Source organism: Anser anser, assembly GCF_964211835.1.
Source record: "Anser anser genome assembly, chromosome: 1".
Classification (NCBI taxonomy): domain Eukaryota; kingdom Metazoa; phylum Chordata; class Aves; order Anseriformes; family Anatidae; genus Anser; species Anser anser.
The window spans coordinates 143,966,864-144,111,042 of record NC_139720.1 but is presented as its reverse complement, the minus strand read 5'-3'; the positions used below and the strand labels follow the sequence as shown (position 1 = coordinate 144,111,042).

The following is a 144,179-nucleotide window of genomic DNA, read 5'->3' as shown; positions in this document are numbered from 1 at the left end:
ACATTTCAGCTACTCTTCCTAAATGTCAAGGTACTTATCCTTTTTTTTTTGTTTGTTCATATTAAATGCGAAACAGACATTTCCTCCATCTCCATTTATAAATCTATAATCACTCTTATGTTACTTGTTAATACAGTAACCACTTTTTTATTGTACCAGGACTAAGAGAGTAGTCTGTGTCTAAGTAGACTTAAGTATTACTATTCCAAAAGTACAATTTAGGTCACTTAGAATATTCCAAAAGCATCCAGTATTTATTTACGCTTAAGGAACAACAGTGGTCAAAATATTTTAGAATCCATAAGCAGCAGGAATATGGAAAATATTATTGTGTATTTATATAAATCAATGATACGGATTCAAATTAATACTGGATTCAGTGTTGGGAACTTTGGCTTTCAATAAGGAAAATAAGAAGGAAAATAAAAACTGTCAGAATAGTTGGTAAAATAATGTGTAGTGGAAAAATACATGTGGATAATTTTTGTCTTGTAGAAGAGGGACCACCTAAAAAGTTATACAAAATAATATATGGTATACATGGGATAAGAAGCTTCTATTTATCCTTTTCAATCACACTACAAAAAAAAAAGGAGACATTCAATGAAACTAAGAAATGGCAATACTCAGCTGTTAAAAATGTCACCTTTTCAACATAAGGTACCATTAGTTTCAAAACCTGATTATCACAAGGTAATAGCGAAAAGATCAGAATTGAAGTTCTACATATTAAAAATAAAGAAAAGGGTAATGGAAAGGAACTGGGTTCCTTAAGTATTGCATAAACAACATTTTGGCAAACGGGCTTTAAAAGGAAATACTTGTCTTGGGAAGGATTGTCCCATATTTACTCATTGTAGGCAATATTCCTGCAGCTTTTTTAAAGCCAACTAAAACCAATGAGTGAAAAGATCTTGCTTTTGCTTTATTATTATTATTATTATTATTATTATTTTCCAGTATAATTTCTGTGAACCCTTATTTCTTTAGTATATTGAATCTTTCCAACCTTGGTGGATTTTACTTAAAATTTGACCAAATTGATGTAACAATTCCTCACTAAAATACAAGAAAAATTGACTCAGCTTTCATAAAATGAGAATAGGAAAAATACACTTTCTTTCCTTGGAAACAATGGTCATATGATTTACCAGTTCTACAGCAAGTGAAGAAAAGTGGAACTAGGTGAAAACACTTGATTCAACACAGTACCTTTCAAACAATAGTATCTTGAAGATCTCGTACAAAAAAAAATAATAATAAAATATATATATATATTTAAAAGACTGTTGGTTTTGTCCTGACTGGAACAGGAATCCATGCTTATTTTCAACAATTTTCAATGTGAATTCTGTGAACTAATGAACATTTACAGGTACAAGAGAAACAATGGAGGACAGAGAGAAATTAAGATTTCTATTCCCTACTGACTTTGACTTTGTAGACTCTCTTCTTTATTGTGACTTTTTCTATTGGAGTTGTAATCATTAATGTAAGCTAATTTATACATAATTAGAAGTACCTCCATTTAACAGTTCACATCTTGCATATGTACTCACACAGAAAGAGCCTTTAAGACAGCAGAAACCATGGAAAGCAGTCTGACTAACCTGAAGTATAAATACTAAACTGTTCAAAGGACACAAGATGTAGTGTTCTTCTTGACAAACTGGACAGTACTTTCAGAAACATTTACATTTGTTTTTATCCAATTGATATTATGGTAACAATCACACACTTTAATATTATATTGACAGAAATCTTTGAAAAATTTACCTGTTTCACACAATCATTGTATCAGAGTAATTAAGATGGGAAGAGACCTTAGTAGATCTCTTGTCCGGCCTCCTGCTCAAAACAGGGTGTGTAGTAAGATCAGACCAAGTTGCCCAGCTGGGCTTGAAAATATCCAGGGATGGAGACTCTACACCCACTCTGGGAGACCTGCTTGACTGTCCAACTGTCCTCAAGGAAAAAAAAAGGTCCTCCTTGCATCCAGTCTTAACCTCTCTTTTAACTTACACCTTCTGTTTCTTGTCCTCCCACCATGTGCTGCTGTGAAGATCTTGGCTCTGTCTCCTTAATGACTCCCTTCTAGATATGGAAAGGTTTCTATGAGGTCTATCAAGGCAATCTCATCTTCAGGTTGAACAAGCCCAGCTCCCTTTCTATTACCTCATTTAACAAGTGCTCCAGCCACCAACCATTTCGGTGGTTGTCCAACAAACTTGCTCCATTTTTTTGGATATCTTTTCTTTGGGGGTGGGTGGGGGAAAGAACTGAATGCAGTACTCTAGATGTGATCTAGCAACTGCTGAGATGGATGGATAATCATTTCCCTTGTTTTGTTGGCTACACTGTAGTTTGTACAGCTTGTACAGAGACTTTTCCACAGAGATGCTCCCTAGTTAGTCCATTCCCAGCCTCCCTTCTCAGGTGTAGGATTTTGAAGTTCTACCAATATTGTGTTATAAACTTTTCTTGTTTATAAATCACAGAACGGTTAAGGTTGTAAGGGAACTCTGAGGGCTATCTTGTCCCACTTCCCTCTGATTAGAATGACCTAGTGCAAGGATAGAGACTCCACAGTCTTTCTGGGCAACCTGTTCTATTGCTCAGTCACCCTTACAGGAAGAACATGTTTCCTGATGTTCAGAGGGTCCTGATGTTCAGAGATCATGTGTACCAGTTTGTGCCCATTGCTTCCAGTACTGGCACTGGACATCACTGAAAAGAGCCTGTCTCTGACCTTTTTGCACTCTCCCTTCAGGTATTTGTAGAGATCGATGAGATCCTTCCTCAGCCTTCTCCCCTCCAGGTTGAACAGCCCCAGCTCTCTCAGCCTTTCCTCATAGGAGAAATGCTCCATACCTTGATCATCTTGGTGGCCCTCCCTTGGACTCTATCCAGTATGTCCAGGTCTCTCTGGTTCTGGGGAGCCCAGAACTGGGCACATTATGTACGGTGTCACAAGTCCAGAGGGGAAAGCTCACCTCCCTGGACCTGCTGGCAATACTTTGCCTAATGCAGTCCAGCATACCAAACTTTTTATGTATCTTGTAGGCATCAACTTTAAATGAGTTTTGGCTTTCCTAGCACCATCATTATGTGCCCAAATTTTATACATTCATTCTTTGTATCTTGTCCCTATTTTCATCTCCCATAGTCTACATTATTATTATTATTATTATTATTGTTGTTGTTGTTGTTGTTGTTACACTGAAACTCAGGGGTGAGTTCCCTGTTTAGCCAACCTAATCTAATATCTCTACATTTTTCCTGGGTATCATGATTACCTATACTTGTGCATGGAGGAGGTTGTCCTTGCAGACCTGTCAGCTTTCCAGAGTTCATTCAGCCTTCAGAGGTGCCTCTCATGGTATCCCACCAAACAGTTTCCTGAATAAGTTGCATTCAGCTTTCCTGAACTCCAAGGTTTATATCTGGGTACTCACTTTCCTTGCTTCCCTTAGGATCTTGGGCACCACAATTTCATAGTTACTACAGCCAAAGCTGATGTTGATCGTCTTGCCCCCAAGAAATTTTTCCTTGGCTGTGAAGAGCAGAACTACCTGAGATTTAAAAGATCTCATTGTTTTAAGAGGTAGTGTGCACACATGAGCTATGACTCCAATTAATACTCATGTGATGTTATGTTGCAGTCTTATTATGTACCAATAAGTATCCCTGAAATTCTTGGGACAAGTCCAATCTTCTCAATGAGATAAGAGGAGGGGCTGGCATGAAAATACCCTAATGTTAACATCACTGGAAATGTGCCCCCTGCTTAATTATCCTCAACATTAAAAAGTTCACATGCAAAAATACCAAATGGAAAATTAAATGAGGATTTACATGATTCCTATGATCGTGTTGGTTCTCATAAACATTTTTTTTTGCATGTACAGTCTTAGAAAAAAAAAATCTAGGAAATCATACGAAAACTTTTGCATCGACTGACATTCTAGTGGAAGTTAAAGTAAATCAGTATTATTTTGAGACCGATTTTTTTCTGACTAATTTCCTCACTTCTCAGCAGGTGAGCTCTACTGCCAGTTAGAGTCTCGCAGTGTTCAGCATCCATTCTGATGCAAACCTAAAAAGGCAAGTCTCTTGCTGTCTGGGGACAATGAAGTCATTAATCAAAATCACTCTCCATCTCCACTGATGATGGAAAAAAAAAAGTCTGCCTACTATCAGGGTGGAAAACTAAACTAGAATTGCTGGGCTATGTCTTCAGAAGAGGAAGTAATATGAAACAAGTTCTAGGGAAAATGACAGGAAGTGAAGCACATCTCTGAAACTCAGTATCCTGGGGTTGACCTTTGGGCTTCATCATAATTTAAGGTAGCTTTAAGGCTACTATGAGGTATTGTTAATTATAAAGAGCCACGAGAAGTCCTTCTGATGGTAGGCAATACCCGGGGCACAGAAAATCGCAGTAAGTTCCTCTCTGGAAGTCATACCACATTGCTGAAGTGGAACTTGCCATGAGGAACAAGGGAAAAAACAAACAAACAAACAAACAAACAAACAAAACACTAGCCTTGCATTATTACAGTATTCCTGTACATCAGATAACTCCTCATATAGATGACTAAGCTGACTTTAAGACTGCTTTGTGCTGCTACTGTTGCACAGAACAGGATGAATTCCACCAAGGATCTGCTTTATAAGTATTCTGAGGAGATAGTGTTGAACTCTTCAAAATGTTTTAACCAGGAATTCTAAAAGATGTTTGAAATACTACACACATGTTATTGGTCTGCTACAGTTTATACTCTGACTGGTCAGTGGGATCTTACAGCTGTCTATATTGGAAAAGTCCAGCAAGACTAATAGCGAGTGAACGACTGGGACTCTGCAGAATATCTCTGTCCACTGCAGGAATCATCTGCATGCAAGTAGGATGGGGAAGGAAAAACCACTAATACAGAGGTTTAGATGCATTATTCCTTCTTCCTCTGCCACCTTTCTGACTTAAACCAGTCTCCTTACAGGCTTTTATGTAAGTCAAAACACTGAGTCACCTAGGTGAGCTTTTTTGTAACATTTTCTTTCTGCTGACCAGTTATAAATATGAGACCTAAGGTAAGATGAAACTTGCTGGGCAGACTCACCAGGTTTTGCAGAGCTTAAGCTTTCTTCGATTAAACAAACCAAGAAACAAACAACCCCTTTTAAAATCTCAAGAAAGCAAAGTCTTCCAAAAAACTGTGGATTGGCAGACTGCTGAGAAGTTATTTCACCACAGTGCTAACCCTGAAGTATGATGACAGTTTTAATGCCAATGCTGTGAATTATTTCAGGGATAATTCCTTTAATGGGGGCTTGGGTGGGGGCTGAAATGAACAAAATATATGAACTTTTTTACAGTATTGCCAGAAGAAAGCCCTATCTATACTTTTCAGTCTACATTCTGACTCATGTATAAATGGTTAATTCCTAAAGTGATATATGTCTTATCAAACAAGAAAATAACATGCTCAGTTTGACAAGGCCAAGGGAAAAAATGACAAATACTTACATGAAACCAGGAGTATTATCCAAAAGGGCAGTAAATTCTCAGCGGATTACTCCATAGTAGAGCTGTACCAAAACAAAAACAATGCATCAAGCCCAGTTTTGGGGATGAGTCCTGAAATGCACTGATCTCACTGAAACCACTGGGATATGCAAGGCCCACCACCTCTAAAGATCTGGCCTTGAATTTTAAATCAAGTCTTTCATTTTACTTGCAAGTGCTAATGCCAAAAAACAAGCAAAAAGGAAAATGATGTTTTGGTCCCTCAGGATTTCCTTAAAGAGATTACCTCAGGCTTGATACTTTTATCCTTGGGATAGGATACTAGGACCTATAAGAAAAGTTAAATTTGATCCAAAATACTTGATAAATTGAAAAAGCAGATTATGAACACAAAATTTTGTTTTAAACTGTACCTTTTTCTTACACTGTAGCTTATTTTTTGACTCTGAAGATCTGATCTTTTCTAAAGTGTATGTCCTATATTGTTGTCATGCTTTCACATGGCTAACTTGTGTTTGGTTTTTGTATTTTTTGTTTTCTGCAAATGTATTTTCTTATATTTGCTATCTTCTTATTTGAATAAAAGATCATTTAAAAAGACAGGGGGAACTCATGAGAAATAGCATTTCTATTGATTGTATATAACCTGGTTATATTGTATTGTATGTCACCTGGTTATTCAGGGAAGTAAAAACACAGGTCAGCTGTGAAGAACTACAGAAGAATTCTACAAGACTGAGGCAAGATACTGCAGATGAATTTCAGAGCAGATGAATTAGAAGTTAGATAAACCAAACAGAACTGTATAAATGCTGTGCAGGGTTATGAACTGGCTATTATTACCCTGCAATGAGAACCTGAATTTATAATAGTGAAACTGTCAGCTCAGTGCCCAGTTGAAAGGCACTTCACTGTGCCCTTCCAGGAAACTGAAACTGTGTCTATTAGGAGAGCAATACAGAAACAAACCAGGAAACATTATATATTCAGCTAGGTAACTCTACCGTGCACTTGCATCTTGAATACTGTGTGTATTTCTGGTCCTTCCACTTCACCTAGAACATAGTAAAGCTACAAAAAGTTCAGAAAAAGATGATAAGAATGACTGAAGTTATGGTACTGATTCTATACCAGGAATGATTAATTACCCAAGCATTCATCATCCTGGAAAGGAAATGCCTAGTTGGGGATACTATACCAGCTGATAAAATAAACAGCAGCAGAAAGTGAGTAACTACGGAATGATCATTCCTTGCGTTTTCAAGTACAAAAGGTTCACAATGCCAAAATGAGATGGTTCTTCAGGCTGCACAGTTAGCCTGTGGAGCTTCTTGCAAGATTTGTGGATTCCAGAAATTTTACATTTGTTTGAAAAGCAACAGGAACTCCCTATATAGATATCTATCTTTATAAAAGATAAATCCATAACAGATTTTTGCACAGAAAGATCCAATCTCTAAACTACAAACTGTTGTAGATTGCAAGGGTATTCTGAGGAATACCTTCTTCAGGGTATCACAGACATAGATATTAGTGCACCAGGGGAGGTTCAGGCTGGAAATTAGGAGACATTTCTTCTCAGAAAGAGCAGTCAGGCATTGGAACGGGTTGCCCAGGAAGGTGGTGGCGTCACCGTCCCCAGGGTGTTCAAGGAGAGGTTGGACGTGGTGCTTAGGGACATGGTTTAGTGGGTGACATTGGTAGGGTGATGGTTGGGCCAGGTGATCTTGAAGGTCTTTTCCAACCTTAATGATTCTATGATTCTAATCCCTTTAAAGCTGCCACAGCCACTGTCAAAGATATCATGGTATTAGAACAAATGGCTTTTACTTGGATGCAGTAGAGACAAGCTCACATTTTAAAGAATTAATACACAGGTGTCATTGTCAACAGAAATATATTTTGTCAGGTTCTTAGAGCTATATTTTGAATATCAGCAGCTCTAAAACTTTTTCTGGGTATGATGCTAATTATCTTTTGAAAATAAGATTAAATGACAAATCTAGCCATGCTTTTGCTTCCTGTTTCTTAGCCAGTTTTTGATCCACCAAAAGGCTTATCTGTCACTACCTGTTTACCAAGTTTACTTAATAACTTCTCATAGAGTGACTTCATCAAAAGCCTTCTGAAAGGCTAGATACATTACATACAAAAAAATCCTCTCTAGGCAGTGTTTTATTAATTAACATAAATCTATTGTGTTAGAGAGAGAAGTCAGCAGTAATTCATGACTTTAATTGACAAAAGCTACTCTAAACAAAGATTAATATCAGGAGTTTGTTATAATTCAAGTTTATACAATCTTTCTTCACAAATTTTCTCCTTCTAAGTTCAGCAAAGGTATCCCAGACATCATTGCTTATCTCTTCAGGCATAGTACCTTTCTCTGTACCAGCCTATATGAAAGCCACGTGATTATTCTGTGCTATACTATGTGAACTCTTCTCCAAAACTGTGGGCAATATCATGTGAAAAGACACTGCTAGTATGTTTATACTGAGCTTTAGAGCTTAATGTTCATAAATTCACATGCCAGTAAATAGGCAACAAAAATTTGAACTTTCTGTGCTTGGGGTTGTAAACTTCTTTAAAAAGACAATAGGGAGCCGTTTTATGCAGCTGATTGCAACAGCACTTGGGTTCTTCTGTCTATAAGTGAAAGAAATACTGAGTTGTTAGTGCATTGAGGGAGATCTGAATGTAAGTTAAGTCAATTGATTGGTGGGTGATGGAAGAGATGAGGAAATGGGAAGGAATGATGGTCAAGAACAGTTAGCTGATATTTGTTTTTCTTAACTTCTGTTTACATGTTTTTTTTTTTGGGGGGGGGGGGTCAAAATACAAAGAGGAAGCACGTATACCACTTAGTCCCTTCACCACTTTCCTTCTGACCTTTTTTTTTTTTTATACACAATTCACATAAAGTAATAGCAGCACAGTTTAAGAAAAAAAAGTCATTTGGCCACAGAAAAACTACAAAAAGAGATGCAACTACTCTTGTCACAATAAATAATTAACAATAACTACACAAAAAGCCCCCCCCCAAAAAAAAAAAAATCAACACCAATGTTCATTAAGAACTGGCTTGTTATAACGTAGGCTATTAATTTGAGGATTTCATAGGACAAAAGTCAAAGCTGTGCCATTGCTGTTAATCTGCCCCAGTGAGGATTGCCAACACAATTCACAGTGCAAGAATGATCAGAAGCAGACATCCTGGGATACTTAGAAAACAATTTTGCAGCTTCAACAATAGACAGGCTGACAAAATCACCATGAAGCAGAGAAGAAACCCACTAAAATGAAAACCATATTCCTGCAGGACATGCAATTCCTCTTGGCCTGCCTGTAAATAGGGAGGGTCCAGGTGGGGGATGGCATGGGGTTGTTGGAAGAGTCCATCTTCACAGTTTTGCCTTGCAATGTCTCTGCGCGAGGTGGCATGGCCAGGGCTAGCAACCAAGCTGGTGGTGCACGAGGTGGCCACCCTGCTGGAACATATGTGTCCCTTACAGCATTTACACTGCTAACATCCCACTTCCGTGACAAATGCAAACTGGGTTGTCCCATCCAAACACATCAACTTCATTAGCAGATGTGTGCTGACTGGCATGTGACATTTAGCAGCTCTGTAGTCCGTCTTCCTGCCTCCAGTAACTTCTGGTTTTGTTGTTGTGTCTGGTTAGGGGATAGACAGGGAGGTGGATCTAATCTGATCTAAAATGTAGTGGGAAGGAATGAAATAACTTCTTAGGACCCAATTTCCAAAAGTAGAGTCACATTAACAGCAATCTCACCTATTCTGTGAGCCTGCTAGAGGTCTGCAAGCCCTTGAACTGCTCTGTGTAGCAGATTTCTTGAGCCCCATGTGCTTTCTTTGCAGGAGTGAGCAAGGCAGAGCCCACCTCTTTATAGGTGTTTCTGACTCCCAGCTATCCTTGTGCTTGGGAAAACTAAGGAAATTTACAACCCTCTGCACATCTCACAAAGCAGAGTAGTCTCAAAACACCAGCCCATATCACTAGAAAGGTGGGAGTAACTTGCAAGGCTTATGATGTGTAAACCTAAAAACCAACAAGGTCTACCTTGAAGAAGGGTGGTCTACAGTGCATCAAGACGTAATGCTGGAACATGAGTGTCTCAGAAAGGATGAGATTTTGGAACCTATGGGAAGCTGTTTAAGCTAAGAGAATCTTCTGAGTACTTTAAAAGCAGACATCCATCTTCAACATACTCCATTTACTCAACTGAATTGGCTGTTCCAATCAGTTCTGAGTTTTTTTCCTGTTTCCTAAACAATGTGCATTGCTATACTTAAGTAACTCTAGAGCTTGTTACTTTAAAATCAGTATAGGGAAATCTTCCAATCAACAAGAATTGTTATGATCCAACACACAGAAAAAATAAAGAACAAGAATAAAAAAGAAGGTGCAACTCTTAAACTACAACTGAGTCATGACCTAGCATTTTTTCCATCTTACCTTTGAACTTTCTAGGTAATTCTGTACTATGACCATAGAACCGTTTAAACAAATACATTTAAATATAAATACTTAGGACAAATGACAGTTATTGAGAGTTAGATATAGAATCTAATCAGTTGGCATTTTATAGGGTTGGTTAGCAGACTCCTAATGTGAATTCTAAGTGCTAGTTTATGATGCTAGAATTCAATCTTATTGTAAGATAGGACTGCAGTCACTGGGGATGAAGAAAACTTATTTATTTCATTGATGGGTAAAGTTCAGTAGCTATGGAGAAAAAAATATATACTAAAAAACTTTTTCAGTTGCCCTGGTTTATATAACATTTTTTTTTGCACTGCGTCTTACTGTATTTTCCATGTTTTATCAGGTTCTTTCCTGACAATAGTCTTTCCCAGTTATTTTAGTTACTAAAATGGACATAAAAGTAAGAGTGAGACATGGGAGATATTTCAAAATATAATCTTCATGATATATGCATTAAAACAAAAAGGAGAATGATAAGGATGTATGGTCCTTTTTGATTGACACTTGTAAGTCAAAGATGAAGAATAAGAAAACTAATTGCCATGGGACAACAAAAGCATAAGCACATAACTGAGATGTACTTCAGGACCTGCTTGACTGATTGTTAGCATAGACTGAAGAGCAAAGACACCTTCACTGCTTTGTCTTTTCCCACCTGGATACTTCTAATAGAAGCACAACTACCAAACCCTTGAGAATATAAATGGTCAGTGCTTTGTCCTTCTTTGGTGGTTTCTTTCACCAAAAAAAAAAAAAAAAAAAGATTACTGACATTTGTTCAACTATAGCTATCTGATTTTCAGTGAAAAGAAGGCTGAGAGGTGACCTCATTGCTCCCTAAAACTTCCTGAGGAGGCAAAATGGAGAGGGAGGTACTGATCTCTTCTCCCTGGTAACCAATGATAGGACGTACAGAAACAGTACAAAGCTGCATTAGAGGAGGTTCAGACTGTATATGAGGAAAAATTTCTATACCGTGAGGGTAGTCAAACACTGGAGCAGGCTTCCTGGAGAGCTGATTGATGCCTCATGTCTGTCAGCATTCAAGAGACATTTAGATAGCACCCTTAAAAATATGCTCTAAATCTGAGTAAGCCTTGAAGTGGTCAGGTAATTGGATTTGGTGATCTTTGTAAGTGCCTTCTAACTGAACTCTTCTTCTCTTCTCTTCTCTTCTCTTCTCTTCTCTTCTCTTCTCTTCTCTTCTCTTCTCTTCTCTTCTCTTCTCTTCTCTTCTCTTCTCTTCTCTTCTCCTTTTCTCTGCTCTGCTCTGCTCTGCTCTGCTCTGCTCTCCTCTCCTCTCCTCTCCTCTCCTCTTCTGTTCTGTTCCACCTGGGACAGGGCAACCCTGGCTATACGTACAGACTGGGCGATGAGACGCTGGAGAGCAGCCCTGCAGAGAGGGATGTGGGGGTTGTGGTTGACAGCAAGTTGAATATGAGCCAGCAGTGTGCCCTGGCAGCCAGGAGGGCCAGCCGTACCCTGGGGTGCATCAAGCACGGCATCGCTAGTCGGTCAAGGGAGGTAATTGTCCCGCTCTGCTCTGTGCTGGTGCGGCCTCACCTCGAGTACTGTGTGCAGTTCTGGGCACCACAGTACAAGAAGGACATTAAACTGTTGGAGAGCGTCCAGAGGAGGGCGACGAAGATGGTGAAGGGCCTAGAGGGGAAGACATATGAGGAGCGGCTGAGGTCACTGGGCCTGTTCAGCCTGGAGAAGAGGAGGCTGAGGGGGGACCTCATCGCGGTCTGCAACTTCCTCGTGAGGGGGAGTGGAGAGGCAGGGGACCTATTCACTGTAAACACCAGTGATAGGACCCGCGGGAATGGTGTTAAGCTGAGGCAGGGGAAGTTTAGGCTGGACATCAGGAAGAGGTTCTTCACCGAGAGGGTGGTCGCACACTGGAGCAGACTCCCCAGGGATGTAGTCACTGCACCAAGCCTGTCCGAATTTAAAAAGCGATTGGACTGTGCACTTAGTCACATGGTCTAAACTTTGGGCAGACCTGTGTGGTGCCAGGAGTTGGACTAGATGATCCTTATGGGTCCCTTCCAACTCGGGATATTCTATGATTCTACGATTCTTAAAGTGAGCTGACATGCATAAGTGTAGAAAAGTTTAAGAGCAAAGTGATCCTTCCAAGAGCTGAGCAATGAGCAGTGTAGATTTATTTATTTTTTGTATGTACCTAGGATGTACCTAAGAGAAACTGATGGATTTAATATCCATTATTTTTTCTAATATCAGTTAAGATGCACCTATTTTTCTGGCCTCCCAGAATCTTCTGACAATGCATTCCACCATTTTATTCATTTGTGGAGAAAAACTAGTGCTTTTCTCATCTGTTTTAAATCTGGCATTGAATATATTCTGTGGGTGACCACTTGTTCTACTATTATAGAAAATGATGTTCTTATTCCCTTTTTCCATATGGACTCCTAAATGGCTGTCATATTCCCCGCTGCTAAAGAGTTTCAGGCTATCCAGCCTTGTAGAGAAGCTTTTCTATTTTACTGAGCACTGTTGTTAACTTGCTTCTTCCTACCACTTTTTTTCCTAAATTTCATACTATCTCATATTAAGCTAAACAGGATGCAATACTCAGGATTAGTGTTTTTTTTTCTTTTTCTTTTTTTTTTTTTCCTTTTTGGCTGCTTCTCATTATTGAACTAATGTTTACAGAGAACCATCCTCAATTGTAACATGTCACTCCTGAGTGGTAATAGTTAGTTCATAGCACATTATTCCATGCCATGTGCATACTACTTTGTGGTCATTGAATTTCATTTAACATTGACAAGTCACTATGTGAAAATCTTCTGAAATACTCTGTCATTAGTATCACTTTTGAGTGTCCTGAGTTATTCTGTACCACTCATGCACTTTGTCATCTTACTATGTGCTTTCTGCTTGAGGTCATTTATTAATACATTGGATAACACTCATACCAAGGGCCCTGGAGAACCCTGCTATTAATAGCTTTCCATTGTGAAAACTGACCATTTATTCCTACCTACTTTTTCCTCTCTTTTAACCAATTATTAATCCATGAAAGGGCCTTCCCCCTTACCCATGCAGCTTAATTTCTCCAGGAATCTCTTTTAAGGGACTTTACTGAATACTTTTTCAAGATTTAAGTACAGAGTTGTTGGGTCCCCATTACCGATAACCTTTATGACTCCTCAGAGAACTTTTGTTGATCTGTGAAAGAGGATTTCCTTTCACAAAAGCCCAGTTGATTCCTCCCCCAAATATATTACATTTATCTAGATATCTATTAATTCTGTCTTTTTTTTTTTTTTTTTAAAAAAAAAAAGTTTCTTTTATTTACCTGTTACAGAAGTCAGACTTCTCGGTCTGTAGCTCCCTGAATCATTTGTGAAGTCTTTTTCAAAGACTGGGGACTCATTAACTGTCTTCTATTTCTTTAGAATAGAGACTCATAAAGTGATGCTTCACATACACCTCAGTTAATAATAGTTCATTGGTTTCATGTATATGTGTCTTTAGGACTCTTGAGAAACATTGTCAAAACCTTCAACATTATGGTGGATTGCATAATAGCTATCCATTCCTGATGTCAAAATGTTTGATAATTTTAAATGACACAGAATGGAGCATCCTGGGTGTATCCAGACATCCCCCACCCCCTTTAAATATACATAAATAATAAATATATATATGCATATATATATATATATATAAATATACATACAAAAAGATACATGGTAGCCCTGGCAAAATGACATGTGATGGAGTTAGTTCCCAATTTTTGGTCTAAAAGTATATCTTTTGGAAGCAACAGTTCCCCTGCCTACCACATAGAACAGTAGTTGTCATTTTTACTTAATTGGTAAGCAACAATATTTCTCATGATATAGTTCATACAGATCATACAAATACATCTGCAAGCATTTTGTTAGTATACCTCTTTTATTTCTAATTAAGTAGGAAGACCATGGTAGAGTTCCTATATTTTCCTTCTCTATATTTTCCTAAGTATCACTGCTGTGCTACTAATGTTGTTTTTCAAGAGCTTTTGCTAAACTCCCGTTTCATTTGCTGGGTTATGCAATTCAAAGACTGCAAGCCTTTATGTTGGACTTTGAGGATGCTAAAGACAAATGCTGAACACACAGAAAATATGTAGTTTCAGAATTCTTTATCTGCATCAATAGCTTGCTTCAGAAAACAGAAAGGAAATCCCTGGTGGTGGTCACTACAAAAGAAGTGTAGAAGGGAAAGAGGATGATTGAGAAAATTCAGAGGGCAAGAGCGAGAAATGACCACCGTCATCACAGGAAGCAAAAGGAAATATGAAAGGTTTTCAGCTAGCAATATCTTTAATACATATTTGTTTACTCTTGAAAATCAGCTACATGTATATTTGCAGGGAACAATGCATTACAATATGAAAAATTAATATAAAACTACATTTAAATAACTAATGCGTTGGCACCAGAACTGATGCAGACCCAGGAGGAATGTGGTTCCCTTGTTAAAGTAAGTTCATTAGCATAAGAAGCACAAATCTGAAGGGCAGGAAGGGAGGAGGGTTCCCATGTTAATAAATATTTACTTCATGATTCTTGAATGACAGAAATCAACAAAAGCTAGGAAAGTTCCAGCAAGCAGTCCAGCCTTAACTGGGAAATGAAATCAGAAGCTTGAACTCAAATTTTGATTTCTTTTTTTTTTTTTTTAAACATGAGTCACAAAATATAAATCCCCCTTGTTTTTCCCTGCAAAGTTTGATTTCACAAGTAAACGAGAATGGCTCCAACCACCCAGTCCTCTTTTGCCTAAAATGAGGTTAGAATTTTTACTTGTTCTGTATTTTTTTCACATAAAAAAGCACAAAATCTGTTTTCAGTAATGTTATTTTATATTTTAATATTTTTTATTATAAAAGAACTCAGATGTTTAGTATGTGCAGATGAACTGTCTCATCTGCTCCTAAAATACTGCTAGCTGTCAAATGCCTAACACTACAGACTCTAAGTAATGTAAAAAATTTAAAAATAAATAAATATCCAATTAAGTAGGTGAAAGACAGTTACCAATACGAAAGAGTTCAAAAAGAATAAGCCTTCCTTTTTTAAAAAAAAAAAAAAATTTGCAAGTGTCCAAAACCTTGATTTATGGTACCTACCATTTGCATGTTGTTGTAAATACCGATTTAAAGGAGATACAGAGAAATGAGCCCTAAAAATGAAAAAAAAAAAAGAAACAAGTAATAATCAGCCATTTTGTTGGAATAATTATCCATAGGACTGATCAAGCTATCTCCTACTTCATTTTTAAGCCTAAATGAAAACACACTCAAAGGTGGTTGTATGCTCACTCTATAGTGCTTAGAAGGAGGTAAAACCTCACGAGTTACCTTACTTAAGGCCACCTTGGCCCTTATGCCCCTTCTGACAGAGTGTCTCTGGCCAGGTCCACAGCTGGGTTCTGCAGGTAGCCTGTAAGGAGGAAGTAAAACCCATGCTTTGTGGACTTTCCAGCATTTGCTCTGTATCAGCTTGCATGGTGTAAATGAAAGGATACCTCTCAGCTAACTGCTGTGAAGGAATTTAATAAAATGATTGTAACATGTAAAACACATTTTGGAGCTAAAAAGTAGAGAATAAGAAACATGGAGACCCATGCAATCTGATTAGTGGCTCTCTGAGCTTCTGCATGCATGTTCAATAGGGAAATGGAAACTGGGTCTGCTTCTAAAATAAACATTAAACCCCTTCAAAGTACAGCTCTAAGAAAGATTTTTTTTTCTTTAATGCTTATTCCTTCATAACTCCACTGAAGCCCAGCATCTGCTGTCTGTTTTTGCAGCCTACACTAACACAGTAATATCTAAGACTGTTTTCTGCGATCCAAACTTCCCTACCATCTGGGAGGCAGTCACCTTTTGAGAGAGTGGTGGTGTCTGCCTTTTGAAAGGTTGCTGCTTTGATTCATAACACCTCCTGACAAGGTGGGCAAAGCTACCTCATGCACGCACACATGCAGAAGGGGAAGTCCAGCCTGGTAACCTCCCAGATCAGGTCCACACTGGAAAAATAAAGCTGGAAATAAACATGTGGTGAAATTTTCAGATGCCATTACTTGCAGCTGCTGGCAATCTTAAAGCAATCTGAAGGAGAGTGGGCTCCGACCCACGTGCAAGATTGTTGAAATAAGGAGCTCCGGCTGCTGCCACCACGAGAAACACGCGATGCCTGGGAGACGTGGGTGCATCCTACCCGGCCACACGAACCTCACCAAGGGCGCCCCGATTGTCACCAAAGCAGCATCACAGCTTAAACCCTACTCAAACTCACCTGGAAAAATGGTGTTACTGACATCAAGGGCAAGTCCTACTTAAGAATATATCTATGCACCATAAAAAAAGAAAAAAGAAGAAGAAGAAAAAAAGAAGCCACCATGTGTTTAAATAACTGTGTGAGGTAGATAAAGAATTGGAGCTGTGCCAAGGTAAAAGTTGTAAAACTGGATTGATTTTTGCTACAGCTTGCTAAGGGCTCCCTAGAGCCAGGATGAATGCTCAAATATAATAATTGATAGCCTGAAAAAATATTTCTGATAGGTGCACAACTGTAACACAGAGCCCTGCTTGAGATGAAGCAAGCCTTTGTGTCCCAGCTAACCTGAGCACCGGGGTGACCCAGATCCACAGCTCCCTTCCCTGATCACAGCCGCATCCTTCAGCTGGAGAGCAAATGGGCCCAGGCTTTGAACAGGGCGTTTTGTTAAATGCTGTTGTGGAAAAGTAATTACCTGACAGCCAGACCAGCGCGTGTGAAGGGGGAGGGCTCCGGGGGAGGAGGGAATTCACATTCATTAATAGCACCCCGGCAATCCCAAAGGGCAGAGGAGTTAGTGCTAATCTAACCTCTTTTCAGCCTTCACCTTGGTGGAGTGACCACCTCAAGTTCTGTGTGTGTGTGTTTAAATTGCTCAGGATTCAATTGAGCACATTAAGTTTTAAAAAGGATGTAAGTGAAAATTTTCAATAGCTTCTGAAAGGGGATAATTTATTAGCTTTGAGTAAATTAAAATCTCAAGCAGGGGTAAAGACTTTAGAGATTACTTTAATACATTTTATATGCTTTCAACAAAAATGTTCCTTTAAATGGTCCAAAAATCAGCTAATTTTGTCCTATTTAGTAAATTACCTCCTAAGGCTGTAATGTTACAGATTACAATTGCTAAAAAAAGTTATGCCTTATCAAAGAGGAATAAACTGCATTTTTATAGGTTTAAATATAGCACTTTTTTTGTTTTTGTAATTCAGGCTGGTAAAAATTCTGTGTTAATATAATGGTGGAAGGGAGCGTATCTTTTACATTCTTGTTAGGTCAGATGGTAGTGTAACACAATGCCATGGCTACAACTCCCATATACCATACTAGCAATTTAGAGTCTATTTTGTCTTTGAGACCAGACACACGATCAAATTACTCTGGTTAACTGTTACCATGCATCAGCTGAGTCTCAATAACTGCCCATGCAAATGCTCTTAGCCCATGGCATAGTCAGAGTAATTTGGCTTAGGTTAGCCCCTTTTCACTGTGGACTAACGTATGTCACGTTATCTCATAGTTGTGGTGGACATTTGCCACAGACTAACTGATGTGCAGTAACTTGCTGTGCTGAGGCTATTTGATTATGCTTGAGTCTAGAATTTGTCTATGAAACTGCTGGTTTCCAGGTTTAATATCTCTTTAGGGAAGATGGCAGGAAAAACATTGACTCTGAACAAAAGTCCCGTACATCCATCCTTTACACAGTCAACAGGCTGCCTTTCAAGTTGTTTCATTTATGGCAAGAAACCATACTGCCTGCTCAGCAGAGAAGCTGGCTCAGCTTCAGGCAGCTTTAAAGCTATCAGCAGCTGGGAAGCCTGATTTCAAAACTCGAAATCAGTTTACATGGGGGGGGGGGGGGCGGGCGGGGAAGGCTTGATTCTGATTTAGAATTACAGTTATTGCAAACCACAGGAGTCAGCTGTTATGTATGTCACTGCCTTAAATGTTGTTTCTGCTGCTGGTGAATACGGCTGTGGTAATAAATTTAACAGCACCGGAGATGGTACTGTAACTTGACTGTCCATTTCAGGAAGTTTGAATGGTCCTGACATGGTTTTGCCCTGAGTCATCCAGTAGTCTTCAAACAGTTCCTGGGCAGGGTTTGGGAATTAGCAGAGACCTATATCCATTTCTAGGGCTTTGGCTCTGGCCAGCCTATCTCAGAAGATAAGAGAATGTGAATGAGTGTCACTGTGCCAGTTTGTCTCAGTGCAGAGGACAGCCCCAAGACCATTTATTTATCATTATTGATACAGCTTGACTTACAAAAAAAAAAAAAAAAAAGAGTCAAAGAGGTGGTAAGGTGATGAGTAGCTGCTGAGGAGTAAGTGATTTCAAAGGCTGGTGAAGACAAGATGGGGAATTTGCCAGTAAGTGATGATAGGGTAAGAAAGAGAGTACAGTGAAAAGAATGGAGAGACAGGGGCTGATGGATAGATTATAAGGATATAATCAGGCTGCAAAAGAGGAAAGAGCTTGGAACAGAATTAAGGAAAATAAATCTTACTGCAGATGAGAATGACAGGGAGGCCATTAAGAGTCTAAGATACAAAATAAGTTACTAGCTATTATTGATTAAGAAAAGGAAAATAAAATTGGAAAGATAAATTTGTATCCAGAAATTTTTTAATTGCAAGCAATGGGCCATGGCACTGCATGGTCTTTGGACAGATAGTCAGATCCATGCCTCTGTCTACACAAACAGGTATGTGAAACAGTGTTTAAGACTGAAACACCTAGAGCTCATGATTTGGAGGCTCAGATCAATTAGGATCTTCATGAATTTAAAGGAAGTTGAAGCTTTTTTTTTCACGGTGGAATTGTGGAGAGGATTGGAATAGAAGTAGTCCAGCAACTGTTTTACACTGCTCAGGAAAAGGGTTGTAAGTAAGTCCAGCATCCAGGAGAGACCTAAACAACCTGGAACAGGTTGCCTAGAGAGGTTGTGGATGCCCCCTCCCTGGAGGCATTCAAGGCCAGGCTGGATGTGGCTCTGGACAGTCTGCTCTAGTAGCTGGCAACCCTGCCCAAAGCAGGAGGGTTGAAACTAGATGATCTTTAAGGTCCTTTTCAACCCAGGCCATTCTATGATTCCATGAAAAAGTATTCAGCACGATTCAATCTCCAGACACCTGCCCAATGCCAATCCTGAAGCACAGAGAAGATCCTGACCCTAAACGTTGCCTATAAAACACCTAAAGAGTTCCATGAATGAGCAGACCAGATGTACCTTTACCCATTGGTGAAGACATATCCTTGTGCCTGATTGTTTAGTTCTGTATGGCTGATGAGTTGATTTTTGAAACAAGAAGTCCCTTGAGACCTGGAGCTAATGAAATCTGGGTTGTTTTGAATCTGTCTCCTGACTGATGAATCACGTGGTTCCTAAGAAGGTGTCAGAGCTGATAGAAACTTTTCACGTGTTTGGTCACTTAGGAAGTCACTCTCCACTGGAGGTTCTCCCCTCTAAGAATGTGCAAGTATCTATCCACCAGAATATTTAGGGGTAACCTCACCTCTGCCTGGATCTCTATAAACCTGTAAGAACTGGAGCATCTCCTAGATCTCACCCCTCTGTCAAGTTTGACGTGGCCAGTGAGGTCAGAGGGTAGACAGGGGGTAGACAGGGAATATAGAAAGGGACAAGAGTTGTTCTTAATCGTAATGCGAGTTGTTTTGACATAAGAATAGCCATTCTGGCCTTGTCCAGTGCTGAGCCTACATAGATATCACCTCTACTTGCCAGTATCTCTTGCTAGTACACCAGTGGTCCTGGTCTGAGAGGGTTCTCAATAGTGAAAGTTGACATGCAAAAGCACTAAGAATCTAGCCTTCTCTTGAAAAAGTCCTTTTTTATCTCCCTATTTCATGTATTTCATGATTTCCACAAATATTTTTGAATTCTTTTTTTTTCTATGCCTTTTTTTTTAGACAGTACCTTTTGAAAAGTAGATGGTTTGCCCAATAATGCTATGCCACTCTATACCAACATTATAATAATTTCCGTATTATTGTTTTCTCTTCCTCTTTGATGCCTTCTAGAATGCCAAACATTTTTCAGCAAATAACACAGCAGCAATCGCCACTTCTCCCTTTCAGAAGGTACTTTCATTAACTTATACTCGCTGCTCTTTAAACTCATCGCTCTTTAAACTCAGAACTCTCAGTAGTTCAAATGATTCCTCCTTCATCATACTTTAACCTGCATTCTTTGAATTTTGTCTACTACCATGCTGTCCTTTCACCTCACTTTTTTTTTTTCAGCTCTCTGGAGCTCTCAGTAAACTTCTTTAATGTTGTAATACCTTTCTTTGTGGTATCCCTAAGCATGGTCAGCACAGTGTTCACACAGTTTTTCAGAATCACTAATACACAAAACAATATTGGTGGCAATGTACAACTTTGGAATATCCCTATATTAACTCTCTCTCTCTCTATCTCTCTTTCTTCACTAGAAAATGAAGCAGTTTCTGTTTTATGATATACTGTTTTAAGCCAATGTACTCCTGCATGCTGTTACTTTTTTAACAGTTTCCGAAAATGAATGTGCAAAAAAACTTTCAGAAACTCCAAATGCATTAAATCAACTTTTTTTTTTTTTTTTTAATCTCTTATTTTGCTGATGCACTTAAGGAACCCTTGAAGAAAAGTGTTATAGGTTATCCATTAACAAATCATGCTGCTTTGTCCCAATCATATCATAGCTGGCTAAGGATTTTAAAGCTTAGCATTTTAATCAGTGAAGGTCTTTGGCAGATTACTTCAAGATATGACTAACTTTAAACACAGATGTTGTGCCCTTGAAGACAACATCCTATTTACATGCTATAAGTTAGACACGTGGTGAAGCTAGGGTCACCGAGCTGCAGGCTGTAGGCAGCGAGCATTTTGTCATCAGCAAAGAATCTGATTGTTTATTTATTTATTTATTTGTTTATTATTAATGTGAAATTTTTTCACTGACAGCTGCCCTAGATCATTCTTAAATCTGGTGGAAATTTAGTAATGACCGGTATTTCTGACAACCAGAGGTACTAGGGCTCTCCAGGACTAGAGCCAAAACTGAATTTTGTTCATGCCACAGCAGTTGAGAGCTACTCCACTGCAGGATGTGGTGGGTAAGGGTGACACACTGATGGGGGCTGTGGTGCCTGCAGAAGTGTCCTTTCAGCTACTACTGCTGCAGGGGAAAGACGGAACAGTCCCTACCGCTTCTGCCTCATGGGAAGGAGCAAGCAGCAAGTTGGCCCTCCTGCAGAACCGGCACAGACCCAGGACACTTCTGCAAAGCCAACAGTTTGCTGTCCTGGGATACTGCCTGCTGTTTCTTGTGCCTTGAGCCAGCCAGGCTCTTGGCTGTTCAGTAAAGATGTCAGAAGGCTTTCAACATTCCAACACTTTGCTAAATCTCTTTTAACTCCTTGTCCATTTCTGTCTTCCTGGGTCTAGCCCTCTTCCTTTTCTTTCAACATTTTTATTGTACTAGCTTCAAGTCTTACAACTCAATGTGGTTTTTCTCAGTGTACTTAGTGCTGTATTGCCTCACAAAGTAAAACCCAAGCACTTCTCATACTGTCCTTCCAACCATCTCACTCCTTCAATTATTCCTTTCTTTCCTCTACTCCCTCCCCAGATATCAACCATCTCTATCTTTTGTGGTGGTTTTATGTTCTCTGGCAACCTGGATCCCTCTTTCAGGCAAAATCTAGTCTGTCTTCAGATCTCATGCATTGTGCTTACAAGGGTCAGATGCATCTTGGAATGTATTGTGGACTTTTGACCCCATAAAATCAAGAGATTGAAAGAAAGTAGCAGCCCCATGAAAATAACTAGATCTTAGGAGATGCTAGATATACCGTTACAGAAGGCAGGAACATTTAAGACCCAACACTCCAATACCTGAGACTAGAAACTGAGCCTGCGGAATGCAGATCTGACACATTTATTTATTTATTTATTACTGAATTTCTGCTCCAATTTCTAGCTAGGATTTAGCTGTGGTAATGCATATTTAATAGTGACCCTTTAAAATGATTCACTGGCCATTTTTCACGCTTGTTTTATGAAACAGTCAAAACATTTTCACTCCTGCTCTTAAAAATTTTTGGATCTGTAAATAGCAACATTTATTTTTATCTTCTATCAACTATTAGATGCCTTCAAGCTGGGACACATATTGTGTACTGACTGCAAGAAATATTGAAGCACAGAAATGCCAAATGAATGTACTGTTTCAAGAGACAGAGCCTACCATTTCAAATGTCCTTGTGCAAGAATCTTTCTCATGGTCATGGTCACTAGAGACATGTCTGAATAGTAAAGACAAAGGGTGAAATCTCATTAATTTCAGTGGGGTCAGGGTTTCAACCAATTTGCTTCTTCCTACAAATGTAACCTTGCCAGTACTTTTAATGTGTTGCTTTAAACAAATTCAAATCTGATAAAACTTGTTCCGCTAGTATATTCTCCCAGATATTTGTGTATTTTACAATCTCCCTAAAAAGGTGCTATGTTAATAACTCTAACAGTTTTGATTTTTTGAAAGTAGCATCTAATTTTAGAAAACCATTAGATAACTTAGAGTGAAAGATTCAGAGTAAATGGTACTTTATAAATCTTTTTGTCTAGATGGATGATTTAAATGCATTACTGATTTTTACTTTTATTTTCCTAAAGGTTGAGAATACCATGAAAAACAAATTGATATCTTTATGAACAATGAAATGATATCCACCCAATTGCAATATTTTGAAAATTTTCTTATAGGAAGATGTAAAATAATATTTGTTTGTGTAGCGTTGCTTACTGAAGGTGCACAGCATACAAGCATGTACTGTAGCTTTTATATAGATGACCTGATTCTCAAATTCCAAACACTGAGGACTGGAGAGCAAGACAAGACCTAATGATAGATTTCTAAAAAATCTGCATTTATTTGAGTTATGGATGAATAAAATATAGGGCACATAAAAGTGACATTACCTTCTAGGTTAGTAGATTGCACAATCTGGACTTTCACAGCTACAGTATTTTTTCATGCATGTGTTACACTAAGAATACTAAAAATACCTAGATTTAAAAGACAGAGCTGACAGAACATCCAAGTAGTGATGAAATCCTCAGACACACATGAATTTAGATCTTCCAAAGAAGCCTCTTGAAACTACATGTAGAGGACTCTGTTCTCTATTCAAATGGACTTAAATCAGAGGAAAATTACTGGAGTGAAACTTAGCTATATAGATGGCCATGGCAAAGTTCAGGGGAGGATGGTGGCAAGGTTGATTTGACAAAGCCTTTAAAATTTTGAGCACGGTCATAAAATTATGTCCATCCACTTTTGTCTTCAAGAAGCTATTGAGGAAAACACAAATACCCAGGCTGTAGAGATATTTTGAATGCTTTCTATTTTGACATCCTATCTAGTAGGGGCTAGAAGAGCAAAAGCTAAAATTTGGTTTCCTCCGTTAATATAGCCAAAGCCATGACCAGATAAGGTCTACTTGAGTATCACAACACAGCTGTATTAAAAAGGGCCAGAGACCAGCTCATGTCCTAGAATCCTGCTCCTGCATTATGCTGATTAGTCCCACTACTTCAGCCATGTTTTCAGTAGGCTTTGCACCCTCGAACCACCCTATCACGCCAGATCCCCCGGCATGCCATGGTATAAGACCCACCAATCTCATTAGTTCCAGAACAACCCTGTCTGATGTCAAAGTATTTGAACTGAAATAAAGAAAACTTTGGGGTCACAGAGACATTGTATGGAGTCTAGAGGAGAGTCAGGGTCAAGAGCTGTTACTTCACAAGTCCCCATCTGCTCTAGAAGGGATTAGTCTGAAGCAATGTGAAAGCAAATCTGTTGGTGCCACACAGACTACTGCTTATGGTTTCTAGGTGAATGCATTTTTTGCCTGCCTTCAGACCCACAACTGAAATGAGTATTACTTTGATGGCCTGGAAAGTTAATGAAAATCATATGACAGGAATATGTTCTGAGTCTTTAAGTGTTATTACCCACTTCCTGTAAAATGCACAGTCATTTGAAAAGTCAACTAACATGACATGCTGTTAGGATATCAACTAGACTGGGGACAATGGCACTAAGATGGTAACAGAGATGCCCAAGGCTGTCGTGACTGTGAGACAGTTGTTAAACACTGAGAGAAACAGGAGCACTCGGAAGTTGGTCAGGGCCCCACGTGAGTGTGATGGCCTTTTGGAACCAAGGTCTCCTCCTAAGTTTGCCATTCCTACTTTTTATGGAGGCTCACTGATGATATAGCCGTGCAGTAATACAGTCAGGTTAATTCATGCTAGCTAATAAGCACCCACCACTATGCGAATTTTTTAATGCAGAACGCTTCTAATAACCATCATTAATAACCTTCTCTTTAGTACTGACGAGTAAAGCTCCATCTGTGTTATTTATGCTTAGGATTAGATTTCATCTCACAGAACTTTAGCCGTCAAGTTTAAACCACTCACCACAGATTCCCTTTGTAGTCACTGGAAAGAGATACGCATCTCCAAAGGGTGATTCCTTCTATTTCTCCTGGATACCTGTCTTCAGATGGGATGAATCACCCTCTGGATCTGCCTTTCTCTTCTCATTGTCTAGAGAGGGAGTCAAGCTGACTTTAACTTATAGACATCTAACAGAAACTTCTAACTTATAGATAGTGAAAGTGAAATGAATATCACCTTCAGCTGTACTTTAAGTAGTTCTCTGCTTGGTGTAAAGAGGATTGAAGGAAGATTTCTCTAAGTGCAAGCATGGTTTTGTTGCTGCTGGTAGGAATGCTTTGCTTTCTTCTCTTGCCTCCCTGAGATGCTGACAGCTCTGATGTTAATAATGGAGCACCAGTCAGGCTTCAGCGATTTGCAGAAAAAAGGCAAGTTATGTAATTTTTCGAGGTAATAGCTGCAGTCTGGGAAGAATTGGCCTGAAACTGTCTGAAGCTGAGACAATCTTCCATGTTAAAGAGTTTAATTTCAGGATAATATTCCCATGCCTTGACTTTTTATTTTTTAAATCCAAGTTATTTCATTTGTTGTATTAAGTCTCTGCATTTTTTTTTCACAATATTCTTAATTAGGTCAATTTGAAAATTTCAGCACATCATTTTCAAGTGTGAATTTAGGGAGAGAAGGTTTTGCAATCCACTACATTCATACTTCAGTTTTAAAAAGCACTCCATATATCTTTGTGTGAAGAAAAAATAACATTTCATGAATCAGACAAAGAATTTTTGACATTGATAGATAGATGGCTGCATGATCTATCCATCCACAGTTTCAAAACATTTATCCATGGCGTGGGTTCATCCCTATTTTTCTTCCTAACCCATGCAACTCTGTGTATATTGAAAAAAAATGCAGTTTAATTTGCAAAATTGCTTCAAACACATGTATGAAGACTAGTCTTAAGAGAAGAGAAAGATGCTTTATGGTGTTGGTAAGACTTGCGATTTAATCATGCATTTTGCAACAATCAGTATTTTTAATGCCTCAGCTTCAAAAATACTGTTATTACCTGATAATCACTGTTTTTATTAAAGGGAAAAAAATTAAAAAGCATTCCTAATGGTCTGGACTGCAGAGGAAAGTTCAAAAATATGAACTGTAAAAGCTCAAATCAAGAAGGTGACAAGTGAAAAGAAGCTATTAACGTAACACTTAATAATTTTTGGAGGCCTGACAAATTTCCCATGGGAATTTCTTTTCAGGATCACAGTTCTTGTCTAGGCTAAAGTGAGACAGAGGAGTGTATGATCAAATTCATGCCTGCTCAATGTGTCAGACTAAACGCTATGCATCCCTCTAGGTCCAGATATTTTCCAAGACGGTGATCTTGCTTGATAGCCAAACCTGAGCAGGACTTCATGGGGCTTTATATGGGGTTTGATCTGTTTTGAAACAAAGTCTTTGAATGACAACTTACAAAGAAGTGGAGGGGTTCTCCATCTTGAATAGGGCTGCTACAGAAGGATGAATTTCATCCTAAAGGAAGACAATCAAACCAAAAATATTCCTGAAAGAAAGAAAATCATAAGGCTCTTCGGAGCGTCTAAATTCAGATACTTAAATGAAGTGCCTAAGGTAGGAGCTTAGTCTAATAAGGCTTCCTATTTAGTCAACAGAAAGTGAAAGGCAGTCCTCTAAAGCACCTTAGTGAAGTTTCTGCTTTCAACTGGCTACATATAGAGCCTACTCTTCTGAACAAGACATCTTTTGGTGTCAACCAGGTCCTGCCTTCTGGAGCATAATGCAGATCTAATATTGAGTCCTGGCCTCAGTTACCTTAATTATGCAAGGGTCACTGACTTGGGACTTGTGGGAAAGGACCAGGGAAACAAATTGTGTCCCAGGATCTGTGCAAATATATATACACTTTACAACAACTGCTTCCTGCTCTGGAAACCACTGGGAATGGGTTTGCTCTAGACAAGTATGTGGAATTACAGAGTGTTAGGAGAAGGGGAAAATCTGGGAAGGGCCCATTGTCCTCACTTCATTCATCACAGAGCATGTATGGAGGAAAAAATAGTGATTAGAATAACTTCATGATAGCCCGATACCTTCATCTAGGGTCTTTGGATAGCTGGCCTGGGCTATGCTGAGTCTGAGCATTCCTCCAGGATTGCAGGGTGGAAGCTTGGGTTGCACCAATGAGACAGCTGCCTCTCACATACAGTCACAAACAGCTGGAAGCTCAGCAGTTCAGGAAGGTCTGGTACTCATGGTAATTTTGAGAATTAACATGAATTGTGATAGACCTCCTTTCCTGAAAAAGCTGATCAAGTTTTTCAGGAAAAACGAATCAAGTTGTATTTACACTGCACCACAGCGTAAAAACAGGTTCCTCTTGATTGCTTAATTTTGACACTGGTGCTACCATGTAAACCTAGCGAAGTCTTTTCGCTAGCCAATTTTCAGGTTGGTTTTACCACCTGGAAGATCAGGCCCTGCATTCTGCAAAATATAATTTTATTTCACCCAACAGATATTAGTTTAGAAACACTCAGGTATCTTCAGTGACTGCTGTTTTTAGATTAAGCAGTCCAAAATCTATGCTTGGCTTGGAAAAGAGTTCAGGATTAACATGCTGTTTCTGCAAATCTGCAATCAGAGCAGCTTTGTACCAAATAACAGATTAGGAAGCATGCCATTGCGTGTATGGCATGACCCAAAACAGGTGCACCTGCAAAGTAAAGGACTGGAAAGATCCTTCTTAGTGAAATAAGATACCACTGTGAGATGACTCTAACTTGCTTGTTTTTCAGTTCTGCCTAAAATATCCTTAGATCTCCTTTTCTCCTTCCTTCCTGCCTCCTTCCTATCTTCCTTTCTTCCTTCCTTCTTGCCTGCCTGCCTTCCTTCCTGCCTGCCTTCCTACCTTCCCACCTGCTTTCCTGCCTGCTCTCTCTCTCCTTCCCTCCCCTTCTGACCATTTACTTTGGAAGGAGATTATTTAAACTCAAAAATAATAATGAAAAGAAATAAAAAAGTTCTGACTTCAGAATGAGAGGGAGGGATGATTCAAGTGAGTAAACACAGATTTCTTGTGCCCTTTGAGGTGCTGTAGGGGTGCCCAAGGCACCTGGGCTGGCTGATCTAACACAGGGGATCCATCTTGTTCTGTTCAAGCTGTCACGAGGACACCCAAATGTCTTTACATGGAACTGTTCCAGTAGAGCTATTCTGCATTAAAACAACACCACACCTTATTCTGGAGTAATTTTTGTGCTAACTATCATCCTAAATTGCCTGCCACAGAGTGCTTGGTTAACAACCTAATCAAGGTTTGCCTCAAGACGTTATTTAGAATCATTAACAATAGAAAGGAGAGGCTAATGGACATCTATACAGGGCCATGCATAGGAACATTAGCAACACTTTTTGGGAACAAAATTTGGGACTGTCTATGTGCAAATTGCATTGGTTTAACTAAGAATGGGATTTAAAATCGATGTAGCTAAAACAGTAAAATAGGTTGTGTCAGCTCTTTTAAATCAATATAAGCCTGACAGAGCATGGTTTAACTTATATTGAGTTAAAAGTAAACCAAAATAAGCTGCTTGTAAGCCAACATTAATGTGTCTACATAGAGTTTGTACTGAATTAATGAAACCGATTTTAAATCGATTTAAGTCAAAACAGTGCTAGATCTGTGTACAGGCAAAAGTTTAATTGGAAAATGATTGATTGAATATGGATAATGTAGCCAGTGGTGGGGAATATCAGAAAGAAGGAAATCAGAATCTGGACATAAAGAAAAAAAATGCAAAGCTGAATAGAAATGTCCAGGCAGCACTGTGCAGTGTTCAGACGTATAAATAGAGGGAATAACATTTAGATTGCATCCACTCCCCTACATACTATAAGGTCCCTACACGTCAATATGCATTACTAGATAGGCAGGCAGATGATATAAGCATGTCAAAAGAATGGAAGGTGAAAGTGACTGCATGGGAAAAGTGTCTAAACCAGAATAAAGACTTCATAGCCTTAATGGCAATGAAACAGGAACATCACCTGGAATACCAGTGTGGAAAGAGCAAATACAGTAGAACAGATCTTACCACCTAGATTTTTTTTTTCCTTTTTACTCCTCAAAGATCTTCATGTGCTAACATTCTGAAAAGGTATAATAGTGCAAAGAGTTTTCCTGGTATTGTTGGAGATTCTCTTTTTCAGACAAGAGCTGTTTTACTATCCACAGCCCCTCAAAAAAATTGAAGATGTTCTCAGTACAATATAAAAATTGGTGATGAAATATATAAATGCTCTTTCGACTTGAGAAGGGAATCACTTCATAATTTACACTATCTCTACTTGAGAAGAGAACAACTTCACTACTCATGAGTTACTGGTTTTCCCTTCTTCATTAAGCATTCCTTGTCTGTGTTTCTATCTGGTGTATGTTCTTCCCACTACCTTGTCAATGTCCTTAGATACTGGGAATATATTTGCCTCAATGCACAAAAAACTTTCATTTTAATACACAGCAAATTAGAGGCACTGCACATACACGTACATGTGGTGTACCAGACTAATAACCTCTAATATGGATTAGTCCTCCTTGGAAAATATTTTGCCCATATCACACCACTATTTCCTAACATTTGCAAAACAATTTCTCTCTTAGAGTGTTTTGCAGAATTTACCAGTTACAATATATGTAAAAGAAGATACCTTACAATATAATCTGAAGTATTGTCCTTGTTGACAGGAAGCTGAGTGATGTGAATTGCATACAGTACGTAAAGAAATGTGGTTGCCCTATAAATTTTTCTGTGTCTCTAAACAAAGACAAAAATAGGTATAACTAGGCTGATACTGTTTAGTTATGTAACAGATTGAGGGTTTGGGTTTTAGTCACTGAAAATGTGATAAACAACATTGTGCATTAATGCAGAAAACAGATTGAGCTTTTTAATGGTACATCAAATAAGACTTTATTAGCATCTATTAGGTTCAACCCAAAGCCCGAGAAATAGCATTAATGAGCATCATATATCAGTCTGTCTGTTATTAGATAACATTATCCCTTAAAACTAGCAAGTCATATAGTACTTCATACTTTTTACCTTTATCTTTAGAATTAGCTGCTGACATCCTCTCCTGTTACACTGGCCTTACTATTAGTAATAGTGAACCAATTTATAAACCCATTAGTGACACTTTTTCCAGAAGATAAAAACAGTCAAAATTATCTGGCAGCAATTAATCTTAATGGCTGTATGCAGTAAACAGCAATGGGCTAATTCCAGCTCTGTCAGCCCCATCAAACAATCCCACATTAGGCAGCTTTTCACTGATCCATTAAGCATATTCAGAACAACAACAAATTCAATGCTGAAGGCATATGCACTAAACATTACAACAGTGATCTTCTGAAGCCATCATTATCTCTTAAATAGTACTTCCCCCATGTATTATCATTATGCTGTACATTAGAAATACTTTGATTAAACTCCCTTAATTCATAACAGCCAGCTGCAGACCATTTATGCAGTTAATCTCAACACAACAGCTATTGAGGAAATATAACAAATGAAGGCTGTAAACTGGAAGTCATTACTACGAAAGATACTGGTTTCCTAGCCCTCATAGTGCAAAGTGCATGGCAAGATCGTGCTTTAGGATGACAATAATGCAGACTGAAACCACTAATGACCTTGCACATGTCCTGCAACATGTTCAGCAGTCGTTGTAGCCATAAAGGTGTGTGCAGGAGCAACCTGACAAACTTTCAGCAGGGGTGGCAAAAACATCCAGGAGACCCTTGTCCACAGGACCAAAATATCAGCCCAGACCTCACTTACAAAAACAGTCTTTCCATGGCTTTGCTGGCTTCATCTGTAGCTCAGCACAGTTTGTCACTATGAAAGAACAGTTCTGATTTTTTCCTCTAGCTCAAGCTAGAGGAAGCTGAAGCTTGAGCTAATAGCAATGACACTTTGAAAGACTGCAGACCTTTCAGTTTCCTTTCCTACAAGTAATAGCTGTTTTGAGAATTTTTATTAGCCTGTTTTCTCTTTAAGGTATAATGGATATGGTGTAGTAAGAAAATTAGCATAAAGCTTTCCATGGTAATGTAAACAAAACAATATTATCAGGATGGGAAGGAAAACAGTAGCTAATTTATATTTCCACTCTGACCTGAAATTCACATGAGGTATCCTTATTTAATAACACAAAAATGTTAAATAGATAAAAGTTGATGGTGTTTTCTTAAGTTTTCATCAACTGCATTCCAAAAAAAAAAAAAGTATTAAAAATGCACTCAAATGCGTCCTTGCTGCATGTTAGGGAAAAAGGGAGCTGATTCTGTGTTACTAATCCAGATTGTATCTTTACTTAATGGAAGAAAACAAAACAAAACAAAACAAACAAACGAATAAACAAAAAGAAATCTGCAGGATTTGGGTACAAAAAACACTTTCACAAATTCTTTACTCGTCAAGTGTAAAGAAACCATAAAAATATTAGTGAATAAGGTCTATGTGCCTTACAGTTCTTCACCATATATAAATAGTTTATTTGATTTTAAAGATGTAAACCACAGACACAGTGTCTACCTTGCAATGAAATGATCAAATAAATAAAACTTCAATTTGGCACGAGCCTGGCTGCCAGTTCTGATCTCAATTCCCATTCATACGTCTAGCTCACTCAAAGGTGGAATGAAAAAACTCCACAACACCTTCAAGACCTACACTGAGGAGCAGGTAACTGCATGCAACACGCAACAACACCCTTCAGACGGTCAAAAGAATCAGCTTCCTGATAATTTAGTCAAACCTGAGGTGAAATAACTCACTGTAATTCCAGTTTCATACTTCTATCACCTTTTAAAGCTCACACTGTTGGAACATGCACGGATATATCTCTGCACCATTTTCCCTGTGATTAACTTATAAGACCTGATGCTACATACACCTAAGCACAGCAAGACAAGATCCACTGGCTTGCTTGTAAGCAGAGTGATACCACATGCCCACCCTTCACACAGGTGTTTATATGCAGTTTTCCCTCTGTGTGGAAAGAAAGACCTACATACTATGGTAGATGTGGTGCACTGCCTAAGCATTGAGGGCATTGCAGAAAGTGAAATTTGCAAGGATATATTCCATCATGTCCATATGCCTAAGCAGCAAGTCAGGAGAGCAGATTCTTATAGTATTTCCCCTTTCAATAGTGGAAGAATGGACCTGTGTTTCAGATAGAGATTTTGGCAAACGTGCAGCACTCTTCCTAACTCCAGAGCACCCTGCCTAGGCAAGTCACTTTATGTCCCTGTGCCTTGGTTTCCCTTCTTCTGGTGATCTGGAGATAACTTATAACCAGAAAGACTATAAAACCTAAGGAAACCAAAGGTTGTTCCTTAACATTGTAGAAAGAGAGAATTGTGTAATTTTTTTTTTCTTCTTCTTATGCAGGAAGCATTTCTAGGCACAAGAAATTCAGGCAAAAAGGAATATTAGACTCCCTGTTGAAAATCAAGGTCCCAGCAGAGTCTGGGCACTGAAGAGAAAGGCAGTCTCTGACCAAAGATTTCTATGACTGAAAATTTTCACTTAGGTGCCTAAATACAGTTGATGTTTCTTACTGAACAGCATTCTCTGTGTCCCAGATGTAAATTGTAAGTGTCACATATATGAGCTATTGATTTGGAAGAAAGTAGGTTTTCCCAAACTTAGAGAAACTGACTCACTAACATCTGCAGCAGCCAGGAGGATCTGTGATGTGCTGTGACGATGTTAAGTCACAAAGTGATTCTGAGACCTTATATGTGACCATTTATGTCCAGCTTCAGATTTTTCTTCCTTTCCAAACAGTATTTATTTCCTTAGGAAATAGTGGAAAATAGTGGAAAATGCCATAAGCTAAGCATTTTCACCAAATTATTTTAATTTTGAAGATATTCTTTTTTAAATTTAAACTGTGGTAGGTGACTTCTAACTCTCAGAATGAAGCAGAAGATCTGTAGATCCTCCTCACCCAGAAAATGGAGAGACAGGATTTAGACCTCGTGGTGGGCCTAATTCTGGGGGTACTAATTCTGGGGAGTAATGGAAACTCTGCAGAGGACAAGGAGTACAGGTAAGAATGAAAATGTATTCCTAGTTGTTACTTGCTCATCCACGTGCAAAAATTTCACTTGCAGTTTTACCAGGTGACATTTTTTTCCTTTCTTTCTTTTTTTCTTTTTCTCAGACTACTTGTGACCAACTGGAGAAAAATGGCTATGTGTATGTATATGTATATACTGTTCAAATGCAGTAGCAGGGGGCTACTCTGCTTACTTTCCAAAGACCAGTTAAGCTAACAAAGTAGCAGAGTTTATAAAGATTCCTGTAATTCTGCCTAGCATGCAATCCAAGTACAGAGCTCTTACTGTAACAGTAAGAATTCTGGACTAAAGAGAATATATATACATACCAAGTTGCTTGTAGAAAAATAATTATTTTAATTATGGATAAGTTGTATAGATGGGTTTTATTTTAAATTATGGACAGTGTTACTTCTTAGCTTGACAATGTGTGAACAGCCAGATGTGAAACTAACTGTATAATGTTTCTTAGTTTTTAGCGAATATAATACTGCTGAGAACTACCAAATAGTTAGGTTGTACTGCAACATATTTTTCCTACTGCCATATTTCAGAAGGATCAAACCTGATTTTCAAGAGTATTTTTTTTTATTTTGCCTAGTCTAACTGCAGGTTACCCAACAGTGATAAATAACTTGGACTAATACTCTAATATTCTACCAATTTTACTGATAAAATTCGTAGGACATGATTTTGAGTACCCAATTTAAGATGTTGTGCAATGTTCATGATAATGGACTGGACTGTTCATAGAATTATTGTTATGTGACATTAATAGGTAGCAGAAGGACATGAGTTTTGAGTTAAAGAAGTACATCTATACTAAGAGACAAAAGAGTAGAAAAAAATACTTCCCGGGTTTTATTTTATTCACTTCTTTAAGTTTCTTTTTGTGTGAAAATCTGTATTGTAAAAGTTTAAGTAATGCAGAATTTTCCATTTTTTTGTTTTGAATTTACTTTTCTATTTTCTCAATCCCTCTATGCACTTACAAAGTTCTTACACATAGAAGATTTTTTTTTTCATTTTTTTTTCTTTACAGGGGCTATTATTGTGTGCAAACTTTAACTGGGTCCCAGTGTAAACTCCATATGCTGACAGAACATTTGGAAATTGACTCTAATGAGTGGTCAGATAGTGCACAAAAGTTACTCTAGAAATCATAGACAGCATATTGATTTATAGTGTTTCCATTTCTAAGGGGCAGAATATAAGCAATGAAATGGAGAAGTGATTTTCAACCTTTTGAGTTTGCAGACAATCTAAAAATGTTTTTAGTACCCATGTAGGATATTGAAGCTTGCAGATAATAAAACAGCTTTTCCAGGAAACACTAACAGGAAGCCAAAGGGTCCCGAAGGATTCACAGACTATAAGCAAGAAATCATTGAAATGAATAATACTAAATTATCTACCTCCTTCTAGCTTTGTTTCTTAAGTCTGCCATGTTGTCATCAATCTGCCTCATTAATTATCTGGAGTTATATTACTATACTGCTTGCATATCTAGAAATACCAAAGAAACCTGGAGAAGTAATTTTATTGAATTTCATTAGATCCTTTCTAAGAAAAAAATGTACTTCATGAAAAAAAGAAAAAGGAATAAAACAACGATTACATTCATATACAATATGTCAGTAATTTATAACCAATTTATCAATGACCATGCAGCTGCACTCCCTGAAGTTTTTTTCTTTTTTTTTTTTTTTAAAAAAAAAAAGCTCACATAATGCTTACATAGTCTCTGAAAGCATAGCGTCTTAATAAAGGAACAGGAAGCCACCAGAGTAATTAGAAAGGTATATTGTAGTGCATATAATGGTAGAAGGATGTTTGTATTATAGTCCAACACATCATTAAGGATACAATTGTTATTTAATGTGGCACAATCATCTTTCTACTCTTCATGAAATCCACTTAAGTAATTACTTTTCTTAGCTCATTGGTTCTATGAACTGACAGTTTAGCAAAGCCTTATGTCTAGAGAAATACCAAATCTCCATTTTTTATAGTATTTTACCTCTTTTTAAGCTTGAATGTTACAGCTTACATGGAATGGCCATTTTCTCATTTAAGAAACTGGTCAGCAGACTGGGAGGAGAGGAGAAAACTGGGTGTGGAAGGAGAGAAGGGAAAGAAAGAAGAGAATAAGCACTTAAAACATCAATTGAAAGGTTGCAGTGCTGTCTTAAAAAAATGAGAATATTAAATGAAAAGTCTCACTTCTGTTTCTCTACAGTGTATCCCTTTTCCCCAGTCTTGTTTTTGGAACATAGTCATGAATATATATGTACCAATTAGCTGATCTGTTTGTGCAATGTTTCATCATTTTTGTATATGTTAACAGCAGAATACTAGCTCAGTAGTACAGCACCTTGAGTTGCTTCCAATCTCTTTCTGAGAGGAATGCTTTTGCAAAGCAGTTTGAAAGATTCTGGAGAGTACTGTGTTATGAAAGTTAATGACGAACATTAACTAATCTATTATTTTCTAATCTTTTTGCACTTATGACCACGATAATATATGGGAACAGACAAACACCCAAATACCACCTATAAACTTGAAGCTCATTCACGGCCTTTTTTTTTTTTTTCCCTATCCTGTATATTTTAATATAAAGTTCAAGACCATTCTGCAGAGCAAGCCCAGCATTCAGCAAACACAGCACTGAACTGCAGCGTTTAAATTGCTCAACAGTATGCTTTTTTTTAATTCTCTTTTTTTTCTCTTCATTTTAAACTTTAAGCTCTCTTTCAAAAGATGTTGAAGTCTTCATGTTTACTAGCATTACAATAAGGTAAGTCTGAAACACCTTTATCTTATTTGGTAGATCTATGTTTGATGCTCTTTGTTTGAATAGAAGTGTCAGCTGTATTTTACTTTATTATATAAAAAAGTTTCAGAATTTAATTAAGGGTCAAGTACCCGCAGTAGATAAATGCAACAGCTAAAGCATATTTCTGATCTCTCTGAAGACTGCAATCATGAAAATTATTATCATTGAGTAAAACTGGTCTCAATGATGGTGACTGGGAGATGGAATCTGTGTTAGTCAGCCATAATTTACATAATAATGGGTTCCGAGTTTTCATCAGCACCTTTTGTTTGTACAGTGCTTACTGCTACAGTAAATTGTCAAAATGTCATTCCTACCCAATCAGCCAGAAAATATCAACAGTAAACAAGGCACAAGAAGAAATTCTCTGATTAAAAATATGGCGGAGGAAACAGTAAAACTGAAGACACTGAAGTCTTAACAGTGATATTCTGATATTTTCAACAACATTGCTGAGCAACTCATGAAACTTATTATTATTTTTTAATGGAGCAATGCCATAAAGGGAGTGATGTCATTAAAAGAATCTCAGCAAACAGTTAGATAATGGATTTGTTTGCACTTGTGTTTGTCATTACCTGTGTTTCCTCTTCCATGTGACAATCACTTCTCTGGGAAAAAGAGAATGAATTAAAAGTTTCACTATGGGTTGGGTAGCCACAGACCTACAAGAACATTGCCCAAGAGCATCTTAATCAAGGTAAACACTGAATCCAAAGAGAAAATGATGGCCCAAATAAATCTTTTCTCTCTAACACACAAAGCCTAAGAATATTCAGGATGAAATGAAATCAATTCAACTCAACTTTCTGCCACCCTCTAAAATTCACTTAAGTGCAAGGAGAGGACAAGCATGAAATAGTAACAGAGTAGGCTTTATAGCCATTGTACTTATATACTATATTACAATTAAAAGTTTCACATTGTATTTGAAATAAAAATAAGTAAAGTGGCATCCTGCCAAATAGAAGCCATCCTTGTTGGAACTGAAACATTTGGCTCATATAATACTTAATTTATTTTTGTGAAATGACAAGTTATATACATGTACCTTTAAAACAGAGAGGCAAAAACTTAAAAAAAAGATGTTTCTTTGTATTGTGGTTCATAGGGATTGACACAGTTATAGCTTGTATATAAGCAGAACAAAAAACAATAAACTTTTCTCAAGGAGGGCTTCCAGCCCTGTGCTCTTAAAAATCTTCAGAAAGGATGTGATCACGTCGTTGAGTCACCACAGAAAAGACTCACAGTACCTTCTTTTGGAAATGAATGAGAGTTTTAAAATCTATTGAAATGAAGTGTTGACATAAGGAAATATTTTGTAGAGCTTTCAGGTTTCTTTACCATTCACTTTATTTTACTTGGCTACTTTAATTTTTTTTCCACTTCTTCGCTTTGAAAATCCTGCATTGTCCAAAGCCTTTCGATTAAGCAGCTTGCCTGAATGAAAGCACTGTGATGATGTGGCGGTGCATCAATAAACACGGTGCCTCTCGAAGAGGGACAGAATATTGAGAAATAAGGCTGATCAGTGGTAATTACTCTGACACTTCACACAGTACAGGGAATTAACTCCTAGGACTTGGAGCCGAATGGAGAAGTAGTAGCTGATGTTCCACATTGTGAATACCTTGGTGCCTGAACCCATTATGAGTTTAAATGGAGATGGGAATTCACTATATACATTTTTATTTTTATTTATTTTTTCTTCCCATCTTCCAAGTTAGGAATGTGAAGCAGAATACAGGAAATGAAAATAATGTGGGATGCTGAACAGGCTATGTTTCTACTTTTTGCTAAGGTCTATACATTTATTTCCCATTAAAACATGAATAATTGAATAAAAGGATGCCTGTAGCAACCATATTTATGGGAATACACCCGTCATGTTGAGGAAGACACTCTTAAGCCAAGCTAAGGAAATGGAATTGCTCTAAGGCAGACCTGCAGACACTAAGGTACACAAAAACACATAGCAGGAGGGGAAATACAGCTAAAAAGGCAACTAGTTAGCAGCTGCCACTATGACCTTTAACTGCATCCATGGTAACTGGGCTAAAGATGGAGTTCCATTTTATTATTCTCACACCCACAATGTTAAGCCTATGAATCCCATTGCAATTTAATGGCTGAAATCAGAAGGCAGATCTGTGTTCATTGGACCAGTGCCGACATCCTCTTAGCTAATGAGTGCAATAAACATTTTCATGCCAGGAAACCAATGCAAGTGGAAATATTATGCCATGCAGAAATCTATCCCCCAAACACAAAGAAATGGTCAGTAAAGTCAGTCCTTTATGATGATTTGCATATACTCTAATTTTTCATGTTTTAGGCCATGCATCTTTGAAGAAGATATTTAACTCATATATTGTTTAATACTGTGGCATGCAACAGAGTTTGCTTTATATGAGGAACTGTGGGAAGAATAATGTATTTCAGAGTTAATGACTATTACTGCCTCCAATTATTTTCCTAAAGGAATCTTATGTTTTTAAATAGTAACTTTTCTTTCATGCACCTAAAATGTATTTAATCTACTTGTAGACTACATACAGTACCACCAGCTGAGCAAAAGACAGTAAAACAGCAAACTGTTTCAACAAGAAAGAGGGCTTTGTTCCAACTTTTGTCTCTACTGTAATTTGACTCATATAGTTTTCTTAAGGATCAGTGACAACAATGTCATATCTTTGTCATGTGAACTGAAAGCAAGACATGTATCATCCTTACTTGGGCTGAAGAATCAAAACAACAACAGCATTTGAAAGGATTTGTGCAGGATGTCTTTGAATTCTCAAATACTTCCACCTCTAAAGTTCTGTGGCAACCTGTAAAATTGATAATGAGAGGTATGGAGTAGGGCAAACAATTTATTTGAAAGTCTTTACCTGGAAAAAACAACACAGCTGAGGAGTAGCCATAACTATTTTAAAACCCGTAAAAACAGTGACTTAGCCACACTGAATCATTCAGTCATTTTATCTTTTTTCTTTTTCCCATATAAAGATGGAGTGGTGTTCTAATCACACAACACGCTGGGGTAAAGAAGAAAACTCTGAATACATAAACATGCAGCTGGGAAATGAAGGTCACCAAAATCTCCTTGAACTCTTTGGTAAACCCACTGTATTTGCTTCAGTGTGGTGCAAAGACATAAAACTACATTAGCAGATTCATAAAGAGCATTATGTGAAATATCCTTGCCTCTTATAGTCAACTTCCTCCTCCATCTTAAAATATCCAGAATTTTAGTTTCGCTAAAATGTTAACCTGGCATAAGGAGAGAGGGCTTAATGACTTCCCCTGACAAGAACTACATGTATTTTTTTTTCTTATGGAATACTGCCAAATATCCTTTGTAATAAAAAGCTTGAACTATTTTGCTAACAGAAGCTGCTTGTTCTGCTAACTGTAAAGGTCAGACAGAAAATAATTTTGGTGTTTCTTATCTTTTAAAATAATGTCACTTTTTATCATTACAGTAACATTTTTGGACAACAAAGAAAAGAGAAAACAGGAAGATGTGATACCCCAGACCACCAGGTACACTATTTCTAAAACGACATTAGGTTAAAAAAGCTGTTAGCCAATTATAACAAAGACTGGAAATGTCACAAAAGCCAATGAAATCTCCCTGGTAACATTCAGAAATAATATGCTTTGGATCATATTGTATATTAAATGACAACTGTCAATTTAAAAAAGAAGTCCTCCAAAATCTTTGATGTATGACAATTTAGAAGTTGAAACACTGTTCTTACCATTTAATCACTTTGAGATAAAAAGCTTTTGACATGTTAACTAATGTGAAAGAATAAGTGCTTCTCTCATTTTTCTAACACAGTACTGGACTGCACTGAGAAGATTTCTGTGATGAATTTCATAAAAAGCAAGATATATAACCATTTTATTTAGTTAAGAAGTATACTTATTTATATCTATTACGTTATATAACAATAGAGAAAGGTGAAATTTTGTATCTTAAATATTGTTCTTTGATATGTGTAGCATTTCTTTCAGCTAAAATGGGCATTTGAATAGGCACTGATTGTCAATATTATCTAATCTGCTTTTCTGTCTACGGCTGTAGCACCTCATGATTCAGAGAAAGCCATCAGCTTCTGAATGCACAGCCATTCCAGGATAAAAGGTCTATTGAACCACATTAGTTGTCTTTATTTTTTTATTTTTTTCCACTGCATGTAAATCATTCACAATCTCTAACCTCGGGCATCTGGCCTGGGTGGCTCCCAGAACACTGACGAAAGCTCTATGAGGCAGTGCAGAGTGGCACAGTGGCAGTGACAAACTCCTCACTTCGGTGGGCCCCCAGATTCATCAGTGCTGGTGAGCATTTGCTCCTACTCTGTGAGTACATCTCATTGGCTGAAGCAGCACTTAAATCTGAACTGCTTTGACTGGAGGTCTCCCATTTTAAGGACAATGAGAGGTTGTATCCTACCAGCTTTATCTGTGTAGACTTCTGCCACTGGAGCAATGGAGCTAAGCAATGACATTTATGCAAATGCCTGGATAAAAGGGATGCAGGAGTCTAAGCTATCCAGTGACATGAGGTTGGTTCAGCAGAAGCATTTAGGGTCCAAATTTTGAGTTATCTAAATTAACAGCCTGTAAAAAAAGAGGTTAGATATCTAAATAATTACTAGGCCTTTAGATATTTCTGCTGGCCTTAATGAGTTATGACTGTGTGTGTTAGTTGCTTGTCTCTGTGTGGATAAGGTTTTGTGGCCTTAAAAAACTCATAGTGGAGGTTTATTCTGCTCAACTCTTGGCAGAACCTGTCTGGAAATGATTCAAAAACAAATCTATCCCCAAAAAGGAACAGCAGTGCCATTGGACTGTGGGGAAGAGATTAGTTCCTGAAGCTCTTTTAATTAACAGTATAGACACAAGCTAGGAACACTGCTATGTATTCCTCAGCTGCACAGTTTTTTTTTTTTTTTTTTTTTTCCCTGAAGAGCAGATCACTAGTTAACCATATCAAGACCAGGAAGTGTTATGAACTCATTTGGTAAAACTTTATAACAATGCTGCATAAAATAACATAGCACTCTACAGGGCAGTGCCAGTATAAAACAGAGTTGTGAAGAAGAAAATTAACATGAACAACTGGGAAATCCTTCTGACCCCGAGAGCAAAAGCAGAAAACAAAAGATACTGTTGTTGAAACCTTGGCTGTACAATACTTTTGATGGTGTAGATTTTGCTGTTGTGGAACACTGGGACATTGGGACCTCATTCTGTTAGGAAAAGGATCTGCACAGAGTGGGCTCCGTCTCATGTGCGGAATAGGTACAGTCTTTGGTTGAAGAATAGATGAATCCAGAAAGACTACCAATAATGCAAGAGTTTCTGTTGATAAATATGATACAGGCTTAAGCTATGTATATCCCAGTAGAACCTATAAAGTGCAGAAAATTAATATAAGAAACTAGAGAAACAAGGCAAAAATGTATGACAAGCAGGGCTATAAAACCAGCATATTTAACTTTTACACAAACAATATGATCTACATATAATGCAGAACTTTCAGAAATTTGAGGTGGTAAAGCTGCTCATGATGATATTGAAAGAGTAGTATTCGGAATAAAAGTTTCTAGTTTGAACCTGAAAAAGCAAATTGATTTATATGTATGCATGTACTGTCTGAATAATTGATTTCATGGGGCGGGTGATTGGCAATTGAAGGGATATATTTAATGTTGGATAAATCAAAATAGAAGTTTTCAAAATGTTCAGAGTACAGAAAAAAAGGAAGCAAACTTTGGCGTTCATTTACATTTACTCTTAGCTGCCCAATGTATAACTAGTCACTTAGACAAGGCAGTGTAACCTCAGAAGTGGTTCAATACAGAATTCCTTTATTTCAGTGCTTAAGACATTTCCTGTGCGATGAGAAGAGTGTCACATTTTTAGTCCTAGTCAAAAAGAGAGATTTGAGCCTTTCTTTCCCACCTCATGGGTAAGTAAGAAACCATAACTCTTTTCTGATTTTGGCATGAAATTTAAATCCTTCCATTCCTGTTCACTTTACTACTATCCAGTTCATTCCAGATTTTTGAATATTTTTAGATCCACTGAAACTAATGTTTTTAGATGCGTTAACTATTCCAAGGTGAAAAAATGTTTTGTCATACTAGTGTCACATAAAAATAATGAAGAGAATTCCACCAGTAGCAATCAAAGATAGTGTTAAATGACAGAAACTAATGTTAAACATTCTGAATTCAGCAGCACTGGGTAACCAGTGTTTAAAGATTCCTAAGAACAGCTGGAAAAATATTCATAACTTTGGTGATAATTTAAAATATCCTGACATACAAGGAAAGCTATACAAGATGACCAGACAGTATTATCATCAGATCCCTTCATCTGCTGTTACTCTCATGCAAACAATGCAAAGCTGACATGGGATGTTTCCCCTCTGATTCCATAGGAACTGGTACCAGAGGAATGATTGCAAGATTTTATTAACAGTCCAGAAGTTAGCATGAAATTACTTCTTGTAGCATTTATGGGTAACTCAGTGGTAAACAACAAAGACAAACTGCAGAGATAAAAAAGAATGCTTAGTAAACAAAACTATTATAAACAGGGCGTTTTAATACAGGCCAATCCTAAATTACCTTTCTAGAAACAAGGATGAAACCACAAAACTGAATTACTGAAAGAAGAGACTTGAAAATAAGTAGGGTTTGTATAAGAAAACGAGCTGAACACTAGCTCAGAATGGGATGATACAGTGAAAAAAAAAAAACAAAAAAAACCAGCGCTATTGCTGAATGGTCACTTAGGGAGTAGGTCAGAGGATCTTTCTGTTATAACTGGGTGTGACCAATGCTGGTGTATTGCATTAACTCTGCAGTCCAAATTTTTAGAAAGACATAGTGTAGCTATTGGATAGGGTAGAGAAGAGATGCAGGAATGTTTTGAAAATGGGAGAAAATTCCTTCTGGTGAGAGATTTAAAGAGTTGGATCTTTCTGTTTATGAGGAAGAAGATTGAGAGGTGACTTGCTTATGGCATATATACCTTCTCAGGCAGAAAATAATGGATATGAAAGGACTTTGTAATCTAGTGGAGAAAGGCATAATAATAACCAAAGGCTAGAGCCTGAAGCCAGATGAATTCAAATTGGAAATAAGGCACACACTTTTAATGCTGATAGCTATTAGCTATCAGAACACATTACAGAGGGAAGTGGTGGATTTTCCATCTCCTGAGATCTTCAAATCAAGATTAGATGCCTCTCAGGAAGATATACTTTAGCTGCAGAGAAACTATTTGGCTCAAGGTAGGGATAACTGTGAAAGATAAGTGCCTGTGATCGAGAAGAAAGCAGATTAGATGATCTAAGAGTTCCTTTTTGCTTTTTACACCACAAAAATTTGAAATTCCGCAGTATGTAGCTGGAAGTTAATCTGAGTCCTCCACCCCGGATTTAGCCCAATCAGATTACTGGTACATTGAAGTGAAATCCATAGCCCATCTCTTACTCTTTTATATCCCTTTGCAGGGTTTACCCAGAGGAAAGTCAGATTTATTGCTGTTTGTTTTCCTCCAAGATTCTGCTAAGGCAATGCTCCATGTTGGAGAACAATTCTATGGTCACTTAGGGCAGAAGTCATTTTATTTAACTTGAGCTGTCAACGTCTAAAGTTGTCGCCATAGATTCACTGTATTGCCAATGGAGAGAAATAGGTGCTTTTAAAATATGATTCAGCTGACCTATTTTAGCCATCCATTTCAGAATGAGATGAATCACACCCTAAAAGTGCCTATTTCTCTCCATTGATTATGAAAGGAGTCCCGGGTGACAACCTCAGATGTAGATGTCTCAGTTATAGATTTTTGTATTTGGCCAGATGAATCCCACTATTAGAGCCTATAGATTCTGACAGATCTCCACTTTTTTCCATAATTTCTTATTGAAAAAACAGCTACTACAGAGAAATAGAGAAGCTACACATACATTTGTATCAGGTGCAATTTAATGTAGAAGTGTTGGAAAATTGACATTATATGTGTCAAATGTTGACATTTTGATGAAAAAAAAAATCAACCCCCAAAATACTTCAGCTGAGAAAGAAAATACTTCTGTGTCGAAATAGTGACATGTGGCCTCACGGGAGTGACAGGTCACTGCTTCAGGCTTCCAACCCTCCCTTTAGGGCAAAGTTTCTTCCTGGACTACATATTCCATGATTGATCCAGGTTTCTTCTGTTGGTGATCCTGGCAATGTCTCTTGGGATCTCCTTGGTGATGAAAAATCACAAAAGATGAACCAACCATGCAGCCAGCACTAGTCAGATGAGCTTGGAAGCATGAAGTACCTGAGTTACAACTTCTGTGAGGTATCAAAGTGGCATACTTATAAAAGAAGTATATACAGTTTTGACAGAGTGCTAGCAAATTAATGTTTTATAGAAAAAAATACAATTTTTGAAAAAGAAGAAGGTGTGGAATCAATAACCCAACTTCTCAACATCCGCTTATGCAATTTTCAAGAAAAGCTGAACTATGGGTGTATGCTTATTCCTCATTTTGCTTATATATTTCAATGCTTTCTGTAATCTTGTAAGTTGAGCAAAAAACCCCACATATTTTGACAGGCTTACAGTCAGATATCACACCCCTTCCCTTCCCTTCCCTGCCCTGCCCTGCCCTGCCCTGCCCTTTTCTAATTTTTTTTTGTTTTCTCTCTTTCCCTCTTGTTAGGAAAGGTGGATAGCACTAATTAACATAATATTCATTTCACCAATGTGTGATTAGCAAAATATACTTCCCAGTATGGAAAAGTGTACTGGGGAATGCAAAAAAATTAGATCTACTTGACAGGTTATCGAATCAACTTTGAGTGTAAAGGATATGCGTAAGTTAAATTCAGAAATATCTTTGAAGATAAAGCTTGTGAGTAACATTTCTAGAGATAACATCATGTTCAACTTACAGAGGTTGCATTACTCACATGCATAAAATAGTAAGCTTTGTGAACAGTCTATAGAAATTTTGCTATTCAAGAAGCCAGAGATTCTGACTCCTAATTCCAGCTGGAGGGAACTGAAAAGGAGAAAAATTGTTTTCAGTGTTTCCTTGATATGAAAAATCTCAGCTTTAAGAAGAACACTGAAGGCTGAACAGTCTCTGAGATTTTGAGTTTTCTTCAGAGAGCCCTGCTCGTACTGTATTATTTGTCAGTAAAACTAAGATAGAGAAATAGGTTAATCATAGTTTTATCTAAGAATTTAAACTCATCTGCTTACAACAGTGTTTGATGTAAGTGGAAGAAAAAAAATAGACTGTAATCGTATGTATATTATACACAGCTAAAAACTATGATGTAACCAAAAACTCAAAAACTAGAACATTTAAGAAACTTCTGCCTTTTAAATTTGCATAAAGCTTTTATATGCATATATATTCACATATTGTTTATTTTTACAGATGTCACCTGCCACTTTCCCCTTCATGTTTGATGCCCTCTGTAACTTCCAAGCGTCCAACAGACATTTCAGTTCAATGCCTTCCTCATGGGTAGTCCCTTAATCCAGTTCCATTTCCACTCATCCTGGTGAAATCTTTTTGTCATTCCATCAAGAGATTCATTGTTCAGAACAACAGCCTCATCTCAGACTTTTTATTTTGGATTAGAGTCACAGTCTATTCTGATCTCTGCTTTGCCTGTGAAGATCATCAATGAACCTGTTTTCATTCTTTTTCTGCACTGTATTTTACTGGCAATGCCCACTGTCTGATTCGCTACCTATAAGGGCAGGGTTTCCTACCTAATTCCTAAATCCCACACCAGTTCCCTTTTCTAGCCTTTTCCTCTTTCCCTCCATATATCTGCTCCATGCACTCTTTAGTAAAGTCTAATCTACTTGTTCATTTGATCTTTTTTCCTTCCTTTTCCTCATCAGAATTTAGTTTGCTGTTATTCAAACCAGCAAGGTCTTTATAACTTGCAATACAATCTTCCTCACCAGATCATTTCCAGGCTTCTAATGCCTCCTTTGACAAAGAGGTCTCAAGTCACCTCTTCTCTACTTCCTATTGCTCTAGATATCTGTTCTTCCCAAAGGGTTATCAGGCTACCAGGCAGAATTTTTTGTTTTCCTCTAAGTTACAGCCCTTCTTTCGTTCTCTCCACATTAGAATATGGTATGTCCTGTCTCCATGCTGGCAAGAGGCCCTGAGTACAAAAAAAGAGAACAAGGCTCCCTGCTCTCCATACTGCTCCTCACGGGGATGGACTAACTCCCTGCAATGGTACAGGCTGGGGACTTCCTACTGGGGACCAGCTTTGCTGAAAAGGATCTGGGGGTCCTAGCAGGAAGCAGGCAAAACATGAGACGGCACTATGCCCTTGTAGTCACAACGGCTAATGGCATTTTGAGCTGTATTGACAGGACTATATTAACAGTATATTGGCAAACAGTTATTCTCTTTTATTTAGCCATATCCAGATGCTGTTTTGGGACTGATAGAGATTCAGTTTTGGGACCCCAATACAACTAAAACATAAATAAACTGGAGCAAATGCAGCAGTGTTTTCAGTCTCATCCAGGGGCTAGAGCACATTTCCTATTAGGAATGACTGTGGTAACTGGGTTTATTCATCCTGAAGGGGATGTGGGGGGACCTCATAGCCACCTTCCAACATTATGAGTAATCTATTGAGAAGGCAAAGCTAAATTCACTACTGATGAGCATTGCATGAGAACATGACAAAACGGACTTAACTGGGATGGGGGAGGTTCTGACTAGATATAGGAATTTTTTTTTTTTTTTTTTTTTTTTTTTACTGTGAAGAAAATTAAGTACAAGAGCAGGTTGCTTAGAGAGGCTGTGGAATTCAGCCTTGGAGGTTTTCAAGACCTGATGGGAAAAAGTCCTGAGTTAAACTGAATTCTGAATTCAGTGTTGTCCTTGCTTTGAGAAGATGGTTGGAATACAGACCTCTTGAAGAACCTTTCCACATACAGGATTCTGTAATTCTATGATATCTCCGTTGAAAATATTTTCCCAAAAGTTCCTTGCTTCTCCAAGTTAGGATGTGTTTAGGTTTATATCAATGCTATATGTCCTTTTAAAATTTCAAGCCTTTGCTCTCAGGCCCAGAAGACTTAAAGCACTTCAAAATAAAGGCCACCATTTTTTTTTTTAAATGTGTACAAAACAAGATTATCTCTCTGGGCCCATCGATGCATACTAGTAGTATGTTTTTTTTTTTTCTTTTTTTTTGTTGTTTTTTTTTCCTGAAATATTTGAAGAGAGGAAAATGAGATCTGAGACAAAGTGAATTTTTAAAAATGTGTGATTCTCAGACTCTTACTGGTCTACCATCGGTGCTACTGAAGTTGCTGACAGTCAATCACAACTACAGTGAAAATTTAGCTCCCTATAATGCCAGATAGCCATTACATGATGTAAACTAGGCAAGTTGCCAAACACTTGGTTCATTTGTAGTGGGAATACCATGGTTTGGCAAATCAAGAGGTAAATCAGAATATACTATTTTATCATCTGTTATATTTATTGTTATACTATACTATATACTGTTACACTATACTATATATATTGTTATACTATTTTATCATCTGTTATTAACATACTATGTATTTTAAGTGGTTTTGTATGGAATTAATAACTTAATGTATTGGCCAGTTGTAAATATTATGCCTGGAATCAGATGAATTCTTATAACTGTATTAAAAAGAAAATCAGTAAGATTTTCCTCTGAGATCCTCTTAATATTTCCAAATATGTAGCACTTAGCTAAGAGACGAGTGGTAACGTCTACCAAAGTCAGTAGAAAATTATGACAATGCTACATCTAGGAGTACAGATAGAATATCACCACTAACAACAAGAACAAAAAGAAATTGAGTGTGTTTTGTCATATTTTATAAAACATAGAAAGTTGAAGATACAGCTATGTTGATCCATCATGGTAACTAGAGGTTTCTGGGAGAAGGATGAATAAGAAGATAACTGAGCTGTACATGGATGTAACATAATGGGAAGTATCTCAGAAATGGAATACACAAAGTACAGAAATGCTAAAATATAGTAGCTTAAAGCAGTAGTTTCCTAAACGAACTCTACCAGTATTGAAGAATAAAGGGACAGCAAGGGAAGATACTTGCCTGACTGTTTATGAATGATTATCAAAGATGTGCAAAGCTTTGATTAACCTTGTATGTAATGCACTAAATGAACTTTATGTATAGAAGACAGCTTAGAAATTAAGAAACCATGTGCACTCTAATCCTGACAGCTGATGTCAACATTTTCATTCCTGTACAATGTCTGTAGAAGTCAAGGGTAAGGTAACCATTTCTTAAAATGTCTGGAATGGGCAGAACTACAGCAAAAGAACTCAGATAGATCTATAGATTTATATACATCAATTCTGTGATCTGGAACAGGAAATGGAGCCTTGTATTAGAAGGGGCATGCATGTGAGAAATACTTGCAGAGTCCTGAAGAGAGGAGTGAAAAATTGGTTAAACAGCCTCCAGAAAACCTGTCAGATTTCTGCTAGCCTGAGGTTGCCACATTGATTCTACCATAAATATTCACCCGCACAGTATGAAGATTCAAGTTCATGCTCCATCAGAAATCTTGCTATTCCCGTTGGTGTTTTAGATCATCAATTCAAGAAAGTGGGGTACGTCATGGCCTCTTGTAGAGTTTCTGTTTGAAACTTTGACTCAGGAAATTTTGAAAATTTTCCATTTATGAAAATTTGACTCAGGAGGGTTCTGTTTATTCACATCAATATCTTACTTGCCAATTTCAGACTCACCTTGCTTCAGGTTGAAGGGTTGTTTCAGGGTACTAGACTCCACAATCCTTCCTCAATGGATATTTCCAGGTGGCATTGATGTTGATTTGTTCTTGTAGTCCAGGACTTCTGGAGCAGAGGTAAACGATGGCATGCTTTGCCCCTGAGTAAATGCTGTTCATGTAACCATCCACACCACTGCAGTCACTAGCCAGACCACCATTTCCTGACGCCCAGATAAAAATATTTCCTCTACCACAATGACCCTAGGGGAATAAAAAAAATAACAAAACAAAACTGAACTTTCCATACAGACCTTTTATTTTAAACAGCCAGTGTTATATTTCTGCCAAACTTAGAAGGTGTTTTTGATTATGTAGCTTTCAACTACCATGGAATTAATATAGAAAAACTTGTGTTCTTCAGGGAGCCCTGTCATACATCTGCAAAATAAGGTTCTTTTTATGTACCTACACATTAACATTGACATCCATTCCCTCATTTAATTAACAACATTTGAATGTTGTTTCCTTTCATGTAGTAATTTTTTTTTATTCCTAAACTGATCTCTTGCTTTGGATGCAGATAAAATTGGAAAATTCCAAGATTTGGCCAGAAAAAAAAATCATAAAAAAACAGTATCAGTAAGGGTCTCTTTTTTTCCTTATGTTTTTTTGAAACCTAGGACTGGACTTTCCTAGAGAGTTTTGAAAAAAATCTGATGTGAATGAACCTCTAGATTTTGACTTGAGGGGAGAACTTCCTAAATTTTTTGGTTCTTTCTTTCACTGAGTTCAAAGCTAACCTGCTGGGACTGGGAACTTTCATGTCTTTAGGACCCTGGTCACAACTACAAATACTTGTGGTTGCTAATGTAGGTATGCCTGCTGGAGAATCTAGAGCATGTATTAGATGTCTGACAAGGAGTTGAATTCCAAAGGAGAAGTTAAAACTGCATTAGTAATGCTTAACTTTAACAGGCAGATAAATGATATATGTTGGAGAAATGCAATCTAATGTTCACTAGCTACTTGAATTTCTTTAATAAAGCTGACAAACTCATGAATATTAAAATGAGTCCTGGGTTATATGTCATTATGTAAGCTATTCCTCTTGCATGGTAAATGGTGTCCATGGAGTTAATAAAAAGAAGAAAAGAGGAGAAAGTGAGGTTTAGACCACAAAGGGAAAGGTCAACCTGTTAGAAAGGGGGGTCTCAGTATTCTTTGTTCAGTACATGATCTAAGGAACCAGGAGATAATGTGGATATTCTTTTTTTTTTTTTTTTTAAGAGGAGATAATCATAAAATCATAGAATAATTTAGGCGGAAAAAGATCTCTAGTAAAGGACAAAACCAGAATTTAACTGTATGAAAAGTAATCCATCCATTTATGAAACATGTATTTGTGTACAGTCAAAAAATGTTGTAATGGATTTTTTTTCAATGAAAAAAATAAGCAAATTAGTTACAGGTGATAACTTTTTCTCCTCAATAAGCTTAATCTTTTCTAGCTATTTGTCTAGTAATTAATACACTAATATAGTTAACATTCTAAGATGATGCAGATTTGCAGCTGGAATAAAAATGAAATTTTCAAGTAGATTTGGGATAAACTACCTAGAACTATCTCTGCAAATCCCTAATAAAAATATATAATTTATTCCAATATTCCAATCATTTTTTTAATTAGTGAAATTATTTAATTAGCAAGATTATTTTTGTGTGAGGCTTTCTATGAGTGGAAATTTCGAAAGAGCAATCATAAGATAACTTTGAAGAATACCCTTTCCAAGAAATTTGGAAAATTAGCAGGAAGATGAGACTTTTAACAGATATCTTTAACCTGTTGTGTACAACCAAATGAAGAAATTCAAATTCTGAATGGCAATATGAACAATATGAAAATGCATTTTATTCCCAACTAAAATCCTGGGACATTCTCTAGTGTATACTACCTTTCTCCCTCTCTCACCAGTCTCCAATTTTGCCCTGAAAAGAAGACATTTGCCTTGAAAACAAGACATTTTGCACTGTTTCCTGAAGAATAGCATTTTTGATCAATTAGGTCAGAAGCAGCTTCTGTACTTTTGAAACAAAACTGGGGAAAAAAAAGCATCTTAAAGGTACTGGATTATCCTTTTAATGCCTCCATTAATATTAAAGAAATCCTGCAAATACACTCTTTCAGTCTTGGAAAATATATTAATTGGGTGTATGTCGGAAATAAAATCCAAGAACTCACTTTTAATATTTCTTAAATCAAAAGCTTCTTGTTCTTAACAGCTAACCCATTTAGATATTCCTTCACTCTCTCCCTTCCAAAAGCCAGCTACTTCAGCTGACTGCTGCAGTTATTAGTTATTTCACTGGCTAGAGCAGTGAAATGAGCTACAGCCATCTATATTTATATTTGTCCTAGTGTCAGTGTTACTTCCACAAATGGATGGAAGAAAATACAACTTTTCTTAATGCTCAGAACCACATTCATTAGCAAGCACCTCTTGAAATTGCACTTTAAGTGCCCCGTTTTCTTTGTGAATCCAACTTGATGTACCTTTCAGAAGCAAAAGGAGATTCCAAACACATTTTTTTTCTGATTTCATATACTTCCATGTAATCACATATTACTGAAGATAATGGTATAAATGCAAGCAAATTCAGCCTCATTTAGTACAGACAATTCGTAGCTCCTTTCATTGGTACTGCATGTTTCAGACATTGCTGAATGATAATGAACCACGTACTGATAAAATAGGAAGCACATAACACTATGAAGCAAATCTCTTAGAAGCCCAAACCCGCAAACAAGTTTCCTTAAATGTACTCCTATGAGGCCCATTGAAATCAAGAAACTATTCATGTGCATAAATTTAAAAATATGCAAAAATACTTGAAGACAGGAGATTTAGCTCTTAATTATTTTAGGTCACTGAAGGAAATGGAGGCCACTGTTTCACCCGGAACAGGTGACAAATCTGCTTAGAAAGGTAATGTGGAAGAGGAATAAGGGAAGGGTGTATAAGCATTCTTATCCAGAAATATACGAACACACTGATATTGCCATAGAGGATCCAGCTGGGGAATGACTGATCTAGGTAATTATATTGCAAAATCTTTAGAGGAGACATCCCATACAAATTTTAGAAAATACAGATCAGGAACTCAAGGTAGCTGCTGGATACATAATTCACTCTGGATAATTTGTTATACAAATCTCACCTCCTTTTTCTATTTGTGAATTGTACAAGAGCAGTTTATGATTTTTTTAGATTTATTATTCAGAATTATTCCCTGAATGAAGGTGTATCATTTATGAGCAGTTCACTGCAAGTGCTTGATATTCAAAATTTGGCATTCAATATTGTTACGTTGGTTAGTCAGAGCAGAACACTATGCGTGTTGTGTTTTTTTCTGAGTGAAAGTAAGTTAGAGTCAGGTTTTCTGTTGTAAATCATCATATTTCAGAATTCAAAATTCACTTTCTATTCCCATTTTGCAGTAATCACAAGGCATCTCACAAACATTCTGGTTAAAGACACAGTTGTTCAAAATTAAAACATCCTTATTTCCATGGAATTATTTTGTCCTATTATGTCTCTATTTATGTCCTATAATGTCTCTAGTATTCATCTATAACAAGAAGGTTTATCAAAAGATATATCATAATTAAAAAAAAAAAATCACAACAAAACAACAAAACTAATAGAGATAATTTTGTCCAGCTGCATAATCCCCCAGCTGGGATCTTGTGGAATGTCCCATGCCTTATTCATCAGTGCTAATACATTAAGATCAAAACTTCCAAACAGTGACATTGCTGAAGACTTATAGCCTTAGCTGTCTAAAATGAGTCAGAGGAAAGGTTAGAGAATGAGGAGTATCATTTATACCTTGAGAGCCTTATAGGGGGAAAGAGCCTTGTAAGGGGAAAAAAAAGGGGAAATTCCTATCTTGCTCCTGCTTCTGAAGAAATACTTCCCACATATTTTTGTGGCTCCCCTGTTGCTGAAAAATCCAATAATAAATAGAAGATTGTAAAAACATGGTAAAAGGATAGAAAACATCTTGAAATAGTTCCTAACTCCTATTTTTCTTCAGGAAGAAGAGAACAGCTAAAGAATTGGAAGTGAGATATATTGAGAAATTACACTGCTCTTAACACAAGCAATATTTAGTAATTTCTTAGCCCTGGCTCGCAGTCAGTCATCCTAACCATCTGCTCAGAACTGAACTTTTTCTTTTTCTTCAGTGTAGTTGAACTATATCAACAGAAACAATTTCTTCAGGGAGAGTAAATGTACCGCTACGTAGGGTTTGATGAAAGACTGAATCTTTGTATTCTTGGAAAGTAAGTCTTCCTGTAACAAGGAACTAACGTTTGAAGATGTCAAAGCAAGCCTTTTAGAACAGGAGATAAGAGCACTTGAATGATTCTTACAAAGTGGTAGCTGGCCCCAAAGAAAATGTTGTGTACGGTAATTTATTCTACGAGTTACATTTCCCTTGGCCTTGACAAGAATTTTGCCATGACTCAGTAAGTTGAGTTTAGGTCCCGCTCCTTTGCAAGGTTCAGCACTGAAATATAGACCAACTGCAAAACCAAACATTTTATTTGTACAGACAATACTACTGGCATAGACAGATGCAAGATAATGGTTAGATCTGTGTTAGGAATGGCTCATAAAATAATGTCAATCTGAGATGGGGTGTTTATTCATGTTTTTAGTTTTAATTATGCTGTTAAAAGCTATGCTGCAGAAGCTTTAATGCTTCAGCAACTATATTAATTTAAAAATGTTGTCATTAATAAAAATTCTTTTGCTTTTTGAATTGGTCAATAACATACCATCAGAAAGCCCTTATTGCTGATATAAGCTACAGCTGCGCTGGAGGGGGTAGCTACACTAACCCTGTGTCACTGTCTCAACGTGTGGCCTGTTCAAAGTCACTGTTTACATGGACATTCTACCATATGGAATTATCATGATTGTACTGCAAAAATCATAGTACTTAGTGCTGCTCTGTGATTCCTAGAGTGAGAATACAGCAGGAGAAGGTTTGTTTTCTCCTTTTCTCGTTTCAAAAAGAAATAAAAATGTAAAGGTTTCTCTCTGTCCCTAGAAATTCCTCCCCCCCCCCCCCGCCCCTGCCCAATATAAATCAAGTTATATATAAGGATTCAAATTCATGTGGAAGTAAAAGCACTCCTTCTCTTTTATATACAATTATTAATATTTTGTAAAATCTCATATTTTGGATAACCTACCTCCTCACTGTCAAATGCCTGAGATTTGCCATGCTGGAAATGTCCTTTCACCCCTGAGAGGATGAATAAATCTTCCTCCCAGGGGTGTCCCATGATTGCCCCCTGGGCTAGATCTGCCTCTGTGCTCAGTGAATGCATGAGCAGAAAACACACTTCTGTAGCACTTGCAATATCCTTGTGGGCCCAAACACATCAGGCATTCTTAGGTGGTGTTAATATGTAAGTAGGTGGTTAGGACCCTGCCAGGCATGTTTGGGCAGGCTGCCCACAGACTGCACGCAAGGCCCTGGCGTGGATTGCTTGGCGACACAATGCACCCTTGTCTGCCCCTGTGGGAATGCATTTTGAGCAAGTGAGGTAGACATGCCTCTGGAAATCTGAGTAAGGCAAACTGTTCCGGTTCAGGTTAAGAGGAAAAAGGAAATGAATAAACATTATAAATCTTCGTTAGCCCAGTGAGAGAGAAAAGCATTCTTTCATGTACAATAAAGAGTAAAAGAAATAAAAGGTAAGTAAGAGTAAAAGGAGTTCTTGAGCTCTCCCCGGCAGCAAGAATCCCATGAAAACCCCTAGAAATACTTATTTCCATGTAGCTAAACCAAAGTTCTTCAAGAATCGTTGCTAGTGCATGCACAGAGTTCCTAACAAAACAGTATTATGAGAAAATAGCAGTTTACTGAACATGAAAGTTTTCCTCAAATTTCTTAAAGATTGCTATATACTGATCTAATTTCACAGAATCACAAAATTACACAGGCAGAATGGCTGAGGTTGGCAGGGCCCTCTGGAGGACATCTTGTCCAATCCTTGCTCAAGCAGGGCCACCCAGAGCAGGCTACCATACCATAACCAGGCAGCTTTTGGAGATCTCCAAAGAGGGAGACTTCACTATTTAAAGAACACTTGTTTGGCCCATCTTGGGGCTCTGTCTTCCATATTTACTGCTGAAGAAGGAGAAGCCTCAAAATCCTGAGCTGCAGCTTCCTGTACCTGGGTTTCAGTAGGTTTTTTTTTGCCATCTTGAGTTTGCACACCTCCAGCCTAGTCCTGCAAAAGCAGTGGCACTGGGTTGGGATTCAGTAGTAGCTGCGTTCTCTCCTGCTTGCCACCCATGTGGGCTGGGGATGGATGCATATCCCAGTTATGGAAAATCATGTGTCTGGGTTTCTGAAATGAGGTTTTGAAATTCTAGCATGTGGGAAATTGCTGAATATTTGATTTCATAATTAAGATGGAAGGAAATGCCATATCAAAATACCATAAGTCCATGCAAATAAGAAAATTTGGAGAGTTTGGAGAGTTCTAGTCCAGCCTTCTTGCCTTTTTCATAGATCATTGATTAATTACAAAGAAAGATATTCCTATTCCAAGGAAATAGCAAGTATATAAGGTTATATAATCTATTAATCCCTGCATGCACAGTAGCAATAGTTGAAATGCTGTGGAGATAAACTTCTGATGGGGTTTTGGCATTGCTATTGAGAGTATTCAGTTGGTCGAAAAGGTCTATGGAACTGACAATATTGTAAACTTGCCCCAGTGGCTAAGGGTAGATTAATGACGGTAGGACAAAAACTCAGATAAGGTAAAGCCACATACAAATTAGAAAGTACAAAGATTGGAAAAGTAAGATTGGAAGATTCAAAAGATTCAAAGATTGGAAAGTACGAAGATTGGAAACATATGTGGCCATACAGAAACTCAAAGCAGATGATGGAACCACTTAAGAGTAAAATATGAAGTTACAGATATAACCGGTCAGACTAGAAAACTCCAGAGAAGGTAATATTAATGATAACAAGTAAAAAAGACAATGCTGTCACAGCAAAGACATATGCTACACTAGGTGTTGTTAACTGGAGTATTGTATATAACACAAGGAAGGCAGTTTTTCCGCTGTGTTTGACACTGCAGAGGCCTCAACCAGAGAGCTGAATTTAGTGTGGGGTACCACATTTTTCAGAAGATACAGACAAATTAGAAAGACTTAATAATATAAAGTATAGTAAAAGGTATTAAAAATAAGCCCCAAGAAGAAAGCTTGACTGGGGTATGTTTGGTCTAGAGAAGCGAAGCAAAAGGGACACACAGTATTTTTCTATAACTATATAAAGGTGTTGCAAACAGGACAGGGACCAATTATTCTCATTAGTCAATGGGGAGAAAACAAAAAGTAATGGATTTTAGCTGCAGCATAAATAATATGGTTAACATTAAGAAAAAGTTTACAACTGCAGGAATGGTTAGATTGTGGAACAAACAGTCAAGCAGTTTTCCAAAATCTTCTCCTCTGGAGGAATTTAAGGCCAGACTTAATGTCAGTCTAACAGCAATAGTTTAAGTTTAATGAAATATATCCTGACACAATACATGAGGGAAGGAGAAAAAGGACTGGACTAAATGGCCTTCATGGCATGTGTTTACTGGTAAGTAGCTCTATGAATCTCTGACCTCATGCAGTACAATCAGAGGTTTATTTGCTATTGTTATTTTTTCCCTGTCTATAATCGTTGTCTTCATCTGAAAGAGAACATGTAGACACGTTTTCCAGTCCTAAATTAATCCTTATAGTTATCCACCTTATGCATTCAGAGATGTGACCACATTTCCCATCCTCAGGCCAGCTGGTCAATGGGGTGCCTTTAGACTGTCAGCTGGAAACAGAAGCTTTTATGCCTTGCAGCCACCGGGTAACTCTTGGGTCTAAGCTGTGTCTGACACCTTCCTGCAGGTAAGGACAAGGTTTTGTTTGGTCTTTGTCTTTGAAACCTCTTCAAACCTTCATCCTCACACTTTCCATTAACTAGTAACAGCACAATTCACACCATAAACCTATATGTTCTCTGCTTGGAGTATGCCAATTGCTAAAGCAATTATCTTTCCTGAACAACACAGTATCCCTAACCCTGTGCTTACCTATCACTCAACATCCTTTATGTAGATTGGGATGTTAAAACTCAAGATAAAAACATTGCACATCCTGAAACCGGGACAACATCGTCAAAAGGAGCATTAGGATGAGTATAAAAATCAAGAACACAAACAACTTATATTATTGACATGCTTATTCAATTACTCTAAGAAATCACTGATTTGTAAATGCAAATCAGGTTAATATTTAAGCCAAAATTCTGAGGTACCAATACACCATTAAACAAGTAGTGGGGTGGGTTGTTTTTTCTTTTTTGTTGTCTACTGCATTGAAATACTAAGTGTCCTCAAACCACTGCTTAATGACATAGACTGGAAATGAAGTAGCTGAAAGAACCCCCTATATGGACATCTCCTGCCAACAACCATTCCAATGCCAGCAATAAATTCCCAGACTAAACAGTTTAAATTTGGCATTCTCATTTGTGATGCTGTACTTATGCTATACTCACAAAATTGATTCTCTGAATTCAAAGTATCCTAGCAAATGAATTATTAGAAATATGAAAATTTTGATGACAACCATATGTCTACAGCAAATTAATTTGATATTTGAACAGAACACTATTCTTAACAAGAGAAATTTGTGGTGGTTTGGATCATAATAGCTACAGTCAGGGTCAGTCAGCTTTCCGTTCTAATTCATACTTTCAGGAAACTAAACCTAAGGCTTACTGGAGCCCGAAAACGAGCTCTCAGATGAGGCAAGCTGCTTTTTTTGTAACCAACGAAAATACTATTTTTTTTTTGGTATTAAATATCTTTTTTTTTTTTCCTGAAGTTCACCTGATTTAAAAAACAGAACAATACAAACAAACAAAAAACACAAAACCACAAATCTCTTGCATAACTAAAATTGTTTGCAATTTAAATTGGAATTTGTCCGAGAACTAGTTCAGAATGGTTTAGGTATTCTGACAATGAAAACAGAAGAAGTACGACTGTTTAAAAATGGACTGCAAAACAAAACAAATAGAAAAAGCTTCACAAGCATTTTTAAATGTGGACTTAATATGTGTGTGTAGCAGCTGGATTGACACAATGGACCCTAACGGCTCCTTCAGGTTCCTTTCATACTCTGTTATTCACTCTGCAGTCAGAGTAGCAAAAACAATTTTTGGGGGAAAAAGCCTATATTTTTGCAAGCAGCTGCATGTAGACAATGACACAGGCGATGTTATCATATGACTGTCCCAATAGAGAAGTGCTCTTGTTTATCTGAAGTATTTAGTATCTGGATATAAGGTGGTCCATGGATTAGAATGGGATGCAAGTCAGAGCAGGATTTGGGCCAGGGCTGTGAGACCTTTAGTTGCCAGATTCCATAACCAAAAATAATGCATCCTGGCCCTTTATTTCCTCACCTGCCTGTTTACAAAGACCACTCACATGTAAAAAATGTTGCTTACTTAAGTAAGCTCTTTTTCTGATAGAAATAATGAAAGATGTTTAGGATTTATTGAGCAATTTTATCTGATTTATGAAAGCCACTTTTGTCCACTCTACTCTTTTCTATTACAAGTAAGTGTACTGTACTGGGAATACAGAGCTAATGCCCTCGAGGAAGACCATGTGACTGCAATTATTTATGAATTAACATGTCACAGATTTGAAGCTTTGAGACAAACACATTTCCCAGCTGCACATTTGTGACTTCTGAGTTTGTAAATGGAACAGATGAAATAATGACTCGCTCTTCCTCTCTATTCCTCTCACATATAGGTTAGTTTACTTGCTGGGTATGTAAAGACAGGTAGGAATACTTATGTAGATATTTACCATTCACAGAGTGTAAATTAAACATGCCATTCCTTTATCAGCTATGATAACAAATGCTTGATGCCAGACTATATTTCCCTACTAGTGATGCTATCATTGTTTTTAATACCTCATTTGCCTTTAGAGATACAGAAATAATTTCTGAATGCTAATGCTGCTTAAAGCCAACACAATGCAGGAGTAAAACCCTACAAGTAAAGAGTGAACTGCTTTAAAAAGCACAGTAACATATGCTTAGCTAATGCTTTAACTTGATTTGTGCTTTGGGAGCCGAACAATAATTTGACTGATATTATTAGATACATACTTGCATGGTTTGTCCTGCAAACTTAAAAGTCAAGCTGAAATCAAACTCAGATGTCTTAATCGATAGCACAAACATAAAGGCAAGAAATATACATAGAATACATATGGTTTTGCTGTCAGATATAAACAAGTGTATCTGATACACATACACACATATATTTGTTAGCTGACTATGTAAATTGAGATGAAAGCCCATTTTCAAGCATGACCTGTGATAAACAAATGCATATAAATAAACAATAAACCAAGATAACACTAGAATAACATCAATTAAAACAATTACAACAACTTCTAGTCATCACGAAGTATTGTTTCAGTTCCATCTTAAAACAGGAAAAGCTCCCAATTGTTCTTAAATCGACTGGTAACTGATTCCACATTTGTGTAGCCTTGAAACAAAAAGCTTTTTATCCCTAGTTTGTATTCATTCTAGGACATGGTGGTTCCACAGCCTGAATAGAGTGTAATGTATAAGCTGCTCTAAGTGAATGTAGCAGGTTGAAATAGTGGTCACTGATTGACATAGTGCTATAATTGCTATTTTATATACAAATTTTAAAAGTAAGACTTTGCAGGGAAAAGTTGTCATATTCAAAGTTGACATGACTTGTAAGTTGGAAGTGCAATTCAGATCTATGTAATTTTACACAGCATTTGATATTGTGCCAGATGAACATGCATAAGTACAGAAAAAAAAAGACATATATAAAAAAAAACAAAACACCTTGGAATTCTGATAACCATTTCTTGCTAAACACAATAATAAAACAACCTCTTCATTCCTATTTGCAAACAGCAAAGTATAGAAGTTAACAGTGATTTTTTATGTATATACATTTATAATGCACTCATTTTCTGTCTCTTTTCTAAACATATAAATAAACCATCAAAAATTATTTCCTGTTCTTTAGAACCATTTGTTTTCCAGGTACTGCTTTCCACTTTTTCCCTAGATAAATCCTCAGTAGTCTGGAGAACTGGTAAGATGATGACATCAAAAGGGACAACAGATTGAAAGCTGTTTAATAACAGAAGGATGGGACATTTACATTATACTATTTAAAAGTTGTCATTTTCTTTCTATTAGCACTTCTAGGACTTAAATTCCCGACAAACACATGGGAAAAAGGCTCAGTCGGCCCTTTAGGAAAGGGCTCTGAATACTGCCAGTTGCAAAGTTCTCTAGAAAGTCTTCATGAAAAAGGGGGGAAGTGTACCAAGATTTGATGCTGCCAAAGTCAAAAATAAAGCAAAGATAAAAGTGAGAAAACTCAGTGGCTGTTTTTTCTTTATAATTCACAAAGGCACAGTAAAGGACAGAGCAAAAAGGAGTAATTTTTACCCTTTTCCGCTCTTTTATATAGGCCAGGTTCAGGGGATTGCTGCACTGCCACTGAACCCCTGAAAAGGAATATTCTGAAAATAGAAAAAGGAAGGGTGGCATGTCTGGAAAGGCGAGATGTCTGCGTGAGAAAGGCATTTTGGAAAAGAGCCTGTCGCCCACAAAGTGCTCCAGAATAAAGTAATCAAAACTGTGTCTGAGGCAAGTCATGACTTCTGCAAGCAGACAGGAAAGAAGGCCCGTGTCGTCACTACTGGTGCCCATAAGTGGTGTGGACAGGATACTGTGCACTGACCCTTTCACAAGCACATGGGAAGAAGCACACAGACTTGCTTTGCCCCTGAGCACCCACTACTGCATCAGGTCAGTGGTCACAGTTTGCTACTGCTCAGTATCAGCCACTTCCCTCAGATCAATGGAGGAACTGCAAAAATTGAGTTTCACAGAAAGTGGACTGCTCAGATGGAGGAAATATATCCATGCATCAATTTATGACATTGGAGACTGCAAAACTGCTGGACCAAAGCATTGTAAATGGAAGAAGAGGACAGTAGGTCATCGTTAATACTTTCACAGAGGTGGCTCACTTTCCAACCAGTCTGAGCTCTACCTCCTGTGCTGCTGTCTACCACAATGCCCTTTTATTCTGGTTTCATGCTAAGGATGAGGATTTTGAAATCTAATGCCATGTCTGCCCAAGAAGTGAACCATGCTATTTTTAGCTTCCCAGCACCTGCAAAGACACAGAATGCAACTGTCCTGGAAGGTGAGCAATTCAGTCAGCCCAGCTGCCTGCAGTAGCTCAGTAGCTAACAGAGTCCAGTTTTATTCTCACAGTTAATCACATTATGTCTTACAGAAATATCTTTTGTCCTTTTTTTTTTTTTTTTTTTGTGAATGCAAAGAAATATCTGGAGGGGAAAAAAAAAGCACCGAGATCAAAAACTTGGCCCCAAAGTAAATGCGAGGAAAAGGTCTCAAGTTGTGCCAGGGGAGCTTAGAATTGGACATTAGGAAGAATTTCTTCATGGATAGGGTGGGCAGTCATTGAAATGGGCAGCCCAGGGAAGTAGTGGAGTCCGCATCTCCTAAGCTATGAAAGAGATGAGTGTATGTGGCACTAAGGGACATGGTCTAGTAATGGGACTCTGTTGGTCAGGTTGACAGTTGGACTTCATAGAATCATAGAATACTTTGGATTGGAAGGGACCATAAAGACCATCTACTTCCACCCCCATCCCCACCTCCCCCCCCACTGTGGGCAGGGATGCCACCCACCAGACCAGGTTACTCAAAGCCCCGTCCAATCTGACCTTGAACACCTCCAAGGTTGGGTTGGGACATCCACAACTTCTCTGGGCAACATGTTCCAGTGCCTCACCACCCTCTGAATGAAGAATTTCCTCCTAACATCTAATCTAAATCTCCCCTCTTTTAGTTTAAAGCTGTTCTCCCTTGTCCCATCTCTATCTGCCCGTCTAGAAAGTCTCTCCTCTATCTTTTTTATAGGTCTCTTTTAAGCACTCAAAATCTGCAATGAGGTCTCCCCAGAGCCTTCTCTTCTCCAGCCTGAACAACCCCTGCACTTTCGTTCTTATTGGACTTATTGAAGCTCATCAAGTTCATGTTGGACAACTTCTCAAGCTTGTCCAGGTTCCTTTGGATGGCATCTCTTCCTTCTGTTGTATCAACTGCACCACTCAGCTTAGTGTCAAACTTGTTGAAGGTGCACTCAAATCCATGGCATGCGTCATTGATAAAGATATGAAACAACACCAGTCCCAAGGTGGACCCCTGAAGGACACCACTCTTCACCAGACTCCACCTAGATATAGAGACATCAACCACAAATCTCTGGATGCCCTTCAAATCCATTTCTCTACAATGCAGAGATAAGGAAGTTGTGTGGGATTATGTCAAAGGCCTTACAGGTAGATGATATCAGTTGGTCTTCCCTTGTTGTTTGATATAGTTATTCCAATGCCTGATTGATCAGGCAGTTACTCCGTCATTTGTCACCAGATTGGTCAGGCACGGTTTGTACTCGATGAAGTCATGCTGGCTGTCTTGGATCACGTCTTTGTCTTGTATGTGTCTTAATATTGCTTCCAGGAGGATCTGTTACATGATCCTTTCTACCATTTTTAGAAATGGGAATGATATTTCCCTTTTTCCAGTCACCAGGGACTTCACCTGACTGCCAGAACTTTTCAAATATGATAGAGAGAGATTTGACAACTCCATCAGCCAGTTCCCTCAGGACCCTGGGATGCATGTCATGGGGTCCCATCGACTTGTACCTGTTCATTTCATTCATCAGGTGGTCTTGGTCTTGAACCTGCTTTTCACTTACAATGGGAGGGACTTTACTTCCCCAAACCCTGTCTAAAGATTTAGGGACTTGAGAGATGTGGGAAGACTGACTGGAAGTGAAGAATGAGGCAAAAAACTTGGGTACCTCAGCCTTCTAAAGAGTCTGACATTACTAGATCTCCCTTCTCATTTATCAGAGGGGGTGCACTCTCCATGGCCTTTCTTTTCTAGCCAAGGTACCTATAGAATCCCTTCTTGTTCTTTGCTTCCCTTACCAAGCTCATCTCCATCTGTGCCTTGGCTTTCCTGATCCCATCCCTGCACATCCAGACAGCATCCCTGTACTCTTCCCAGGCCACATGTTCCTACATCCACTGACTGTGTATTTCCTTCTTGCCTCTTGGTTTGACCATCAGGTCCTTGCTCAGCCATGCTTGTCTCCTGTCTTCCCTGCTTGCTTTCTTACCTATAGGAATGGAGAGAGCTCTTGTGCTCTAAGGAAAGTGCCCTTAAAGAGCTGCCTGTTCCAATCAGTTCCTCTGTTCCTAAAGACAGTGTCCCAGGGGATCATACCACTAGTTCTTTAAACACCTGGAAGTTCAGTTTTCTAAAATTCAGGGTCTCAACTTTGATTTTTGCCGGGCCCATATTCCTCCAGATCCTGAACTCAACCAGGATGTAGTCTGTGCAGCTCAGACTGTCTCTGATCTCTTTAATGAGTTCATCTTCACTAGTGAGCACCAGGTCCAGCAACGCTTCTTCTCTGGTTGTTTTGTCTAATAACTGGACCAGGAATTTACCCTTGATGCACTCCAGGAGTGTACTGGATTTATTACAGCCTGCTGTGTAGCTTTTCCAGCAGATATCTGGGTGGTCGAAATCCCCCATCAGGATGAAAGCCTACAAGTGTGATGCTTCTTGTAGCTGAAGCAAGGAGGTCTCATGAACATGCTCCCCGTCATCACACAGCCTTTAGTAAAACCCAACCACAAGGTGTCTGTATTTGGTCTGATCCTTAATTTTTACCCACAAGCTCTCAAGCTGATCCTGTTTTTTTTTTTTTTTTCCTTTTTCTTCTTTTTTTTTTTCTTTTCTTAGAGACAGTTCTTTGCAACCTATCAATTTCTTAACAGAGAGCAACACCCCCAACCCTCCTTCTCTGTCTGTCTCTTCTGAAAAGCTTGTAGCCCTCAATTCTGTTCCACTTGGGTAATTCAACCCACCATGTTTCTGTGATAGCAATTAGTTCATAGATTTCTAATTACACTGTGGTTTCCAACTCGTCCAGATTACTTCCCATGCTGCATATACTGATGTAGAGGTACCTCATCTGGGCTATCAGCTGCACCACCTTTTTAGAGGAGCCCTCCCTCATTCCTTTGGGACAATTCACAGGTATTCCCCTGTTGCTTCCTAAAGTGTCAGAGTTCCTTGTTTCTTTTTTGTTACTTAGAAGTGCATTCCCTTCCCCCTCTGAACCTAGTTTAAAGCTCTACTAATAAATCCAACCAGCTTGTTGCCCAGAAGAGTGTTGCCTCATCTAGTAAGGTGTTCCCCATCTGGTAACAGCATGCCCAGTCTCTTGAAGGTGCATCCAAGATTGTAGAATCCCAGACCCTGAGTGTGGCACCAGCCATGCAGCCAATCATTCACCTGATTTGTTCATCTGGGAGGATAGAGAAAAACACTACCTGCACTCTTGATTCCTTCAACATCTTTCTGAGGGACATAAAGTCTCCTTTGATATTTTGGAATCTCCTAAATGTTGTAGGATTTGGTGATCTTGAAGGTCTTTTCTACCCTAGATAATTCTATGATTCTGTAATTCCAAAGTGACCGAGTTGCATCCCAAATTTTTGCTTTGAATATCAAGGTAGATCTTTAATAAGGGATTTGCATATCACTGATATTTAAATCCTGCACAAGATGAAGGACTGGCAAAAAAAAAAAAAAAAAGATACATTTTGTTTTGGTCATTCCTCTGGAATTTGACCAAGCCACAGTCACATTTAGGTTCTGACACATGTTAAAGGTGCCACAGCTAGATCCTGACTACTGAGAACATCTGATCAGAAATGGATGATTCTCAGCATCAGTAGAGAAGAAAAAAAGCAAAGCAAAACAAAACAACAACAAAAATAGAAAATCAAAATTGAAAAAGGACAGACAGAATAAGAGAATAAGTGGACGTTAACATAATAGCCTCATATGATTAAGAGGGAGTCTGTAAGCAAAGTAATGATAATCAGTCTAAAAGCTCTGTAGAACAACACCAAGGCACTGTTAGTTGGAACCTACACTTACCTGGTAATATTATGAGTAGTTGCCCTGGAGTCCTAAAGTCCTACAAACCAAAATAAAAATAAATGTTACAAAATGAAAATTATCAGTTAATGAAAAGTTATGCAGTAATGACAAACTGGTAAAAACTTGTCAAAGTTTGAACCTAGTAATCAAAGTTATGTACCTTTAAACTCTACACCTACATAAAAACAATCTTTTCTGAAATCACAAAACAGATGAATGATACTGCATCAGATGCTACAGCACATCATCTAATGAGTTGCCAATTACAGGAGAGCATTTTCCAGTAAGATGGTAACTATATGCTAACTCCACTGGAAACTAGGATAGCTCTGCAACAAGCCTGACCTACTGCTATGGCATTGTAACTTTAAAACGTGGTCAGTCAGTAACTTATGTCCAATGGGTCTCAGAACGGCAGTTATAACTGTTTGTGTATTTGCTACATCAGTGTCTTTATTATTCATGCAGTTTCTTCCCTAGAATCGTCTCATGATTGCTGAGAGGAACCAAAGGCTCTGACACTCTTTACCTGAATATATCTGGTAATTTTGCCCTTAATTAATACAGTGGCTCTTCACAATGGAAGATGGTGAGAAGTGAGAAGAATTTTCTGAAGTTTAAATTGTTTCTTTCTATTCATAATTGTATTCTTTCTATTTTTTCATACAAAAGGAAACAAGATTTTTTTTCTTCTTGTTATTGAAAAACTGTGCATCTGCTTCTGATACAGTAATCACATTTTACATGAAATAGCCCAGAACTCAGCACAAGAGAAACTTAATTTTAATAACAGCAAACTAACCTTGAAATTTCAGCTGAATTCTTTAGGTAAGATATTCCAAAAGTAAATAATATGTCTTTTTTTTTAATTCTCACAGCAGGAAAATTTGGAAGGGTTATGTTCAGGGACAAATTAAATTTTAAGAAAGGGCATCTTGGCTCTCCTAGCCATGAAACTAAGACAAGAAGCATCCTCTGTGACTGCCTAGGTTAATCAAAATGGTTTAATTATTTTTCTAGATGAAATCATGATTGTTTCTACAAAGTGCCTAGATTCTGTGAGAGAGGAGAGTGAAAGATATCTATTTCTCCAAGCTAAGAAGACGCTGGTGACCAGGCGACAGGCAGGAAAAACTATGACTAGATACCCCAAAAGAACAATAGCTAAAAGCAGTTGTGAGAGAACATTTGAAACCCACAGATAACTTTGGAAAAGCTAAAGGAGTTGTATCCTGGAAGATGTGGGAAGGAAGAAAGGCCTGTAATTATCTTGACACTTTCTAGCAACACAGGGTTTAGGCAGTAAAAAGAATCAGCTTGATTGATAGAAAACAGCTGAGATGGAAATAGAGTCCAAACTGTTCACCTGATTCAGTCAGGTGTTTAATGGGTAATCCCAGTACCGTTAGGCCAAGCTATATCCAGCATAGACTAGGGTCCTGAGACACTTGTTTTAATGGCTTCCCAAAAGCATGGGACTTCCAGTTCTTCTACCTGATTTAAAATATTTAAAAGATAATGCAAGTTAGGAGAGTAGTTCTCCAAAACTATTGCTGGAAGAGAAGCACAATTCCTAAGTGTAAATACTGTACCAGGTAGGTTGGTCTGTTTTCACGGGATATGAAGCTCTCTGACACTGATTACAGAGGAAGTTGAGGGAAATGAAATATCAGTATACCTCTGATATGCATAGAGGACAGGTCTTGGCTGAGAAAAACATGTTCACTGAGATTGCAGGTTTCTAAGTAGGAAAGTAAATCTTAGAAGAAGGAGGGGTTTCTGCAACTAGTTTATGGAAACAAAATGATGACACTTTGGAGAATCTAAGGAAAGACACCAGACAGGAAAAGAATGAGTTGGTACGGCAAGTGGATCTAAACAGCTCCTGATCCATAAGGAATTACAGTAAGTTAAAAAAAAAAAGGTAAGTTAAAAGTTGCAGAGGACTAGGATTCAGGCACTTTGGGTAGCTTCTTATCTTACAGTGACACTGACAGTCAGATCATGAGGACAGAGAGGCAGAAGAATTTGAAATAACAGAATAAAACATCTAGTGAAGGAGCTATCTTCACTTTTTCATCTTCTTGCAAATTAAGTTTTTTTTTCTTTTTTTTTTTTATTGGTTTGCTACCTTTCAAAACATAACGTGCAGAAAAAGCAGACTTAACTAGATTATTTGATTATTATTTTTCAATTTCTTTGCAAACTAACTTGCTATGGCAGATAATGGTCTGCCTGAAAATCTGTTTTTTCAGTCCTCTGACAGGAGCCACAGTGAAATTGGGAGAGGTCAAAAGAAGTCAGCTGCCATTTTCACTACCATTTTTTATGGAAATGGGCAACAGATTGGTGAAGACATTGTGAAGGCTCTAAGGCAATCACTCTTTCAATTTGTCCAATATTAGTTTCAATAAGAACCGAGAACAGAAACAATTGCCAGCAGTCCCTAGTTGATTTGTTAAGATTCACTCTTGTCCACTTCAAATCACCTTTGACATTTACGAGCTCAACTTTGCAAACATCATTTGAGAATTATTATTTTATTTGATGCCTCTATTATGCTTGCGCCTAAGCTACCACAATGCTAAAAGTGATGTATAGGTATCAAGAACACCACTTTTTTTAACACATCTACTCATGGAAAAGAAGGAAGCTTTTGTTGTTATATACAGAACCAATACGTCCACCATTACACATGCAAGATATATTAGTTTGAGAAGATTTATGTGTATATATCCAAAGTGAATTTGAAAAAAAGAGAGATCCAATTTGGAAGACATTTATAATAAGACTACCATATTGCTAGCATATTAGCCTTCCCCTCTACCTACTTTCCTGTAGAAAAACTATCTTCATAGAGCTCACAGTGTATTACAAACAAAAAAATGCTAATAGAGAACATCTAAATCAGTCTAGGTTTTCATTCTTTGCAACACGCAACAGGTTGCATGTAGCTCTCCACTGCAGAATCTCAGGAGCAAGAAGAAAGATAAAACTGCAAAACACAGTAAATATGGTATTGGCAAATAGTCCTGGAAGAGAAACTCTCAATGTGGTTATGATTCTAGTGCAGGTACTTCAGAGGCTGGAAGGAAATATCTATCTGGGTGAAACAGTTTGTGAGATCATGACCAAGACAGAGAGAGAAAATAATATTAGTGTGGGAAAGGTGCTGTTCAGTAACTAGTGCATATTCTTGCAGAAAAGATGCCACTTAGCCTGGAGCAAAAATTGTACAGCACGAGCATTCTGCCTACTGTCCATGAAAATGGAAAATCATTTGAACGCAAATGACAGAAGAGTGGAACAGGCAATGCTGGGGACCATATTTAAGGAAATCTGAACTGCTGTGTGGGTTTGGTAAAGCACAACATGTCTACAATGGATTCTGTGCTGGAATGCAGAGATAGCCAGACTGGCTTTAAACAGTTGGGACCCCAGACAGGTTATGGCACAGGTCATCCTACATGTAATTAAAAGAAAAAAAATACACTCAAGGAAGGAAAGTTAGCATTTTTGTTAGGGTTTGCACATAACTGTTACAGAAGAATAATCTTGTAAGGAGTGCTCCTCTGTGAGAGGAAAGTTGAAGATGGAGGTAAGCCAGAGTGACCAAAATTTATAAAGCATGTATAAATAAATTCTGGACACCTTTAGATTATTAAATCTGACATGCCTTGCAAGTACCTAATAACAATAACTTTTAGGCATTATGAAAATGCTTACTTGCAATTGTTTTAGCAGAGTTTTTGTCTGTGTATGTTTAAAAGAGAATTTAAAAGTTTATTCAAATACTATAATGTAAAAAGTAAATAAATCTGAAGTGTGCAGAACTAATAGTAATAAAAAGATGAAGACATTTCCTCTCTGCTTGATTGGGTGCAGAATAGCATGCTTTAAAGAATAAACCGTCAAATACTCAGTGTGCGTAAAGCTTTTCTCATTGGTTGCAAGTAAGCTACAAAATTTCCTATTGACTTCACTGAAGAAGGATCAATCCCACTAACATCTTGATATTTGCTCCCACTTACCTTTTTTTTTATTTTTTATTTTATTTGCTCCCATTTACTTTTCACTTGTGACTTTAAAATATAAGTGACAATGAAGCATTGTCTCTATAGTATATAAATGGGAGCTTATTTCCTGCATTTACTCTGGTTTTCTTAGGGGAAAGGGGATTTACAGTTAATAACAAATCCTGTTCCACATTTGGATTATTCCTGTGTACGGTAAAAACTCCTTGAATTTCAAATAATGCCAATTTCCATTCCTTCAGCTGGAGAGGCAGTGGGGACTCTGGTGCGTGCTTTTTATCTCAGAATTGTAAGTGCTGTGGTAAAGGACTCAGCCATAAATAATCTCATGTGTCACCAAAGCTGGTGATAAGCAAATGCTTGCGGAAAAGCCCTGCTCCCTAATCTTCACAGACCCATCACGTCACACTGAGACAGTCTCCACAGCAGGTGAGTTGCAGTGACCACATGAAGGTGCAATGGGTACGGCCATCCCAGTCTTTGATCCCTTTGCATTGCTGTATGGAAATAGCATGGAAATCTTCACCACCCTCGACTGCTACCAGTAATCGATATGGGCATATGGAGAATGATTTAAGTGATTATCAAAACTGTTTTTAACAGTATTTTATCAGATGGCAGCAACTTTCAAAAAAAAAAAAAAGAAAAAAAAGAGCTGAACAGTATCAAACTTCCAACCCAACGTTACATAATCAGACAAATACAGAGAAACACGGTCTTGATTTCTGAGAATATATTTCTAATAAAAGATTTTTTAATAAAGGAAAATGAACAAGAAGAGTATTTTGAAACTTCAGCAAGAGAATTTATTTAAAAATATGACAAACTTGGATATAAGCAGAAGTAATGTTTAGTTTGTCTGCTATTATATTCTTTTTGTTTAATGTATTTGCCAGGTTTCTTTCTGGGACATCCATTATTACAGTATGCTAATATTCACTTAATCCTACTACAACTAATTAAATGTCCCCCTTAACAAGTCTCTTACTTTCTGCCTACAGAATTAGACCTAATGAAATATATCAATGTTGAAGACTCAAATGATGGCGGTCATTTTCCCTACAAAAAAATTATAACCAGTAAAGATCACACACGTAACATTACAGTGACAACATCTAGAGAGTGGGAGCAGCATGGTAATGATATTCAAACAGGAACCAGCACCCCCTCAACCCTGGAACCATTAATAACTTCAGCTGGAACAATTGACAGAGGGGAAATGAATCATTCCCTTTGACGAGAACAAAACTATATTAAAATGTAATAGTTTATTAAACAACTGACTTTGGAAGTTAAATTACTAAATTGTATCTCCATGGGTTTTAAGAAGTACTGTCTGATCAGAATAATGGATTGCCTACAAACTTTTATCTTAGCCATCGCCTCCAGAGTTACTGTACTTAATTATTTAAACATTGTATTAATGAAACATGGTATACTGGTAAGAAAACTACTTTTATCACCATACATGAAAGACAAAAAATATTTGTGGTTTACACTGCACAACTGAATTTGCATCTTCCTTGCACATAGTAAAAAAGTCCTCTTTCCAGCTGCTCTGCCTGCAAGGATTTGCAGAACTAATTTAATGGCTAACATTTTTTCTTGATGATATTATTATTATTGTTATTATTATTATTAATCCAGAAAAGAATCATTTAAAATCTTTTGGTGCACCTGTTGCGCTGCATTATGACCCACCTGTGATTTCAATTTATGCCATATGAGAACGTCACTGGAGCATCAGACTGTGTCATGCACAAAACTCGAGAAGTTTTGGAAACTGATGCTATATCACATTTTATAATGGATATCTGTACATATAACATATATGTTTCTATACATAGAAACAAGAGGGCTATTTAAAGTTCTAAAAACAAGGGAAAATAAAATAGATATGACATGAATGAGGTTATGTAAAACCATTCTTATTTCTACATATGTCTTCTGGGGTATGAAAACCTCTTCTGAGCAATGAAGACTGCTCCTCGAACTATTGAGAATTTAGTAGCAATTGTAGATTGGCGTCTTTTTGTAGTGGAGCAGCCACAAGGGGGGAGTAAGACACATTTTTAAGTGAGTTTCATCTGTTTGCCACCATTAAGAGGAACATCATAAAATACAAAAACTTGGAAAAAATCCATATTCTGTGGGTATAGAGTGTTGAGATGAATGTTTCTTCCTCATCTCTACTCAGAGTAATAGTTTCTCTCCTGTCACTTGAAACCTCTCCCCCCAGTTCTTTTCTGGTCCTATCATCTTCTACAAATGCCATCCTCCCTTTCTCCTTGACCAACTGTCCCAAGAGGGATAAAAGCATTTGGCAAAGTGCTCTGGAGCACAGGAAAGACCAAAACTTAGGTACTTAAATGGAAAATGCAGAAATGAACAAAATATTAATCATTTGAGCTTACAGTTAAGCACCTTTGAGAGTCCTTAAGAAGAGAGACTTGGCTTGGAAACCTGCAATATGAACACACTCATTGAATAATCATGTTTTGTGGAAGGAGATTTCAAATACATTGCAGAATCCTGTACAGAAGACTGAAGCAGTGTTTCTTTTTTTCTGTTCACAAGACATGACAGAATATCCCTTTGCAAAGCACATTTTGCAGTCCTTCAGCCTCTTCATTGGAAAAAAATGGTGACAATCATTTTTCTCTGCCTTGCAATTGTATTGCAAAAACTAATGATGACAATGTTCTGCAAGAAATGCTTGGAGAGTATTTAAAATGCTAGAAATGCTAAAAAGTAATTCCTTAGTTTCCTAAGCAGTACATTAAAAATCTAACTGCTATTATGTAGCAACCCTTTACAGCCAGAAAAGCAGATGCACCCTGGATTAAAACAAGTTCTTCTCCCTCTCCCTCTCACCCCCCCAAAAAAGGAAACAAACAAACAAAAAAAAACAAACAAAAAGACACCAAGCAAGCAAACAAACAAACAAAATACACAAACCAATAATTCACAATTTTCTTAGGGAAGAAACAAAAAACACATGATCTGAGTTCTGCTTGGTGGTAGTAAGGCTTCCAGTAATGTATTGCGTCCACTTTTTCACCACTGTCCTTAAAAACAAATATGGACCAAGAGCAGAGGTGAGAAGAGAACAATGAAACCGATCAGAAAATAAGACCTATGAAAGAATGATGAAGGCAATACAGCTGTTCTGTCTAAAAGTAAAGAAGACTGGGAGAGAAATGATAGCAGCTGAGAGATATGTAAGAGAAGGAGAATTATCTGTATGACAAGCCCAATGTGGATAGCACAAGAAGTAAATCTTGAATCACAGCAAGAGGGATTCAGGTTAGACATTATGAAAAAAAAAAAAAGTCTAATTGTGGGAAAAGCTAAGCACTTGAGAAGAACACTTACCTCACCTGGTGAGACTGTGGGATCTCCACTGCTGGGAGATTTCAAGAACAAGTTAGGCAGATAACTGTCAGATGTGTCCAAGGTCCTGCCATTTTCTTGGACTCACTGATGAAGAGAGTCCTGTTTCCTGTGATTCTAAGTTTCACCATCCAGTCTGCACAGACAGTGAAAAATGATTTATTTTTTTATTTTTTATTTTTTGGTGAGCTACAGAGACCAGACACTTAATGTTTGGAAGCCATTAATGAAAAACAAGCTTAAAGAATCTTCCAAAAATATTCACCTGCATTTCAATGTGGGAAGGCAATAACCTATTGCTGAAGGAATCCTGGTCTACCGACAGGAAGAGGACGAGGAAATGAATTCTCCTTGGAAATTTCCTTCTGTGTGGTAGCCAAGCCTGCAGGATAACTTTCCCAGAATTGTTCTCCCTCCACTTACACACAGCTGTTGGAAAGGAGCTCTCTGAAGACTGCACAGATGGTAGAAGGGTCAAGATGGTGGTGAACTCATGCTCCAGGAGGAGTATGAAGCCTCACAGGAGGTGGTTCTGTCATATTTTTCTGTGTGGGAAAGGGTCCCATCTGAGGATGGACAGGTAGTTGGTTTTTGGGGAGCTGTAAGGATACTGGATGTCACCGCATAACCAGTGGATCCAGGATCATTAGATTAGTGTACAGTTAGCCTGTACACTGAGAGTGGTTATTTATCCAGAATATCTAGATGGTAGCTCATTGCTCTCACTGAATTGTTGAATGCCTGGAAATATCAAGCAAATGATTGCTGTCTATGAGTTCTGCTTGGGTAAGAAAAGGAAGATCTGATGTGCTTTTGGAAGGTCAAAGAGCAAACTGACATAAGAGCCAGTGCCTCCACACAAAGTAATGACTGTTGGTTTCACAGACCCATGCTATAACCACTCCTGTGCTCTTAGCAGAACCACAACAAGGACTTGCCTGCTTCTTTATCATTCCCTTCTTAGTGACCTCAGACTGGAAGATGAGCAGGGCTCACAGACAGAATAAGGATGAGAAGATTTATATTTTGAACAGAAAAGGCAGGAGCAATACAGAGAAGAGGTGAAATTCAGACAGGTGTTTATATTTTTTATACTTCTTGTTCAAATGAATCCTCAAATACTTGTGGCCTTGTAGAACTACAGCCATTGGCCTGTGGCTAGCATGAATATAGTATAACCTTTGCTGTAATCCTTTTGAAGAGGCTGCAGAAAATTATGTTCCTTGATCACATGAGAAACTGGATCTAAGGGTTTCCCTTCATCAGCTCTCTTAGTTTACCCACGTAATCAATTCCTGGTGCCAAGAACTTTTGTCTCTTCTTTGTCTTGGTGTCCTTCGCACAACTGTTTCTGTCTTTGCTCCTATTGTCTTAATTCTCTCCCTCTTTCACTGAAGAAAAAACAGTCAGTTTTAGCAAACAACCTACAGCCACTGTTTTTCTCACTACAAAACCACACACTGCATTCATCATGGGTTATGGTTACACATTTGCAGGCAGAGTTTTTTTGAATGCCTTTCAGTATAATAAATTGGGAACACAGGATTTCAGAAGACTTGGGTTCTGTTTGTCAGTGCACCACAGTGTTGATGCTTACTTGAATGACTACTGCAGGAGAACAATGAGTCACCCAGCAATGAAGATTTAAGGCCATGTTATTGACAGTTGCCTTTTAGAGCATTTTGTTCTTTGTGTTCTGGAGAACACACACCACTTTGGGAACCTGCTGACGGCCAGTCCTTTATTTGGGAGAGGGAAGGTGTGATATTACACTTCAGTTTTATCCAACTTGTCCTCCAAGTGGTAAATATGTGTGTGTGGGTATGCACATATGCAAAGAAAACTTAAAATAATTTATGAAGGAATTACAAAATCCAATATGCCATAATCTTGCTTACTAAAGTACAAAAGAAACCAAAAACTCCTCCCACATGTTAACAGCTAAATATTAGTCTACTTGAAAATACAACTGTGGGAAAAAAAATAAATAAATAAAATTGCACTAACAAACTTACACCACCATAAAACAATGTACTCGAGGACTTCAGCAAGATAAGCTACTTGTAATAGTCTCTTGTTTTGCCAACACATTACTCTATGAGAGAACATCTGTAAATCCTGATGTAATAACTTACTTTGGATTAAATTCCATTCAGAAAACTTCCTGTGCTTTCAATAAACAATATGTAAATACATAGCATACAACATATCTAAGTGTTAGGAAATGGGGTTCAGCTTTCCATCTGCTGTTGAAGCTGAGGAAGTATTCATCTATCCTACCTTTCTTCTGACTCCTCTAAATCTTATGACCCTGTCAGAGGTACCCACAGCTCCCCTTAATTTTCAGTTATCTTTAATCAATCAATTCGGAAAATAAATTTTAACCTGGAAACAGAAGACATCATCCAAATTAGAATGGTGTTTAAACAAGGTGGAATTAGGTAGAATATATGGTTTAAAACAGACTTCTTTTTGTGCTGACAAAATTTATGGCCAAGAAAGCTGTAAAATCCTTCTCTCAAGACAGTTTTTCTACATTTGCTGCCTGGACATTTGGTTTTGCATTACGGTGAGATGAGAGTTGGTATGGGTAAATTGTGAAGTGAAATATTGATTCTCATCAAAATTATCTGATGGAGGCAGCTTAAGAGTATCATACTGATATTGTTAAAAGTAGGGTTGACAATATAGAGTATTTAGCAGCATTAGGGTGGTGTAGGAATATTGCACTGAGAGAACACTATTTCTTAATAAAGACTTACCATTGCCTTTGAAACTGGAGGGTAAATTGATGCATTTATCTCACAGAATTCAAATATCACATACAGAAATATCTTCAGACATCACAATAATATCATTCTTTGTGTATTTTCTAAGGAGGCCTGTCCCCTGAATTGTCTATAAACCAGCATCTTAACTCTCCCCGTAAATGTTTTCCCCAAATTCTCAAAGGAAATAGGAAAAGAACTCATTAAAATTACATAACAGGCTGGTCTGGAACTGACAAAACCAAGAATTTCACCATTAAGATTGAAACTCCATCTTTGAGACACCCTGTTGTGCTTTGTTGCATTTTAATAAGTGTTCACCTGACCCTTTGCCAGTTAATTATGGGGATCTTCAGAATTTTGTTCTGTCCCCCTTGCTCTTCGATGTGCTTCTTTGCTTTTTTCACTTCTATTTTTAGGGACCTTAACGTGAGCTATCGTTGCTAACCTGATAACACCCAGATCTACTTTGCTCTTTTAGCTGATCCTACTGAAGCAGCTTTTAGTCTTTTCATCCTACGTTCCTAAAGTGCAAATTGGGATCTTAACTGAATTGAGAGAGAGAGAGAGAGAGAGAGAAAGAATCTCAAAATTAGATCCTCTTCTCCCTTTTTGCCACTAACCTACTAAAAAGTAGCTCTAAGTTTTCAGTTCCATTAGATGAAAATCTGTATGCTCTTTAAAGTATGGATAAGAGTATGGGTGTACTGGTGGACCTCATTTAGACTTTTTTTTTCTTTTTCCTTATCCTTTAAATTTACTTATTTCTATTCACTTTGGGTTTCTCATGTAAATATAAGAAGAGATTGAGAAGACACCATAAATCTTCCCACAACGTTTTCTCTCTTGTCCCTATTTGAAGGTGTAGGAATCTCCTTTTATTACCTCCCCACCAAAGAACAATGCATATATCCAGGAAAATTTTAATTCAGATGACAGAGAAGAAGGGGAAAGAAATATGTGGAAGAAAATATTTCCTAATACCTCCTGTGGCTGCTCTTTGCAACAAGAAGATTTTCTGGGTTACTCCTGAAAGTAACATAGGTTAGAGAAGGTAAAGGGAATTAATTTCCTCTGAAATGTAATCTGTCACCCATGAGGAGACATTACGTTGTCTGGTAAAGTAAAGGAATCTCAGAAGGGGACAGTAGAAAAGTTAGAAGTCATAAAAGAAAAAAAAATCAAAAGTATGTGATCATTTGGAGGTTCCTTGGTATGATGGCAGTAGAGAAGATTTTTCAAAACGCTGTAGACAAACATTTACATTTTTATACTTCTATGAAACACTCATCAGAATCTTCTCAGATGTGTCCATCACTAGAGAAATTTAATGAATACTATTTTACTAGTGGAATTTTCCCACTGAATGCAAATGATTCCAAAAGTTTATATTCAGAATGTCTCATGCGTTTCTTTGTTAGACAGCTGGTAGAGGGAAAGGGTTGCAAAAATAAAGAAAATTATATATAATGAATAACCAATTGCAGTAGATGCTAGGAAACTAAACATATTTTTATTGTGAGGACATAATGCTGCTATAACCTAACCTTCCCCACCCCTATAGGGTAAAGAACATTTAATGAAGGAGAGGATGCTTTTATTAATCTGTAGTCCATTTCTGTGCTATATAATATTCATTAGACTAGTAATTTCTTCCACCCACCCCTTATTTTGTAGATGAAATTCTTTTTCCAACATTTGGTAAGGAAAGACCATTAGTTAACTAACACACATTATTTATTTTTGCAATATAATCATTGAAGTCTTAACAAATGTATATGCCCCAACACATAGGAGGTCATCTTATATTTTGTTTTGAGAAAATCTTTCAACTTGTGGATTATCAAGACTCAAAACTTCTGTTCCTTGAACATATCTAAAACTGTGGATACCCTGGGTGTATCTTAATTTCAATAAAGTCATCTCAGTGGTGTATTTTCCACTACGGTGTATATGTCACAAATAACATGATTTTTGATTTTCTGGTCACTTTTTTTTTCCTTTTTTTTTTTTTTTTTTTCAGTATCCAAACTCTCTTCTCCTCTCCCTGCTCAGGAAATAGTAGATTATTGATATAGTTGCTGGGCTAAGCTCTTTGGTTCTACCTCTACTCCTAAACAAATTAATGCCTGCCTATTAGCTCTGCTTCTTTAGTTTTGGTCCAAAGCCAGTTTTCTGTTTACACTCAGCTATTTGATCAGTTACTTATATCATTTTATTAGATTTTCTTTAGAAATGAATTGTAGGAAGAACATCTCTTTAGAGTGGAGAATACCTCTTAAATACCTAAAGCTGAGAAAAATATAAATTTATTTTTGTGGTCAAGAAAGACAACTTTCTGAAAGCCTGAAACATTATCAAATGAAAGTTTATGTGATGGCATTTATTTTTACAACATACTGTTGCTCCAGTGAACTTGAACAGCAAGTCTGTGATTAATATTTCTCTCTTAATCTCTCTCTCTCTCTCTTTTTTTTTTTTTAATATAGTTTCTAAGGAGACTACTGGGTAAAAATATCCCAAACCAAACCAATGCTACACTTCACCTCTTTTGGACTTTGAACACAATTGGTTCATATGCTTACTTATTGACAGGATATTATTGCTTTCCTTTGATATGTAATTTTACAGTATCTGCTTATAGTCAACTGCCCTTTGATATGTAATTTTATAATATTTGCTACCCGTTTCTCAGACCCTTTTTATTGGTGCTGGCTAAATCAGGTGTATAATGCATCAGTATGAGGAGTTTGAGTGGAACAACAATCAGTTGTCCACTAATTCTGCTGATTGGTCCCAAGTCTAGCCTTATGAAAGATTTCTGCCCCCTTTTTCCAAAATTTTGCTGATTAGTCTGACCTGGCTTGGGCAAGGGGCTACTGCCAAATCTGTAGGCCCTGATCTTGCAGTCAAATCTTCATATCTGGGATGACACTGACCTCAGCAAGTTTTTAGGCAGACAACTATACATTTGTTCCAGGAATGTTTCTATCTGTTTCTACTGGTTGCTGAGTTGATGAGAATTTCCAAATATCTGGAGATGAGCAAATACACCAATCATACAGGTCCTCATCTTCTATATGGTCACAATAACTGTATCTGTCCATGTATCACTTGTACACCCCAGGGACCCTGGTGACAGTGTTCTCCAAATATATATATATGTATCTCCCCATATAGACACAGTTATATCTGCATATGTATATATACTGTCATCATATAGTATATTTGCACAAATATACATACAAATATGTATTTATATATATAAAATTAAATATAGGTCTCCTGAGTGCATTCGTCCGGTTCCATATATTCTGTGTTGGAGATAATCTGTTTTCTCCCATAGGATTCTGGACACAGGTCTGACTTGTCTCAATCATGTCACCTCATTCAGGTAAAGCATAAAAAGTAAGAGCAAGGTCAAAGAACTGAGAATAATAACGAACTTTCCATTAAAAAAAAAATAAGAAGAATACATATGTCAATATGCTAGATTAATGAGTACCCTGGGCTTTTTTACAATTATAAAGTGCAAGAAGTAGCTGATTTAGGATTTGGGTTCTGTTTCTTTTCTTAAACACACAAATATAAATAAGAAGAAACACTGCTAAGTCCAGTGAGTGCAGTCTTATTGAAACTATCTAAGAATGAGGTCTTTCTTCCTGGACTTTGGACTAATATTTTTATAGTTTTCTTTCTGTTGGAGTGATAAATGCAAACCAAACTTCCAAAATCCATTGCCTGTACTTTTACTGATCCAGAAAATGACCGCAAGACATAGCTCTAATAAACCAATCTAAAAAAGGAACTCTGATCTCCTAAGTCCACTGAAATAATGTTTGCATTAATTTCTGGTTGTAATAGCAAGTATGTAATTAATAGACTATATCAAGAACTGGGAGTGTATTCTTGAGTTTACATTATTTTCCTTTACTGGAGTGAATATCTTTCTTTTCAAAAAATATTTAATTCCTGGAAATAAAGAAACAGTGTTTCTATTAATTTCCTTGAGTATTTTATATAAAACTGTTGCTTATTTTCAAACGATTCATGGGTGTATATATATATATATATATTTTTTTTTTTAATACAGTTATTGACATAATGTAGAACACACTTTGTGCAACAAAAAGACTGCTAGGACTGTGAATTTTATAAAGGAATCAGGATACTCTGGGTACACTGTAGTACAATACCTAGAGTTTAGTTTCTTTTAAAACTTATATTTAACTGATAAAGTGGAATTATGGTAAATTCGAACTTGAAACTCATTTTTATAAACTTTGATTACATTACAGAGTTGGTGACTTGGAAAACATCCCAATGATACCTGAGGGGTGTAGAGAGAGGATTAGATATACTGAGGAAAAAACACACAGAAGTGATCATTTTCCCACTGTATCCATTTAAAAAGCTATAGTTCTTGTTTCTTCCAAATGTAGCCTCTTTGCAATTTTCTTACTGCCTCAAATTTGTTAAAAGGAATGTGACGCCACTACAAATAGTTTCTTTAAAGTCTCCTCAAGCTGCATTTCACTTTGTAAGCATCTCAAAACAACTCAGTATGCAGGGCTAGATCTTGCCCCCTCCCACATTCAGAGAACTCTGCTGGAGTTCACTCTGGTTAATGCATGCAGTTGAAACTAAGCTTTGGCCTACCCTGATTTACAGGAAGGCCAGTGGGGAATCTTCTTTTTACTTCTCTTTTCTCCAAACTTTTCTTGGACAAGCCTTTGCCCCTCCAGCTGCCACATTTCTTTTTCGTTACTACTATTATTGTTATTACTTAATTTAAGGGATATGAGAAGAAAATGAATTTTCAAGTCCCAGACCTCTGCTCCATGAAGACCCACATGGTTATGCCAAGGGCTTGTGCCACAGGACAATTCAGAAAGTCAGAAACTGAAATATGAATTGGGTTGTAAGACGAAAGCTGGAGTAACATATAAAATCTGGAATCAAAAATTGCTAAACTGAACAGAAAGTGTTATAACTGACCATGTATTTCTTTAAGATTTTGCTGAACAAGTTGCTTTTATTAATTTTACCTGCCACAAAGGGATGTTGCATACAATAGTAATTTTGTGTTTGTAAGTCACCTTGAAGACATAAATTCCCACAAAGTGTCAGCACTCTATATAATATGGTATATATATATATATATTTTGGTTAAATTCTGGAGGTAGAAAGGTTGAATTTGTCTATGGTGTTACAATTGTATTCTAACTCAGTAAGGAAAGAGAATAATACATATAAAAATGCATAATAATCAAAATTAAAACAAAATAATAAAAAAAAACCTTTTGCCTTTTGTTTCAAGTAAATTTGATGCTAATTTTGTTTCATGTGACAACCCCTCCCCCCCAAAAAAAAATCAAAAATCACAGACAACAGATAGTTTCTTTGGCAAAGAAACACACTTAGAAGAGAAAGTTCACATCGAGAGGAGTCTTGCAGGCATCCTGTTGCCCTGTCCAAAAGCTGCTTCAGAGGATAAAACAGTGGTCATTTCCCCAAATACCAGCCCTCCTCTGATAGATGGGGCAGCAGCAGCAAGGAGTGTGCTGCACAGTCTCTCCTGGAATGCTTTAGGCTTTAGGATAAATACTAATATTTAGACAGAGGAATATTTACGGATATTCCCCTAGCCAAATGCTGCAGCTGTAAGTGTAGATGGCAAAGCTGCATCTGAAGATGGCAAAGCAGCCAGACCCCTTCCTAAGGGTGTTTTTTTTTTTTTTCCTTTTCTTTTTTCCCTCTGCTAACTAGAATGGGTGACTGCTTTTCTGCCTAAACAGCTCTAAAGGGCTATGAAAACTGAAGTCCTTCAAAGCTGTTAAAGGTTTCCTCGGATTTACAATAAAATTCTTCATTACAAATCTCCTAGTAAAATCTCTGAAGCATTGCAAGCAGTACTTACATAATTGTCCATTAAGTCAGTATTTGTGTATTCAACACCTAGAAAATAAGGAAAGTGAATGTGGATAGGGAAGGAAAAAAAGGCAGAGGAGGAAACGGAAAAAAAAAAAAAAAAAAAAGAAAAAGAAAAACCCTACCCTCCAACAGCCATGCAGCTATTAAACATATGCCAAAGTAAACAATAGTGTTAGGGTCTGCCATAGCTTTGCCCTGCAGGTAGACGGCAGGCGGCACAGAAGGAAAGCAAATGGAAAGGAAAAGAGAAAGACAGTACAGGATGTGGATGAGATGCCGAGCCCTGAGAGCATGAACGGCCTGATTGTGATCCTCAAGTCACACCATCAGCCATGCAAAACAGGACATACCTTTCTGGCTTGCTGGTTCTGTCGGCTGAAACAAAGCAGTCCCATTCTCAGCGGGAGGCCAAATCAAAATGAAATTTTATTTAGTCTGCACTGTCCCCAGATTGGGTTTCAGAATGACTGCTTTAGGAGATAGCATGGATGTGGCTGATGCATGCTTTGCATATGAAACTGCAATAGAAAAAAAAATCTACATAATCAAAAAAATCTGTGCTGTGTGTATAGCAAAAACCCCTGGACGTTAGTGAATCAGCTACAATGGATGTTTTAAAAAATGACCTTTCTGAATAAAATGCACATTTGTGTTCTGCAATACTATTTGCAATAAATATATTATAGATCATTTTGCATGTAATTATTTGGAATCTGCCCTGAGAGACTGAAATATAAAATCTTTTTTTTTTTTTTTTTTTTTTTAATCACGGAGCAGAATTACAGTTTGGAAACAAATGCAGAGAAAATATCTATCTAAAGAGGATTTCTCTGTCTTGCAGTGGCTGTTAGTGATTGAACCTCTGAATCCTCTTCAATTTAATGTTTTGTTTAAGTCCCTTCTTCCCTTCTTCCCAGAGTATCCAATGGCCTACTGCAGTAAAGAACGTTTTTTTTTTTTTTTTTTTTTGTACCACTGATCTAATTCATCCCACCTTGCACTTTTAGGAAAGGATCCATTCTTTGATTACACATTTAATTTTCCAGGCTGTTAATAAATAAAAAAGATCATCAACTAATAGCATTTTCAGCAGAAGTTAGAAATAACTTACAAAGGCAAGGAGTAGTCTACAGAATATGCAGGGCATACACCATGTAATGCCTTTGTTGTCAGTTATGCTGCAAATGAGATTTTCAAATAGGATTTGAAATAGAATAGGCAGGACAGTGATCAACACAGTGCAACATCCAGGAAAGAGAAGTTGAGCACAGTGTTCTGTAAGACAAGGGGGCAGAATGGAGTCTGTTTGTAAATACCTATTATTATCCAAAGAAAACACTTATCACTGCTTGATTTTGCCACACGAGCCACTTGGAATAGGTGATACCAGTAATTTTGTATGTGCACGTCTGTGTGGGCATGGGTGTTTGTATTTATCTGTGTGCAGTGCATGTAAGGCTGTAGTCTGTGTACATATCCATGTTTGATGGTTACACTGTAAAAGAAAGCCAAAGGCAGAACAAACAATGCACGTTTTCAATTGACAGATATTTGTATGCTAAAACAAGCAGTGCTAATACTGTACTCTATAGCATATGGGCAACCAAAGAATGGGAAGGAAAAAAAAAAAGGCACCATAAAATCTTTAAGAATGTAAAGGGGATAACTATCCCAAATAAACAATACAGATAAAAACTTCCAAGAATAATGAGATACAGTGCAAATCATTCACACAATGTGCTTTCACACAGCAATGACGGAAGTCACTGACAACAATGCAACCATGTGCAGATACTCCTTGGAGAAACAGTCGAGCAAATTTTGTAATTCTATCTTCTGTGCTTTGCAGGCTGAGTTTGAGACTGTGTAACGAAACGTGCTAGAATACTGGTGCTTTAAAATTAAGCATTGGGCATTATGGAAGGTAACTTCATAACGAGTTTTCCTATTGCTATTTAAAGCTAGAAATCCATAAGGAGCACAGTGAAAAATATAACATTTGTGCTCCTTATGTCTTGGAACAACTGTTTTTATATTTGTAGTCATCCTAACTGTTGTTCCAAACAAGATATTCAGATAGTCCCCAGCCTCATGCTGTATCATATTTATTCTGATGTATATCTCTTAGTAAAGCTTTGTCTACATTGAATTAATTCGATTTTTTTTTGTGTGTGTGTGTTATTATTTTTATAAGTGCTTTTTTTTTTTTTTTTTTTTTCTCACAGAACTTCCCACTTCAGGGAAAAAGAAATATGTGATTGCTTTAAAAATAGAAGACCAAAACCAAAGCTAGTATTCCCAAAATTCAATGCACCTGGCATTCACTTTATACCTAATAAGCATCCGTGAATATGCAAATGTTCAATGTCTCCAGTAACCTCATTAATTTATTCCTCAGGCAATCAAAGAATGTGAACCAGTCCTCTGCTACTAATACTGGAAGTGGTACGCTGTTCAGCATTGCGAGAATCAGCTGAAAGCACATTCTGCATATTGAAAAACTGTTTCATCTTTCTTCCTTCCTTTGCCACTCTGATTCAAACAAAGGCTTCCTACCTCAGTTTACATAGCTGACAGGAAAAGTTGAAAAATGCCAAAAAATAATTAAGACACACATATATATATATTATAAATATATTCATGTGCATGTATACCATGCTGGGAAGATAAACAGTTTCAAGAGATCTCAGCAGAATTCCAGTTTCAAAAGTACCTGAATTTTCTTATTTATTTATTTGGAGGGGGGAAGCTTGGGAAGGGGAGGGTGGGAAGAAATGACCTGCCTCCTCCTCTGCCGAGCAGCTGAATAATCTTTTCCTTTGCCCACATTAAAAGCCCTGAATAATGTTTATAAAATGTTAGGGAATCCCGGTAGGTTTCCTATTTAACAAGCCATGTATGACAAATCACAGTGTAATGTACTACGTTCTTAATCTTTAATTAGAATGTGAATATCTGCGAGAGAACGCAGTTAACTTTGACACATTAAATCTTCTGGTTAAAGTGCCTTACAGGAAGTGCAAAGATGAAACACTGCAACAATCTACTGCCTCTCTCCATTTACCCAGACAGTTGGGGAAGGATGATAACATCTTGTAATACCTGCTCTGTAGTAATTAATCGCTGTGGTATTTAGGACCATTCAAGTAGACAAATATGACAGAGACAGGGACAATTAGGAACCTTGTTCAAGCTACATTAACTTTTCCAGCTATTACAACACAGCAGCTCAAGTTTGCTTGTAAAAGCTGCAGAGGGATTGTTATGCATTAGCCGTGCGATTATTAATGAAAGAAAAGGAGAATTGTGTTTATTGTAGTTTGAAAATTGCAAATAAATTTCAATTATCTGCTATGTCATTTTGTTAAACATGCATTCTGGAAATGCCTTTGTACTCTAAATCATGAGCTACTTATAGCAAACTAATACTAGAAAGCCTTTGGGAGATATGAAGTCAGTATTTTTGTTGAACCGTCCTTCTTCCTTGTTGAAATGGGAGATGGACTAAGTACCTGAAGATATTTCAGATAGTTAGCCAACCCCATGGATGCTGTGGTGCTCCATTTGCCTCCACGTACCAGGAGGCAGCTGAGTCAGGCTTCTTGCAAGCTTGGGCACATGGCAGACTGAACATGCGCTCCGTTCCACTACAGCAAGGAAGCTGACATCCCTCAGCAACCACATGCACAAAGTGCATACAGATAAATACATAAACAACTTTGGGGAAAAAAAGCCCCCACCAAAGTCCTTCATCTCATTCCCATTATTGCCACAGCCATCAACAGAATGAGCTGAATGAAACACAAGGGAAAAATTTGGGACCTGGTATGGATTATGTATTTTAAAGGTTACATGCTGTGCTTTACTTTCCCACTGATAAACAGCAGCAAATGTACGCAGATTGTAAAGTTTGTGTTTTAACTATATATTCAAGGATGTGTAGTTCGCCATTGCTATTCAGTACCACACAAACACTTATTGGTTCTCAAAGTTAAAGGAGGACAGCCAGAAAACAATTGAACTGGACAAATATTGCAAGGACATTGGCATGACTATTCCCTCGATTTTTATTTATATTTTATTTTATTTTTTTTGTCTTTTAAAATGAAAACACCTAAACCTGTGGCCCTTTTATGTTCGTTTTCCATGAATATTTGAACTAGAGTTTCTTAGCAGCATGAAGGCTCACAGAAAGCTAATTTGAAAGTCATACGTGCAAGTGTTTGTGGAAAATGAATTCTAAATTTGCATGTGCAAATATTTGCACTGGGTATGCTGCCCTGCTCACCCAGTCAGTGAGCAGAAGCACTTCCACGTGCCTCACTGGGCCAATCGCATCTGAGGGACCCAGCTTGAGTTTCAAATCTTGTGTCAGATTTGCCCAGTGAACTTGTTTATGATCAAGCTGTAAAGTAGGAAAAAAAAAAAAAAAGTGTTAAAAGTGTATGAAATGTACTTGAACAACAAATGTTGATTTGAGATGTGTGGCTGGGCATTTCAGAGGCAGGAACAGAGGCACACTGGCACAAAACAGAGTTTGTCAGAAAGTCTCTGGTAAGACTGTTTTTAACTCCTCTCTTGTTCCAGAGGGTGAAAAAGAAAGGGAAAGGGCAAAAATATTGGTTGGAACAGGAATCATTCTCTGTCCATCTGCCCACTTTATGGTCAGTCTATTAAACTACCACCCTTAAAATTTAAAATATGAGCAAGACTCCAAAGGCTCTCTTGAATGTGTAGGAAAGAACTCAACCATGTATCTGTAGGTGAGGTCTCTCATGCTTGTATGTTTTTTTTTTGTTTTTGTTTTTGTTTGATTTTTTGTATTTTTCAATTTTGGTAGTAGCACACTACACAGCCTCATGTATGTCGTTTTCCTCTCCCTACATCATTGTAGCCTAGAAAGAAACAGAAAAGCCAGCTTAGCACGGCAGAAATCTGCGTCCCCACCCCAGAATCCGTTGTCACAAAATGAAGGAGGGAGGGGGCCGGGGCGGGGGGGGGGGGGGGGGGAGAAGGGGAAAGCAGCTCAGTGCACAGCAACAATTCCCCCTCTCAGCTGAGCTGCAATGATGTCAGCTTTCTGATTACAAACTGCTTATTTATGCTTCAACAGCTGCCAAGAGCAGCAAATAAGTGGCTAAAAGAGTGTCTAGACCAGGCATTCAGGCCTCTATTGTTTGCTGGTTGTTACCTGGTTGACAGCGATGGGTACAGCTGCCTGGTGTGAAAGAGAGCAAGGGATGGGGAGGCAGTGATTGACAGAAGGGCCCTCGGGGTCAGGCACAGCCGGCCCCGATGGCCCCATGGCTTTATGTTCCCTGCTCTAAAGGGAAAGCGGTGGCTCTGCCTAGAGGTTGGAGGTGAAAGGAAATGTTTGAGGGTAATGGGAAAAATCCTTTAGCCAAATTTGTGATCATGAACAGTTACTCCGGGGAATTTAAGGCAAAGTGTTAGGCAGCTTTCTCTATATGCAGAAATGGTTATTGATGGCGACTGTAAGAATAATAATGTGCTACATGCTTGCATGCAAAAATGTGTCTTTGCACAGTCCCTCACACTGGAGTTTAAAACTGTGTGCAGTTTTATTCTTATGTAGGTTAAAAGCTGATATCACTGCTGAAAACTGGTAATGAAATCCATTCTGCTACAGGGCTAGATTGAAAGATATCTATGAGCTTTTCTGAAAAATTTTCAGATATTTGGGAGGAAAAAAAAATGGGTATTCAGAAAATGATCTACCAAAAGCTCCCATCTACTCACTCAGTGAACTTCACTCTCTTCATTTAGATGGTGGATGGATAGTGTCATTTAAAACAACTCAGTGGAAACAGCTAGTCAGTGAACAGGCTGACCAAAATCCATAAAACGCCTTTTTTGACCAATATAAAGATGTCCTCAGCCTGGTTCTGATCTCATACATGCTAGTGTGGTCCAGGCATAATCCTACTGAAGTCAAAGCAGTGACATCGATTCAAACAAACTGCAATCACTGGCAGGCTAACTGAATTTCTCACCTCCCACCCTACCCTACCCCCATGGTAGGATACTGTTCAGAAAAGAGGCAAAAGCTCTCAGGTGTTTTAAAGGGCAGAAGACACTGAATAGTTGTTAATGTTTTTAGTCTTAAGAACAACAAATCCAGATTCAAAAGACTTGGAACAACACACACAAACTATGAAGACAGGGTGTACTTGGGGAAAAATGAAAGCTTTATGTACTCTAGCAGGTCCACCCCTACCTTCACCCAAATACGTGCAGATTAAGTTGCTGGGGTAGCCATGAGTGGAATTAATCTTACATTCCTGTTTGGCATTTTCTGACACAAGGCGAAGTCTTATGCCAAGAAAAAAGTTGATATTCAGAGCCTGTTACATATGACAGAATTATTAAATGTTTTATGACCATATGGTATTTTTTTTTACTGTAGTATTTGAAATAGATTGTAATTAAAAAATGAGTAACCTTCCTCCAGCAAAAGATAAGAAAATGCTAAAAAATAGCAGAGACCTCAGCAACAGCTAGAGAGGTAAGAAGTACAGCAGAGCACCTGAGTAGCACAAGCTTAATTTGGATATACAGTTGGCTTTCTGCATATCTGATGCAAAAGCTGTAACTAAAATGAAATCATGTTAAATTAGCTGTAAAAAAGAAGTTGATTTAATTAAGCACAGAAAGACTTATTAGATATAATAAAATGTTAAAAAGTCAAATGATGTGCAGTTACATTTCAGCTAACACTGCTCAACAAATCCACTAAATTTATTCCTTTCAATAATGATCTGTTTTGAGCATTTAATTAGATAAATAATATTTAATCACTTCAGCAAATTTGAACTAGAAAAATTCCTTGTCATCAGTGGTGACTCATTCTTGCTAATGTCTACCTTTAAAGAAAAGGTAAAACTACATGATCTTCTGGAGCTGCAAAGAGTGTGAGACTAGTACAAATCTGTCTCTAGGCCTCATTAAAAAAACAAGGTTTGCTAAACAAACTATTATTTACAGTCAGAAGTGTGCATATTTTACTAAGAAAGAGCATTCACTTGTTTGCCTCTTTTCAGCATCAGGCAGTATAAGTAGATGATAAGAAAAGATATTCAATAGATGTCCTATAATTCATCATAATACTGTTTCATTTAATAACTACTTTGCTGAAGTGATTGGCATGATTACAGGAAAATTACTTCAAATTATTCATCTCTTATCTAGCATCTAAGATGTCCTAAACTTGCATGAGAGTTAGCATAATGGGACCTATTAATTACTAATGCTGCGAGTCCTTCACTACTTAAATATCCTTTCTACCAGGTGTGCTGTGTAGTGCAAATAAAGAAAATGCATACTGAAATGATCTCTTTCTAAGACGGTGTCACCCAAAGTTTAATAATTGAAATACCAAGTGTAAAAGTGCCTGACCCACCCATCGGTTCAAAAGATCTGGATGATCCTGTCTTTTATTTTTCTCTATCTTTCTCTCCTACTCATATGTGCATACATTTGCAGGTGTGTCTACATGTATAAAAACAAGTATGTGAACAATATACGGCATAGAGCATATTTATTTTCTACTCAGAGGTATTTTGATGTGCAAGGTTCCTATAAAAGACAAGCTAAGTACATAGCTTCTGCCCTAATGAACACTTTTTCTTCTCAAAACCCTATCCTTCAAATGCTCTCTGTTCCGCAGAATTTACTCCTAGGAGTAAACACTTTGAAGCAAAGAAATATTATTATCTATTAAGAGCAGGGAAGTTAGAGCAAAGATAGCCAGAAGCTGTATTTGTCCTCCTGCAGTCTGGAGTTAACAGCCAATGTAAATTATTGGAGCATTACATTTACGCCCTTGGATTTCTAAGAAAGCCATTGCAGCAGAAATCAGGGGTAGTCCCTTCCTATCCTTTCTAGCCCACCTGTGACATGCCCATAACTCAATGACTAGCTGTGCCACATTTTAAAGCTACCTAAGAAGGAGAACCTTCCCTGATGGACTGATGCTTCAGTATCCTCAAGAACACACTGAAACTGTGTAAAGGAGACCCATACGGTTACACGCTCTCATTAGTGCTGCTCTAACATCACATTGCAGAGATAAAGCCATGAAAATTCATGCTTTATTTTCTTTACAGAATCCAACCTCCGGTCCATGATCAACCATCTTTTCTCTCTCTTTCTTCTTTGTTGGTTTTATTATAATGACCAATACCTTAAATTTAATTAACTATATTAATGATGTTAAGATAAAGATGCAGAAAATACAGGAAGGAAATAAACAAACAAAAACAAATCCAAAGATAAAAAGACATCTCATAAAAACTGATGGTTACTTAACATGTGGCAAGTGACCAAGCCTAAAGGCTCTGGGCTTTCTGACAAAATCTAACTTGAAATACAGCCTCCAATAGAAAGGCAAGTTGCCCAAGTAAATTTCAGGTAGGAAACAAACACTGGACTTCTATTACCCTATTTACCAGCAAATGTAGAAAAAAAGCATTATCGCACACAGAAAATCTAAAAGGAAGACACTTTCTTGAACCTCACCTGATATGATATTGAAGTTTTTTTTTAACATATTCATATTACAATATTTGCGTTGTTTATAAACATGCAAATAATCCAATGTAATAGGAAACTTATCGCAAAGAAGCACTTCTGAGAGGACATTATCTTAAAAAAGGCTGTTATTTATAAGGATAGGGACTGACAGTCAAGCCCAAGCTTTTGTTCTGAATGACTGCACCACAACCAGCTTGTGAAATGCAGGAACTGTAACATCTGAACACAGGGCAGAGAAGCTTAATCCTAAATCTACTTGCTTTTTGAAATAAAAACTTTCAAAGTTCTCTGCTGTTTACTTTTTTACTTTGAGGCAACAAACCCTTTTGAGGTTCACAATAACTTTTATTTTATTGTATAGTCACTACTGAAATTATATGAAGTCTTCTGGGACTGGTAAATTTTCATGGAGCCACTCTAGTTTTCCTGTCATAACATAAACAAGATACTATCAGACCAGGGATGCTACAGAGCAGAGGACTTCATCAAATCTCTTTATGCTTCATGCATCCATACATATTTATGGTATGAACTGAACTGATAGGTATTTATTGTTTATAATTCTGAAATTAATAGTAAGGACTTTGGTAGTAGAGAATAATATGTTCCCCCAAGCCAGAAATTTGAATTCTGTAGTAAACAAGGTATTTGTAAAAATTTCCCTTGCATGACCAATTGCAGTTTTATTTGTCTTTTTTTTTATACATAACCTTCTTGAAAGCTATTAGCCGGCCAATAGATCACTGTGGTTTTTTTTAATTATTATTATTTATTATTTGTATTTTTTCAGTGTTGGTTGTCAGCCATATTGTAAAAGAAAGATCCAAATAGTCACTGAGCATCATGAGCACCATGGTAATCACAAGATCACTGAGCTGCCATGGAAAGAACCTCCCCTGGTGCATTCTATGTATTCAAATGTGCCTTCAAACCCTGTCTGGGCTCTGCAAGAAACAACCTTCTAGGTTACCTGCTGAAGATGCAGTGTATCGAGGTTCACAATAACTTCTGACCCGTCTGGATGCCTACCTGGGCAGCCTGCTCTAAGGAACCTGCTTTGGCAGGGGGGTTGGACCCGATGATCTTTCAAGGTCCCTTCCAACCCTTTTGATTCTGTGATTCTGTGATTCTGTGATCCTCCACCTCAGCTTTCTGGAACCAGAAATCTGTCATATTTGTTCACTATTAAACAAGGTGGAGAAGTTATAGGTTCTAAATAATCTCCTCAATGTTTGCCTAGCATAGTAAGACACAATAATTCCCAATCAGATAGCTTGAACAGCATCATATCTTCATTGGCATGCTAGGCACTTAACGTTTTGCCAAAGCAATAGTGATTCAGGTTTGGGATACATATATGTTTTTTTTCTCTTCAGTGTATATCCACCAGTGAGTACACCCTGCCTGTGACAAAAACACAGAAGTGATTTGCTTCACATAACTCCTTTATTACTTTACCTTGCAATGCTGACAAGTACCAGAGCACAAGAGAGGCAGAAGGATAAAAGAGGAATTTGAAAAAAAAGTAAAAATTAAAAAATTAAAGCAGGCATCAGTTCACATTGTTTACTAATAATAAGGGATGTGCCTGAGAATACAAACTGATTCAGAGGAAATTACTCAGATCTCTAATTTTGGGATCTATCCATTTCTTTCCTTCTGGCAGCCTGTAATTCCCATATACTGAAGGCCTTCAATTTAATCTAATATTCAGTGATATATACAAGCTCTGCACTGAAACTGCTTGTCTATTTGACCTGTTTACCACAACCTAGAATGAAGTGTTCACAAGAAACACTGGAGTGGAATGATCCTGGGAAGTGCTTCCAGTTAAGTCTACCTCAATGGAAAGATGCTCTGTCAAGTCTTCACTGGGTTAGAGAGTCTTGTGTAATGGATCAGTTGGAGAACCTGGACCACAGCAAGAAGCAACAGCCATGGGGAATAATTAAAGCCATTGACTGGGTGAAACAAATAATTATGCTAAGTCCAAGTCCTTATATAAACATAATTAAGGGGCTATATTTGTTGAGCATCTGATGGTGATGGAGCACCAGCTTCTGCTGATGTTTGGGGTATACCCTACCAGCAAAAGAATCTGCTGTTGGGAAGATTTAGTGATACATGTGATGCTTTCTGCTTGCCATCTTGGCTAAAATAGAGCCCTGTGATGCTTCAAGGATAAAAACACAAGCTTCTTTGCTGCTTGAGCTAAACTGCCTGGATTTCTAGCTGAAATATCTGGGAGATGGGTCCTTTGTAAGACAGTTTGGGGGAGGATACTCAACACACACAAAGACTAATTGGCAGCAAGTAGAATTGGTAACTCCTACACTGTTGAGAAACTCAGGCTTCCAGCCAGTTTTGCTACTGCAGACACTTAAGGACTTTGTGATGCCCTTGAAATCTCTTTCTGTCTCTCTGTGTCAGGTTGTAATTGTGACTTTTGGTCTTACTTACAGTCTAAAGCTCAGTGCTGGATTCTAGGAAGCATTTTACAACTTGTGAAAAATGAAGGGGATGTTTTGCTAGAAACATTGGTTGCATAGAGTCCTGTGCATACTGGAATTCAACTTGATGATTTTCTGAGTCCCTTGGCCTGGTAAAGGGCATCATCAAGAAGCATGGTGGAATCCCTACATGAGCAGATGCCTCTGTAAGAAAAAGCAGTAATATCTTCTGCTGCGGGTGCTGCAGGTGCATCTGCCCTGGCTAGCAGTCACGTTGCATGTCTAGAGTACAGAGAACCCAATGGCAAAATCTCTGTTGTGAGGCTCAGGGACATGTCCCCATGCAAGGATTTACATTTGTGCCTCAACAGCTTCCTACTGTAAATCAGAATAAGGCTTGTTTAATGTGCAGAACTCCTCTTTCCTGCTCTGTTGTTTCTATACAAGATATGTAAACATCTACTTGGGGTGCACCCTGGAGTGTCCTCTTCCACGGGGAAGAGATGGCTAAAAAGCACCTCACATAGCCAGAAAAGATGAATAACCCTGAGCTAATTTTGGAGTAGGTTTGGAAACTGCAACTTTTTACAACCTCCTCACTAGTGACCTAAAGACATATAATTGTTTCTTTCTGCCTCTGCAACTCATAATTCAAAGCATTAGAAGCCTCGCACAGCTATTATTTTGAGAAATGTTGCTCACAGGTGATTACAGGTGGCATGCTGAGTATGTTGCACTTCTGTCAGGGCCCTGTGGACCCGGGAGTGGTGCCCTGTAAATAGTGCTTCATCATGCAAACGGGGATGTCACCTCTGCGCAGGCAGATGGTGGTATGAGTGGGCTCTAGGCATCACTATCAAGATGAAGTGAGACAGCACTTGTGACAACTTAATGCTGACTGAGTAACATCAACACAAGTCTTCTTTTCTGTTGTAGCTGTCTTAGGATGTCAGAAGATATGGATCTGAGATTGAAAAGACACTTTTGACAGCATAATGGCTGAAACAGTTTTGAAACATTTAAAGCAACAATAAAACGCAAAAGGAGAAAAAAGGATGAGGATAATGGGGTGTGACTTCTCAAAGGACATGAGGTTTCATTTCTCTTTGAATAATTTTGTGTCTTCAAAACTACTTCTTTTTGAAACTGCAAGTCAGAATTTTCCTGAAAAAGTCTGTCATGCACTTAGGGGTCTTCTGAGGGCAGCACTCCAGCTGCCCTTTTCACTGGAACACTCACCAGTTCTAGCTACACTGGTTCCACTTGCACAGGCATAAGCATTTTGAAAGATTTTTTTGGGGATACTGATAGTTCAGTTGTCCTGTTCAGCTTCCTAAAATCATGACCCATTTCAAAACACATATTAAAATGAAATAATAGACATAGAACTGCACGCAGTCATCCACAGAAAATAAAAGAGGTGTGCAGGCCTTTAAACACAGCATGCAGCAGTCTGCCTCCTTGAAAACCTGAGAGGTCTTAACATGATTTTGGGCTATTGAAAATAGAGAAACAAAACCAAACTCTGAAACAAACCCCTCTGTTTCTGATCCTGTACTCTACATAGAGGATCCCTCAATCCTCTGTAGGAGTAGTCCTTCAAAAAGAAGAGATAAATCTAAAAATTGTGATTAACATTGTAGAAAATTTTGATTTTATCAAAATTAAAATGACTGTGATTTACATTATTTCAGACACCATGTTTAACCTGTGACTTTGTAAATGAAGACCTGCAATTTTCTTGGCATTTTTCTGCTTTTTATTTTTTGTTTATATTTTGTAAAATCTGTACATTCATCTCTCTTCCACCACCCCTCAAGAAAGTATTTCTTCGTATGATGATTAAGCAGGTCTTTAAAAATAAAGGAAAAACAAAATCAGAAAAAAATAAATAAAAGACTCTAAAATTTACATTTAAAATTCCTTCCAGATTTGTTGTATTCATTACTTTGATGTGGAGTTCAGAGGCTGTCTTAATACTGTATTTCTCCACTGCAGTGTGATTGGACTTTCAGAACACTGCTCCACACAAATTAAAGGGTGCTTAAAAAAAAAAAAAAAAAAAAAAGTGGTTTCAAATTTATGCTGTTCTGTGGGGAGTAGAGTAATTAAAACAAATTTAAAAATCATTAAGAGAAATAGATAATGCTAGTTATTATTTTCTTTCCCCAAACATGTAAGCTTTCTTTTCTCTTTAGCACATTAATACGTTTTTCCCCCGTTGGAAATAAAAGCTATAGGCCCAGTTCTGTCATGGCGGTGAGCAGGCAGTTGGATACGGTAATGCATGCCTGAAGCCTTCACCAAGGATGATAAGCCTGCATGAATTTTACGAGTCTCAGTATCAAGGTTGCCCTCGCCCAAGGGATTTAAGAATAAGGGGGGAAAAAAGAGAAGGCAGATGTATGAATAACTGGCATTGTAAATCTTCACCGTGGCAACCTACAGCTAGAAAAAGTCTGTGATGGGTTCATGACTTGAGAAGAAAGCGACACAGCAGAATGTGAATGGATTTTCTTCAGCTACTTAATACACTGCTTAGAGCAGCTTAAGGGTGTGCGTGTGAGAGAGGATGCGTGTGAGAGAGTGTGTGCGTGTGTGTAAGGAGGGGGTTATCTGTGGAAATTTGTTAGAAAGAATTACGTGTTATACAGCTTGCTTGTTTTTTCTTTTTTTTTTTCTTTTTTTTTCTTTTTTTTCTTTTTCTTTTTTCTTTTTTGGGGAGGCTGTAGGGGAGGAGGAATACCATTTAGTCTCAGAATATAAATGACTGGATTTTGCTTGGGAAAAAAAAAGATGGTGGGGGAGGTGCACAGAATTATGCAGGCAAGTAACAATGAGCAAATTGGACCCTTAACAATACAGCACAAGGTCATAGCGAAAGTCACTGGAGTGGGGTGGTGGGGGTGGCTGGTGGTAGAAAACAGATCATGATAAATAGCTTCCCATTTTGCAAAATCTGGTAGTTAATGAAAATAAGATGCATTTGAGTTGTCTGTGAACACCTGATTTTTTTCCCCTTTCTCTCTCTCTCTCTCTCTCTCTCTCTCTCTCTCAGGTCCTGCTGATGTATGAAAGCAAAGCACTGACTCTAATTGTGCAATTATAAAACGGAAATGATGCAGGTTTGGCAACACAGAGAAAGAAGGCAGCTCAATAACATTGTTTAATAACAAGCAAATAAAGCTCAAAGGGGAAAGAGGTGACTATTTCTGCTTTAGACTCATTAAGGAGCCTGAAACATATTGTAAAAGAGTGATATTTAATTATGGGCTGGACTGATAACATGGAGCAGGGCCTCGCTGGGAGAAAGAGACCCCATGCTCCTAGGATCTCTCAGCTCCAAACATCAATTACTGTGATTATCTACCCGGTGCTTGGAAAACGCACCCGTCCCCGTGTTCCGGCAGCGACCCGTAAACAGGCATCGCGTAGGCAAATTTATGAGCACAGTCAGCTGGGGCCAGGTGGGAAAGCAAGCTTCCCATTGGTGACTTCCATGCAAAAGGAGGAAAGGAGCAAAAGAAAGAAAAATCTGTCTTCTGCACTACTGAAAGAACAATTTATTACTGAGCATTTGCAGGAGACAGCATTTGTTGCCCTGCTGCCTTTTTTGCTTCTGTTGGCTGTCTGAATGAGAAATGGGAGTATATTAACCAACTCATGGGTTACAGAAGACGGCTTGGCATGGGCCCATCAAACTTCGCTGTGCTAAGGCGAGTCAAAGGTCAAGAGAGCGTTAGCAGCCAAGATTTAGAACCGAGTGCATCTCTTTAACCTTAACTGCTGGGAATGGATGGAGTCACTTTATTTCTTTAGTCAGGAAGTTGGTTGCAGTGAAAGATGTCATGAGGAGGAGGGTACCATCCAGCCTGGAGCAGATGGGAAAGTGTATAGCATAATGAGATGTAATATTCTTTAAGGGTCATGTCGATAAACTTAAGAAATGTGTATGCTGTGTTGCAGTTCCACTTTTACCATCAGCCCTAGAGGCTAGATATTTGCCCTAGATGTCTGTGCATCATTGCTAATACACCACAGACCAAAGAAATAGAGACTAACGATGCAAAGTAGGTGCCAAATCCATCCAAAGCCATTTAATCTTTCCATCTATTTGCACCAACATTATTTTCACTGAAGAAAATCCTTAGTAAATGGAATATACTAATGACGTGTGCACTGAACTTTGTTTTTAATGGCAGAGAGATTTCTCTGCCTGGAAAGACAGTATGCAATGCATAGGCTGCAGTGATCTGGTTCACGGGGTTCTTGCCTGTCTGGCTCTGCCACAGGGTTATTGCACGACCTTGGACAAATCATGTCAACTCTGAGTACGTCTTTGTCCTTTCCCAGTCCCTGTGCACCTGTGAGGTTCTTGAAATAATCAAGATCTCTCTGTGAAATTTGCAATGTGCCCTTATTTACTTGTACTCTCTGTGGGCCATGGGAATTGGATAACCGCCTTGAGAGAACACCATTTCTGTTTATTCTCCTAAATGCAGGATGAGTACTTAGACAGCTTTAGGTGCTCAGCCTCTATGCCCTTCTGTTGTGGCTATTTCCAGACTCAAAGTGGACAGTTCAATAGTGAGGAAAAAGAGGCAAAGATATTCAAAAGTAAGTGCAGAATTCCTGGGATTGGGAAAGGATCACTGTTTTTAGGAAAAGACTGATGTTTTTCTCCCTACCTTTTGGGTCTGTGCAGCCCTTAGCACAATAGGGCTTGATCCATAACAGAATGAGTAAGAATGAAAGATTCAGTGAAGCATTTGTATGCTTCAGAAAACTAAGATCTCCATCAGCCCATTGTGGGAGAATATCTACAGGGAGTCTCAAAGTACTGGTGGTAACTCTCTTAGCAGCTGCACAGCTGTATATTGCCTTGCCCTGAAACTATATATACAGGACAGATAAGGACGGAAAAGCTGTCATCCACACAACTGAAAGAGCACAACAAGGTACATTAAGATTGATCCATTCCCAAATCAGACATGACCTAGCAGGTTTATAATATTGGTCCTTAGCAACAACATACTCCATGTCAAGGAAAACTGCAGGAATAAAACTAGTTTATCAGTAATTAATAATGGGCAACATACCCTTGGCTCCCAAAGTAAGTGAGAATATTGGGGGGATCATATTCCCCCCTTATATAAACAGCAGCACATTGATCCTATATTTCAAATCAAAATTATATGGGCTGGGGAGTGAATAAATAGGAGTGAAAGGTGTAAGAGAAACTGGTTGGTAAATAATAAGAAAAAGGGACTTCATGCTACTCTCCCAGCTCTGAATTATAAATACATCTTCTGTATCCCTCCCCCACACACATGTATTTGTACAGGCACAATTTCAAAGAGCTTGCAAATGGTTTGGTCAGACACTGGACCACTAAAGATAAAGAGAACAATTAAGAATATTGCATAAAAATGAAGCAATTTCTTTGCATCTGCATTCACTATGGAGATGCCTTTCTCTAAACCAATTATTTTCAGATAATAAACACAAGGCGATATCAGAGATCAAGTTGCCAAAAGAAAAGAATCTTGAAGAAACTGACAAAGAAAAAGAAAATCACTAGGACAATCCATTGTGAAAGTTCTAAATAAACATTAAAATGGTCAATTAGGAGAAACACAGACTTCCATAAAAATGACCATATCTCACAAGATCTTCAAAAAGCCACACTTTCTTAAGCAATCTTAAGAATCACAGATCAATTGACCTTACTCCAGTGTAAGATAAAACATCTGAACCAATAACTACAAATAAAATATTTTAATAGGCCATGACATCAGAAAGCCAGACTGCCTGGTCTCTTAAAAGGAAAACTGTACCCTTCTGATTTGCTGAAACTCTTTGGCCAGCAAAGAGGAAAGCAGAACTTTTCGAATAAACTACCAGGATTTTCAGAAAGACATGCCCTAACCAGGGGCCTGATGGAAGTTTAAGTTTCCCGCCTCTCATGCCTTTTCAGATGGCTGAAAGCACAGATCAGGAGGGCAGCTGAGTATTACTAAATCAGCTGAATCTTTATATGCATGAGTGAGACATCAAAGAAAACACAGACTTCCACTCAGACCTGCCTTTTGGATCCGTGGGAGAGACTCCCAACAACAGCATCATTTAATATTTTAAATATCATACTGTTAAAGTTTTTACTTCAAACAAAAACACCCAAAGCAAGAGGGCCTCACCATTTTTTTTCTCCTTCTTTAAAACCTTGAGTTGTCTCTTTTGAACATCTCCACTGTAAATTTTTATTTATCAGTCAAATAATACTTGGATTACAGAGGAGATACAAAGGATGGCCTCAGGGTGTTCCTACAGTGCGAGTGGTAAGGGGACCAAATACTCTGAAGTCCACCAATGGTCTCTCAAAATCTCTGTGCACCCAGCCTGTGCTCATATTTATGCCTAACCTACTTTCCAGTCACTTTTTGTGCCGTCACAGAGCTTTTGGATATGCACCACTGGGGGCAGGGGAAATGTAGGAAAAAATCATGCTCCAGTTCTGTAGCTGTTCACCTGGTTCTTTTGCAAATTTGGCCCTGTAGTCCCTGTAATTCGCAAGCTGATAGACACTCAGGAGACTCCTAACTGCTAACACTCCTGTCAGCCATGTCCCAAAGAACAAAGGGAAGCTGAAGTATTTTTTAATTCTACCCTCTCAGCTCATCAACGCTGAGTTTACATAAAAATGTAAGAACATTACACTACACACGCTGCTAATAATCAGAAACTGAAGCTTTGAAGTTTCCCTATTTCTCAGCTACTGCCATGACAGATGCTTGCCAGAGAAAACTCAGGGGGCATTTGTTTGCAAGCATTTTGGCTAAGAATAGTGCCCATTGTGCCACTTAATATTTCAGCTATCTCTAGTGTAATCAGGGAACAGCAGTTACTTATTTATCTCACGTCTTGCTCCTTGCTAGCTACCTACTATCGCCAGCATGACCTCTGAAGCACACACATTAATTTTACCTCAGTATTTCTATAGCATCAATTAATAAAAACTGACTATGTTTTCAGCAAACGCACATGTACTGATAAATGAGGGTCCTGACTTAATTGCTCTGTAAATTAAGAGCTCACAGTAGTGACAATAGAGAATAGTTTTAATATTTAAAAACTCATTAAATTTGTGTACATTTTGAATAATTAAAGTCACACGGCCAGTTTAAAGAGCTAATTTAAGTTTAATTCTTAAATGTATATCACAGAAAAACTTGATCTGTTGAAAATTATTGGTTAATTTTCAGAACAACTTAATTCTGTTCTATTATTTCCCTAAAATTCTGCATTTATTTTATATATTTATCTGCCCCTTCTGCCTGCCAGAAATTCCTTGTAACTGCAGTTCTGTGATAGTGGGACCAAGCTGTAGTTGTGTCAGCTCTCTATCCAAAAATACAGTGTAAACCTAGTGTTAATAATGCATCTCTTTTCCACATTGGATTATAACTCCATATTTTAGTCCTTTAGATCTCTATCAGATCCATTTATTAGGTTTAAATAGTGGGTGTTTATGGAGAAAACAACTTTCTTTGTTTATGACTTGCAGCTGTGTGAAGATGCAGTCCAAATGCCCAAGTATGCATTATTTTGACAGAATTTGCCAGGGTCTATAGAAAGCATGGGTCCTTACAATTACGTAAACTTAGGGAAAGTCAAAGCTAAACCTTCAAACTGTGGGTAAGCATTATTTCCTTTTCCACTCAGAACTCTCTCTCTCTCTCTCTTTCTCTCTCTCTCTCAAAGTGAGGTAATATTTTAAAGGACAACATCTGATTTCCTGACTGTCAGCAGAAGTACTGCTGACAAAAAATTGCTTCACCATCCTCACTTGATTAGTTTTGTGGAGTTCAAGGGGACAAACCAAACCAGAAAACGGTTCCCTTGCTGAAGATCATGCTCTGAATAGGACAGAAACAATTCTTAGCTATAGCAATTCACCTTTGTGCAGTTAACTTTTCTTTCTCCTGTGGCTCATATGTCAATCTTCATATTGTTACTAGTATTTAATCAGTGATTAAGCTGCCATAGAGTAAATACAGACAGATTGTGCTCCAACATTTCTATGTTCTTTCAATATTATGATGTGTAATATTCAGGTAGGTGCTTAGATATCAAAGTGATAGACACTTAATACCTGAAATAAATAGAATGATTCTTGCTGAATCGTTTCAAAGCGACTTAAGTGTCTACCTGTAGACAAGAAGATGAAGTGCTGTTCACAGACTTTATTAAAGAGGGGAAAATAGCGCAAATGTTATGTGATTATCCATATGCATTTAAAAAATTAATTCCTTTCTGGTTTTGTCTTCCCTGTGCACTGATTTTCTAAGAAGATTCTAGGAGACCAAGTTATGGGACAGAAGAGGAAAAGACATGACCTCAAGAACATCATGTTTGAACTGTTATTGCTGGATTGTCACAGAACCTGTGCTCCAAACTCTTAGTCCTGAGTGGTCCTATAGGAAAACTGAATTTCTGAAGTTGTTCAGGTGGGCAGAAATATGACACATCACTTGTGTCTACTCAAAACCACTCAGATATTGGTGTTGGAACACTTGAACTGTTCACATATTTTTCAACAATTATTTGCAGTGATCTTGTCTTTAATGTCAATTAGAAGTGAAGTAATCTCTACTTCTCTAAATTCCCTGCTTATTCATTCAGATTTCATACCTTAGCTGTTTTAGCCACAGTGACGGATGGAAAGTTACAGTCTGGTGATTCTCCACTGTAACCCAAAGTCTTTTTCAAGATTGTTGCTTCTGAGAACAAAATTCCCTATCCTACAAACATGCGCAGCATTCTTTCTTCAATGAGGTGTGCTTCAGTGAAACGGATTTTGTTTGAACTGGGGTTCAGTTTCCCAAGGGGTTCTAATCTCTCTAAGGAATAACGCTGCACTTCAGTCTTAGTGCCATCTACAAACTTTGTCAATCAGCAGTTCATGATTTCTCCATGGTAGTAGATAAGATGCTAAATAATAAAAGTTCACAGCTTATCTTTGTGAGACCTTGCTAGAAACACACCGCTTACAGCAATATTTGTGAGATCAGTTAAGTACTTTGAATCTATTCAGGGTGTGTCACATAAATTTTATTTTGCTCTACTTCAGTAAATCTACTCTGTGCAGGCTGAGTGATAAGCCTAACCTATATATGTCTACCACGTTGATACGATTACCTATAACAACCAGTCTTGTCATCCTCCTGTACCATGAAGTTCAGAGGTTGCGAGTGTTGTGATTAGCAGATCTGTGATTTGGCAGAGCCATATGTCAGCTTCTTCTCTACGGTACAAAAGGAACAAAGGCTACAAAGGCTACTTGGAGACCTCTGTTGCTACTGTCTGTCTTTAGGTATTGGGAGGTTTTTCCTGACCATGATAATACCTCCTGGCTTTCCTATTTATGCATATCCCTTGGGTAAACAAAGGGGAAAAAAATGACACTTCAGATTATTGCTAACAAACAGACTTCAGAGTTTTCTGCTAGGGACAGAACTGTATTTAATCTAGACAACCTTTTTCTGATGGGCCCTACTACATTAAGCAGCCTTTCCAAGACATCATGCTTTCTTGCTTTTACAAATGTAAAACAAAACAAAACACAAGTGGAAATAACTAGCTAGTGTTTGCAATATTCTGTTTCAATGAGGGAAATGTGGAAATTTGTGAACAAAAATTAAATCTGAGTGTAAACCAGTAATGCATCAACACCATGAATTCTGAATGTACATGTTGTATTCAGTCCTCATTAGCTTTTCTTCCTTTTCAAAACCTGACTATATTCCTCAGCTTAACTTAAGAATAGTCCACACTTTATGGACAAGTTTTTAAAATCCATAACAGTTGAAGTGTTTTATTATTCCATGTAAAATACTGATTATTTCTCCATTCAAGTTCTTATAACATTTACAAAATTTGGTAACCCTTGCCTTAGTGACAGGGGGAAGAAACAGAAAAGCGACATCCTTTGCAGTCACACACAATACTTGTGTTTAAGCCATGTATTTCGTGGTGATACTAATGTGATAAATTGTGAGGCCACACAATAGCTGGCAGCTTTCAGCAGTGCACACTCGAGGATAAGAAAGTGAGGAGTGCACTGGAGAGCTAAAGCTTCAGGGGAAGTTAAGCAGGCAGACTACAATTACCCAGGAAGAGTCACAACGAGGAGAAAGGAATTAACACCCATAGTCTTGTGAAAATTGCTTATGATCTGTAAAGGCACAAATTGGCATACTAGCTTGACTTTTGTTGGTGAGACAGCATAAACTAGTGGAAGATACTTCTTAAAATGGGTCTGAGATTTATTTCCAGTATCTGTTTTGTTATTTATTTATTTTTTTCCAATCTTCGAGGAAGACTGCAGGACCTGTATAGAGATTCAATGCTAGTGTAGAAATCCTGTCACATGTTGTCAGTCCCAGCTCCGGGGCCTTACATCGGGAATGAGAATCTCTACATTGCCTGGTAGCACTTGCACAACACCTGGATTTTCTGAATGATGTCTTAAGCACTTAACTCTTTGTTTGTTGTGCTATTCTTAGGTAATGAGATGTGTCAAAATCAAATGTAAGGCAATAAGGCTCTGTAGTGTTACCTGATCGAACATGTTTAATACAATTAGGACCAAAATAATGTGTTCATAATAGCAGCTTGAAAACATGTTTAACACAAGTAGTAAATAGTGTGAAATATATCAATATACACAATCCACTGTACAGGAAAGAAAAAAAATGAGGTTAAAATCATACAGGGTTTGTGAGATTCAGATGGAAAAAGTCCATTTTCTGTGGTGTTTTGAGGGTATTCTGTGGGAAACTGCTATTTTATATTAAGTATTAGTACTCAAATTTTACAGCCATGGGAACCTTGACAGATGGATAGACAGGTATATTATTGTATTATACTCAGTAGGATACCTCCATAAGGGACATTAAAAGAAAACAGAAGCCAGAAATTTGCTAATATATTACATATATGTTAGAAAACAGAACCTTTGTATCAGCCACCTGTGTTTCATTTAGAGTAGTTTTTTTTTGATTTTTTTTCCTATGTTTTTATTTTAACATTGTTTTTGTCCTACATTGCCCCCCCCCAGTATCTTCCCAGTTCTCAGACATTCAGACCAATCTTTTATATGCCCATCAAAATTTTCAAAGCTTATCATAGCTCATTTACATATTCACTGATGATGTTATAACATTGTCAGGAAAAAAATAATAAAAAAGTCACTGACAAAAGTTAAATAACATGTATTTTAAAAAAACACACACAGTATTTTAAGATTATACATGTATTTTAAGATTATGCATCTGTATAAAATATTATGTAGACACAAGTATTTATAAATATTATACATATAATTTTGTATAAATATATAAATGTATATAAACATCCATTTGTATTTGACATTTGCTGTTCCACCTTCATGCTGGCCATTATCATTCTAGTAATGGATCCTGTTGTGCATTAAAATTCCCATTGTGGTCCATTACCAGTTCCTTCATTGACAGCTCTATTGCTTCACGAGCTATTGTGATATGTATGACATTGATTAGAGACACTGGATACACATTAGCAACATCACAACTTGCATAATAAAAAAAGGTGTTGCTCCACGGTGTATAATGAAAATGGGCACAAGGCTGCGTAACCCACCACAAACCTCCGTGTTGGGGTCCCGGGGGCATCCCTGCTCTCTTGGGGGGTTTAGCCAGCAGGGTTAGGGCCAGTTGCAAGCTGACATGGCCAAGGGTGGAAGGGGTGCTGGCTGTGAGGCCCTGCCCTGACACCTTCCTTCAGGAGACTCTGGCCATTAGGACTGCATTTGTGGAACCTTGACAGGACACCAGCCATAGCTGTAGCAAACTGTTAGACTCCTATTTTTTTTTCCCCTCTCTTCCTTGCAGTTAACATGCCTCAGTAAAAAAAAAAAATAAAAAAAAAATTGGTGCTACCAAACAAGTAGCACTTTGTGGCAGCCTCCTCTGCCTGAGTTTCCTCCATGTCAGCAACAACACCTTTGGTGATAGTGTTCTTTGGGGTTTGATCAAAGTCCCTTAAAATGAACAGGAAGCTTTCCGTTGACATTACTGAACTCTGATTCAGACCTGAACTCTGATTCAGACACAGAATGCAGTAACATGACAGATGTATTGCTAGAAATTTATGGAAATCTTTGAAGTGCTGTGCTCCAAATACATGAATTTTGTCTTGGGAGAGTTCAGGTAGGAGCAGCAAGGTAACAGGACCTCCCAGCCAAAAGAATTACTATGTCAGTGGTCTAACTCAACAGTGCAAGTTGTCAAGAGGCCACTAACATAACCAAAAATATGAACTCTCAAAGCATCTTCCTAACCCCGTAGTAAAAAAAAACAGTGCTTCTGAAAGAGCTCAAAGGCCAGCACAAGAAAAACTAATTAATTAACAAAATGTTCAAATTAACAAAATGGGGGAAAAAAATAGAACTGAGGCAAGGATACACACAATGAAAAAGTGATAAAGATACTAGTGTTCTGCACTTGTAATTACTTCCTGATAGAAGTAGAACAGAGAACATAGAGAAATGTTACTGTTCATATCAACCCCCTTCCCCTTTGCTTTAACACTCTCACAACCCATATTATCTTCAGCAACTTCAGTTGCCAACAGGCTGTCCCAAATGGGTAGTATTTTCATCTTCTTTGTCTTTACCTTCATCAGGGATGTTGTTGAATGCTCAAAACTCTTGTTTAGTGCAGATCCCAAGCCTCTTCCTACCTTTTCTTCCTTCTTGGTTCTGGTTCATTCTCTTCTATCTAGTTAACCCAGCCAGGTGAACAGACTGAATTTACCCAAGCTGGGGTCATTTAAAGCCTTATAGTTCTCACTCCTACCTGATTAAATTCTTTTGTTGTCTACAAATTTCAGATACATTGCTTACCTTCTGATATTTCCAGTCCTCCACCATTTCTCTTTCCCATTTGCCTGGACTCTGACAAAAGAGGTCCTTGCTCATGTTCTCACTGCAATTCACTGTGCAAAGTGTGCTGTACAACATACTTTTCCCTACATTCTTCCAAAAATCTTGTAGGAAGGAGAATGAGCAGTAAAGGAGGACCTATTTTTTTCTCTTTCAGAAATTGCTCAGGCTGTTGCTGCTAACCTGTGTACTACCCTAATTTGGGGCACTTTTCTTGCCATTTATTAAAATAGTGTTAAAAGTTATACAGGAAACTGTGTGGAATAAATTCTTCCCTCTCTCTTTACTTTTTATTTGATTCTTCATGCAGTGGATCACTGTCTTGTTGCAATCTGTTTTCTTTTTTCCCTGTTAACTTCCCAAAGTTCTCTGCTAAGAATAAAAAAGACCTGATAGAAGATGAATGTCCAATTTTTACCCTGGTTGAAAGATACATTGACTATGTTTCGTGTAGGTAATAAATGCTGTAAGACTATAAGTTTCATTCTTTTTCCAGATTTTTTTTTCTTTCCCATGGAGCTTTGCAGTTGTTAGATCTTAAATCTCACCCATTGTGTTCATGAAGTAGGGAAAGCTCAGTCTGTATTCTGTTTCAGCCCCCACTAAAATGCACGCAAATGGTGTTGTTTCCAACAAACACACTTTTCCACAATGCCACAAATTGAAAACACCAAGCTTGTTCCACAAAAGCAGCCACACAGAGCAGCTGGTAACCCCACGATTAGCAAGCCATTTAAGCTAGTGGCAGCAATCCCTCAACTCTCAGCCCTGGACATCAGCCTCTGTGGCCTGATTCTCTGCTTCGTGCTCATTGTCTCTCTATCCCAATCAAGGTCACAAGTAACTTGTTTTTACAAATGCCATCCTGCTCTGAGTTTCCACCTGAAATCATCTGAGAGGCTGGTAAAATAGTAAGAGCATATTAAGCATGTAACCATGCTTAAAGTAAATTTGCATCATTATACAAACTGTGTGTATCACACTACATTTTTACTCTATTGTATCATACAACTGCTGTGCTGAGGGTTTCCAAATACTGCTTGTTTTTCACAAAGCAGATTTTATCTGTTAAGAAAGGTTTTTTTTTTTTAATTTTAGTTTTTATTTTTATAGAATACTGAGAAAGAGTTGAGAGAATTATTATTTTCTTAATCTAACATGTGCATTTCCCTTGTTTTGACATTCTCTCTGGGGACTGGAGGACTTGAAAAGAAACACAAATAAGTGAATGAACAAAAGAAATAAAGTTTTTATATTATTTTGTTTTGTTGTTGTAAAATCCAATCTGTTGGATTTTTCCGTCCTTAGGATCATTCAAATCAATATAAACGTGAATCCCAGTAAAATATTGGAAGGAATGCACAACTGGAATAAAATTTAGAGCAGAGATACAAGACACTTCTAGAGTTCATTCTCTGAAAATGTATTGACAAATAAAAATATAACAATATAATTTTTCTGTCAGCACCACAGCAAATTACGCAGCATTATCGTTCAAATTAAATGAAAAAGCAGGATTGCCCAGAGATTTGCAGTAGCACACCTAATTAATCCCTTGGTAGATGATATTTCAATAAATGAACTATTTGGAATTAAAAAAGTAGTAATAGAAATATTTAACTAAGAGGACCAGGGCCATTACTGAAATGATGTCATACAATCTGGGAGGCATTGTCATGTTCAGTAAATTAGCATGGCCTAACCACAGCAGAAAATTTCCTTGAGCTGCAATAAAGACTAAATGCTTTCAGACTCCCATGATCCTTTGTAGTCATCATTTTAAAGCACTGCCTTAGTGAGCTAAACCTGTAAAGTTTTCTTTTGAGCGGCTGTGAGTTGATTAGATCTATTTCAGCCTAGTAGTGGTAATAGGCTCCTCTCTGTGAAACTGCTTAGCCTCTGCTCCCCTGGCAGCTGGAGAAACTGGAATTAATCAGGTCTGCTGGGGACTTCTTCAGCATCTCCGCAGGCCAGCGACTCTGGAATCATTTACTACAGAATCTTACTGTCAACTCTTTGTCATTTAGGCTTTTGATTATGCTTGCTTTCTTCAGAAAAAATGGAAATGGGTGACAGATTATCCTAATGCAGAATTTCACTAGTTACTTTTATAGGCATCTATTATACTCCTTTGTACTGTCCATGAAAAGAATGTAGGTGTGTGCAAGGATTTTTAGGGGCAGAGATATGAAGAGTCTGCTATTGAAATTAACATATTTCTTCTAATTAAAGTATTTTTCTTCCTAATAAAGTGACCCTCCCCCCTCAAATAACAGCATATTGTCACTGGCACAATATCTGGATTTTCCCTCTTTTTCTTAAAAATTGATAGCTGGAAAAAAAATCTTGAATATTATTACTTACATGGCTAATGTCCAATAAGTATAACATCTAATAAATATACCATAGATTTAGGCTGTTTTTAGGTGCATTAAATATGAACCTTAAGAATAAATGCATATTTACATAGGCAACTAACTACTCTGCTTCAGTGAAAAGGAAGTAAATAGAGTAATAGAGTAAGTAAATAAAACAATGAAAAAAAAGACAGTTAAATCTGCCTTCTTTTCAACATTTCATCCCGCAACAACATGGTTCTATAGACTTTCCGCATTGTCAATATAGTCAATGGGTAGTCTGGTGCAGTCTTTAATGAAATCATCACCCCTTTCAACATTCAAAATTCTGAGTTTTATGTTACAAACAGTTATACACTGTGATATAAATCACTTTATATGAGAAGTAATGGTGCATGAAATTTTGAGAATCAAGCTTTTCATAGGTGCTATAGAGAAATATTATACAGCAAAGTGTTGAAAATTTGATCAAAACTGGTGATTTATAAGAATTGTCTGTTTTATACACATATATGCATCTAATAACATAAAGATATATATATGTTTTTGAATGACTAGTCCTCAGTACACTCTCTAAGGAGTTTGGCAAAAGAAGTTTTCCACAAACAATAAAGAGAACAAACTGTTTCTTTTTTCTTTTATCTTTTTCATATTCCTTTTTGCTTCTTCTTTGTTGCTGTTGTTTCATTTAATTTCATTCTAGAAAGCAGATTTAAACAGGAGTTGCCATAACATGTTAAATACATTGAAATTTTCAAACTGATTTTTTTTTAACAAACCCATTTAAAAGAAAAAAAAAGGAGCGAAGCACTAACAAGTGAAAAATGTCTATGTTGTATGAATGTCAACATACCCAAACTGTTTCATTATTAATATCAGACAATAATAGTAATTAATAACAGACAAAAACCTCCATTAGCTTGCCTCCAAACAGAAAAAACCTTTCTCCTTATGTCAATTAGAGACTGTGCAACTCCAGCATGCTCAAACTCTGAAGCTACGAGATATGAAGTGCACCTGCTCCTCATACATCACCTCAGTTCCACATTTGTCCTTGTCTACTGACTTGAAAACTGGCATCAAAAAACAGAGGTCTGATTTTCTGCTGACAAATAAACACAGTAGTTCATACAGGCTGGGCCGAGATGAAGAACAGTGTAGTTATGTCAGTTAATTTAAATGAACTTGGTTTCTTCACCTAGTTTTCTACTGGGATGAGGGGTTCTGGCTAGAAACAGCTGAAAACTTGAACCTGATTCTTAGGCTACCAGGTTTGTTTCTGTAGGGACTGGCACCGTTGTTGCTTTGCTCCCACATTGTCTTTTACTGTGTAACAGCACGACTGTTTTTTTGGCCCCTTCCTTCCAGCTGAGTGGGTGCTGTACCCAAGTGATCTCTGGAGATTTCCCCAGTGCTGCTTGGTCAACAGTCTTCAGTAGCGTGCCTCCTACACCCACACTGATCCCCTCACATTCACGTGCCTCCATGCAATACAGCAGGGACCATAAGGCTAGGGTGCTTTGGCTTTGCCACTTCCACAATAAAGCATACATTTGACAAAACTGATGCAAGCAAAATAGAAAGAGACTGAGGCATTTAACACAGAGTGGCATGCCACCTGGAAATCACCCAATGCTAATGCTGCATCTTAATATGTTCAGAGTCTTCTTCACCTTTTCAGGAAGCGAAAAGAAAGAAAGAAAGAAAGAAAGAAAGAGAGAGAGAGAGAGAGAGAAAGAAAGAAAGAAAGAAAGAAAGAAAGAAAGAAAGAAAGAAAGAAAGAAAGAAAGAAAGAAAGAAAGGAAGGAAGGAAGGAGGGAAGGAAGGAGGGAAGGAAGGAGGGAAGGAAGGAAGAAAAAAAGCAGTTAAACTGCAGCTGTTTGGTGTCTAAATTTTGAGAATTATTCCCAAATCGTGAGTTTTATATGATAACAAATAATCCAAGTCTGAGAAATCACAGACTGTTAAACACACTAAATAGGCCAGGTTTATTCTGTTAATGTTCATTTTCTCTTTCTCTACTGAATACTTGCCCTTCTTTTATCCTTAGACTACTGTGGTCATTTGTCAATGACAATTTGTTGAGTTTGGATGTGTTCCTCTTCTCAAGAAAAGGACTTCAGATTAGATCTATACAAATATTGAGGCAGCTAACCTTGGGAAGTGTCCACTGACATCACCATTCTTAGCTAATTGCAGATGTTCAGGACTCAAGTAGTAAATATTTAACAAGGGGTGAGGGGAGGTCTCTCTCTTGTCAGTATGCCTCCCAGGTACTCAAGATACTGTGTTATTTTAAACAAAATGCTATATATTTTACACAAGATCTGCCAAATTCTGTGCTGCAGATGTTCAGACCCTGTTTCATATTCTATTGAAACACGTGAAAACAGGTATTATAAAGTTGTTACTTCAAAATGCAAAGGTCAACAAAAATTCCTTCTACATTGTTAACAAACTACCTCTACGTCATCTTTTCTACACAGCTTATTTTATAACAAAACTATGCGTTACAATATAAATTGTTTAGGGTAAGCTGATTTTAAAAATTGACTACTGAAAATAACTCCATCTGTTTTGGCAGTGACTGAATGGGTGTTTTGCAAAAGTCTGGGTGAACTCTAAGCTCCAGCAAACAGGGCTAGGTAAATCTATAGTGGTACACAAAAGTCATTTCTGGCTTCTTTGAATTTGGAGAATACCTCTTTTCATCTTCTGCTGTTGCTCTAAGGTTCATCTTTTTCGCTCTGGCCCTATTTCTTCTGTGGCCTGCTCTTACCAGCCTTCCAGTTTCAAACAGATCTTTTAGCTTCTGTATTATTATCTCTGTAGTTTCAGGAAAACAAACTAACAAACCAAACCTTTATCTATCTATCTATCTATTCCTCCCAGAATATGCAATTCTATTTTCTTCTACCATTTACTTGTGTCAGGAGTACTTCAGACATGGTAATCTAATCTGAGGACCTGTAAAGATGATCTTTTCTCCACAATCACTCATCAAGCACAGCACAGCCTTTTACAGTCACCAAGATTCCAGAAAGACAGAGGAAAACAGGAAGAATCTTGTACCAGGAGGATATGAACAATGAGGAAGAGCCTGAGCATTGACCAAAGTTCAGGATTTTATTATTGGTGTATGTAACATCGAATTCCATCTTTCATCTACTAAAAATCTCACAGTTTTATATTAAGAATATGTAATTGCAATACCTTTATCAAACTTAAAAATTATATAATACAGTAAAAAAATCATTTCAGACTTTGACCTCTGTAGTAACAGGAAAAGATTTCCATGATTTTTATTCCAACAACATGTATGTGGACAGCCATATAGCTCCTATAAGCCTAGAGTTTTATTTTTTATTTTTTTCCTGATAGATATTTTTTTAATAAGTAGATACAGTAGACAAATAAAGAGAGACATTGGAGCTTCAAATTAAAAGGGAGCAATTAAGAAGGGTAAGACTTTTGAACTGAATTGCTCTAAATGAACCGGGAGAGGTGCAAATCAGTCATTATAAAAATTATATAATTTTAGGTCTTAGGTTAAGTTCTGTGAACTGTTTAATATCATAATTGGCTGCTGCCAAAATCGTCAAGTTGAATGAAGCTCTAAGTTTAAAATGTCATAAACTCTCAGCATAAAGATTTATATAACACAGGTATCTGACCTACCACCACGTGGCAGGATGTATTTGTTATGTCTTATTTGGCTTTTGCAAATGAAAAAAATGGCTGGGGAAAGGAAACATACATCTTCTGGATAATATCAAAACACTATGAATCTAGACTGATATCTGTGCGATGTGTTCAGAAATCTGTGATAAACATAGTTGTTTCTTATTAAAAAATCAGATCTGATACTCCAAGTGGAGAATTTGTGTGTTTATTATCATGAATGAAGGTGGTTAATGTCAAATCTCAACAGTGTGTATTTACCAAGAGTTTAATAAAACATTTTATAAACTAAGTGAACTCTTTCTGAGGTTTTGCAGCCATTCAATGGCTGTAACACATACATATCTTCTGTATAGAAAATTCTTTACACTGATGATCAAAACTATGGTTGCACTTTAATAAGCATCTGCTTATTAAAATATAGAGTCAAATTATGATACCATTCAGTGGCCTAGAAAAAGCACAGTGTTGCACAGTATTGCAGTGAGGTGAAGGTTAGGACTTTGAAACACTAGCTTGAGAACTGAGGCAGAATGTACCCACTCCTTCAGGAAAAAAAAAAAAAAAAGTAGATCTTGGTGAGCTACCATGCAAAGAGATGTAAGCAACACTCACTGCTTGCTAATAGTACACCATAGCTAGCTTACTCTCCTATTTTAACATGGAGAAGGAAGAACTTCTAAAAATATCTGCGCTCTTTCTGCACACTGGTGGCTCATTTGGTGAACAAAGAAGTAGGGAGAGGAAAGATGAATAAAAGACTGAAAGTTAAATGGCATGTGAAGGTGCATCCTTGCCATTTCGTGTCACAGAAGTGGTATCTATTGAAGTTACTTTTTTTGGGAGAAACACAAAAGTAAATAGGAAAATATTTCCAACTGTTATGAGAGTGGTAGATGATCTGTTCCTGGACTACAGGCTATGAAAAACTATCTGAAGCTTTGTACTCATGTCTTTCATGTTTCCAGTAATTTCTACAGATGTATTTCTTCACTATAAAGAAAAGCCAGAAGCCAGTAAGTACCTACTGCCTATCCAGGCATATATATTCATGTTATGAAATCCAAGGTAGCATTCATACAGATATTCTACTTAAACTCCCCAAAACGGTTACATTTCTACACCATATCATTCTTACAATCACTTTTCTAAGTAAATAACAACTTAGTGGCCATTTGACTCTCACATGGGAGAAGAGGAGGGTTATATAGTTCTGCACAAGAGAAGTCGCAGTCACAAAACAGTTTTATGTAAATGTCACCCTTTGTATAAAAGCACTGAAAATCAAAGCTCTTAGAAAACTGTCAGTCTGCCCACATTTACTTTCTCTTCCTCTTTGCCTTATTGTGTTCCTGTTAATAAACCCACTCCCAAACAGCTGCATTTCTGAGCTTTTTCTTTGGTCACTGGGACCTTTCCTCTTCTACCTTTAGGAGCTGAACTTCTAAAAATATGTTTTTTTTTTTTTTTTTTCCCAACTTCTGCCAAAGTCAAAGCAATGTACTCCTTCCAGACAGCCCTAGATTCCCTCTTGACCTTTTCCTTCCCTTCTCTTCCCTTCCCTTCCCTTCCCTTCCCTTCCCTTCCCTTCCCTTCCCTTCCCTTCCCTTCCCTTCCCTTCCCTTCCCTTCCCTTCCCTTCCCTTCCCTTCCCTTCCCTTCCCTTCCCTTCCCTTCCCTTCCCTTCCCTTCCCTTCCCTTCCCTTCCCTTTTTTTTTTTCTGCTTTCTTCTTTTCTCATCTAGATAGACACTATTTGGAAATCCACTCTCTTTCACTTGGGACCTAGTTCCTAATTAGCTTTTGCCATTCCAAAATACAAACAAGAAAAACACTAACATAAGGAGTAAAGATATACTTTCAGAACAATGAAAGCACCACATTTATGCAGTAAATTTCTGGATATATACCTATCTTTTTGAAGGTATTAATTTTATTTCAAAAAGAAGGATTTTTTTTTTTTAATGTTTAAGTTCACCAAATATCAAAACAGAAAACCTGAATGAGTAAATAAAGTGACCAGCTGTAGTGAGTAGTGATAATATTTATTTTAATTTCATTTTTCAGGTTTGTTTTTTTTTTTGGTAACATATCTCTTCCTCAACTTATTTTTCCTGAATAAACAAGACACAGAGACTTAACAGATGCCACAACCAGGCAAATGTACATCTCTCCTGTAATTTTTGGAGCACTCAGATTCACTTACAGCTCTGTGGGGCTTAGAATGTTTAGTCTCACTACAGAACTTACAATTTTTCTAGTGCCTGAGACCTGAGCAGGGTTAATGACAAATGTCTGCTTCCTTCTTTCGCTAAGTTCAGAGGTGGGGGTTGATATGGAGAAACTCATCTGCAGTCCCAGCTTGTAAAGCAGAACATGCCCCCCCCAACCACCACCACCACCAAAAAAAAAAAAAAAAAAGAAAACACTGTGCACAAGAATGCCAAAGCTTTTCCGTTTGCTTTCAGGAGTTAAACACCAGAATTAATATTATAGGACAGATGATTCAGAGGGCTGGCATGCAAATATTCATAGCAATTGTCCCACTTTGCTCCAGTTCCTGTTTATTACTTCATATTCTTTACTGTATCAGTAAATCCCTTCAAGGCTGTTGTTATTATTGAAGAGAGGCCCACCTGGGAATGTTTAGGTCCTTTAGTAATAGCCTTCGGCCCAGATCTAATGTCTGTTGAAATAGGATTCACTGCTTAGAGGAAATACTGATGACAATTCGTTAGGGCATCATAAAAAGAAATCTGTTTCAACTCAGGAAAAGGCTGCTAAATGTGTGAACAAATATTGTAGGCTAGCCACTTACTGTATAGAGACTGCAGGACATACAGTTGTCCCATAGTCCAATTTTCCTTTAGCTGCTTGCTAAGTCCTTTAAACACATACACACACACACACAAAATTCATAATGTTTTAAATTATAATATAAATCTTCTGATCTGCTATTAATATAATTCCTGTTGCTGTCTGAAGCTTGAGACACATGTGTAATTCTTCAATAGTATCCAGTGTGTTATCTGGAAGGTCTCTTTTTGCTGCTGCATCAATGCAAACCAGACTACACCCAGGCGAACAAAGGAAATTTAACTTTCATAAGTTGGTTTTAAAAATGCATTTACTTTGACTGCATTGAAAGAATCTAAAAAAAGATGAAAAGCATCTTTAGCATGCCAAAAACATCTGGTTTCATATTTTGAGACCAAAAGGAAATTGCATGAAGACTAAAATCTTGTTTTGATTTATATTATTATTGGAGGGCTGAGAAGCTGCCAGTCATAAAATAAAATTTTATGATGATAAATAAATAAGGAAAACAATCTGACAAAACATGTTGTGGAACAAAGCTCTATTTCAAGTTTAATTAACTGATAACAATGTTTATGATAGAAGAACTGTGCCACCAATTATACAGCTAGTAAACGCATGCTACCAATGCAAAGACTGGCCTATAAAAGTCTGGCTAAAAAGGTTTCTCCTGCAGCAAAATACTTCCTAACACAAAAGAGAAGGTATTCTTCACGTAGTAAATCATGCAGCAATTAAGACCTCTTCGAAGACGTTTATGAGTAGGTCTTTATAGATTGTATGACAATTGCTTTGCTTCAATAGTGCATTGTAAATTGCACAATGGTAGTAGTTCCTGCTCTCTAATATACCTACTGATAGTGTCTGCAGGAACTGACAGTTTAGAAATCGTTACAGTATAGATATATCTGTGGAGAGAGAAGCAAAAATAAACGTTTTCATCTCTGCAGCACTTTGCCTTTTTCCAAAAGCTTGTATGCAATTGTAACAAAGTGTTCCAGCAAGAAGATTATTTTAGAAACACAGAGATCAGCTGCGTACTGCAGGGAGAAGTGATCCTTAATCATACATGTAAGAGTTCAGTCTCTTTTCTGGTAACAGAGGCTTGCATTTTAAATTGCTACATACTTCCAGTCCTTGTGGTTTGAAGATGCTGGGATCACAGCCATGATACGCAGTACAAATCATTAACTTTCAGTTTATGCTATACTATAATTTGCCAGTTACTGTATAAAATGCAATATACAAAATACAAGATTTTGTATTACAGATATTATGAATCACTTGCTAAAATAATACTGACATTTCTGCGGATAGGTTAAAGAAGCTTGGCTCATATTGTGAGACTTCTCCATTTTCAACTTCTGGAATAATACACCACATTTGGGAAGCCCTGACTCTGGCTAGCTGTAGGAATAGTACATTAATAATTCAGATCACATGCCTTGTCATAGCCTTTCACCCCATTAGCTGTAACTGAGCACTAAACTCTTGGTCATACATCAACCTCAGTACAAGTCCTGATCGTCCCTTCCCTGCCATGTTCCACCTTAAAAACACAGCCCTGCCAAACAAAAACATTCAAGTTACACATTAAGTAATATGGGAAGGAAATATACAGCCTTCTCACTCATCTAGTTTGGGGTTGATTTTTATTATTTGTATACATGTTAAACTCCTACTTTTTTTCACCAATGAAATGAACCTAGGGAGGTTATGCTTCTCTCGGTTTCCTCTGTGTGTATGTGCATGGAAGATAACATCCTGCCTACAGTCCTGAAGGGAATTACTATTGGCATGTTTCAACTCATTATCTTGAATCTTAATCAGCCGATGAAAAAAAAATTAGTTCCATCATCTGATGAAGGCCCAGCATGATGAGTCAAAACATCCTGATCGAGACTCCCAGCTGCACTGAATGGGTCTCTACAAGTTATGCATATCCTCACTGCATTCTTATAATCATTCAGTACATCTCTGTCTTCTCTGCACCTCCAAAATAACAAAGAGCCATAGGACATTAGGTCATGTGCAAGACTGTCATCTGCCTCAGGTATTTGGTGTCCACCTCCTCCCAGTCTTCAGAAGAGTAGGTTTTCCAACTCTTACTTTGCATTACTTCATGAAAACAAATTATGAAAGGACATTGTCAGTTTTGTAATGTGGTCCAATCACTGCTATGACTACAAACATCTTTAAAAATATACCTTTAATACTATGAGTATCTGAATCATTCCAGTAATGTTTATGGTTTGGGGAATAATATTTTCTAATTGGAAAACCAAGAGAAAATATTTTTTCCTCAATATTGCTTTGTACCTAAGGTCCACACATAAAATGAGAGCAAGTACCTGCTAGAGAAGAAAAGCAAAAACAGATTGCATATAAAATTGTAAAAATTAAAAAAAAAAAAAAAAGGAGTTAAAATAAGTTTATCTTTTCATACTCTTCAATAATATCTGCAGGTTCTCCTTAGAATAATAGTAAATAAAAGAGTTTAACACAATTATTTAGCATAATTATTTATTTTTAAATACGTTGTTCCATCAAGTTGCCACATTTATCTGGGGGGAAAAAAAAAAAGTCTGTAGCTTTTAGATCCCTTTTGATTCCTTGATGCTACTATATGTTCAAATAGCCATGTTGCTCCCTTGCTCCTTCCTTTCCCTTGGAGTCATAGCTATGTGGCAATCTGCATAGTAATCATACCATACAGTTATCCCTGCATTAGTGACCTCCAGGCTGCATTACTGCAACTCAGACCTAGAAATTAAGCCGTGTGCCCTGAAAAAGCTCCACATGGATGAAAATACAACAGAATGTCTGCTTAGCAAAGCAAATTGCCACATTTATCCACTTACGGGTCTCCATATTGATATTTAAACCTCTCAGTGTGATATGAGATCTCTGCCTCGCTGCCTACGAGATCACTTCCCTCTACATGGCTGTGACCTGTCATGGTATCTCTGTTGCACTGGAACCATGAAACTGCTGGAGAAAAGGAGGGAACATGGAATAGAGGACACACAGTCTTCACAGAAGTCACATCAAATCTTCAAGTTTTGTGACAAAGAGAAGCGGAAAAGGCAGACCTCAAAACTCATGGCCCAGTGCAAAACTCATCTCTGACTTGCTTTTCCCTTCACCCACACAAATATGAATCAAGCTGTTTTTCCTCTAAACTAGTATGAAAGAGAAATTGTTATTGTCACGATGATGAATAAGAGAAGAGTGGAATAAAGGAGGATGCGTGGATCACATTGATCTCATCTGGGGTGACATTAAGAGAAGATAAAATTAAAATGAATTTTAAAATTTCCTGAATAAAATCTGGATGATGATACATGATCTTTTGTGGAAACCTTCACTCAGATATCTGTAAGTCTTTCCAGCATCTTACATTAATGATCTTTTTCTGAACTAACATCTTGTCCAAGGCAAATGGTCATCTCACCAGTACTGTGCTAGTAAGAAGAGATAAAGTAAATAAGAATGCAAAATACAGAGGAAACTCCACTTAAAACACTTGGGGATTCTCAAGCATAAACACTGTAGAGATGCAGCACACAATTGTAAGGATGAATGCATTGTCCTCAAGGCATTCGGAAGGTTTGTGGGATATAATTCTGATGATAGCTGAATAAGATTGTTATCTTCTAAAAAATCTAAAATATAATAAATATTATCTTTAGCAATGTCATTACTATTGTATATGGTATTAAAATAAGTATATATCATATTTTTTATTTTTATTTTATTATTTTTTTTTAATATGTTAAATTCTACAATAAGCAGTGTAATCAGAAAACAGAAATAAGAATAGAAAAAGATTTGGCTTTTTACAGATTTTCTACCCTGATTTACATTCTGTGTCCTCACAGTGGCTGTTGTGGCATCGCATATTTAATCAGGCTAGAACTGGGTGCTTTTAACTAGAAGGATCTGAGACTGTTAATTTACCCTTGCTACCGACTTCACAGGCTCTTACTGCAGCCTTATGACTTGGTTATACAGGTCACTACCTGACTGAGGTCCCAGCGGTGTGTCTATGATATGACAGCCTTTATTTGACACCTAGATATTTTGCTGGGTGATTAAATCAGTCCAAGCACTTCTGGGATGACCACATATGTTTCTAGATGTGCAAAACTCAGCACTGACAGATAGGGTGCAAATCTGTCATGTTGGACTCCTGGTGGTAGAGCAGCTAAGAATATTTTTTGGCTCAGCAATATAATGGTTCTCAGTCCCAAAATTATAAAGCTACAAAGATGTTTTTCATCCATGTCTTTCCACTCCTTGATGGATAAGGCTGTGTTACTGCTAAATTCAGCCTTAGAATAAACATGTACCTATGTCATTTGTTGAGATATCAATTGAGTTTGGCTACCTCGGTTTATCCTATTGTTTTTGTCTTGGTATTGCTGAGTTTTTCTAGAGTTATGGCACTTCACCTACAACATGTCCACCCATTAAACCAGGCATCTCTACTTAGGTCCTTTCATTTGTTTTCTTAGTATGGTTTTTCAAAACTGAAAAGAGAGAAAAAAAGCATTTGCATGTGATAAGCACTGACACCAAATCTTCTCTTTGTAGGAAAAAAGATTTACACAAGACAGATCACAGAATCATAGAATCGTAGATTTACATAGGTTATACAAGACAGGTGATATAGGTGTTTAATTGTCAGAGTCTAGGGCTAGCCTTAACACTACATAGTCTTATAGGCAGAATTGTTATATTATTAATATTTACATGGAACGAGGTACCTTTCTTCAGAGAAATTCTGTGTTTATAACTCAATTACTAGACATAGCAATATATATAATGACCACAACGATTAATATAGAAAATTTGGTGTTGTTAGTCCCCTCAATGCTGTCTGGGTGGCAGCAGGTGTTACAGTTGGGACTACTAAACAGATAATGTCTTCACACATGGGAATGTGACAGCATACAGAGCAAAGAGCATACCTCATAGAAGATGCTTCTCTTTTTCTTCAGTTGCAAACAGAGTAATGGAAGTCTCAGAAAGGAGAAAAATGCTGTGAAAGAAAGGTAAATAATTGCCCCTCTGGGTTTTCATACAAAACGTACCTCACATGTGTAGCAATGCCTGAAGCTAATCTCTCAGTACTTCTTGTAGCTCCAGTTAGAGTCATATTTGGCAGCTGCTCGATGAGTCTGGTTTATCTGTTGCCAAATTCATGCAATATATGTGTGTGGCAAATGCTATCATCACCAAAAAAAGATTGGTTCAACAGTATTGTCACATTTTCCTTCTACTGTTCTTCTCCCAGGAATGTAACTTTTCTCTGTTTTTAGTTGTTCTTATTTTCCAGTCTTTATCTTTCTACAGTGCTGAACACTGAAGTGGTGCAGCGTTCTACCAGACCTGGAGTTTCATCCCAGTCTGGTGACTTCTCCACAAATATGCCCACCTGACATGGCTCAAAACCACTTTTCTGTGTTTTCCAGTAGACTACTGTTTTTAGAAGTTGTCTAAAACACACATTTTTTCACCTTACTGAAGGGATCTTATAACCACAAGAGTAGCTCACCTGTGGAGCTTGCTACCGTGGTGGTAATGTAGGGGTTTGGAGCAACCATCTCACCGTGGGGTGAGAAAGATCCTGAAACCCATGGGGCTAGAGCAAGGGATTCTCCTCAGGCATTGATAGGAAGCAGACTCAAATCTACCAAATTTACAGGCTTCTGAATCTAAAATCTTTGCAGATGTAACCTTGGTGTTTTACAGGAACACAAGAGGGACACCTGGGGTAAAAGTAAACACTTTGTAAAAGTGTTCAAAGTAAACACAAAGTAAACATTTTCTGTCTTTCTCAGCAGGGGATACCTAGGGAAAGGAATACAATGAATGGAGGAAATCCAGGCTTTCTGGCTAAGTCTCATGTTGGAAAATAATTATCTAAATGTTCTCTGCTTCCACTCCCTTGAATTCTTTCAGAGAAAAGTGTTATGTCAGATTTTCTCATTTTCAGAAGTATCCACACTTCCAGAGACTAAAGCTGGGGTAGTAATAGATATTTTCAAAGGCCAGAAGTTGGAGATTCATAACTAATACTAAAGATCACCTTGTCAGTAAGCCACTATAAGGTCATACTGGTGTTTTTTTTTTTTTTTCCCCCATTGAAGCCTGGCTAAGAAAATAAGAGTACAAGTATCATTCCACAGCATTTTTGCCATGCTCAGTCTCTATAATTCCTCTACCAGGACTAAAATAGTTGTGATACAGATAACTTCTCAGAGATTCCCACTAGCCACCAGCAGCAAATACACTACAGAAAATCATAGAATCAGAGTCATTCAAGTTTGAAAAGACATCTAAGATAATCTAGTTCAACCTTTAACCTAGTACTAAATTCCACTACTATACCATACTACTAAGTTCTACATCTACATGTTTCTTGAAGACCTCCAGGGATGGTGACTCAACCACTTCCCCGGGTAGCCTATTCCAATGTTGCACAACCCCTTCAGTAAAGAAATTTCTCCTAATATCCAACCTAAACCTCCCCTGGTACAGCTTGAGGCCATTACCTCTCATCTTATCACGTGGTGTTTGGGAGAATAGCCTGATCCCCACCTTGCTACAACCTCCTTTAAGGTAATTGTAAACTACAAGTAAGGTAATTGTAAAGTACAAATTATTATATACATATAAGAATATATAAATTTAATGGAGACAAACAGCAGGTTTTTGTAGGACATATCAAACTACGTTAACCTATTTTATCCCAGTTTTTCCAATTTAAATGAATAACAAACATTCTTCCAGATCTGTCCTGGAATCTTGTAATATTAATGCACTGAAAAAGTGATTCTGACATAAGGAACTACATACAGAAAATTGGAGTCACTATTAAAAATAATGAGATTAATGTTAATTCATTTTAAAGTGTGGGTGATAAAAAGCTGTGGTTGCCAAATAGAAAAAAAGACAAGCTGATGAGGGGAATATAATATTTTAAACAGAACACTGCTAAAGCTTTTTTTCTGATTTTCATGAAATCGAACTCTTCTTGAAAGGTGTTGAATGGTCAATGAGAATAGTGCAGTCGTAGGAGGTCCTCAAGGGTGTGAGCAAGGGGAGCAGCAATACAAACAGTAATCTTTAAAGTTTTGGCATTGGTCTTTGTGTAACATTTGTAAACCTATGCTATTAGCAATAAACAATATATCTTGCTCTTCAATACCAATGTTCCTATGTCAACAAAGCTGTATGAAAACTTGGTGAACTCCAACCTGCTTAATCCATGCATTGAATGTCCACATGCAGAAATCCAAAGACTCCACATCCACTTGCAAAAGGGTCTTTCTCAGATAAAATATAAGTTTTGGAGCCTAGTCTCAGGCCTTCCTTGATTATTGGATCAGCTCTCACAGCTCAGGTCCTGAGGTGAAGTAACATTCTGGAGTGAAGTGAAAACCAGCCATGACTCAAGCCCTAAGAAAGAACAGTTTCTGATCATGTTGGTTACATGAGAAAATCTGTCCCATAAGCTACACTTAAGAAAAAAAAAAAAAAAAGTTTCTCTACAGTAATCTAGGAAACTGCCTGATGTTCATTGAAGTTTGTCTATGGGAGGACACTTCAAAAGCTGTTGAATGTGTCCAGAAAGTACTAAGTTAAGATGACCCCTCTCATATATAACGAGTAACTCCGTGTCACTGTATGCACATCTATTATAATAAACTTATCTGAATTAGAAAATTAGCAATAAGTCAAGTACAGCTCTTAACAAAGTCAATGGAATTGTTTCCATTGACTTCAATGGGCCAACAATGGACAGATATCGTTCTCCCAGAAACTACTTTTAACTGTAATAAAACATATAGGAATGCTCCAGTGTTCCAACACAGCATGCTGTTCATAATATTCAGGCCTATTGTCTGCGGTTTTTTTTTTTATAAACCACACTGTATGAATCTGCATTTCATCACTTCCACCACAAGTATGCTGGTTCAGTTCAGGTAGTTTTTACATTACTTGAACAACATCATACATGGAAAGTAAGTTCTAATAAGCCTTGAAAATAAAGTCTCACATATGGGCTGATCAAAAGGTTAAGAAAGGAAAAAAAATACTAGTCTGTATCCGGCTTCAAAGATTTTTAATGGAAAATACATATAAGGTGTATTAAGAAAAAAGATATCTGATTGGATTAATGTCTCTGTATAATTAAAGGTGGACAAATTTTACATGATAAAGATGCTGTGGACTTTACTCTTTCTTAACTTAGAATCTGTCCTGTTAAATTGATGTCATCAGTACAAAAATATGATAATGAAAAATACAAATAGTCATAGTAAAAATAGCTCTTTCTTTAGCAAGCGTTTTTAATAAGGCTCCTTAGAAGCATTCACGTATTGTAGAACCTAGAGATGGCTATCTCTAGGATGGTTTGGATGATATCTGAATAATTTCATAGAACTTAACATATCTATGTAGATTGGGGAAAGCAGTTTAAAAAGTATAAGAGAAAAGAAAAAAATGCACTAAAAGGAACACTGAGTACTCCCCCCCCCCTTTTTTTTTTTCTTTCTGAACTTCTGAAATGATTTTGCTGAAGATCAAGCACTAAGCAAGAAGCAAAGTATAAACTCTATTTCCTTCATCATTCCTAGCCAGCCTCAGTAATTCTCAATTTTCTATGGCATCTCAGCTTCATTCATCTCTTTTTCAGCACTCCATTCTGCAGACATTTATGTCAGAGAAAGCATGGTCCTGTGTCCATACAGACAATGATTATGTATGCATCAGTCTCTGAAAAACATGCATGGATGTGTTAAGTTTGGTCAGGCATAATCATATATGATAGATAAATGTGATTCACCCATGGGCCCCAGGACATGCCATCAAGCTTTGTGCAGACTTCGCTAACGAATCTTATTGTTGTCAAAGATAAGTCAGAACAGAGAAACCTGACTGCTTGTTTTGACTTCAGCATGGCAGTAAAATGCTTCCTTTACTAGAAGTCAAGGAGCAGAAGTAATAAACATCAGGTTTGAAGAAAGCAGTGCTGCAGCCCTACCACTTTATTTCAGGGAAAGGCTCTATCAAAAGTGCAAAAGTTATGGCCAGGACAGGATTTTATTTCACATTTTAAACAAATGCTTTTATCTAGCCTCACATCATATTTTTGTCAAGAAGGCAAGGAGGCTTCTAACTGGTGAAAAGGCAAATATCACCAGACAAATGGATGCAGAAGCAATCATTTATATATGCTAAACGCTAGCATTTAGCTATGGACTTAATATAAAAGGGTGAAAATATTCTTACGAGTTTGGCTAGTACTATATACTTAAGAAACTTGGTAACAGCTAGCATTTCATCATCTATCTGTACTTTATTTTTAAATGTTGCAATGTGGGAGTTGCCCTTAATAAAGAGTAGTGGTTAGGTAGGTAGTAATACTGCACCATTGGATGACTATTATAGTAGTACCTCTTTTAAAAGTACACACACACACACAGCGTCCCCAAAAAGTGCTCCTAATATAATTTTAGAAAGAACTGAGTAGTAGCTCTTATTTTCAGCAATTAATTGTTTCAAATTTGTTAGAATTAATTCACTCACAGACTTCCCATTGTTTCGAACATGAATTGTGCAGGGAAGTCAATTGTAGGAACAGACACTTCATAGCAGTTTAAATGAAATGAGCTTCTGTGGTGAACAAATGAACACTGAAGACAATCTAAACCAAGAAAAGCACATCGACATCCTGAGTGAGATCTGACCTGAAAGGATGAAACATCAGGTCCAATTGTAATTTTTCAGTTTTAAGAGACAGATTAAATGCCTAGAGCAGCTGGCAAAATGAAAGAGATTATTTACAAGTTTTTTTTTTTCCTTTTTATTTTATTTTTTTTTTCTGGAACTGGGTCTTGCTATAAAGGTCAATGGACAGACCCTGCTGCTGCTCAGAAAGAACTTTTTGAGGGCAAGATTGAGCCTGTGCCAGTGGAAAAGCTTAGTGTTTTAGTTTGGCCATTGTATAGAACCTGCCCAGCCACCCAGCACCAACTTTCTAGACTACCAAAGGGAAAAAAAGAAAAGCAAGGCCGAACACATCTGGTCTTTTCAGTAAGAGTTTCTTCTGCCCTCACTCTCAGTGTTCCTTCAGGGGAATATTTCCTGAGTCTATTTCCTTGTCCAGCAAGTTACTGGGTTCATGATACAATGAATCCCAAAGGATCATCTGTTGTCTGTCCTACCTGCTGCTGTCCCTGCAGCCATCTGCTCACAGCAAGAAAGCCTTGGAACCACAGAAGCATTCTGCAGCTGAATGGACAAAGATTTCCCAGTAACAGGTTTCCCATCTCAGGGGTAGACTTTTTTCCCTGCCCACACAAACTACAATGGGGTGAGAGTGTAAGGAGCAGAAAATAAAACGAGGTTTTAAACTGCCTTTCAGGGAAAGAAAGAGTCCATATTTGTTCTTGGATCAGTACATCCTGCCCATCAGATCATGGTACACCTGTCATCTTAGCTACAACTCACAGGCCTACTGCTGTTGTGGTGGCATCAAAATTGGATCTAGGAAGTGTATCAGTGCAATAAAGGTTAGAGGTTTCTTAATCATTCTTTGATAATGTTATAGGCAATTTCATCTAAAGTGGAAAGGGAAAGTTCTGTTTGGCCCTCAGGGGCAAAAAGGCTGAGTATCTCTTCTTGATTTCCATGCTTAATATTATGGATATGTGATTGTATCATACATGATGCACAACAGTGTCTCTTACATGACTGGTGATTTTCAAGACTTCAAAATTCTATTTTCACTTTCAGCTTCCATTGCCTCCTGAATCCATTTTGTTCCTTCTAACCACTAAAATGAAGTAATTTCAAAAATTAATCAGCCTATTTTTACCATTTTGCTTTTTCCTCAGTTTCTTACAATTTCCTGAATAAGTTTACTATGTAAGTTTATTTTTCATAATGAGCATTATAACTCATAGTATCAGATGAAAAGTAAGCAAGCAAGCAAACAAACAAACAAAAAAAAACCACCAACCAACCAACCAACCAAACAAAAAACAACAAGAAAATGAATGTTGGCAATGATGCATTGTGCTTGATATCTAAGGTATAACCAGGTATCCTGATTTTGTTGTTTGATTACAGTAATTCCCTTTAGTTAGTTTATGAGCTTAACTTTTGAAATGATATAAAGTTGTGAGGTCCAACCTTGATGTCTCACATTAAAGGATGTCAAGATCCACCCCCTCCCCACCCCACCCCCCCCCCCCCATTTTACATAAACCACAGAAAATCTTAATTGGATCTTGAAAGGTGCAAGCCAGAAGTCTTTTTCTAAGTATGGTCCCATGCCACAACCAGGAAAAAGACAACCAACTGGAGATAAGACATCAATTTTAAAATGTTTTGCGCTAAGCATAAATAAATAAGTTATATTAATACTTCTTGCCCTAGGAGAGGTCTTCGGTATAGTTACTTACCGGGATTTCCCACAAGATAGAACTGTGTTACAATAGTTGTACTTCCACATATAAAAAGTGACACACAAAGCTATACCTCTACCTATACTCATGCACTCTTTAGTTTTTGAAACACCTCTCTGTTATTAAACACGAAATTTTTCTCTCTTGCAACAAAGAGTGTAAACGTATAAAGTACAGTGCATAGACTTATACTGGTATTATTCTACTGTATGTGAATAAACTTAATGTTATTATTTTATTTATTTATTTTTTCTTACTGGATATCACTGTTTGAAGCAACATGCCCTACAAAGTAACTGAATCAGTAAAAGTATACTATATAAAACATAATCTTGTTGAAATAACAATACAGTCTGAGAAAATGTTGACATTCATGGTCTAGCATACCTAACAAACAGGAAATCAGAAAGAACACACGTGCACACACACACACACACACACACATTTTGTAATATGCTACTATAATTTGCACTCCAAAAGTCCTTCATCTGTAAAACACTTTCCCAATAAGCATCATAAACTTTCTATCTGATTTATGAGACTTTTTTTTTTTTTCCTAATCTTCCAATGGAGTCCCTGATAGACATGAATAACTTTCCTAATTTCACAAAAGGAGTCAAGATGTAATTCAGTTTGAAGCTCAAAGAAGGAACGCAGATTGATTTCTGGGGTGATTGTGAGACAACATCAGAAGAGTAGGAAAGTAAATTTTTGCCTTTCCTTAAATTCCACCTCAGAAATCCCAAGGACAATTCTAAATAAACAAAAGTAATTTACAGATAGCCAAGTGAATTTTAAGTGGGTCATTTTGTTGTTCTTTTAGAAAAGATCAGAATTATGATTGTATCAACAAAAAATGAGATGGACGGCAACAATTATTACTGGGATAAGTCTCTGTGACAGTCTGCATTTCCTGGCCAGCCACAGACTGTGAGAGGGAAAACGCTCTGCCTTAAGCAAAGGAGCTCTGTGTTTCCATTGTCTAAATTCATTTATTCCTGCACAAGAGTGGGACTCATTTCACTTACCTTTAACCATCTTAATGTTAAGTGTTTGTTTTAGGCTAGTCATCTAGCCTGCCTCTATAATTAATGGATACAGATAAGCACTTCCAGAAGGCAATTCATTCCATCCTAAAATAGCTATCTTAGATAGTAATTTATTCCTAGCTAAATTAGCCATCTTAAACTGCTTAATTTTGGCACCTAAATCAGGCAAGATGAACCTCAATCCAAGACTAAGCAAAGAATAGCAAAGCCAGTCAAAGTACCAGGACTTACATGGTGAGAACATAAGTATCTGTTCAATAGAAAACATGATGGGCCAAGGTCTTCTGTGAAACCAGAAGAAATTCAGGTTTAACAGGCATGCCTGGGCTGGTAGGAATGCTTATGCAGTACTCATATTGCAAGATACTTGTAAGCAATGAAACCCCAAGGCTGATAGGGTCTCTGCATTTAGGACAATAGAGTTAATTAGATAACAGGATCATAATGTTTAGAGGAACCCATATACCTTGGTCCAGGTATGAGCAGAGAAGGTCAGAAATCCTGTGATATGAAATTGCAGTATGGCTTCTGGGCATGAATGATCTACTGCTCACAGCTCTGCCACAAAAATGAAACCGAGATTCTTTAAAAATAACTCAAACTTCATTTGCACTGTAAAAAATGACTTGCCTGAGGAGACGTGTTCAGGAGTGCAAAGACAAACCCATCTCCTCAGGGAATTGGGTGCTTCGCAAGTGACAAGAGGAGAGGGGGATGATGAAGTGAATTACTCAGCTGATTGTTTCAAAGGCACAGCTTTGCATTTATGTGGGAAAACATTACATTTTAAAATCTAATTGTTGACACCAAGGAGTTGGAAATGGAACCAGGTCAGATTTGACTTTTGTTTACACAGATGTAAATAGAAAAATTCCATGCTGCACTGAAGTGACTAATCTTTTCTGTGGGCACTGAGTGCAGACACAGGTGCATTTACTCTGCCCAACCTTGGAGAAGGGATACCTGTGCCACACCATTTTACCAGCAGAGCAATGCCCATCCTGCTCAGTCACTGTGAGAAGCAAGCACTGTGTAGGGCTGCTGCCTTAACATGGCATCCAGAAATGATCTGGCCCATGTGTTGCTGAGTCAGAGTAGAGCCAATGCAACACCTATGTATATGCTCATACTCTTATACACAGAAATTAAAGCAGAGCTTGGTTCAAAACAAATGTTAATTGTGAAGCAATGAGAATCTTTGTTTCAACTCCCCAAATGTCAGGAGTTTGGTTTATGCTCCCAGGATCCTCCTGAGATAAATGAAGACATTAATCTGTGTGGCAATTCATCCTAAAACAAGTGCGTCTAAAATAGATGGAACAAGCCATTCTCTTCTTCCCTCTTTCCACAGACTAGAAAAGAAGCTCACATTCCATGCTTGGTCCAGATACTCAGCCCTTAGAAAATTAGCATCATCTGAGATGAATCCAGTTGAAAAGATCACTTTAAGGGAAAGATAAACCATTAATTCCACCTTAAGAGTTATTCTAAGGCTCTTGTAGCTTCCCCCAAGTCAAACATGACAACTGCAGGAAATTCAGTGCTCTGCTCAAGCATAAAAGATATCCCAATGTATTTGGGTACAGAAATGTAACTAATACATATGAATAACTGTAACTGCTCTCTGAAGTATTGCACAGATATATCCAGAATAACTGTGGTGCTAAATTAGACCAACTGATTTGTAAGGCCATGTTAGATTTCTTTTTATATCTCACAAATGTCCAGGCACAAATAAAGAGTGAAACAATTCATTCCCACACATTTCTGTAGTAATGATTCCTCACTTTACTTTCAAGTTTTTAAATACTTTTTTTTTTCTTTTTTTGTTTTTTAATATCATTGCTGATAATCACTTAGCTATATGCTGTATCAAGTTACATTTCATATGACAATAAATATACACCAATGTAATAATATTAAAGCATTAGAGAGTATGAAGACATTCATGTATCCATGCATAAGAGCTGAAGGAGACCAATAAAAGAAGGAAGTATTTGTAAAGTTTTAAAGTTGTACATCAGCCATTTTCTGTCCCTCTACATACAAGGAGAGCTCCAGAATGTGTGAGAACAGATAAAAAAATGAGTCAATTGACTGAAGAGCAACACTTTTTTATAAGCTTTTGCCTAAAGCAGAAGGGAAGCATATATTCCTGTATAGATAACTCATGTCCCTGGAGTTTAAGGGCCATAAGCTGCAAGAGTCATTTTTATGATATCATTTTTCTTAATCTGGTTAATATTTGAATAGGAGATAAATAGCGTTATAATGAATAATAATAATTATCACATAAATAATTGGTTAAAGCAATTTTTTGGCTCTCATGGAAATTAGGACATCTAAGTTATCTTAAAAATAAAGAGATTATGACATAATATAAAAAAGGAAAAGGATTTTGAAGGAACATCTAAAAACAATGAAATAGTGTCAAAGATTATATGTTAGTTGTGCTTGGGTTTAATGCTGCTAATTGAGACACGATGGCATACTGGAAATACTTCCTAGACTTTTATATATATATATATATATATGAACTCATAAATTAATGAAAATTTAAGCTTCTGAGGAATATATACACTTCTGTTGAAAACAGTTATTTTTGCTTAATAAAAAGATGTACAAATGCAGACTGAAGCATGTAAACAGAACTGAGATAAAATAGTACATAAAATGAGGAATTACGGATACAAAATATGTGTCTTAATGTTTAAATAGCAAACTGCATGATATAGAAAATTACCATTGAACTGCTGTGCTCACAACATTCTCACTTAAAGATGCAACTACAACATCAAAAGTAACATTACAGTAGCAGTGTGGCTATCGATGTTCTCCTTGCCTAGAGAAGGTAATATTATATTTATATAGCTATCTTCTTTTTCCTTTTTTTTTTTTTAATGCACACAAAATATTTTCCTTCAGAAGAAATCATGAATCATATGTGACAGCTGTCAGTTACACACTTCTAGAAGACACTTAGATACCATATTGATGGAAGCACTCCAAGAAGCTGAAGAGAACAATCCTGTGCTACCAGGAAAACCAACATGCTGGTCTAGTAAGTGTTTTCAGAATCTTAATATTTGGGAATTTGTGACTTAACTCACAAACAAACACATGCCACTCATAGGATATTGTCAGTAGAAAGACATGGTAATTTTAAACTGGGTCAGTGATAGAAATTTAAGGAGAAAAAGAAAATAATTTAACATGCTCACATGTGTAAAGATACTATGACATTGAAGTATCTCTCTTAATTTGTTAAAACACGGTAGAAATCATAAAATCATCTAATCATATTTATCCATTCTAGTGTCTAGTAATATATGCAATTTAGAAGCTACATTTCAGAAGCTTGACAGAAAATTTGATTTCAAGATTCAGTTTCTGACATATGTGGAGGTCTTATCTGGGTACTCCTTGGAGCTCATTTTGGAAAGTATGCAGCTGTATAGTTTCTCAACTTACACACCAGTTCATCTCATTCACTCATTCACTGTCTGCTATCAGCTTTTCATGTGATACCACAATACATCGTGTAGAAGCAAGGATGCTTCATTTGTGAGACACTCACTGATGGTAGAGAAACATCAAATCTCAGGACACTGCTTCTGCCACTTTAATAATCAAAATTTTCCACCTTTGTAGGGGTTTACAAGAAACAGCAACAATCTCCCTCTGTCCTTTCAATCTTTCAGTGGCTCTGAAAGATCGTGGCAAGATTGTACAAGAAGGATTAAGCACATCTGAAACTGTAAGAAGCTTTTTTTAACTTGGCAGTGAGACTGCAAGACTTTGTCCTATCAGTCCAGAAAGAAACTGAAACCAGAGAAATAGAAAAGACTCCAGAGCAGCAAGGAAAATATTCTGCACTCAGAAACCAGTGGTCAACAAGCATACTTGTTTGCTTCTTATGTCTTTCAGTCAGATTCTGCTTAAAGGTAGCCTTTGTAGCAGCTGCCCAAATGTGAAAGGTGTTACAAAATTTTAGCTCTTTTTTTCTCCTGTTCCCCTGCTGTGGTGTGTGTCCAGGTGGGCAGAACTGGGGGAATGAGGACAAGTAGCATCATGCATTGTGGAAACAATGGGGAAAAGAAACAGGGAAAAATCCTTCCTCTCTTCCAAATCATCTCTGGTTTTAAATGTGTAACTACATTGCTAGGTCCACCCAATGTAAACAAGTAGGAGTTAAGCCACCTTTTGTTGCCATGGGGACAAATACTATGACTCCTTTGGGAATGATGCAAATGTTGAGAGCAATGTTGACATGAGAGTACCACAGCACCCTCATCTCCTCCACAAGTTGATCTGAGCTAGTGATTTCTTCTCTGGCACTTCCCCTCCTCATCTTCCCACCATGTTTTGACCCTAACTCTACCTTCCTGTCACATTTCTTCCAATGGCTCATATCAGTCTTTGGTAAATCAATTCAGATCACTGACTAGACAGAAAGTGAACACAAAAAATCATGAACTATGTTCTCCCCCGTGCAAGTAAGCTAAGTTGGCTCATGGAGGTGTCAGACAAATGCCAGAATGGGTACTGGAGGGAAACAAACAAACAAACAAACAAACAAAAAAGGTTGAAGGCAGAAGGAAGAACTGCTTCTTTTTCACCAGCTCAGCTCTCTTGTCCATCACTGTGAGCTTGTCAACTAGCCTGTGAGCTAACGGCAAATTGAAAGGATCCTACTGTGATAGTATATAACCAAAATAAGAGCTTTCCAAAACATTCAGAGAAAAGGAACCAATTGCAATGACACGTCCACAGGTGTATATGACTACCTTGTGCAGTGAACTGGTATTTTCCCTCCTAGGGAAAAAGACCTGTAGAGCTAGATCCTTAGAGCGACTGCCAACAAAGAACTTTGTATGGCTTGTTTATCCTAAAGAGTCTAACTATTTCAAAAGAAATGTGCTCTCTGCCCACCTCATCTGCCTGGATTTAACTTTACTAGAAACACTACAAAGAGAAAGGAAAGTACATCTGGCTGGTCACACAGATGAACTTGATGGGAAAAAAATAATCTAACAATTTACATCTCCTTCTTCATTTGAGGAAACCAAATTATTAGAACTGTTTTTATTATCTGGAAAAACCAAAATGAAACAAACATTTTTATTTTTTTTTCTGATGTGACAATTTGGCTTGTTTTTTATTTTTTATTTTTTAAACAACAAAGTATATTTTTCAACATATTTTAATTTTCTTGTAAAAGTAAGAGAGAAGGAGTAAAATTGTCACAACTGAACTATATGGGCAAATCATCTGTTTCAAAAAAAGATACTTTTAACATTGAAAATATGTTTCGAATATTCAAAGAATTTCTACCAGTGTTAAGCAGGTTATGACTGAGTACCAGCTCACAATGATGTAACATTTTCTGTATTTACATGCCTCTATTTTCTGGCCAATTGCAAAGAGTGCCAGAACTTGTCTGCTTAGTCTCAAAATGGTCAACCCAAATATTTGTTGTGAAAGATTTGTAGGACTAAATTACTTTTCCATGCTAGGTTGCCATGCTTAGCATTAAAAGCTACATAACATTCGTCTAGAATATCAGTGTTCTCCTAAAAAAAGCTTATATCCCTGGAATGAGTTTCTGCTCTGTGTCATCTCATCGGGTGAGATGTGGGAGTGTAGACGAGCCCGAGTTTAGGAGCCGGGTAACCATCATGGTTTTTCATCAGCTCAGGGTCAGGGTGCAAAGGAAGAAAGCAGGTGAGTTGGCAGGAAATCAGCAAGGACTTAGCTGTAACTTTATCAAAACTGCATCAACTCTGGAATACTTCATTATCAGTTTGATAAAATGACATTCTTTAGCAGAGCAATCCTTTTAGGTTTGCATTCAGGTGAGCATTCAGGCCATCTCTACAACAACTAGACAAGTTCAGCTGAAGTGGGGACCCTTAAAATCCCTTTGGCATTTTCTCTTCATTCTATCACATCCATCCAAAAGCTCCATGTGTCTTTTTGACCTTTCTGCTCACTGAGAGGTTCAAAATGGTACACGTCAGCCACATCTACTCCCACCTGCTCCTAGTTACCTGTGCTGGTGTGACTTTACTGGACACTTGGATTAGCTGTCCACAACTCCTCTGCCGCAGTGACCTCCAGTGGGAAGGAGCAGAAAATAGGAAAGTGTGTGGATGACAAATCTGCACTGCCAAATGCAGAAAGGTCAGAGAAGATGCATGACTCTTGGCAGCTGTGGGCAGGAATAGGGGAAGAAACTTTCACTGAAGAAACTCTGAATCACAGGCATTGTTTGAACAAGATGGCCTTAGGAGGCCCAAGGTTCATGCCAACACAAACTTGGAGAGTCACACTTGCTCTGGGTCTCATAGTTAAGAAAACAAATTCCTGTTCCAGTGTTGGTTATTTATGGCACTAGTTTTTAACACTCCTCAGATCCCCAGAGGCCAAAAGAACCTTTCATAACCATTATATCCAACTTAATTCAAACTCAGAATTCCATTTTTAGCCATAGATAAACTGGAAGTAAAACCAAAAAACCCTGGCCACAGTTTTGTCCCCCAGTGAAGTGGTCTCTTCTCCTTGGAGGTCTCTACCTGCTTCTTCTCTCCTATGTGTTGAAAATGTGATTTGTCCTGCCTGGGTGCTTGCAGGGTCAACCATTACTGCTACTTCTACCATCTGAGCATAGGAGATAGATTTTGTCCCTCCTCCAATTTTCTTGTCTCTGGGTATGTTCAGTGAAGAAAATGGGGGGTTGATGCTGGTTTCAGAAGATGCTCAGACTATAATGAAACCTCTGATTGTTGCTGCCCTTAGCACAATTTATTTGTGAATCACCTATGAGGAGTTTTATGGGATTTGTGCTGCTGACAGTGCTTGACATGAATGTTCCAGAAATTAATATAACATTGTAACATGGTATTTGAACTATAGTTTACAACCCATATGCTATAACAAAACTACATAAATGTTACAAAGAATAAAATTGGCCACAAACACCTACAAATTTCAGTATGTTCAACTTCTGCAGTTAACACATGCTTTTTCTTATGCTTAAGCCATTTACCAGTTTTAATACCCAGCCTAATTTCTAACTGACTGTAGTCTTCCTGCAGTTTCTCACTGTATCATTTTGTGGCTGTTTCCTTTCTGTTTAATATTTGCTTATTTTAGTTTAAATCCCTGGAGCAGAACCCACAAACCAAACAAATACTCACAGAAAACAGAGAGCAGCTCAAATGTCCTTGGAGACACTCAATTTTTTGTTTGCTACCATTTGTCATCCTCTGCTCAGAGAGAGATCAACAGTTTTTAGCACACAGATCAATATTCTCTTAACCCAGACCTAATCTAAAGAGAGTTTCCCCAGGTTTCACCTTGGCCTACTCCTATGTGCCATAGTTGCCCTTTTTTTCAGCAATAATTTTGTCTGTGTAAGACAGCAATTTTTCATCCTTTGGTCAAAACTGGTGACAAAAGAGGGAATAATGGTTCCTGACATATCAAATGATAGATTTGACACATGGCATGCTGAGCTGGGAGCTTTCACGTGCCAAAGTAGAAAGACAGATAAGCAGCCTAATGGCCCTCCTGACATTGCTGCCTCTTTTTTTTTTTTTTTTTTTTTTTTTTTTTCCCTGGTACACCAAAACAGGCTCTGCTATTTTTTTTTTTTTTCCTGGAGAAGTTTTTTTTGCTATAACTCTGGGCAGGAAGCAAGGAAATGCTCTCTACTCCAGCCCAAAATAAACGTTTCCCTGTCCTGTAAAATGATCAATCTATGCCCTTTTCCTCCAGCACAGTAAGGGCAATACAACATGCTGCTTGAGGAAATACTAACAAATATAGCCAGTGAGAGGGAAACAGATGGGACTAAGAAATTAAACCAGCAGATTTCTGGAAGGTATTCAAAGAGGAGAGTTTATAATACTGAAACAGAACTGCTCTTTAATTTTTTTTTTTTTCTTAAAGCAATGATCATGAAGATTTACCTTCATCAGCTCTCATTCTTTCTGCTAAATCCCCCTGCAGACTGATAAGAAAGGCCCATTTTATTATCATTCTGGTAAAAGTAAATCACATTTCCCAAAAGCCAGTGCCAGCCTGGGTACAGAAGTCCTGCAAGCTTCTCTACCTTTGGTACCCTGGTACAAACACAGCACTCTGTGCACCACAGGGCATGGCTCCAGGCATGGGATCGTGTTACATCTTTACACACAAAAGCTTCTTTCAGAATCTAAACTAACAAAACAGGAACAACTTTTATTTCTCTATGGTTTCCTTTGGAGCATGTGTTCACATTTAAAAACCTGACCTATGTGTCATTTGCTTGTATTCAGAGTTATTTGTATTGCTTTGGTATTACAAAGCGACAGCCAGTCCTAACCTTGCTTGCTTACCAACAGCCTATGGACTTTGGCAAAATAGTGTTTATCCTCCTCCAGTACCGGTTCATAAATTCTTTTTCTCCCACTTTCTTTTTTTTCCCCTCCATTTCCACATTCAATGGCCAGAGAATGGTGTTAGCAGACAGCTGATTTTTCTCCACAGTAACAGTTCTATGGACATTTTTAATTTGATCCAATAAAGGAAGAAATCAAAACAAATCCAAGATAAATATTTTACTCACAAGGTCATCAAACACTGGAATCTGATGTTTGTCACCCTGCATTTAGAAATATCACAGTGTTTGAATGTTCTGGGTTATTTCTTTACAATTTTCATAAATGTTTAAATATACACGTTACACAGAGGGAAACATTATATGTATATAGATCAAAAGCTTTTTCTTTTTCTTTCTTTCTTTCTTTCTTTTTCTTTCTTTCTTTCTTTCTTTCTTTCTTTCTTTCTTTCTTTCTTTCTTTCTTTCTTTCTTTCTTTCTTTCTTTCTTTCTTTTTTCTTTCTTTCTTTTTCTTTCTTTCTCTCTCTTTCTTTTTCTTTCTTTCTTTCTTTCTTTCTTTCTTTCTTTCTTTCTTTCTTTCTTTCTTTCTTTCTTTCTTTCTTTCTTTCTTTCTTTCTTTTTCTTCCTTCCTTCCTTCCTTCCTTCCTTCCTTCCTTCCTTCCTTCCTTCCTTCCTTCCTTCCTTCCTTCCTTCTCTTTCTCTCTCTTTCTGCCTTTCTGCCTGTGTTTCTGCCTTTCTGCCCTTCTTTCTGCCTTTCTGCCTTTCCCTGCAATTTTCTTTTCCTTTTCCTTTTTTTCTTTTTTTACCCTTTCCACTAATGAAAAACATTTTCCCTATAAATATATACTTCGGAATGTTGAATGGTATTTTTCACAGTTTCTACATTTTTGACATTTCAGCCAAACCTGCCAGTAGTAGGAAATCAGATTGAAGGATAATGTTTAATTTTTATCATATTGTCCACCAGTAATCAGGAAGAAAGAGACACACAGTCTTTTAAAGTACAAAACCAAACCAAAGTATCAATTAAACATCAGACCAAATAAAAATTTGTTATTAAAATCATTTTGATTGCATAATCTGAGAAAAAAATGCATCACTGAGGTATAAAAAGGTCAAATCTTGGATGCACAAGTTCCAAAGAGAAAGCAATCATTATGAGTTATTCAAAAAGGCATAAATAAAATAATTAGGCTTTAGTAACACCTCTTTATGAGAAAGTCTATTTCACTAAACATGGTGAATCACAACACTGTAGAATAAGGCATGGTGAAGCACGCTGAAACTATTTCTGACTTGCAGTGTGCTCTCCTAAAAATAAAGTGTAGCTATGGCTAAATATACTGTAAATGAACTATATAAAACAGATTTCAGCTTAGTAGACAAATGTAAATATTGTTAAAAGACAGCCTCTTGCTTCCCTTATAATAAACTTACTGCAAATGACTAGGTTGTGATATTGTTTGCTTCAACAAGGGCTGTAAATATATGTTATTTGTCAAAATATTCTGATTTATCAATTTGGTTCAAACAAAAAACACACATGAGAATATAAAGAGTTAAGATGATGTTTCTTGTTGTAGAATTAATCAGATTCATATTAGCAGTAGTAAATGTCATGTTGGCACCTTTTCTTTCTCACACATTACAGTTTCGAGTCTTTGCTATGAGGAAATAATGAAGTAAAGATATGCAGTGCCATATACCATGCATCTTTTTTGTCAGTCTGCATAAGAAATGAATTGTATCTGCTACTAAGGAGGTCATGGGGGCAGCAAGTTAAGAAGAATACTTAAAGAAAGGACATGTCAAAGGAAACAAGAACTTATTTTTTCAATACTTTCTAACAAGTACTGCAGTTTGGGGGAAATTAAATACTCATAATAAATACCCACCTATCCTGAAAACATTTATTGCCTTTCATTGCTGCAAAGTTAACCCTGGTGACCAAATGACCTTGAAGTCCCCACTGCAAACTCACGGAGATCAATAAAAATAGTCTAATGTTACAAGCCCTAAAATTCATGCTTCAGTAGTAGTGCGAACAGCAGGAAAATACTGCTTTATTGGGAAGATAAAAACCTGAGGACTGGAAAAAGATCATGCCATATGAGGTGTACTTCTCATAAGGTTATCCCACAGTGCACTTCTTTTTTTTTTTTCTTTTCTTTTTTTTTTGTGCTTTTTTTTTTTTTATTCAAATGCCATACTTCATAGTTAAGGATGAAAGGTAAAAAATGGGAAAAAAAAAAATTCATTGCCAGCAAGAAAAAAACTGTTTTTGACAGTTGGATGATGCTTGTGTCTTGTGGTAAATTTTCAGCTTTGCCTACAAACAGAGCCTTTCCTTCCAGCAAACGCTACGCATATCTTAAGCGTGGAGTTAAGGCAGAAGCAAGCTATTGGTGTGCCAGATATTGCATCAAAATTACAAAATGCATTTTAATTTTGTGCAATGACTAGGAATTAATGCCAAGTGTACTGTCAGCATGATTGCCTGAGATATAGCAGCCTCCACTGCCTTCCGTCCTGTAGGTGCCACTGCTGCGAAGTGGAGCTTCTGAAGAGAACTAGATGAAGAGGCATGAAACAGATGAAGAGATGTGGGTTTTTAGAAATGAAAGACCCTCAGCATTCTTATTTACTCTATGGACACTTTCTCTCACTCTGACACTGCATAGGAGCTTATTATTTATTTATTTATTTATTTATTTATTTATTTATTTATTTTAGCTTGAGGTCAAAATAGTATAGGGAAGCCTTAGTAAAAGGAAAAAATGAGGGTTTTAGAGGCATTAAATGGACAATAGAAAAAGTGATTTGTTGTTGTTGTTAGACTAAATATGAAAGAGGTGGAAGAAAAAACACACTCCATTAAATGTTTACCAGAAACAAATCTATTTTTCCACTGTCTTCCTATTCAATTCACACCCTTCCCTGTACCTTGAGAAGCTGATAAGAATGGAGATAGAATGGATATAGAAAGGAGAGGGTAGACTAAAGACACATTATTCTAAATAGTTGCTGCTTCCCTAATTTCTACATTATAAAACATATATTGCAGGTTTTTTTTTTTTTTTTTTTCGTCCTCCCTGTTTGGGGGGGAGGTGAGAGGGGTTTCCTCCGCATGTGGTTTGTACAGAAATTTTATGATACATATATTTGGTTATAAACATCAAAACTTCTCCCAGGAATATATTACATTTACTACCACAAGGTTGTCATCTTGGGCTATCAGAGAAATTCAGCCATGCCAGAATAACTTTGCCCTGATGACAAGATCATTCACACAGTAGGTAGGACATCAAGATTCACATTCCTGCTGAATTTCACTTTGACTGAGGAACCAAACTACATCCCATGTTTGTGCCATCACCATCAAGTCATATAGAGACTGCTGTGCCCTAAGCACCTCTACTGGAGCTGTTTCATTTCCTATAAATAATTAAAAAGACCAACAACAAAACCCACCAACACACATACAAAAAAACCAAACCAACAGTGTGCCGTACTTGGAAAGACGGCTTAATTTAGTGGTGTAAAACTAATGACCAGAAGCTCTTTGTTTCAGTCAGTTAGATAAGATATTTGCTCACACTTAAGATATTTCAGAGATTTTTACTGCACTCTGAACTACTACATTGAGCTGTGCACAAAGAAAATCTATATATGAAAAACTATTTTATAGACTCAAATGAACCTATATGGACCAGACAATTACTGAAATTGGCATGCTAATTACAAGCAGGCAGATGGAAAAAATATGATTTTTTTTTTCCTTGATTCTTTTGTGTTCCACCATTCTTCCACAGGTCCAAACTGATGGACAAGTCCATCAAACTAAAGAATCTGTATATCTCTCCAGCTGAAAAGTGTTGCTTAGAAACATCAGAAGGAGCAATTTTCTCAAATAAGAAGAATATAAAAACTCACAATTCACATCTGGGGTGTATTGGATGGCCAGGTGGCCAGCTATAGTTAACTGTCAACACTTTGCATTTTCCTTTGCCATTGGCAAAGTTTGCACTCAGCCGTGAGAGTATAATATGAAGAAACTAAAGCATGATGCCTCAATATCTTAATGGCGTGTTTTTGAAAAGTCACGGATCCCCCCCACCCCCAAGTTTCCTCAGTACTTATGACACTCATTAGCTTACACCTTGCCAAACAGTATTAAGAAACAAGTAACTTATGGACCTTCTTGAGATGAATACATCAAGCTTATAGCACCTTTTAGTCTATTATTTTCTGCCTCTATCATGATAAATTGAGACCTGACCAGTTTATGCTATTGCTGTTTCATTCTAACAACAAATCATTTCCAGTACAGAACAACAAATGCCCATTTTGACAGTTATCTCCATCTTTACTTATATTAAATAGTACATTATTCCACAAATAAAGTAAAACACTGTTCAGTGTATGAGCATCCTAATCCTCCCCTATTTCTACTTTTCTCTTGAAAACTGCAAATATTCAGTAGTTGTATCTTGCCTCTAATATGCTTCTCCACATTGCTTTTGCTCACACATTCCTTAAATAAGAGCAAGGAGCATGGAGGCTGTTTTAAGGAAATATGATAAAATATTTTCAGATACAATAAAGCATTTTCAAAACTCTAACAGCACCTAATAGGAAATTAATTATTTGGAAATACCTTCTTTCTTCACCACCGCATGGTGTTTGGTACATTAGCAAGCAACTGTTCATTCTTCTCTTGGAAGAGAAATCATGGTCAGAGCTTGTCCTTTTATAAGATCATGATAAATTGAATGCATGGCCTTTGCCTGATTTAGTGTATATACAATCGTGCTGGCTTTGGTTGGGGCAGAGATAATTTTCTTCACTGTAGCTCATATGATATTATTTTTTGGATTTATGATGAAAATAATGCTGATAACACACCAATGTTTTAGTTGTTGCTGAGCAGTGCTTACACAGAGTCAAGGACTTTTCTGTTTCTCCCACTGCCCCTCCAATGAGTAGGTTGACAGGGCACAAGAAGCTGGGAGAGGGCACAGCCAGCACAGCTCACCCAAACTGAACAATTCTATACCATATGAAATTGTGCTCACCGCTAAATCTGTGGGGGAAGTTTGGAGGGATGCTGTTGTTTGGGGATTGTCTGGGTATCAGTTGTTTTTTTCTTTTCTTTTCCCTTTTCTTTTCTTTTTTCTTTTCTTTTCTTTTCTTTTCTTTTCTTTTCTTTTCTTTTCTTTTCTTTTCTTTTCTTTTCTTTTCTTTTCTTTTCTTTTCTTTTCTTTTCTTTTCTTTTCTTTTCTTTTCTTTTCTTTTCTTTTCTTTTCTTTTCTTTTCTTTTCTTTTCTTTTCTTTTTCCTTTCTTTTCTTTTCTTTTCTCTTTTCTTTTCTCCTTTCTTTTCCTTTCTTTTCCTTTCTTCTCTTTTCCTTCCTTCCTTCCTTCCTTCCTTCCTTCCTTCCTTCCTTCCTTCCTTCCTTCCTTCCTTCCTTCCTTCCTTCCCTCCCTCCCTCCCTCCCTCCCTCCCTCCCTCCTTCCTTCCTTCCTTCCTTCCTTCCTTCCTTCCTTCCTTCCTTCCTTCCTTCCTTCCTTGTTAAACTGTCTTTATCTCAGTCTATGAGTTTTCTAAATTTTGCCCTTCTGATAAAGAAGCTGTATGGTGCTTAGCTGCCTACAGGGGTTAAACCATAAAACCCCAGAAATACTGGGCATGATCTAGCCCTAAGAGCATTCTCAATATTTTTGCTTTTTATCATTCTTAGCCAATAGATATTGTATTTCATTTGGATATTGTAACAGACTTAGTCCTGAGGGGGAAAGAAGAGAGAATTATGAAGCTAACACTGATCATTTATACTTCAACTTTGTGAGAGCTAGAAGATACCCAGTGCTTCATAAAATCAGTTTTTACAGATTCTATCTATCATCAACTGTGAACAAAATGAGCCATCCAGATGAACTTGAAGTAATGGAAGATGGTCTGCAATTTATTTCCAGATATTTCATGATCTATCTTAGGTCTAATCTGCTAAGTGATAAAAACTGAAAAAGATTAGGCATTCACAGAGACAATGGAAAGAATTTAAAACAAAGGTGGGCATTTCATCCATAGATTTATAAGAGTGAATAAATGTTCTGGATGTGTTCTTTGCATGGAGCTACCTAGGCAAAAAGTAATAATTTGCTAGCAAAGCCAAAAAGATGCAGATGGGAAAATACAAGTATTCCCATCGAAGAAAAAATATTTAAATATTTTTCAGTTGCTTTAAGTCTTTCTAGAAGTTAGCATAGTGAGATTTCAGCTGAGACTCAATTTACTAAAAGTAATCTTTTCAGAGATTAATTCTTTGAAAAATCATTGCATTTCACATTCTTCATAGAAATATTTTAGAAGAATTGAAGCAAAAGGGAACTGATGGACTGAGAAGCATTTTGCAAACCTATTCAATTAGACCATGTTATGAGACATGTCTGCCTGGATGGAACATACAAAGAAATTAACTTAATAATTTAGTAGAAACATAAGATATATGAAGGTATCGTTAAGTGAAGTACTGTTAGGCCCCTAAAATTAGAATAGAAATACCTAAACAACAGTAAGTAATGCTGTTGAATCCTCAAAACATATTCAGGTTCTTATTTTTTACCCACCTCCTGACAAATACTTCTGGTTTTGACAGGAATACTAGGAAAAAAAGCTTTCTTGTGTTATTATGGGGCTTTGACTAGAAACTGAAATGATGGAAGTTCTGCAAGAAAGCCTGTTATACAGTCTCAGAGAATTCAGATAAGGATCCAAGAATTCAAACCAAATCCAAGTGCTGAACCTTTTGAGATACACTACGCTTTGAAGAAGAGTGACTTTATTCTGCCAGATGGGTCTTTGAAATGCTCTGCAGTGCCCACATGACTCATCAACAAAATTTATTTGGCTAAAGAAGCAGTCAGGGAATATACTGTACTATACTGTACATGGTCCTTCTAGGACAGCTCCAGCTGGAGCCTTAGGCAAGATTTATGGAAATGGAAATCTTAGGAGCCATCGAGCCTTTTCCTTTCATTTGCTATGTTGCATCAATGAAATGATCATCTGCAATGTTATCACATGAAGGCAAATGTACTTGGTGGTGGCATCTCCCCCCCCCCCCCCCCCCAAAATGAGAGCAGCTGCACAGTGGGGAGCTGAGGAAGGAAAAAAAAAACATGTCTAGAAATCAGGAGAGGCTACCAAGACAACAGTCAGGGTATAGAAAAATAGCATAAGTCTGTGCTCTGTGGCTTTGGGAGAAGGCAACAGGGCCATGTAGTGGCACTGGAAAGTTCTTGTAAAATTCCGTGCAGATAACACTATTCTCCCATTACCAAATTGTCTATTCCTTTTCTTTTTCAAGTAGTGATAGAAATATTTAGTACCTTTCTACCTCTCCAGTGTTTCTCTCAGCATTAATAGTGAGGATAGGGCATCCTGGAGATCTCTGACAAGGAAACGTCCTTTCAACAGTACGAAAGCCTCAGTGGGCTGCTTTAGATATACTGTAGGAGTGGAGGTGGGATTTCTACATTATGTTAGTGTTTCCTAGCTCACGTGGAGAAATAGAAAGAGGGAGGAAGGTTATTACACAGCTGGCAAAGTGCTCTAAGAGTTTTCCAGAGTAATCCTGGGGTAAATGTTAGGGAATGGAGATGGCAGGTGCATTCTGCAGCACTGCACCACCAGCCCTATTTCGCCTTACTTCCACACTTCCATGTCCACAGTGGGGAAGCTGGGGACAAGGTCTCGGCACTGTGTCTCCAGGAGGTCAGAGGAGATCTCTCTGGGCATTGCTGTGTCAGTGGCATGTACATGTACATGTACAGGATGGCATGGCTGAGCATGTTACCAGCTAGTCCCTGCAACTAACGCAGAGAAATTTAACAAACAGAGGATGCATGTTTTGCATATTTGAGGCAAGCCGAGAAACAATTTTTGCCACTAGTAAACACAACCATCCTCTTAACTATGGAAGATAACACCATAGTGATTATATTAAATCCTTAGGATCAGTGTGTATACTTATGAAGAATAAATAGTTGAAGAAAGGAACGAAGATCATTTGCTGAGATTTAGTAAGTTAGTTTGTTAAGTAGGTACCCTTCAGAAACTCATTTATCTGATAAGTAAAATATGAAGTAAACATTAGAAGGGCTAGAAGGATTGGCTAGCAATGAGAGTTTCCTGACCCTATCCTAAGCTTTTATGCGATCTGTTTAACATTCTTTGTTTTAAGGAAATGTAAGGTGTGGCAAGAGGCACTGAAGTAAGAAGAGTAATACAAAGGAGAAATTTTTAGTTTTTTATAAAGAGCAAAGACCTGATTTCATGTTTCACAATTTGCACTTTAGCTTAAGTCTTTTCAAGAATGTTCCTGTTGCAAGGAAAAGGCTGGCAACCGAGAAACTTCTCACGTAATCTGAAACTGACATTTCCATGAAGCTGTTGTTTCAATGTTTGAAGAATTTCTGTCCCAGTAGGGGAACACAGCAGGTCATAACATAGACCCCAATACCCTGAAAGGGGATATCGAGCTTTAGGTGTCCCAAGCTGAGCAGCTTTAAGGCATCCATTCCCATGGTCATCACTAGAAACACTGTTTTATTTTGTTCTCTTCTAATATTATGCATGAAAAATTATATTTCTTTGTAATTTAATGCTGAACATATAATAACTTCATCTTTAAATAAATAAAAAAATAAATAAACTTCATCTTTAAATAAAATAACTTCATCTTTACATTTTACAATTCAAATGTTCCTACTAATTTGAAGTACCACGTAAAACCTGGTACTTCACTGAAGATTTTACAAAACTACCCCAACAATTAACATTTCATTGTTGTGTGAAAGAAAAAAAGCTGATATAAAGCACTTTCAGAGAGAAAATAAGTATATGTATACTTATGTGTATAAGTATATATAAATCACAGCACATAACACCTACAAGTCAGAAGAAATATTAGGTGCTAATCCACTTTCCTATTCCCATGTAACCTACTCAGAAATAAATCATGATGTATTGAAAGTCACATGCAAGAATGAATGAATTCGATCACGGTGACTTGAAGGAAGATCTTATGGCTCTTCTTGTATTTACTTACTATTTTTTAAACACTGCCAATATTTTTCTTGCCTGTTATCTATATGTGAGGTTATGTGCTTTACAATGAGAAAGAATTAGGAAACACCTTTCTGTCTTTGTATTTCATTTGATATTGCTTAATTCTGTTGAAGCTAAAAGGTATTTCTGAGAATCCATGAGAAACATTCTAGCATTAAGAACAGAACAGAATTCTAATGGAGTACATAGTAAGTGAGCAGAATTAAATAATTTACAGGGTATGTAATAATATACTTTAGGTTTTGAGAAGATACTAAACAAAGGTCTTTCAGGTCTAGTAGATATTTTTTTTTTTTTTTCCAGTCTGAATTAAAGTAATTCTGGTTTGTCTGTTGTCTTTGTGTAAACTTTTAATCTGCAGTGCTAGCTTGCCTCCAGCAAATTATGTCTATAGGATGTTTTCCAAACTGCATAATTCTAGAGGCACTCTGAAATGTCTTTATCCAAATAATACATAGAAAACCAACCAACCAACCAAACAAACTGTTACTTGAGAAAGAATCAGAGATAT

General features: G+C 37.4%; 1 long non-coding RNA gene across 1 annotated transcript; it reads right to left on the bottom strand.

Moving 5' to 3' along the window:
• Positions 1 to 40,544: 40,544 nt before the first annotated feature.
• LOC310883444 lies at positions 40,545 to 83,397 on the bottom strand. The gene is made up of 5 exons (XR_014573543.1): positions 81,134 to 83,397; positions 80,770 to 80,807; positions 64,652 to 64,691; positions 48,430 to 48,674; positions 40,545 to 41,018 (listed from the first exon to the last, which is right to left on the bottom strand). It is a non-coding gene; the product is annotated as an uncharacterized lncRNA (long non-coding RNA).
• Positions 83,398 to 144,179: the final 60,782 nt, after the last annotated feature.